The sequence below is a fragment of the Perca flavescens genome, chromosome 3 (assembly GCF_004354835.1).
Source record: "Perca flavescens isolate YP-PL-M2 chromosome 3, PFLA_1.0, whole genome shotgun sequence".
NCBI classification, from domain to species: Eukaryota; Metazoa; Chordata; class Actinopteri; order Perciformes; family Percidae; genus Perca; species Perca flavescens.
In genome coordinates this window covers 19,145,149-19,289,327 of record NC_041333.1, presented here as the reverse complement: position 1 = coordinate 19,289,327, position 144,179 = coordinate 19,145,149, and the positions used below count along the sequence as shown (strand labels likewise).

The following is a 144,179-nucleotide window of genomic DNA, read 5'->3' as shown; positions in this document are numbered from 1 at the left end:
AACATATTTACTTCAGCCTCAATACAGGGGCATTAAAAAGGTAATCTGAGTTGATCTAAAACTGTCATATACATCAAGTTTTAAATGCGCTATAATGCACCACACGTTTACTGCAAAGAAAATTGATGAGTAATGAAAGAATCTGTCTGGTCCTGTAGTTCTTTGCATATAGTTTGTCTTTTCATACACATATGAAATAGTTTCTGTCTATGCCTCATGCATGTATTTCAGTGTTACTTTTTCCATACTTATAGTTCCAGTGTGTAACATGTTTAGTGGTTTATTATCAAAATCTATGTTGCCTGTTCACAAACTTGTCCTTGTTCATGAATATTTACCACCACCATCAATTCAAAATATTCCTTTTAGCTTGGAATTTTACATTTGCATTCGCATGAACTGGGGTAGACGCTCCATATTCACGCGCCATCTTGAAATACGTTAGCCGGTAAGGGACATACAGGACATACTGCTCCGCCTTTTGCGTTTTCGCTGTCACATGATAAACTCACAGGTGCTGCTAATGCTGTTAATGGGTATCGTAGCTTCCCAGCCCCGGCAAGTTTGAAGAAGGAAACATGGAGGACCACACGTATTCTTCTTCGCCCAAAAAAAGAAAAAGGATATTGAGAAGAGCAAGAGACCGGCCTTTTGAAGTGTGAAGGCTACCGTAGCTGTAATATGTACTTTTGACCTGTGTGGTGCGAGAGAGTTGATTGCGATATATGATCTCAACGCTAGATGGGAGAAATTCCTACACATTGGACGTTTAAAACAACAAAATAGACCAAAACCACTAGCAGAATATATGTGTAGGTATATACTGTATAATTGTGTGATTTCTGCTTACACAGTGGACGTAAACATGTGATTCCACATCCAGACTGCTTTTAAGCACAATACTATCTTTTACATCCTCCTTTTTTAAACATTACAATACAGTCAGGATAGGGAGATGAGATTGAGAAGCTGTTCATAGCACTGCTTACTGCTAAGGAAATATACCAAAAATACACAATACTGTGAGTTCATAAAGGGCTCTATCATTGTTTGGCTGCATGGCGAGCTGGTATTTTCCTGAGGCAGACTGAGGGATTTTTCCTCACCTGTACCTGTTTGATACTTTAGCAAGATTTAATATAGGAGTGCAGTGTCAAAAAAGTAGAGGTTATTATCTGTAACAGTCTCATTTGCATCTCTCATCCACAACAGTTTGTATGCTGAATGATAAAGCATACATCCACTTCAAACTGATTTGTTATATATCAGTATTCTGGACTATTTTTTAGTATACGCAAATGAACAGTGCTGGGCATGATGACACTCTCAGGGCTCGGGGGAAACACACACACACAATTTAACACAGTTCCATAGCAAATTGTCAGACCGATTTTTCTCTTTCTAGTTTACACCATTGTAACCCCCTCAGGGCCATCATTTCCTCACTCAGTATCTGTTTCCAACAACACCTGTCTAAGTCTTTCCAACAGGTGTGGCAAAAGTTGCACCTGATGCGTCACATTTACAATTCATAGATGCTGACTTCTGATCACATGGTGTGTTAGAACAGAATCAGCTCAAAACTCTTATAATGAAAGTGCATAGCTGTGAGTAAATCCACAACTATTAATTCAATTCAGTTTTATTCATAGTATCAAATCATAATAACAGTTATCTCAAGAGACTATTAGTGGATCATAAATGATAAAAAATATGGTTAATAATATATAATTTAAGCCTCCCTATTAAAGCTTTAGTGCATAACTTTATGATATTGATGAACGTCCGTTACATTCAAGCCATTGCCAAATGAGTTGCTACAAAACTAATTAAGACTATGAGCGCCCCAAAACACTCTGTATTTCTCAGTATGGCTATGTTCAGAAGGTTGTGGCGTCCAGCGACTTCATCGCGCGCAGAAACTCAAGTGAAGATAATGACCTCTTCTGAAGAGTCCGTGTACTCCTTGGCTACTAGCAACTGCGTGGAAGAGGGGTGGGGTCTTTGCGTGATCACGGAAGTCTTGTGTCATATGGACGTGCCAACAATTTTGTTGTCTTTACTTAGAATTCCACATGGGGGCAACAGAATCTACGCACTAAAGCTTTAAGGCTTAAATAGACAGTTCTTTTGCTCCCAGTTTGACACAGCTAGGCCTACATCTAATTTAATGTAACCTTAACAATAATTCAATTAGTCAATTTAAAAATATATTAAGACACACATTCCTACACCACATTCTTGAATACCACCACATTCTTGAATACTACTACTTGAATACTACTACTCTTATATGTACTTTAATATGTACTTTGTTGATTGTTCTATAGTGTAATCGCAAATGTATCAAATGCATCATTTTGACAAACATAAAGGTACTTTAGCTTGGTGGGCAGCCACTATACAGAGCCAAATCATGGATAGCATGAGTGAGCATTACTCAACTTTTATTAAACGTGGCACTTTCACCCGAAATATCTTTTTTCAACATCCTAAGATCACAAAATCTTTTCTATTTCTTGTAATGCACATCCTATGCAAATGAGCAAGAACAGGTAATCACAGGGATAATGCGTTGTGAATTCTTTCACTTGCTTTCATTGTTGAACCCATTCAATTGTGGAAGTTCATCACCTTGCATTCCAGTCAACAACTGTTGCATAGAGCAATCTACATACATCAAAAGTACAGACTTGATAATAGTCTATCACCGTATGTATGTATCGATTGTCATGTGTGTCTTTATTAAACAGGATTTTCTTTACTGTCTACGAAATGAAGGTGTGACTCAAAAATGTACACTAATTGAACATGGCTTCTGATGAACACATTTAAAAACACAAATGAATTTCACTTGCATATATTTTGTTCCCTCACAATAAAACAGTGAGGGACTCAAATTCAATTCAATTTTATTTATAGCATCAAATCATAACAAGAGTTATCTCAAGACAATTTACAGATAGAGTAGGTCTAGACCACATTCTATAATTTACAAAGACCCAACAACCCACTAATTTCCCCTAAAGCAAGCATTTACTGTGGCAGTGCTTAGATTGTCAGCTAAGTCATTGAGGATCAAATACTACCTTTCTTGGTTTAACCAAGCAGCTAAATATGGAACGATTTCCACTTTTCAACACTACAGACACAACTCAAACCTCATGGTGTGATATGTGTGTGTACCAGTGGGCAGCAGTGTATTATCCTGCCCAGTTTGACTTCCAGGCTAATCAATAACATTGAACTTGTATTGAGGTCTGTGCAAAGTACTCCTCCTCCATTCTGCTCTTCCCTTAATACTCTAAATATGCCACACTTTTCTCTCTTTATCTTAGATTTCCCTGTTTATAATGCAATAAAGTGAATCTGCCAAATATATACAAACAAACACATGTGACGGCATGTAATCTTATGAGACTGCTAAAAATAGATGTGCTGTATTTTGATACTTCATGTTCTCCATCCTCCCACAATATGAAACGTAGAGCAGATACAATGATTAGCTGTGCCTTACACTTATGTTCTTTTATCAGCCTTTCTGTTTTACTGCCTCTCAACCTTTCTCTTTGTCATTCAATATATTTATCCCCATTACTTTTGATTGTCCCCCTCACCTTACCTCCCCTTCCCCATTCCCTTCATACACCACATTATTAATCTATTGTTTCCTCATACTGCATGTGTTTTCTCTTCACTATTTACTTACTTCATCATACCTATTTTTATACCCATGTGAATACATCATGTTGATTTTAATCTTCATGTTGTACAAAAAAATATAAGTAATTTGAAAGAAATTTCCCTTGTTATTATTTGTCACTTGATCCTCCTTCACCTTATATGATACGCCCAAGCTGTCCATCATTCTCTGTAATCAATGCATTTTCTTTTACCCCGAATCACATTCCCTATCATACATCCCTCTTCTTGGCATCATCGTCCTAGCTGCCTTAAACCTTTATTTATAAACCACTAGTACAGTGCCCGTCCAAAATCTCATTCCTAATCACATCCTTCACAACTCGTGCTTTTATTTTCTCTCCATTTCTTTTCTCATGATCACCTATCTCTCAGGCTTCCACTCTCAATCTTTGTCCTTTCTCAGGCTCCATGCTCACTTTCTGCTTTTCCCCCCAATCATCCATCCCTGACCCTTTCTCACTCACTTTTACAGGGTTTATTGTATCTTTAATATGGTTATGTTAGAAATTGGTACCAGTGGTGATTTTAATTGTACACATCTCTCACTTGGTTTATCCACTCATCCTGCTTGCATGTGTAGAGTGTAAATCTACAGTATACTAAGCGTTCTATTTCAAACATTTACACAAACCTTTCTTGATTCCTACACATCCAGACTATGTATGTTTTTGAGGCAATTCAATTATGGATGTATGGGTTTTTCTGTGTAATTCAGTGAGGATGATAGCAATCAGTCACCCACCATTACTTACTGTCGTGCTCGTTCAGCTATGGAGAGTTAATAACACAGGAGAAAACGGATCCAAGCTGTCTGCTCTTGTTACCAGTTAGGTTGAGCCATTAGAGTTGTTGGCAATGATTTGAATGTCAATCTAATGCTTCGCAAATGCTAACTGTGAGACATCTTTAGTGTAGGGTAGAGCTTGATAGTTCTGTCCCAACTAAATCTCTAAAGACTGACTGTCTTCACCCTCATACTGCATGATATTCTGAATAGTGTACTGCAAAAAAAATATTACTAAATCACAGTTTAAGCTAGGTCTTGGAAGAGGGTTACGCAGAGAGTGTGAGAGGGGAGAGATGCAAACACTGGGACGGCTTTGCGGAAAAAACGGGGTACGAAACGCAACATCAATCTATTTCAATATGAACGGTATTTTCCTATTCCATATCCCATTAATTCAAATATATTGATATACCTTAAAAAGTCGATAAGTCGACTGCCCAGCCCTAACTTGATTTTATAGCCGTTATAGCCCATAAATCAGCAATACTTTTAATCAAGTTGGTACCCACATGATCTTCTGACTGAGAAATACAGTAGGGAACTTACTATTGGGGAAAGGGTGGTGCTGAGAGGGTGGCAATGGTTTTAAAAGAACAGGACTGAGGGTAAGCAGGCTGTGCCATTTCAGCCCCTTTAGCTTCATCAGCATAGAATTGCAGATCATTAAACTATATTAAACCATGCATCTTTTTGATTTCAATTAAGAAAACAATTAATCACAAAGAATGACGAGCAAGTCAGTCTTGACAAAGCTCTTATGTTTGCGGGAGTGAGAACAGAACAGCACCGTCAAACATAGCTGGTAAATCAGACCACACATTGCATTTGCTAACCGAATGCCAGACCCCTACCATAATTGTGCTAAATGTGAGGTCAATAAAATTGGTATAATGTTTCTTTAAGTAGGAACTAACAGGTAAAACCCACCCAACATCATTTTTCAATATTTACACTGAAGAGCTCTGCATTGATATTCATTTTCTACAAGTGACTGTAAAAGCTGCCAGAACATTGGGGATGTCTATAGCAGTGACAAATGTTTATGTTTTTATGTTTTCACAAAATGAGGCACAAACACACACTGACAGTCTCTTTGTTTTGCTTGACAGTATGATCTCCGCTTTGCATTTGTGAATCAATCAGCTTCTCTCAGGCAGAGTATTTTTCAATGTGTTTAGGGCAGATATTATAGCAGTCTGGAATGCTACATTGCTATGCATGTTGAAACTGCTTTGATTTGAATGTACTCTTTTCAAGAGAATCGTAATTAGTTATGGGAAGAAAATGCAAGGGATACACAAAGCACTTCAAACACAGTTATAGGTACCATTGCTTTGAAGGGAATGAAAACAGTGGCGTAGTTTCAAGTATTTTTGCTTCAGTAATACTAAAAGGTTCTGAAGAAAGCAGTAGTGAGCAACACATACTGCAAAAACACCCAACACGTCCATTTTCTAAGGGAAAAAAAATCCCCTTCACAGGTCATTTCAAACCTGTGAAGATTAAAGACTGCCCCTTGTGCTCCTTTCTCACACTGTATTTCTTTTCACTATTTCATAGCCAATCAGTGGAAACAAAGGGATGTCTTTACTAATGTGTTCATTGTAAATATAGCAGACTGCAAAGCAACCGTGTTTACCATGTTTGAAGAAGTAGAGAGATTGAGTCTCCTTTTGAATACAGTTAACTTTCTTCTGATTAAGTCTGTGCTCTTAAGTCAGAAAGAACAATACATGATTATATACCCTAAATCCAGCTAAAGCTCCTTTATTTTATTGCATACATAATGCATTTACATGGAACAAGAAAAGACAAAAGACAGCAACAATGTTTACAGTGTTCACATTAAAGCAAGCAGAATGTAGCAGTGGTCAGACAAAGATTAATACATTAAAACAAAGATAACTTAAAAAAGTGGGTATATTAAAGTCCCATCTGAAGCCATTAGCAACCAATCACAGATAACGGTATAAGACCGAAGACATGAGTCAGTAGAAAGGAGAAAAGAAATAGTGAAGAAAGAAGCAGTAAGTGAGGAAGAATGATTCGGTGGACTGAAAAGATGATGGAGGACAATTGATGAGTTTGTGATTGTTTAAAGACATGAAGAAATACTCCAGTAATAGGCTTAGCTTGAACTTATTTAAATTGCTTCATACCTCAATAAGTCTAAACATTTCCAGAAACATCTTACTCCTGTGAAAAACAGTCTCAAGTCACCCACATGCTCTGCTAATATCCCAGAGGGATGGGATTATAGGGATAATTTTTTTTTAAATGATAACCTGCCTCCAATGTTTGCTATCTCTGGCTTAACAAGCTAAGGCATGAGTGTAACCTCTGAGCAAGCAAATGTCATTTCATTTTCTTCCTTAATTGTCCATTGAATGTTACCTTTACAATGGCAGCCCGTATTGCCTCCACCCAAGTCCTGGCTATGTGATGTTACATCTTCATGAATTTCAAAAGAATCTAATTTACAGCAATGGCCTCTGGTAATACATTTTATTCCAACTGGCAACTTTTGATCTCACAATCAGCAAGGCTTACTTCTACTGAAGTAGACCTGTACTTACATAAAAATGGTATACTGTGTGTAAGATCCCAGAGAATACAACACAACCTGTAAACTGTAATATTATGCTGTAATTTTTAGACTTAGCAGTGTTGTTTTTCCTTGCAAACACTACTGGGATGGTACAGGAATGTGAATGTTTTTAGTTGATATATTACTTGTATCCACTATCATTCCTTAACTTTGAACTGGAAATAAAAACCCTCTGATGTGATCTTTTCACTCAGTACCAGGAATTCATCCATGACTGCACGTGTCGGTGTGTGTCGGTGTGTGTCTCTGGCCCCTTTCTTATGCTGTGTCCACCCTCCTTTGCCAGAGTACACTGCACCTCACAATGGAGATGGATTACCCTGTCAGCTTTCTTGCAGAACCACTGCAGAGTGTCTTCTGTGTATAATTTACTGTATCTGTGCAAGAGTATTAACGTGTTGTGCACATGTTCTTACAGAATGTTCATCATATTTGCTTCTTTAAATATGCACTTGCAGCTGTGTTCATGCTAAAAACGCATATGTGTACATTGCATACATGTGCAGATGTATGAACATGTGCTCCTGTATTTACCATGTACTGTACCGTAGAAGTGTCTTTAAGGACTTGCTTCCTGCTGTACATTAAGTGTCTATGTTTTTGAATGCACATGAGAATAGCTGCATTTATATGTCTGTGTGACCTCAGTCTCTTTCTGGTGAGTCTACCCTAGCGAGAGCACTGGGTTATTAACGAGCTCAAAAGCAACATCATCCATCTGCTGCGCGCACACACACACACACACACACACACACACACACACACACACACACACACACACACACACACACACACACTCGTACACACACTCAAAGTTAGCTTGAATTAGACTGGCTATGTGTTAGTTTAAGTGAGTGCATGCTTGTGTTTGCATAAGTACCTATACGTGTAACCCATTCTGCAGCTTAATTTCTTTATAATACTGTAGTGATTAATGGTGAAACAACTCTGTAGTGTTTTGGTTTTCACATAACAGTATGTCAACTGTCACTGAAGCAAGACTACACCTGATCGACTCTGTTGTTTCTCACTTCCTGAATAATTATACCTCATTATTTTATATTCCTTGAATTGAGGGAGGATAAAAAAAAAGGTAAAGGGGGAGTGAGATTGGGAGCAAAAAAACAAAAAATCAAAGCATTAAAAGGCGTGAAAGAAAGTGAATGGACAGGTGGTGACCATGGCAAGGCACAGCAATAAAAAGATATGAAGCTAAAGCAAAAACAAAGTGCTCCTACAGAATGGGGTATCTGTCAAAACCAGTGGTGAAGGCAAAGCTTGTATTGGCCGCAAAAAAACTTGGTGGGGGCCTGTAACTTAGCAACAGCCAATGACACATGGATGGTAACAGTGAGGAGGTGAGAAGAGAGTGTGTGTTTTATGGTTGTGGGGGTGTCGTGATAGTGTGTGTATGGGGGCTGTGCGAAAGTGCAAGATTGGTCTGGAGATCTCGCAAGTAATGAATCTGGAGTGTTGCCGTCAGAGAGGGTGAGTGTGGGGGAGAGGGAGATTTAGAGAAAGAGAGAGAGAGACTGTGCTTGGGTTGCATAAAGAGTGCAGTAACAGTGTTGTGGTCCACGGTTTATTTTTGTCCAAGATACACATTGCATTAAAGTGTCCTTGTATTATCATAAAAACAAACATATTGCACAGCTTTTCCAAAGTGTGAGAGGGAGAAGTTTTATGGGCCGATTAAACATAATTTTAATGAAATAAATACAACCATTCATCTATTTTTAACTAACATAATTTAGGGAAACCCCCAATGTGGATCTAGACTATCTCCAGAGTCCCTTGCAACATGGGTGAAAGCATTTTGTGTTTTCTCATCATGCCAAAAACCATACCTGTGGGAATTGAGAAGCAGGCCGTTTAAAGCAATCGTGAACAATTATTGGGATTAAAGTTAAATATGGGAGGAGTTCAGCAAAATCAGGACAACAGCAGTGACTGTCTGCAGTGAATTAGTGCAATAGATGACAGTATAGCACTAACCAAGCCTTACTTTTATTCTGCATACTCTGTTCATAGTAAATTAGCCTGTTTACTAGTATTGCACCGTAGGCAAATAATAAATATAAAAAAGCAACAAACACAGTTATTTATCTTACAACACAAGCTAATTACTTAGCATGAAATTTGTTCTCAACCTTGAAAATAGAGTAGGAGCAGTAGTTTTACAAAAATAGGTTTGGTTGTGTTAGCCAAACATGGTTTGACAGTTGTTTTGTACTTTTATAGATTCTGCACCGATGGCTCTTTTAGAATTAGTATTTTGTTCTCCAATTAAAAGATTTTAATTAAATGCGGCCATCTTTGAAAGATGAATGTTATCGACCACTCCAAGTACGTTTGAAATGTGCTAGGGCTCTTTCTTACTTCTATTTGGACATAAGTGCAGACAATTGGCTTGATCAAACTAGTTATATGAGATATTTGGATACTTTTCACCCATTAAATAAAGACACTTCTGTTTTATAGTACTATGAGTGGCCTTGTTATGTCATTCTGTATTGTCAACAGCCAGACATTGAGGCAGGTCAAACTAAAATTCTCTGTGCTCCTGAAGAAACCCACCATAAATCTTTGATAAGCCTCTTTTGATCTTTCTGATAGACAATCTGTTCCACGTTCAGACACCACACACTTAGACCAGTCTACAGCTGGCATACAGGCGTACAAACCCCTAAGCCAGCAAGGATCTGCCCTGCCAACATGTCCTCAAACAAGAAACCAAATCCTCCTCGGCTCCAGTGCTGCTGTTCTGTAGCTGGCCCTGACCTTCCCTTGGAGTAGGACGGTAGAGCAGACACTTTCTCTGTGGGGATCAGTATTTTTATAGCCTATGTGGTGTGCTGTTCACCTTTTGAAATAAATGGGTGTGCGCTAGTTCTTCTTGCCAGGGCAGCGGCTCCCTCAGCTATAACCTCTGAAACAGTGTTGTATAATCTCTCTTCGCCTCCTTATTCAAATGTAATACTTTCTTATTCTCTGAAAAGGATTTGATAATTCAGAAATTATCTCAAATGTGTTACACAAGTTGATTTATATAAGGAGTTTGCAGTTTTATAGAACCTTCAACTGTTTTCATTTGAAAGTGAGAATAGAAAAGTAATCACGCCTCTCAAATATTTTCACTCAACTTTACCTGGCCTTCTGCTTTTAACCTCCAGACTTTGCCTCAACCACATTGACTTTGTTTCATTGTATGCACCAGTGTATAGACATATGCCCCATGAAGGCCAACACAGAGACCCATTAGTAAATCCATCTTTCAGGTTGGTGGGAATGGGTCAGCAGGCATAATAATAATAATAATAATAATAATAATAATAATAATAAAATGAATTCATGTAGCGCTTTTCACAGACTCAAAGTCTCTTTTTATCCAACCTAGTGCATGGGTTTAAAACAGTTCTGTCACTGCTGTGCATTGGTATGAAAAGATTGAATATAGATATCTACAGTATAACACAATGGTTTAATAGTTACTACATCATTTGTTTGGCAGATTTTTAATTGGCAGTGAGCTGTAGCCCATTAAATCGTACCTTCTGCTTTAATAAATTGCAGAAATACTTGAGCATGACTGCACAATGCTGTTCATAAGGCGCCCAAATGAAGAAATGCTGTAAAGTTAAAGATCTATGGGCACATGGCGCACATACAAAGCAAGCCTCAAGGACAACGTGAGGAAAGAGGAGTCCCCAAAGAAAAAACACTACACACGTACCAGAAGGCAATGCAAACAAAGAAAATTGGCTTTGAAAAGTTGATAATTTCACAGCCATATGCACCCCTTGTTGGCAGTCTTTTCCAGTCAAATTTGAGGGAAGACATGCACTACTGTGTTATGCTTTCAGCCAGAAACACAAGGATTTTGGCAAGCGATCTGAATAAACAGCATAGATCATCTAATTTTTCATTAGAAGGACTCTCAAGACAGCTGTCAGGTTTGTTGGTACGTTCCTCCTGTTAAAAACCTCCACCAAGGAGGTTATATGTTCGGTTTGGTTTGTCCGTTTGTTTGTGTTGGTTTGTTTGTCTGTCTGTAGGATTAGGAAAAACTACTGGCCCGATTTTCCTGAAACTTGTTGGAGGGGTGTCGCATGGGCCAAGAAAGAACCCATTAATTTTTGTAGCGGGTCCAAATCCCAGGACAGATACACAAACAATTTTTTCTTTTGTTAGCATTGCGACATAGGGCGTTTGTGCAGCATTCATGTGGGTTCGGAATAATCCGAAAAATGAGTTCCTGACTGGGGAAATTCACACTGCATTAACATTGTGAGATAGGGCATGCCTTGGCAGAGGTCTGCACTCTCTGAGTGCCCTTCTAGTTACATTTGTATTTGTGAATGCATGTGATGTTGGTGGTGGCGGTGTTGGCAATGTTTAGTGGCTCATAGTGGTACACAGTCATCAAGTCAATGTTATTATGTTGTTGATTAGACGGTCACAGTTGCTGATACATTCAGTTGCCCAGACCAACCCTAATCTCCAATGTTGAACTGATACACCGCTGGAATCCGAGACACACGCACACACACACACACACACACACACACACACACACACTAGTGTTAATTTTGTCACCTATTTTTAATTTAGTCTTAGTCTTAGTCTTGTGCCAAACATTTTTGTTAGTCAAGTTTTAGTCGACTAAAAGCCTCGCCATTTTAGTCAAGTTTTTAGTCTTTTTTTTAAAATAAATTATTTCTGATAACCATTTCAGTCAAATAGTTATAAAAAATAAATAAATGCTATAAAGTTATATAAATATTGAGCCTCTTCCTTATTTCACCAGTAAACGACAAAAACAACCACTGAATGGGGAAAGGATATTTTACAATAAAATAAATGCAGCACGAAACTGGCGAGGCTTATTTCAAGTGAACGCAACATGTGTTGTTTTTCAGACAACGGCAGCTGCAGACTGTCGTACGTCTCGTGTTGGAAATAGAGACAAACCTTTACACCGTTTAGTTGTCAGCATTTTAACTGTGTTAAATCCAACTGCTAGCTAACGGTATGCTAACGTTACCTGCTGCCAAGTGTAGTGTTAACTAGCGCCCCGTGCAGCGATGTTTCGGTTGACTCTAACGTCCGTTTAGGAGCATCAGAGAGAAGCGCAGGCTATTCGGTCCGGTAGATAACGGTTGTTAGGGCACATGTCGGTGCTGTAGCACCGGGTCTCAGTAATAGCTGAATATTCTATCTCATGATGAAAAAGTAGAGACGATTGTAGACGAAAATGAAGAGCGATTTTATCTTAGTTTTTATTTTATGCAAAACATTTTAGTCTCGTCTTTTTTCGTCAACAATAATGCATGTTAATTTAGTTTTAGTCAGCGTTTTTGGACATTGGCGCAGTCTCGTCATCGTCTCGTCTTAGTCATGGAAAAAAAGGTCGTTGACGAACATATTTAGTCTCGTCTCGTCTGACGAAATTAACACTAACACACACACACACACTTCTTAACGGGAAAGAAACAGACATTTGCTAATGGCTCTTTTGTTACATGACTCCTTCATTCTCTATTTACTTTTCTGTCTTGCTGTTTCACTCTCTTGTTTCTTTCAATCTATTAAACTCGCCATCCTTTTGTGTGTGTTCTGTCTGCCTGTCCCTCTCTGTATCCTCCCTGTCAGTACAGTAGATCATTTGGTGATTGTGGCTGCTAGCACAGTGCATCAACCACAGCCTCCTTTTTAATGTAATGCTAACAGCGTACACACACACACACACACACACACACACACACACACACACACACACACACACACGTCCCTGCTGCTCGGTCTCTTCTGTCTGATACCGAACATCTATTTGCTTTCTCTCATCCTTTTAGTCCAACATGATATTTATCACATACATTTATCAGTCCCTCTTTCTGCCCCGCTACATTACAAACTGTACATTTCTCTCATCATTCCCATGTCTAATTTGGGCCATCTCTGCTACATCATTCTCATTTTTCTGCTCCGATAGAGGGATTCAGTAACTTCACGTCACTGTCTTCTGTCCCTCGAACAGAACCAACAGCCTCCATCTCACTCTCACCAGTGCGTTATGATATAATTGTCAGTTCCGCACTTCAATAATTCTATTTTTATACCTGTGTAACATAAAGCTTTGTTCGTTGTTGTGTCTAGTTCGAACCCTCTGTCTGTCTCTTTGGGTCTACCAAATCTGTAAATTATTATAATTTTTATTGTTAGATATGTTTCCATTAAAATGTGCACATTTTAAGTGACTAAGGGCCCTATTTTAACGATCTGAAAAGCAAGTATGAAAGGCAAAACGCAAGTAGCTTTGTGGGCGGATCTCGGGCGCTGTTGTTATTATACCGGCGGGATAAATGAGTCTTGCGCCCGACGCAAATATTAAATGGGTTGGTCTGAAGTAAATAGGTGTGGTTTGGGCGTAACGGGGAAATAACCAATCAGAGCGTCGTCTCACATTCCCTTTAAGAGCAGGCGTGCTTGTTCCATGGCGGATTGCTATTATGACGGCGGATTTGCCTGGCACACGCCAGCGGGAGCTGTCCAGGATGCGGCAAAGTAATAAATGTCTTGACCGGGTGGCGATGTTGCTGCTCCTCTCGGGCGCATCTCCTCAAGTCTGGAGAGGATTGCTGCAGCCATGGAGCGTGGGCCTCCAAACGCACCACCTGCTCCTGTTGTGCCCCTTCCTCCTCCCCCCACTCCATCTCCGTCCACCTGCTCCACCAGGAGCGCATCGCGCATTACTCCCGGATCAGATTCCACCAGAGTGTCCAATCCCACCGTAGTTCAACACGACGTCTCCTTAATTCCTCTAATATTTCCTCATTTATGTCATCAACACATCCATGATTCATGGAAATGTTGTGTAAAACACAACAAGCCACAAAGAATGCTGCGACTTTTTAAGGACTGTACTGTAAAGTGCCTCCTGACCCAAACACCTAAAGCGCATTTTCAGTAATATTTTTCTTTGTAATTATGTATGGTTTGCAAAAATGGGAACTGCTGCGTCCGTTTAGATGAGAGAAGTGTATGCGCGTTGTGCGCACGCTAGATTATGGCCAAGCACGCGCCCCTAAAATAGCATCTGAATAACACGCTACTGACTTTAGACTAGCGTCACTGACTTTAGACCAGGTTTTTCCTGGTCAGTGGCGGAATTGTTTTCTGAAACTGCAAAATAGCACCAGGGAACGTTTGCGCCGGAACACGCCTCCTCTTTTCGCTGAACCGCCCGCGGGAGCGCAAATACATTCCCTATTTTACCGACGTGCGTCTGTGGAGGGAAAAGTCCGCTGTGCGTTGGGTGCAAAATAGGAATGATACATGCGTCGGTGTACAAAGGCAATTGCACTGAGTGCAAGATAGGGCCTAAATGTTCAATCAATCAATCAAACGTTATTTATAGAGCACTTTAAAACAACCAAAGTGGACCAAAGTGCTGTACAGAATAATACATGAAAGACATCAAATACAAATAAAACAAATTAAGAGACATAACACATGAGAAAAAATAACAGGCATACAATAAAAACAATCAAATCAAAATGTCAATGTCAGGTGTCAAAGGCCAAGGAGAAGAGGTGGGTTTTAAGAATATATTCATAAACAGAAAGTGAATAGGCCTATATAATGGGCAGAGGCAAATCATTCCACAGTTTAGGAGCTGCCACAGCAAAGGCACAGTCCCATTTGAGCTCACGCTTAGTTTTGGGCACACTCAGGAGCAGTTGATCAGCTGACCTGAGGGAACGGGTAGGTGTATAAGGGTGTAGCAGATTAGAGATGTAGGGTGGGGCAAGACCATTGAGGGATTTAAAAACAGACAAAATAACTTTAAAGTGGATTCTAAAATATACAGGCAGCCAGTGGAGTGAGGCTAAAATGACAATGCATTCTCATGAACGTATGATATCATACGAAAAGTTATGCACACTACAATGTATGATATCATACGAAAGCTAGGAGACCGCCGGCTGGTCACGTGACATCGGCTAGACCGCCGGCTGGTCACGTGAAATCGGCTACAGAGCTCTGTGATGCCAAACGGCAGTTGCTAGCTGTTTAAGCCACTACACAGCTTTCTGCCGCCGGCTACAGTCCTCCGTTACAGCTCGGTTGTATCAGCGGCAGTTAGTAGATGTGTTTAGCCGCTACAGAGCTCTGGAACGCGGGCTACGGTGCTCCGCATGGTGCTCCGCATGGTGCTCCGCATGGTGCTCCGCATGGTGCTCCGCATGGTGCTCCGTCAGGTCAGCGGTAGTTGTTGGTTCAGTTACCTGAGAATAGGTGACTGTGAGCCGGGTACAGAGCACCGCGAGCTGCCGGTCGTTTTGGCGGAGATTACGGTTAAGATTAGGCAAGAAAAAGTGAGCGTTATGCGGCGACGAAAGTTAAGTTTAGGCAACGAAACAACTAGTTAAGTTTGGGGAAAAGATCGTGGTTTGGATTATAACACTCCCAAGGAACATGCATTCCCTGGGTGAAAGTCTTTGTTTTCCCAGGGAAGCGAACTCCACTCCCTGGCTTGAAAGTCCTGTGTTTTAACACCCACCCATCCACTCTGACCACCTCCCAATGCGGCCTGCGGCATTCTTATACAGCAGCAGCCAATGTGGTGCACACAGCAACAACAACAAAAACATCAAAATCATACAAATTACAGTGCTTAACTTTTCATAGCTTTTCAAACGTATGGTTCATGAGAACAGGCTGAAAATGGAGGAAATGTGGATGTGTTCACATGTTCCAGTTAAAAGACCCGCGGCAGTGTTTTGTACCATCTGGAGACGAACGACAGAGGACCCACTGACCCTCGCGTACAGTGCATTACAGTAATTTAGCCAAGTGGTAAAAAAGGCTGTTTCAAAGTGCTGCAATGTTGGCAAATTAAAATGTGAATCAGTTCTGTGTTTCTCCTACATCATGGCATTTCTTTGCTGCTTCCAACCTAAAATGGATTGTATGTTCTTTAAGTAATAATTGAATGCTGCTCTTCTAATCCACCTGTACCCAAAGTTGTTTTCATTAGCCACCATCGTGAGTGAGAAAGAGGTGGGGATGACATGTAACCAGGCCCTATTTGTAGACTCAAACTGGGAACGCTGTTGTTACGTACACCTGTGACATCCTTCTCTATTTTCTTTTCCTCATTTTTTGTGAGTGACAGCAAGACATACATGCTTTGCTTGCAGTAGCAGGCACCACAAGCTCAGAGGGCAGGCAAAAATCTTTTTTCACCAGTCTTTTACCATCTCAGCCAAGTGTAACAAGCTTTTTTTTAATATATTTTCACTTTTTGTTTCTCAAATTTCTGGAATTTATACAAGTCGAAAATGTGAAACTTTCTCATTTACTATTTTCCAAAAATAGGTTGCAATCACTTTTCCTCTTATTCCAATGACTTTTTCTTAGGACAAGTAGCAAAGAGGTAATCATAGCATCGAGAAACTGCAAACTAGTGAAAAAGACAGCAAGAGTATCAACCTGACTGCACTCTGATAGCAACCAAGGCAGTCAAGGGAATAAGACCAAGAAGCTGTTTGATCATCTGCTGTTTGATATGCTGGAGCAAGCACAGCCAAGGCAACCTTGAAAAATGATGAACTCTAAAGAGCTGACGTTAACTTGTAGATTATAATAAAGGCACAGAAATGGGAAAGACAATTAATACAACCCAGTGGTCCGATGTGGTGTTTTCACCTTTATATGTGTGCTTTTTTAAGTTTGAACCTCCATTAGCAGGTTTCTGATACTTTCTCTTGCTTCCCTACTTCTGTCTCTGTCTCTCTCACACACACACACACACACACACACACACACACACACACACACACACACTTTGCCTATACAGCAAGATCTCTCCAAATACTCACGACTGTAGCTAATGGGGTTCTGACATCAAACGCTTCCCAATCTGAAACACTACTAAATATAGACATCCTTACTATTTTTGCCCCGTGCTCTTACTCAAAGGTTTTATACAGGTTTTAGCTGTGACAGATGTCTCATTTTGGAGTGAGCAGAAGCAATCAGTTCTGATTCTGTGATTATTGTGATTGGGGAGTAATAATATAGAAAAAAGGGGATGAGAGAGGTAGAACTAAGGATGAAAATAAGTAAAGGAGAGAAGGGGTAGGAGAGTACAGGCTAACAGGAACATGGGGAAATAAGAAACTGATCACTAGAGTGGAAAAAAGGAAAGGATAAGGTAAAGGAACAAGAAAGTAAGAGAACTGAGAGGAGAAATTAGAGGTTGGAGAGACGTGTGTGCCACTTGGTAGTCATCACAGAGAAGCTTTCTCTATTCAGGACCTCGGCGTGCAGCTGTCGCTTTAGGGAACTGATCACACACACACACACTCCGTCACAGATACAACACACACATGCACACACTATCTTTCTTTCTCTCAAACACATACACATGCACTCATGCTTTAGGCTGTGCGTTAAACTGATCCCTGCCACTGGAAAGGCACACACAGTGAGCTGGTTGATAATAATATTATCCTATGGCCTTCATATGGTAATATGGTTTTATTGCTATGAAGAAATATGAATATGATGGCTTTCAGAGGCAGCTTAGGGAATTACATGGCTGTCATGGTTCTCAGCTTCAATAGAATATTTAGATTCTCTATTTATCTTGGGTCTCTGGGCGGGAAATCTATTAAGTTATTTACCTTTGCCATGATATTTGCTGGCATGTTGTATATCCACACCTAGAGAATGTACAAAAGGAAAAGGCATGACACGCCTTGAGATGCCATTGAGTGAAGGTCACAGCTCAGTGGGATAGACTGGCAGGCATGATCTCATTCTTCCTCTATAATACCATTCAAATTCCATTTGTTATTTTTTAAAATATTAAAATAATATTTGAATATTTAATGCTCATATGCAGCCAGCTATAAATATGTACTACACTACTCAGGCTTATGCGTTGTCAATGCCACTATAAGCATGTGGTTGTTGTTACACATTCTGTCCACTAGAGGGACTTCCAACATCAGCCTGGCCTTGAAGGGGATCTATGTCATGGCGCATTGCATTTCGGGCACGCTGCTCTTTGTTTACATTATTTTCCACAATGCACACAGCGGCAAACACAAATCAACAGAGAACTGTAATGAAACATTATCTAACAAGTGTATTGAAGCTGTTCTGTTGTAAAGGCTAACGTTGCTCGGTTAGCACAATGACATCATGTTAGAAAGCACAGCCGAAACGATTTGTCGTAAACTAAGTAACATAGTGTTAGCCACGATGCTAACGGCATTAATAACTAAGCCAAACGGTGCTGTCACTACTATTTTAGTGATTAAAAAGCAACTTGTTTCTTGCGTATTGTCACGTTACTGAGAATACAGCTGTTCGAAGGTAATATATGAAGTCAAAGCTAATTCTGACAGCTGTAGGGCAGCTAACATAATCTTTAGCTCCCAGCTAAGCTCCTATAACTCGCGACCCAGTTAGGAAACAAGAACGAGCTAACTATTGATAAGATAAGCATTTTGGCTCAGTGGATGTCGATTTTAAAGTCACGTTAAAACTATTTCCTGTCCATCTTCCAATTTCCAGCCGCAGCCCTTCACTCCCCCCTGTACTAATGTTACTCTATACGTAACGTTAGCTCAGAATGCCTTGTTCATCAGACGTGACAAGAGAAGAGGGAGCTTAGCTAACGTTAGACAACCTATTTATAAAAAAATAAAAGAAATCACATTCAAATAGTAATGATTTTTTTACTATTCAAATTATATTCGACTTTTGGAATTCGTTCCAACAGCCCTAGAGAGAATTGTGTGAGACAGGCTCTGGGTGATACAGCAAAATAAACACACAGCAGGAAGAGAAAAGAGCAGGTAAACTCTCTTGCTATCATGCAGGACAGTTTAGTGCATGTATTATGCAATAGCAATGCAGACCCTGGTTTCTGAAAATAAAGCTGTATTTATTCATTCTGTAACGTAATGTTCATTCAGTCTCCTGCACCAACCTATATAGGTGGGTCCAACCCCTTCACCTCCTGTTTCACAGAGATGGAAAAAGTACTCAAATATTGTACTCAAGTAAAAGTCCCAATACTTTGATGAAATATTACTCAAGTACAAGTGAAATTACCTATCTCAAAAATTACTCAAGTAAAAGTAATAAGTAGTTCATTTAAAATGTACTTACTTAGTTACATTAAAATAAAACTGTAAAACGGGGCGGGGGGATCTCTCCCATGTAGTGAAAATAGGACAAAACTATTTTGTTTTTAATAAAAAATATATACAAATGTATGTATACACTTGTAATTTCAACATAACACATGTCACACATGACATTAGATGTATGTGAATAAATTTAGCCAGTGTCCTACATACATTGTCCTACGAGTTGCTAGTGCTAGACAAAAATTAGTAATGCCACGAAACATATTGTTTTGCTAATTGGCAATTTACTATTAGTCATGAAAACTTCGTTTGAAGTACCAAAACACAAATACTTACCAAAACATGCTTCTGCAGATTAGATGTTGAGTTATTGAATGCACATCTGGCATTGCATGATGATACTATTGGCCCTCTTGAATTTAAATGAAACACAGTCTTTCAAATGTGGCCAAGGATTTTCATCGTTTTGGGCAGCAGAATTTGATGTTTCAGCTAGCATTTCTACTGAAACAGTCTCTGAACCGTCGTCGCTCGCCTGATCCACCTCCATCTCGTTCTCAATCTTCTACAGAAAGACTTGGTGCCTGGTAGGCAGCCTAGATGCTGATCATTCATCACTGTAGTGGTTCCGGGCAAATCTTTTTTTTTTTTTTTTCTCTGTAACAGATGGGATTTGTAATGTAGCAAAATACAATGCTTCACTCAAAACATAATCAAGTACATTTTAAATTACCGATTTGAAAAACTATTTGAAAAATACAAAATACACAACAAAACTACTCAATACAGTAACGTCAATAAAATTATTTTGTTACTTTCCACCTCTGCTGTTTCCTAAGTCACTTATCCCCCTTTTTATTACAATGGTGTTATTAGACAGTGTTTTGTCCATTATCCTCTATTCTGGAACTCCAGTTGTCACAACTGCTGTCCAGGGTGCTGAATATGGGGCTGCAATGGGTATTCCCCAACATTTGTGCCAATGAACAGGAATCATGCTGGTGGGGACTGATGGACATGAGTTTACTTTGATTGATCTACCTTAAGATTTGGCTCATCTGCCAATCCAACTGCAAGCTTCCTTTACTCAAGTCCGTACAGCCTCATTAAGAGAATTATCTAGTTATTTAATTAGATCAGTGCATTTGTCTGTAGCCATTTCAGTTAGTGTTTATCTGTCCACTCTGGGAGTTGGGATGTTTGTTTGTTTTTTATATATATTGACCCGAACAAAGAGGAAATATAATGTCTTTTCAAAGGTCCCATGGCATGAAAATGTCACTTTATGAGGTTTTTTAACATTAATATGAGTTCCCCTAGCCTGCCTATGGTCTCCCAATGGCTAGAAATGGCGATAGGTGTAAACCAAGCACTGGGTATCCTGATCTGCCTTTGAAGAAAATGAAAGCTCAGATGGGCCGATCTGGAATCTTCCCTATATGACGTCATAAGGGGAAAGGTTACCTCCCCTTTCTCTGCTTTGCTCGCAGAGAAATTTGGCGAGAGACATCATGGCTTGCAAACGAGCGAAGCATGGCAGTTGGTTAAGGCCATGAATAGCCCTGAATTTAGCTTTAGATTTACACATATATAATCTGAAACAAGAAGTCTAACTCAAGTCAAATGTCAAAATAACAGAAACATCAGTGCCATTAATTTCTTATGCCTCGCTTTCTTTCTGCTGCTTTACCAGAGTAAATTCCACAGGCCAACAACCAAACACAAATTTCCTTCAATGAAAATCCAAACATTTAACAGTCCAAGCATTACCAAGAGAAAAGTGCAAAAAGGAAACCTATGCTACATTAAACCTCAGTTTACTACACTGTGATGTGCTCTAGCACAAAATTCTGGGCCCTGTAGAAAAGCATTTTCTATGGGCCCCTCCCCGCATCCACAGCTATTCATTCTAGCATCTTTATCCTCACATGAGGGCCCTGGGTACTTGCGTCTCCCACAGGCGCAGCTTGGTTTAAAATGCCTTCAGTGATCACATGATCGTGCCCCTGAAGCTGCAGGTTGAGCGCATTGAGATGGCTCGTAATGTCACACAGAAACGCCCATTCACAGCAAAACATTTTGTCCTGAAGCTCTGTCGTGTCTTTCCCTTTGCTTTCCATGAACTGACAGATTTCCTCAAGCAACTCGAGACATCTGTTCAGCACACTCCCCAGGCTTAGCCACCACACCTCTGTGTGATAGACCACATCACCATATTCCGAACCCATCTCCTCCAGAAAGGACTTGAATTGGCGGTGATTTAACCCTTTGGCTCCAATGAAATTAACTGCTTGTGTTACAGTGCTCATTACGTGATCCATTTTCAAGGCTTTTCCACACAACGATTCCTGGTGTATGATGCAGTGATACACTCTCACCTCATCTGCACTGTTCACCTCACGCATCTTCTCCTGAATCCTGCCCACCAATCCATTCTTTTGCCCGCACATCGCAGGGGCCCCATCCGTCATCAGTCCCACAAGTTCATCCCAAGGCAGACGCATATCATTTACACATTTGCACACCTCTTCAAAGAGATCCTTCCCGGTAGTGGTGCCATGCATTGATTTCAATCCTAAAAGTTCCTCTGTAACGGATAGGCTCGAGTCCGCTCCGCGGATGAAGATTGACAGCTGGGCAGTATCTGATGTGTCGCTGCTCTCATCCACAGCGACGGAATATGCTTTGAATGTTTTTCCCTTTCCCATCAGCTGTTCTTGTAAATTGGTTGCAAGCTCACATACACAATGAGCAGCGGTGTTTCTGCTCAGACTCACATTTAAAAATGCTTACCTTTTATCTGAGCACACGACATCGCAAACTTTTAACATGCAGGTTTTTAGAAATTCTTCCTCGGTAAAGGGCTGGGCGGATTTAGCAATCTCCTCCGCCACGTGAAACTAGCCTTTACAGCACAACACTCTGTGTTTTAACAAACATAGTCTGCTGTGACACCAGACCTTCTGGAGCTTCTGTTAAACATTCATATCCTTGTACTTGTCTTGATATCTTGTTTCATAGTGCCGTCTTAAATTTTACTCTTTTGTGACAGCCACATCGGCAACGCACACAAGACAGACAGGTTTGCCCTTTATATCGGTGAACATATATTCAGCTTCCCACCTCTCTTGAAAACCTCTGTTCTCAAAGGCCACCTTCCGCTTGGTCATTTTTTGTCGGGGAAAGCGACAGGTAGGCCTAACAAAAAGTTTAGCACTAGTAGGGTAGGCTACTTCAGGTGACAATTGTCATGTATTGAATTAGATAGGTCACATGTCTAAAAAACGGGAGGGCAACAACGAGGATCGCCGGACGGCTTGGGGCTGTAATAATCGGATTTGGCCCGTGGGCCTTGAGTTTGACAAGTGTGTCCTAAGCAAAGCTCATTGTGGGAATAGCTCGTAGTGGCTGTAATTCTGCAGCAAGGCTGAATTTTGGGAAATAGACTTCAGATACAGTATTAGCGGACCACTGAGGCCTATATAAAAGCATCCAAAAACCAGCATGTAATAGGACCTTTAAGTCAAAACCATACGATTTCTTCCAAACCATACGACGGCGTAGGTCGTTTATTACTACCCTCTTGTTTCATAAATTAGCACCCCTAGCAGTGGCAATAAATATGACCCAGAGGAGACAGTTTTTTGTCCTCATATCTAAACGTAACGGTTGCGGTCGCAGTTTGGTTACGTTCAGGCAACAAAACTACATAGGTAAGTTTAAAGAAAGATTGTGGTTTGGGTTACATTTTGGTATTTTAACTTCTGGTTACACATGTGACGCAGTACGTGATGTAGTTTTGTTTGTTCCGTTTGTTCCATGAAGTAAAAAATAAATAAAAAATTGCCGTTGACTTTTATTTTCAAATAAAAGTTTGTTTGACCCATTCACTACCCCAACCTACCTCCTTATTAGGGTTGGGTATTTTTTATTTATTTTTTTGATACTGGTGCTAAAGCAATACGTTTAAAACCATATTAGCACCGGGTTTCAGTACCCAACCCAATAATTACTATGGCCACCAGAGGGCAACACTGCCTAGCAATTAGTCATAATTGCTCATCATACAGATGACTGATGAGGTTGTTTTTCGGGGGGAAAAGTCTCGAAATTGCGCATATCTATTCTTCAAGATGTAAATTTGAAATAGTATATGAAAGACATTTCTGTTCACTGGACAAGCCCAGGTTTCTTTACTGTTACCTAACTATGTCCCTCTTTTTAGTTGTCATATTGGAACTGTCACGTCTGCCTTTTCCGTGAATTCTTCCTTACATTTTTTAATTAGGATTTTTTTTTCTCCATTACGAGCCTCTTCCAACCCTGTAAATTTAGGATTGACAATTCTGCAAACCCTTGTTGAATGACAATTTTTTTATATCTGACATTTGCATGTGGCAACTACACTATGATCAAGGCTAGGGAAAGATCATGGTTATGGCAACAAATAAAAAAAATACATAGACATGATTTTTGACAGTTGGGTTTGTAATTGTAACTATGTGCTTCGAAATAGTGACAGTTGTTCTTATAAACTCCTGATGACAAAGCACTTTATATTGTTACATTGCTAATGATGACAACACTTTTCATGTGTAGAGGATATAATGCAACCAGCATGTCTTATGCCTGATACCCTAATGACACTGGAGCCCAATATTATTATAATAAGTGATAAACACATATTTACTGTATACACAAATACTCTGACAGAAGATGAAAATGGTTTGACAGCTCTGTTCTGAGCTATTTTTCTTAGGCTGCCAAAATTAAAAGTTTGTGCTTTTGATTATCAGACCAACAGCATAGTGTTGACAGAAATTGATTAACAACATAGCCAAAGCCTTTGTTAATATAATAGCCAAACATTTTTCATTTGTGTGTGTACAGATAGCACAGATATACATACCCACAGTTCCAAATGCATTTCTTCATGCATTCCCACAAACTTACTCGTGAATACATTTGTGTAAGTTTCCCAACAGATCATTGAGATTCAACCATTGAAAATGGGGTGAGACAGCACAGAGAAGATGCATTGAGACACAACAATCAGTTTGCTGTGTTTACTGTGCTTTATGATTTGCAGATTAAAATAACTCCAGTTGCCTAGTCCTAGATCAAGAGTTTGGATAACATACTAAAATGGGTTTGGAGCTTTGTGAATAACAAGGTGCGATAAACAACGTCCTTGAAATGGCAAAAACAATAACTAGAGATGCACATCTTCCTGCACAAATAAATGATTCACTGGCAAACATGGTTTTTAATTATGGTGGGGAAAACACCATAATTAAATCCTGATAATGCTGTGTAAAATCTGTTTTACAAGGATTTTCGTGGAGTGCTCATTAATCTTGACTTATTCTGACATTTGCATTAGTTCAAAATTGCTTTTAGATCAATAATAATAATAATAATATACGGCACCCCTAAATGCATAATAATATGAATTTAGCAATGCTGAAACACATGACTTTTGTATATTTTGTCCCTAAAGCAACAGAGTAACAATGATAAATGAGCAATATCATCTATTGATGCATTGCAGTGTGTTCAAAGCTGGAAGATTCTCCTCATTATGGGTTATGGCTAACACTGGAAAAGGGAGGGAATTCAACAGCAACTCTATGTTGACATTTTGAAACCCAGACTGGTACTGTTATGTCTGTAGAAAACATGATAACTCCAATAGCAACTTAATGCTATTGGATGTTTTATATTCCCCACTTTGATGAAAACATATTAAACCATGTCCCCACAACCATGGCACATCTAAAACAAGGCACATATTATTAAACTTCTTGCAGTATATCTTGCAGTTTTTAGGATGTAAACGGATCATCAGTTCTCCTGATTGGTGCAGTGTTCGTAAGATTTGACCTGTGTGAGTAATTGACGTCACACAGTGATGGTGTAAGAGTCACATGAATGGACAGCACTGTAAGACCAGCTGCATACTCCAAACAAAATTGAATCTGGCATGTTTTCACAAACAAAATTACAGTTTTGTGAATGGAAAAATGCATCACATTTGGCATTTTACCAAAGTGCACCACAGACTGACTAGGCAGACTTGCAGAAAATTATCAAATGCCTTGTTCACTGCTTCTCAATACACTGCTGCCTACAACTAGTCAAAAAGCCCCAAACTCTAAGTTTACTTCTTGTTTTTGAAGACTGTGAAGTTACATTCTTCTCTCACAACTGCCAGGCTCTTCCAGTTTTAGAGGATATTACAGTGAATGAACAGACCTAAACTGCAAATGTGTTCAGTTGCAATTTTGATGTATAGGACTATGCATACTAAATCACTCCTCTTATGTTTGGGTGTATGGACAGGTTAGCAGGTTTAAAAAATACGTAGTATTTGTTGAAAATCTATATTCTCTTGACATATTTAAGTTGACCATGCTATTCGACCAATTACCTGGATGACAGAATTTTCACAGAAATACAGTGTCTATTCATTGTGATCAAAAGGTCCAAAATTCAACTGACTGCAGTCGCTACACTTAGCCCACCTTGTCAATGAGAGGCATGTGTGCATGATCCCAAATTAGATAGCAATGACAAGTGGATATGCATTGTTTCTCACAACTTAGTACATTAATTGAGCAACACTTGCATTAATACATGGAGTACTATACTTTTCTATCCTTGATTTAAGAAAATAAGGTGCGATAAACATAGCATCCCTCTGTGTTTATGTACTGCATGTATCTATGTATGTAGGAAGGATGTTTCTGTCCAACATATTTCCAACCATTGCAACACACAAGCAAATTGAGAAACCACAAACAAATAGTGAATACTGTACATTTACCAATGACCACACATATACTGCACTTAAAATGACATTGCAATTGCAGAAAACACACACACACACACACACACACAAAATAAGTGTGACCTATTCCAGTCTTTCTAGGCATTGCAAACTTGTGCATCTTTAGATCTAGATATGTAGACTTCAAATATACGATTCTCTCATATCAATCCCCTTCAATTTCCAAGATAACTCATCTTAGATAAGCTAACATTTCTGAGATAGCACGCTGCATACTTTATTTGATTCAGATGTGTAATTTATGAAGATTTTACAAGAGGATAACGATATATAAATGAACTTGTTATTGTGACAGATACCAGATAGTTCAAAGGAGAAATCTTCGATAATCTTAGAAATTATTAGGCAGATAAGAAGTCCGTTGTCTGACTCAATGTCTCGTTGTAAACTCTTGACAAAGTTAACTTGAATTTCAGAAAGGCCTTTTCTGAAGTTGAATTCAGCAGTGTTAGATGAGTTGCTATTGTTGTTCCCCTGCTATGTTAAAACAAACATAAATATATAAAATATGGATTTTCTTTTGCCATTTAGTTCACTCTAATAAATTGCTCATGTCATATGTTTCTCCTGGGTGCTGGCAGAAAATAAAACAGGGAAAGGAAGGCTGCAAGCCAGAGGAAAACGGGATAGCGGTACAAATTGTTCTGAAACCTCTGAAATGAAACCATTTTTCAAGCCACTTCTAAAATGGTGTTTAAGCCAGCTAATACGTAAGGTTGGCTGGAGAAAGCGTCTGTGGTGGAATTACACATCATTGGACCTCCTCTGACTACTGTTGTTCAGCAAACATACAGTTTGACCTCAGCGCAGCTACAAACAGCCATACAAACGTCATTGGGACAGATAGTTTGTGTCTTTTTTTTGTATGTGACAGATTTACATTAGCATTGGAATAAACAGACTTTAATCTATATACTGTGGGTCCTTACTGGCTTTCATGTTAAACAATTATTACAGTTATGAACTTATGACCCAAAGGACCACTCTGAGAGTGCTGCATTCAATAAAAGTATATTAACAAGAAAATTGCTGACTCTTCTAGTGAATAAACGGCTCTTATTCATGGTACAAAATTAGTTAGTTGACTGTGTAAAACTGAGAATAATGTAAAGGAGCATGTACACTTTGTTAAAGTATAAGGTCAAATAAGGAATGGTCTTGGAATAGCTTTATCTTTCTTTAAGAGTACATTTGAACTTGTGGCAGCAGTTGTGTTAACTTTATATGCATAACTATAATCGGAAACACCTTAATAACCACATACAGCAGATGTGTTTTTTGGTGACCAAGTTGCTAAGAAATAAGGACTTCAAAGGGTGCAAATGCAATGCCTACAGCCATTAAAAGGGGTGGATATAAAACAATAAAACAATAACAGGAAATACTATTGGGAAACATTGCTCACCTACACTGCCAGAAAATGTTTGGAAAAGTGTTACGGCTTTAACTGATTGCCTGACTTGTCTTTATGACCGCTTTTTGGGTAACTGCCAGTAGTCCCAAATTGATGACACTTCCAATAGAAAGAAATCCCAATAAAAAAGCTCCTAACTTTCTGTGCTCCTGAAATAAATCAAAAGCAGTAGAAGCTGAAGAGGTAACAGATCATCTGGGGTTGAAGTTTTCTATGTTTTGTAGTATCAATATACCCTACAGCGCTTATCTGAATGAAAAGGCAGTGTGCGCAACCTGACAAAGGACAGTTGTGGAGGAGACAATGTCCACTCGATTTATATCTCGATGACTAAATGTACAGTGGATCATTGCAGGTCTGAACTTTCTCTTTATAACTCTTCCCATTGATTGATAGCTCATGTTGGTCTCAGTAGATGGAATATTTAGTTGTTTTGGACCTTTGTTCTCATTGGTCTACGGGGTTAAGCTGTGCTGTGCTCTGACAGGCTCCCTGACAAAATCTCCACTGTCTACAATCTGTCAAACCCAGCTGGTTTATAAAGGTTGAAATTTGGCCTGACCTGGTCAAACACTTCTGACATCCATTTGCTGTACTTTACTCATAAACAGCTGATAGCAGACGACAGCTGAGGAACCAAATCTCAGCCTTTCTAGATACGACAGCAGAATGCATTGTCCTCAAAGTTACAATTTCAAATGACAAATCCTATGGATCAAACTGAATGACTAGTAAGCTAACATTTTCAAAGTACATGTTTGCTTCCTTATATCTAGCAAGCAGAAGAAACACTTAATAGAGTAGTGCTATTAGGTAGTACTGAGGTCTCACTTCTACAGCAAGTCTGAATGCCCTTCTATGAGACTATATAACATTTCAGACAACAGGCAAGTGTGACAATTGATGATTTGTGAGAGCTGTACAATAGCAGCCTATCCCTCTCTGATTTACATCTATCCGTATATCCACTATCAATAGCAGAATCTCTGATCTGTGTAGCTGCCTGCCTGCAAACCTGGCCTCTGGGTCTGGCCTCTGGGTTCTCACGGCCCTGCTAATATGTCTGTAACAGAGGCAGAGCATGTTGGACCACAGCACTGCTCTCTTCAGACATACACACACAGCCACAGAGAGACAGCATACACACACACAGAGGGAACACATTTGCATTCAAGTATGTGAATAAGTACACTCAACCTCATAATATTATGGCACATTAGGTAGGTGGGCACATGCATACATTTTTATCCATTCACTCTCACATATACACAGATGCATGCATATGTGGAATTCTTTAATCCCACAAGTTAAATTACTTAAATGTAATACCATGTATGTAACACACATGCACTACTTAATTCCACAAATAAGGGAAGGAAATTGTATATACAGTATATTATTTGTAGTTAGTGTGAATGTAATGTATATTTTAGTGCTATAATTCAAAAACATTTTGTAATATTCTATACTCACCTAACTTCCCAAATGGGTTAATTAAATTTTTCTTCAACTGAATTGGCAATAAATATATCGGATGCAATTTAAAAAAACCAATGCAAGCTCCTTGTTCAAGTTCCCAGCAGTCAATTTTGCATTCCTAAATTTTCACAGTTTTAAATCCATATAGGCAAACAATAGCGGAGTAAAAGCGGTTTCTGAGTCCTTGCCTACCTCTATGTGGTGTGCTGTGACTTATTACGACTCAGCATGAAGATGCATTATGGCGACTGGTAGATGGACTGAAAAGTGAAAAGATGGCCCAGGGAGATGGATCTAAAGACCTGAAAAAAGAGAACAGAGAAACAGACAAGGGTTAATGCAAGATTGTATATGGATAGCCCTGACTATATTGACTATATAAAGCCTGTACATCTAATAATTGTAACCCACTGCACTCCATCTCTGTCGTCAAAGACAGCCCATTGTGATTTATTAAAACATATTAAACTTTTCCCTTCACATAGCACTGTGGCCAAGCAAGTTACACAGGAGTGTGAATTAATAGAAAGCTGCCAACAGTTTCAGTAGTGGTATTACTAACAGTCTACATCCATGCCGGTGGCTCTGTTAGGCTACTTTGGTGCATCAGTGTTTTGAACTAAATGCTAACAGCAGTCAGCATGCTGACTTGCTCACAATGAATCTTAATATGCTAGTATTTAGCAGGTATGTTTACCTTGTTAACCATCTTAGTTTAGCGTGTTAGCATTTTCTATATTTTGACCTGATGATGGTGTTAGATAATAATTTGGGATATTACTAAGTGATTACATCCCGACAGGGACATGCATGTGAGTACAACATGCCATGGCAATCCATCCAATAGTTGTAGAGATATTTCAGTCTGAGAGTGTGGTGAACCACCCATGAACGTCCAGCTGATGTTGCCATGAACGTGGGTGAAATGTAGAGGATTGGTTTCTTTTTCAGGACATTTTTTAGGTGCACCACACTTCAAACTGCACTTGAATGTCAGCATTTTGTGTATGCTATAAAGACAGGTTGTCCAACTTATGTCCAAGCCTTCCAGCCACCATAGTTAAAGGCTGACACTCCTCTGTCCAGGTATACCAAATACAAACAGTAGATTTAGCCTGTCACTTAACTGCAAAAATGAGAAAAACCCTTGCGTGATGCTCAATGTCTAAACCATCTCTTCTAATGTGGAGACAGCCCACTTTCAACCCTCCCACAATCCACCACGCTGTATCTAAACCCAATATGATATCTCTTTTTAGTTATCTTAATGAAATCTAAACTAAAAGCTCCCTAAAGTAAGACTTCAGGACCCTAGTTATGTTCATGGCAAGCAGAAACCTAGAAGTCAGGAAATAATTTTCGATGCCCAGCCTGAAAATACCATTGGCACCTCAAAATGTGGGTGCTGATGCAAAAGTTATGTCAGTTTATTAACAATTCATCCCAACGTGGATCAAAGCGCTATCAAATTGAAACTGACAGTCTGTTCTTTTGTGTTTTAGTAAAGAGCACACACACCAAACAGGATGCAGACACAGTTTTTTTTTCAGTTTTGTGTGTTTTTTTGCCATCTGAGCTAAGAAGCTGCAGGTTATTAGTAAATCATTACTCACAGCACAGGCCCAAAGTTGTGTCATCACTAAGACTTGAAACAGCGATGTGACACAATATTGGGACAGCTGATTGTTTTGTAGATGCTCAGCATGGCATCCTGCACATTAGTCAATGTACACAGATAACCAAAATATATAAATGACAATAACAAAGATGATACTTTTCCTCACACACACATCATGACAACTCGTCTCAATGAGCAGTGAGTATGGTGGCCGAGACGGTTCAACACAAATAAAAAAGCTACAAAACAAACACAAAAGCTACAACACAAACTGAAAGCTAAAACACACACACAAAAGCTAAAACACACACAAAAGCTACAACACAAATGCAAAAGCCACAACACATACGCAAAAGCTACAACACAAATACATAAGCAACAACGGAAGTGAGTGTGTTGTTGACAAACGGAGCTGGAGGAGGAAAGTTCTTGTATGTGAAACATGGTTCCTTGTTAATTATAATGACTGTCGCTACGTGATTGTCACAAATAAGGGTCTGTTCGTTATTTATTTAAGGGGCCCCTGGAGGAGTTTTGAGACCCTCCAAAATGTTTTGAAAAAAGGCATGACCCTCCCCAGCAACTTATTGATGCCTTATGTTCTAGTTTGCGTTTGGCAAAGATGTACAGACACTCTTTATACAGCTCAATAGACAGACGGTGGCGGAATGACACTTAAATTCAACTAAAATGTAACAATGAACAATCAGTGTTCGACCTACAGCCTGTTGAGATGCCTCTCCAAACACAGAAACCAAGCGCAATCACACCATAAAACGTTAAGACACGTTAAGAAAAAAGATCTGTATTTTGCAATAACCCAATGACACAAAAAAAAGTAATCCACAGCGATCAGTAGATCCACAAATAGAGTCGAGCGTCACATTCACCAGCCAGCTCCAAACAGGTGAACGAGGCCTCTCCACTTCGCCATTTAAACAAAGTGGAATAAACGTATAAAAGTCCAAATTTACACAAAACCCGCAATCAATTAGTAAGCTGACATCAAATGTATATACATGGCATTTAGGAAACCTTTATTGCAACCTTGGCACAGCAAGGCAAGTAATTTTCGTTTTTTGCGTCCTGCTGCTCCCATCGTCAGCCAGGTAATATGTTTTTTACTAAAACAGCATATGAAATCAGATGTATTACCTACCACCATTTAGTTTTGTGTTATTTAAGATATTTATAAAATATCTGGTCATGCCAGACGTAATTATTCCACTCATTTTTTAAACAATGCAATTACCCGTTTCAGCCACCAGGGGAAGCAGTATTCCCCCTGCCCCACAGCAAACTCATGGGTCAGACCTGGTAGCGAAGGAGAGTCGAGACAAAGAGCTACAAGGAAAAATATGCACCAAACAAGCCACTTTGAAATTTTGCAGTTTTATGAATACAAAAGTTGGGTGAGAAAAGCTTATTATGTAGGTGCGTGCCTGTGTTAACGTGCGCTAAACGTACATTTGTCATTAGTATGAAAAATGAGGTCCGATCCGCACTCTAGTATGTATACTCTGCCATTTAGGCTACAAAGCTACAGCTAGAATGTTATCTAAATGGTGCCCAGCGTCTTTTAACGCGTGAGTGCTACGTTTAAAGTCTATATTTGTCACGTTTAGTGAAGCTGTTTAAATCACACAAATATTATATCCCACTGTTACGTGCTTGTAACTTGTTAACCGTATCTATCTGGTTATTGATCAGCTCCCAGCGGCAAATTCCCTCAAAACGGTTGGTTTGGAAAGTGTGTGTGTGTGTGTGTGTGTGTGTGTGGTTATGGTTACGGTAAACAGATGTTTAAAGTGAATGCTAATTGTGTTACCTTCAATACCTTCAATATGTGGCCTATTATAGTGTTAGGGGCGTAATATGTCATACATACACACATACACGTTCTATGTTCACGGTCATACACGGTTGGTCTGAATGAAATAAACCCAGAATTTTAACAATTACCTTGCTTCGTGCTTACTACTGGAAAATAAAATAAGACTGTGGACTGAATATTTACACTGTATTTACAGTTTTCTTTCCAATTGCTAACACACTAAAATGACATGCATAGCACAATTATTTCAACTGACACAGAGAGCAAAACCTCTTCTCAAGTCTCCAAAATTCTCAACACGTTCTGCTTTACACACATTTTGCAATTCAAAATGGCACTTTTTAAATGCACTGAACACGGTTCTCTGCGTAAGACACAACAATCTGACATAAAGTCACATTTCAAAACACTGCCATTCAAAATTACACTACATGAGCTAATTGGCCAATACATGTGCCACCTGGCCAAATACCTCAATGGTTAATTGTTACCACTTCAATCAGGAAGTAAGCACCATGAAAAGACCACAGGTGAGCACCTTTTTTTTTACAACAACAATGGAAGATGCTGCCTAATTATTTTTCTTACCTCTTTTTGTTTTTTGCATATTTTTTTTGCATATTTTTGTTCAGTCCAATGTTAATATATCTGCTGTGCATATGTTGCACTGACTTGTTTGGTGAAAAATAAAACAAGTAAAATGTTTCAACAGCATGTGTGTGTATCTGCAAATATTTCTGTGCAAGTGAATTTTCTACAATTTGAACTATTTTAGTATTATGGCAAAGCATACTAAAGATGAGAGTGCTTTTCATTATGCCCAACAGTGTGTACAGTAGTTGGTTAGACAAAAATCTGGTAATATGAATGAAGTGTGTGCCATTTGGTGCAAAGATTTGATTTTGATAATGCTATATGTAGTTTTGGTTGCAGTGCTTCATGTTGCAAGATATATATGAGGTATTTTACCGTTTGGGTGTGTGGTTTTGTGAATTGTGTTAAGTATTTTGATAAAACCAGCTTAGTTTGCAAAATTGTGTTTTAGCAATTGGAAAAAACTGTAAAGCCATGTAAAAGGGGTTGTTCATAGACTGTATATTATCATTTGTACAGTCTATGGTTTTGTTGCATGTCCTCAGTCTTACCCTACAAATAGGCACACACACACACACTTTCCTTCGTAGCCTATATGGAGTATACATACATGTTTTCCCACACCAATTATCTCTCTGTTCCAGAACAGAGAGAGAATTGGTGTGGGAAAAAATTGCTGCTTGGGTCAATGCGTAAGCATTAACAGTGTATTAATTTCATATTTAATCACAATTAATTTATAATATTACTAGTGAAAACTAGAATTGAATTACACCTATAATTTCATTTGGGTGCAATCCTGCGGGCGAAAAAGTAAGCTACTACTATATCCCATTCTGAGTCTGCAGCACCATGATCATTAACAGAACTATAATTTATAATCATTTATTTCTTTTTAATGGCTCTCACTGGTGTGTGTCCAGGGAACACTACAAAAAACAATAAAAAAACATTTCAGAACAAGTCACACTTTTCTGACGGTTCTGCATACAGTGGCTTTACTACAGTATGATCCGCGTCACCAATAGAAAACTGCCGTTTGCAAAAAACGTAATGCGACACAAAGAATCTGCTAGGATGTTAAAGCATGTCCACAATGGAGGATGTTCGTGATATGAGGACGGATAAGGTATCTACATATGTGATGGACTGTGAAAAAAAATACCTCTCAAATCGATTATGTGGAAATGAAAATACATTTAGTCGGGACTCAATATCATCTCCCGACGTAAACTCTGTGAAGTAATACAGCTTTTTCATCAACGGGATCGTCGACAAAAGGACATGAAATGTTTGAGAAAAAAACGTTTTATAATCTGCCTAACAATACGTATTTTTATTCATGCAGATAACAAACTGCATTAAAATGCGCCTGATACAGACTGAATGAATGAATGAGGAAATGAGAGAGAAGAAACCTCGAGTTTCTTGAAGAAAACCTGCTCCCGACCAGGTTAGGTTCACAGGCTCAGTTACCATAGTAACTGACTCTGAGGTTAAGTTACCTCTCTTTCTGAAACGGAAAACCAGAGTTTCCCTCATCTCAGGGTTAACAAACTCAGAGTTTTCACTAAACCTGCTTTCTGGAACGGACCCCTGCTCATCCACCAGCTCCGTTTGTCAACAACACGCTCACTTCCGTTGTCACTCACTTCCGTTGTCGCTTATGTATTTGTGTTGTAGCTTTTGTGTTTGTGTTGTGGCTTTTGCGTTTGTGTTGTAGCTTTTGTATTTGTTTTTAAGCTTTTGTGTTTGTGTTGTGGCTTTTGTATTTGTGTTGAACCGTCTCGGCCACCTAAGTGAGTGACAGCAGCACCAATGACAGATTTTTTTTTTTTTTGCATGCTTGTTCAGGTTTCCAGCTGTCAGTGCTGTAGTTTTGCTGACACACACAGGCTGATTTTGACATAAAAAATGTAAATTATCTTCACAAGAGGCATCCCCACTTCCCCTTAAAACACACACACACACACACACATACACATCATTTCCAGCAGTGACAATTGTTTCCCTTCAATTTATAAGGGCTTTGTAGCCTACTATCAAAACAGTAATGCACAAGAGGATACTCTGTGGTATGATATACTGATGCTGCAGCTATGTTTAAGTCCCATGTGGCAGGTGCTGCTAGCTTCAATGATTTACTTCAAATTATAGCAAATAAAATTACAGTATAGCAAATCTCTGTAGAATGGATTTTATGAACCACTACTGTTCCATCTAAAATTGGCATGTGCTGATTTTTATTAGGCAAAAAAGAAAAATCCCATCTATATTTTAGTAATCTATTACATAAACCTGGGAAATCTTAGGAGAGGAAAAAAATCATTTTTAATGATTCACATGTGTTACCTTATATTTAGACTTTTTAACCTTGAATTACTTAATTATCTCCTCAACTTAATTAATGGCGGGAACATTTTGTGCCCAGTGAATTGTTAAATTATGCTCTTCAGTTATTTGCCTCCTCCATCCTCTTTTGATCAGGAGCACATCTTTTCTCCTCACACACAGCCCATGTTCATTTCAGCTGCTATCCAACCACTCCAAAATCTTTAAGATGAAACTTTAATTACAGGATTTTTACAGGTTTTAACTGTGAAACAACCTGTCGCCCCTCTACAGTATGTATAAGCATTGCTCACACAATGTTAGCCAAAGTCCAACATAAACATATTACAGCACTAGAGCAGAACATTGGATGAAATCCACATAGTCCATTTAGATTCTATGACATATCAAATTACAGGGTTAATTTTGCACAGTATTACTTAGCAACATGTGTGCAAAAGCAGCTTAAGCTGTAAACAAAGAATGATGAAACAAGACCCAATGTAGCATCAACACTGTAACAGAAATACAATGTGGATTAGAATAGAACTTGAAAACTTTACAGAATCTGACCACTGACTGACTACTTTCTAAAGTTGACCTTTTCTCCCAAAAGTTAAGATAATTACCAGTGAATCTTGTAATTTTAAAAACGTCAAGCTATCGAACTCATTGCTATGTAAGATGGTTATACTTGTAAATGCTGATGCCTCCCAAAAAACAATACAACAAAAAGTAGCAACATTGATAATTGACATCATGAGGTGCCTAGTTGTGGATTTGTTGAATGCTCAGAAAATAATGTTTTTTTTTGTTCATCTTAGTTAACACGAAAAGTTTCTCAAATTGTGTTAAGTTAAGGATTTAATTCAGTTTTAGCAGTCATTAACATAATTTCACTTCTATTAAATTGCTAAACCTTTCCAAGACTTTGCTGAAACAAAAGCCCAATTACATGAAGCTTCTTCAAAAAATATTCTTTTAAATTTATTTCAAGCCTCCCATTACCACCTAAGGTCTTGAACTTATCTTTTTTAAATACTGCCTTATTGCCTTGTGTGAGCCATCACACACCTCATCTGTATGGTATGATCTTGAAAGTTGTTGGTATTCTGCTCAATTTTCCTCTATATTTAGCATCTGTTCTCTCCACTCAGCTATTTTAGATTGTGGTGAAAAGACCTGTCAGTGAGCTTGGGGTGTGCGTAAATGTGCGTGTGCATGAATACAAAATAGAGGGGGGAGAAAGTGTGTGTGTGTGTGTGTGTGTGTGTGTGTGTGTGTGTGTATGTGTCTTTATTTGTCTGTGTGTGTGAGTATATAGCAGAAAGAAGGGGATCCGTGAAGTGTGTGTGTGCTTGTGATGGCTTTTTACTGACAATCTCCCCGATACTCGAGCTTTGAACATTAAAGTAAAAGACGAAAGAGAGAGTAATGTGAAAAAAAGCAGTCAGAGGTCTAAATGATTAAAATAAACAAGGCAGAAACAACCACAGTTAAACAAACACCGTATCCCACCCAAAAAACGCACACACCTGATATTGAATTTGCATTTTCGACCTGCTGTTCTCTTTTTTTTTTTTTTTTTTGAAGAAGAAGAGCAGGGAACTCCTCTCTTTTTTTTTCTCAATTTACATCTTTTCCCCTTCTTTTCTTACTGACCTCTTTGACGCTCTCCTATGAACCCCCTTTTGGAATACTCTCTCTTTTTCTCTTATAGTTTTCCTTTTTACCTTCTTTTTTCTCTGTTTTTGTGATGCAATAGCACAAGTTCCTATCAGCTGCCCAGTAGTTGAACTGCAGAGGTGAGACTACGTGCTTTCCTGGACTCCCCAGTAATAATTCAGACAGGGAAAGGTGTTTCTGACCGTACTGCATTTTCTACACGGGTCTGGTGATTAAAAACTCTATACATACTGTATATACATGCTGTTCCTACTGCATAAGATGTACCATTTTACAATATATTTGCATGTTTATATTATCTGCCTCCTATTATCTGTCTCTTCTCTTTTCTATGTAGTCTCTTTCTTTGTCTTTAAAAGCACTTTCAGGTTTTGTGATGTATGTACATACTGTATGTAACGGGGGGGTGTGGGTGGGTGGGTATCTGGTACCTTCTTCTCAACCTCAACAGGGAAAAAGGCTTTTAGGTGGTTTGGATCTTTAATGATTCTTTTACCCCTATTTTCCACCAGGCGTGTCTACGTAGCCTTCCGGGTGCGTCGCAAGCCCTGCGAGCAATCACGGCCAATCAAAGCCAGTCAATGATTAATATTCCACCAGCCGCGCTGTGTTACGTCCCAGAAGCGTGCGTGAAGTGGCTCTCCGCTCCGCTAAAGATGCACCAGGTCTATTTTCACGCGAGCAGCGGGGCGTTCGGACAGCCGGTTAGGAAATGAAGTAGCTCAGTCATGAGTCACCAGCATTAATAAAGGAGACATCTAAGTCCAATACATGCCCAAAATATTTCCAGTGTAGATGCTCTTTAAGTATTACTTAAAACTGAATAGGTCAGCGTGAAAATGAGAAGCACTTTTTGTGGTTACATAACTTTTAGTAAGACCTTTACAGGCCTTCAACCTACAGTGTATTTCAGTAAAAGATATTTAAAGATTTTTTAATGGCCTTCGAGCACACTGTTCTACCTTCATCTCATCCCATCTTCTCTGTTCCTCTCCTCTTACAATTCCTCATGACACACTGAATCTAGCTCGTCTTAACCTTTCTTTGTGTACATGCACTCCTCTTTTGGTCATCCATTTCACTCTCTTTTTAATCCACCACACTACTGCCGCCCACCTCGTGCCTTCCTCACTTCTTCAGATGCAGCATAATTATTTGGTCATCATTATCAGAATCATTCTGTTTCCTCATTATAACCCCATCTGCTCTGCTCTGCTCTGCTTTGCAATCCAACAAACATGACATAAACACACAGACAAACGGATACTGAAGCACACACACAGTTATCACTTTCTCTCTCTCTCACTCACTCTCTGCCCTCTTACTGTCTGCTTACTGGAGCCACTTGAGGGACTGAACACATTCAGTCAGTGTAACTGATGTGAGGTAATTATATTGAAAGTGAGGTAAAAGATGTTGGACTAATCTCCTGAGATCCTTTGTAGAATGACAAACTGTTGAACACCCTCCTTTTTCTGTGGTCTTGATGTTACAGAGATAAAAACACGTCTCAAATAAAATTGCAGAATTACATTTTTCTGCGATTGGATGGCGAGCACTTCTGTTCAGGAAACTGCTCCGAAACCCCCTTATTGTCAATATACTGTACCTAGGAAAGTTATTCATCCTCTGAAGAAAACCTGTCACCATGGCTACCACTAGTTTGCTAATCATAGAGTCCATTTAATAAACAAATCATCAAAGCAGCGTTTCTATCAAGGAATGAATGTCAACATAAAAAATTACCTCATTACACCTACCGTAGTGTTAGATTTGATTAGAAATTGTAATCTCCTTGATGAGATAATTTAAGTTTTAGTAGGGTACATAGCCCTATTAGATTTATTTTGTTTTCTTGAATAAAGCAAAAAGTAAGAGAGCAGGTAGAGCAAGGAAAACATAGGATATAGGACAGCACCATAGGAATTAGATACATGCAGCAGTGTATAAATATAAAAGCAAAGGGCAATATACAGAGGAATGACAGCAGCAGAAATAATGCACGGGCCTCTGAAAAAATGATTTCAGTGGAGTCCATTTGTCAAAAACAGAGTGTGAGCAAGGCATCTGCTAAATGCAAAAACATTAATGAATCTAATAAACTGGAAATTACCAGGTATATTAGTGAAGTGCAAAAATGTCAATCAAAAAGCACTTTGTATGGTTAAATGTTGATGTGATGACCTCTAAAAGCTCCCGGCTGACAGCCAAGCCTTTTAGCACTACACACACAGCCTTGCAGTGGCAGAGAGTAAGTGCCTTGTGGTAGCATATGTATGTGTGTAGAAATGTGTACACGCAGTGATCCGGACACAGTGTAACATTTGATATCCAGCTCTGATGTTGTGTCTTTGGTCATGCTCACACATACTGTCTGTGCCCAGTAGCCTGGCTCCGCCCTCCTACGTACTTCCGTTCAATTTTCATTTTCCTTCAGTACTACGTCTGGGTGTGCGGTATATTCTTGGGTTTTCTCAGGTCCAATCAGCAAACAGAGGGAGTGGCTGAGAACAGGGGCGTCGCACCCGTGGGGGATGTGGGTGTTTTAACACCCACACTTTTCCCGGTGAGAGGGTTCAACACCCACACCTTTTCTGCAGGTTTTTGGCTGTGTGTAGCAATAGCAGCGCTCTGTTTTTCATGGCAACGGTGTGTACTTTGCAGTGGTCTTAATCATCCTGCTGGTCCGCGATCGCTGTCTGCACCCTGTCATCTCATATACCCAATGCTAGTGTTGACAAACTGACCAAAGATCCGGTTAATTAACCCGACTCGTGTCACTGAGCCGGGAGAATCGAGTGCCATACGTCAATGAACCGACTCACTCCTGGTTTTTTCTTTTACTTCATTCGTGCCGTTGGCATTATATATATATATATATATGTCAATGGTTGGCCGTTGTGTAGCTGGTATTCTTCTGCCACTGTGTGTGTTGTAATCTAGCTCATTAGCAACCGGCCGGCCCGCTCGACTCTAATGTAATCAAGCGGTGTCTTGGTTCTCGGCAAGTTTGAGATATTAACTAAGCCTTGTTTCTGGTGCATCTTAGAGGATTGTGTTCACGGCAATTCACACATTATCGATGGGGAAGTACAGTACATCACATACAAATACACAAATGTTATTTTGGTAGTTATGTTAAGTTAAATGTTAGAGAAGTGAATGTTGCTACGTGGTAGCTAGGCTAGGCTGTCACAAGGAGACCGCACACCAGGCTACTGAACGACACCGTAAGGACCGTAACTGAGGGTAGGCTGCATGAGTCTATATTCAAACGGGTGTCTAGGTTCTCGGCAAGTTTGACTTCTCAACCGATAGCAGAAGCCTTTATTTCTCGTGCATCTTAGATGATTGTGTACATACAAATTAATAGACTACATTATTGATTATTGATTAATAGATTACATTATTGATGGATATCAATAAAAATGCACGTCATGTTATCTTAGTAGTTATGTTAAGTTAAATGTTTGTTACGTGATAGGTAGGCTGTCACCAGGAGACTGTGCACCAGACCACTGAACAAGACCGTAACCGTGCCTAATGCATGAGTCATGTAATCAAACGGGTGTCTAGGTTCTCGGCAAGTTTGAGTTATCAACCGATAACAGAACCGAACAGAAGCCTTTATGTCTCGTGCATTTTAGAATTGTGTTCATGGAAATTCATATGCTATACTACCAAGGGGAAAGTATTAGGCCTATATCACATACAAATACACGTAATGTTATCTTGATAGATATGTAAAGTTAAACGCGATCACCGATCACAGAAAACAGGAGTTTTCAGACAGCGGAGGTAATCAGACTCTCTCTCTCTCTCTCTCTCTTTCTCTCTCTCTCTCTCAGCAGTTTACCGAAACAACTAACCTTTATTTAGACTGTGACAGCAGCTGTTACAGTTATGTTTAGCCGACAAAAGGTGACTGTGAGACGGATATCAGTCACCGTCGTGACAGCGTCCGTGACCACAAAATGTTGACTGTCATGCTGCGACGAAACAACTACTTAAGATTAGAAAAACGTTTGTAGTTTGAGTTAAAACACCAGTCCCCTTAAGTAGTACTTCCAGAACACAAACAAGCAAAAAAAGTATCACTTAATACAATATAACTTCAATTGTGTCAAGGGTTGGAAATAATATCATCTCTACACTAAATAGCCCAGCACATTTGACAAAATACTACAATACTACATTTGACCATATTAACCAGTTTGAATTCACCTTCTCGGTTGCACACACAGAAATACAGAGGGTCAAAGAAAAAGACACATATCCACGTGCAAATGCAACTCTCAAACAGACTGACACACACAGAAACACATAGTGCCCCAGCTGTGCGAGGGATTAGAGATTAAGAGAGAGGAAAACGATGAATCTATCTAAACACAACATTCCATAACATCACCACACAGATACATCTCCACACAATTGTCCTACATATCAAGAGAGATAAATATGGCACTGCACATGTAGGGTTGTTCACATCCATGCTTACATTATGAATCTGCCTCACACTGTACAACCGGCGAAAAAGATCATCACATGTTTGATAAACAATTACAAATCCAAACAGTATATGAGCCTGCTGATAATGTCACCCCTGTTTTGCTGATACAGTACCTCCAATCAGATCTCTTTGTTGCCTTCTTCTATTATTTATCGGGTGTTTCATTTGTTATTCTGCTTTCCTTTTTGTGCTATTGTTTGAATCGAGCCTCTCTCTGCAAAGCAGTAGGATTAGGTTGATCTTTTTGATGTTTTAATTTACTCTAGCATTTCTAAATCTGAGACAGCAGCATGTATATTCTGTAGATTTAAATCCATTGAAGGAAAAAAGAAATTGAAAGGACAACAGAAGAACACATGAATTATTTCTGATGGGCAGCATGTTCTGGGGAACATATTTGTTTCTAAATCAAGATAATACTATTGGTAACTATAATATGGTTTCAGGATTATCATTTTGCATTAGGGTGAGATAGTTGTTCTAAAACCATGATAAGTAATTTTATTTAAAAGAAAAATAATAAAAGGGAATGACTAATTCATGAAATGAAACCTGGCCGTCAGCCATCATTCGGCTTCTACTGCAAACACAGGTTGAATTGTGCAATAAAAAGAACAGACATTTTAATTTAGTTCTAAGAGATGACAGGAAGAGGAAGACAGAAAAGGAAATAGAGGGGAAGTGAGAAATGGAGGGTAGAGAGGAGGAAGGAGGGAGCTGATAAACAGACTTTACTGCATAGAAACTGTATCTCGCCATTTGCTGTCTGTCTGCTGGGGTTCAGTATCAATCAATATGACTGCCTGTGAGTCACTCTGATGGAAAGAAGCCAAACTTACTCTTGATCCAAAGGAAATGATCCCTAAATCACCTGTTTGACATGAGCCTATCACAAGCAAACACCAGGCAGCTAAACAGCACATACACAAGACAAGACAGTCAACATTAAGTTCTAAGATAAATCTTAAACACCACTTACCCTCAATCAGCAAGCAATTGTCAAACAAAGCTTTGGGTAAATTACCCGGTGGTGTTCTGTATGTAAACGCATTGACTCTGTGTGTGTGTGTGTGTGTGTGTGTGTGTGTGTGTGTGTGTGTGTGTGTGTGTGTGTGTGTGTGTGTGTGTGTGTGTGTGTGTGTGCGCTGGTGACTGGTGATGTCTGGAGTATAATCGCTCTGTCCCGCCTCCAGGCCAACTTTGCCACATGGCTGATGCTGACTGACAGCTGCCTTTGGTGTCCTCACTTCTGTAGCCTTATGTCCTTTTTCTTTTGCTTGTGTCTGCCTGCCCTTTACCTTCTTAGAGCCTTTAAAGTCAGTTTGTATGTCCGAATAAATATGGAAAAATATGGTTTACTAGTATACTTTGGCATAGCAAAAGAGAAAATACTAAAAAGGGAACTTCCCAAATGTTATGTTATTTATGATAGTCATGGTGATTACTACTCAGTCTGTGACAATTGTACATTATCTACTGTGGCTGGGGAGGAGCTTCATAGAGTAGAGTTGTGTTATGGGGAACTGCGATCCAGCGTTTTTGAAGCTTGACCCATGGTATAAACTAAAAGTCAGGATATCTCACTCTTTGCTGCATCCATGTCGGGGCACCCCGGTTGAGGAACTGTTGTAGACTATACACAAAATGGTACGCTACCCTTTCTCTCAAATGGATTCCATCTCCCCTCTAACAGGTACACAAAGCACTCATGTGCAAAATTACACACACACACACACACACACACACACACACACACACGGGTATGATCTTGCACCAGCTTCTCTCATCTAAAACAATTTCTTCATCCCCCTCTCTCCATCTCCCAACCACTTACAGCACCACTATTTCTCTCTATTTAGCCTGTCCACATCAGCGGGGAGGCACTGCATTGTGTGAGTGTGTGTTCCACCAGATTGAGTTGATAGGTTGTGATAGGTCTCAGGGAGAGAGCCAGACCACAGCAGTTAACGCTGACCTCTCCATCGCATTTTCCCCACCTCCCACACAACACCACCACCACCTGTCTCTCTCTCATTGTCTCTAACCTCTCTTCGTCTAACAATATAGTGTATCATACCCCTTTTTCGTCTACTGCTTCTTCCCCTCTAAATTTCCTCTCTCTCCTTCACACTCTCTACCCTATCTTTATTTTTACCATCATCCCCGGCCCTTTTATTTTTCCCAATTTTTCCCCAGATAAGCAAGTTTTATATTACAGTATATCCCAATCTCTGCACTCTCTACCCTCTTTTGCTCGTTTGTCCCTTTCTTCCCTCACTCCACCTTCTTTCTTTCACCTTAAGGCCCCTACACACTATCCAATAACAGCGATCTTGCAGGTTCATTGCCTGTCACACTGCAATATGAATTTAATAAAATCTTGGTCACGATCTGTGTCTCTGTGACTGTGCGGTATCAATTTTGAGGCAAGTCAGATTGTGCCATGAATACGTGGTGAATCAAAGCACTTTGATGTAAATAGAACTTGTCTGTTGAGGCCAGTGTGTATTCTATATTGTTTCATTTTGTTTTTTATTTGGCTGGTTATAGAACCACAGTCTCATTTTAAGAATTTGGCTACAAACTTTTACACTGTCCAAATTTTGATGCAGGCTATCTTTGGTCACCAAAGCTCAAAATCGGCCATTGGTGGACTCGTCTCCCAGTATGATCCAGGATTTGATTTGACTGACAACCAAAAAGGTCACCACGTTTCTCAAAATTCTCTACTTTTGTCTAGGACAACCCATAATTGCACATTGTAGAGTGCCTTTACTCCTCAGTTTCAATAAACAGCAGTGTAACCTTGAGATCTTGAGTCTTGCACAATCCTCCCTCCCTCCATCCTGTCAACCCCTCTACTCAATATAACACTCCCCACTTGGTCATCTCTCCCTCCATCTGTTTCCCCTCCTCTACATTTGTCACCCTCTCACTCTATTTCCCTCATTTGATCGCTGCCTCCTCAAATTGCCTGCCCTCGATTCCTCTGCTCTCTTCTCCATGCATTATCTTCTCATTTGTGCATTCCATGTGTTCATATCTATCTAAATTCATCCAACAATTACTGTCTAAATTTAAACTTCATTTTAATATGCTTTATTCGCCCTTTCCCCATGTCTCAATTTTTTCATTGCCTTCTCTTGTATTTTTTTCTTCTTATTTCTGTCCTCCCTTCCACCCTCAATATCACGGCTGTAATTTTGCCTTTCTCCTACCCCTCTATCTGCTTGCCTCCCCAGAGTTTCCTTACTCTCCCCCTCCCACTTGCTCCTCATTGCCTTCCTCCACTGTGCACTGGTCATTCATTTATCTGTTTATCCAGCCCATGGCTGTGTGTGTGTGTGTGTGTGTGTGTGTGTGTGTGTGTGTGTGTGTGTGTGTGTGTGTGTGTGTGTGTGTGTGTGTGTGTGTGTGTGTGTGTGTGTGTGTGTGCGTGCGTGCGTGCGTGCGTGCGTGCGTGCGTGCGTGCGTGCGTGCGTGCGTGATAATGAGGGGGCTGGCTGATCTAAACTTTGCAAAATGACCCAATCAACCCTCACTAATAAAAGAACTTCCATACACACCCATATTGCTGCAGTGAGCCATGGTCACTGTGACACACCATATATCCTGTGGTCCCTTCCTCAACACTTGGTTTCCCCTGCACCTCATTACTGTGCAATTTAACTGGCAAATTTGGTCTTTCAGTGTTTCATCTAATGTCTCCGGTTTATTTTTCAGCCTCCCTCTCTTCACACCCTTTCTTTTTTGTCCTTGTCAACTCGGCTTGTTTGTCTCTCTCCTTTTTCTGTCTCAACCCTCTATATTTTTTACATTTAAAGACATGGACTAGAACTGTAGTCAAAGGTTCTCAGAATAGCAAAAAATACTGCATTAGGTGACAATAAAATCAGGTTTTGTTGACTAGTCATCAGAAATATAATATGATCTTTCAACGATTCATGCAAATGCTACCTGATTGCTGTCATTTTTTCTCAGACAAATGTAATCCTCTGTCAAACCATCTTCTATGTCTCTACTTTTATAGCATCCTGTCTCTATCACTATTTCTGTCACTCTCTTTTTCTATAGCCCTTTCAACTTTTAATTAATTTACTGAATGCTTTCTGGCATGACACACAGATCCTCGTTTTTTTGCCAAAGTAGAAAAATGAAGTGCATTCACTAAGGCTCACATTCAGGGTTGCGATAAGCACACATAATGAGGATTTATCTGCAAAATTGTGGGCGTTAGCATTTAGACATAAGCGCTTGTGAGACACCTCAGAAGCTGCTACATGTGCTGGGTGGAGTTTCTCAAAAGAGTGTAATTTACTGCAAAATCTCCAGTATTTACTACATGATGTCTGCTTTGGAGACAGAAATGGCCTTAGGACACTGGCCACTGTGCGTTTTTGATTAGACTCCAATTCAATACACGCTATAAAGACAACAATTTGATTTAATTTGTCCCAGCTGATATTACATTCAGCACAAGCAAGCTCTTAAGCCTCAAGCCATTTTCAAATTAGAGCAGTGGATAATGTCATCCACTTAAAAAAAGAAAAAAGTGTATTATAGAGCTCATGAAGAACAGTAATGATGAAGCTATTCTAAACATACAGTAGACATAAAGCCCTGCTTCTTAGGCCTATCTGATGCATCTCTTCAAACCTCAGTTTCTTAAAAAAAAGCCACTTCTGAGAGTCCCAGCAAAGTTACTAATATCATACACTTGGCAACTAGACATGTACATCAATCAATTAATCAATTTTATATGTCACATGAAATCGTAGGAGGTACAGTTCCAGTGAAATGTAATCCCATCAGCTCCTACGACTGGAGGGGGAGTGGTCCACATGTCCAGGTTGGGGACAGTGGAACATCACCGGGCATTTTGATCAGGAGAAAATATAATGGAGAGATGGCCTGATTTAAATATTATTATGTTTAACACCACAACTCAAAGCTATAAGGCAGATTGGGAATACCTTCTCTAATGCAGTTTCATCATACAGAACACAGGCTCTCAACTCTGAATTAAAACAATGATATGCTTCATTCAGAAAATGTATCATAAGTAACAGTTCATTTTCTTTGTGTGGATGTTAGGGCAGTCTTGTGAGTGTTTGCTGAATTTATATAAGGGACTGTAGGAAAATGATTTTGCAAAGGGGTGGTCAGAAAAGGGGGAGGGTTATGCTTTGCTTTCTAGTAAAATGAAATACAAAATACAAATTTAGACCGCCTCCTGCCTCATTTATTTTTATGCTGTCTCTACGCAAATCATTTTGATTTTAAAACCCCATTTTAGTTGAGAATATATCAGTTTCAGTCATTTCACAGTCTATTTCAACAATGGCTACCCGGTATTCATACCCTGCATTTGAGATCTGATGTATGTAATATTCTTCATCATGCATTCACAAACATAATACAAAACATATTTAAAGTGCCCATATTATGAAAAAATCACTTTTTCTGGGATTTGGGGTGTTATTTTGTGTCTCTGGTGCTTCCGCACGCATACAAACTTGGAAAAAAAACCATCCATGCTGTTTTAAGTGAGATACGGGTTTCTGAATGTATCCTACCTTCAGTCTCTGGGTGAGCTGGTCAAAATCGGCAGGGCCGTCTACGTCATTGGCCGACACATTTGGTGTGTGCTAACCACTTTAGCTAATACCACATCAGCTAGCTGTTTCTCCAACTTCGGTCAGTACAAGGCAGATTAGCCGGGAGACTTCTTCTAAATGAGGGCGCACTTCCAACTTTGTGTGGAATACCTGCAGAACAGGGACATGTAAGTAATTCTATAGTGTTGTAGCAGTGTTTTGCCATTGAGAATGAGGTGGCTAACTGCTAGAAGCGCTAGCTTCAACAAAGATGGGATAGAAGTGTGATGCCTCACTGTGTAGCTAAAACAGAGAGCTCAACACACAGGGTCAAAAGAGGAGCTGCAGCAATGTGCAGTACAACAAAAATATGGTGTTTTTTGAAAATTAAACCATGTACCCTATTCTGGTACAACCTCAAAATACAATTATGAACCTCACCTGAAAATGAGCATAATATGAGCACTTTAAGGTAGAAAGAAAGGGGAAAATAGATGTAGGTAGCCTAATTCTAGTGTTTATATGGCATTAGTGTCACCCTAATATAACGTGTACAATATGTCAGCCTATGGTATGTACTTACTGTACACTATAGTGGATCAATGCACACAAGAGTTGGTCAGTTGCACAAACCTCTCGCTAACCTTCCATAACAAGCAGCTCTTACGTTCCCTGGAGAGCTGTAGAAACTTGAGTGAAAGAAAGCCTGTTAAAAAGTTTTTTTATATTTAGCACTAGATTCTTCTTCTGGAAGTGAACCGATCTCATAAAATAATAAAAGTTGTTACGAGTGCGCTGGGCTGCTTAATTGCCTGTACGTTTTCTTGAGTTCACCACAGCTCATACATACCCATAAATTGTTCACAGCATTTCAGCTTCATCCCTTATGTTACCTTTAAAATGTTCCACAAGTTACAGTGAATAAGAGAGTCTGAAGTGAACAGCTTTTCATGGTCGATGGTGGACTGCCACCTACTGCGCTCTGTTCACGGCCCCTCGAGGCTTAGTCGAGAATCCAGGAAGAGATGAATTACTTTAAAATCTATCCACAGTCCGCCTTTGAGACACTGACTGCGCAGACAGAAATCCTCCTGTAGCGAGCATAACTGAGAACTGATTCATGGAGACAAGGGTGAAAGAAGTATGAGAAGTGTCTCAACAGTCTGAAGCTATTATCATATCTATATATTAGTGTATCCTTCTCCCTGATATGAGTTTGCAGCCCAGCATCCTATTTGGAAAAATGAACTGAATATTGTTCACACATGCTGCACGTGGAGATTTGTTTCAATGTCCAGATTTAGACCACAGGTGTCTTGTGGTTTTGTGAGTGACTTCTCTGTCAACATTGTGAGGGTGTTCTTTTGAATGTGTGTTCTTTGTTCTTTTATAATATCAAGTGGTTGATTTGTGCCCTTCACAAATGAATGGCAGTTGTTCTTGCTCTTATCCTATTTTCATTAATACCATAGGTCAGTTCATTTTTCATTTAGAACTGCAGTTTCATTTCCCCATATTGATTTCAATTTTAGTTTTGTTGCTATGATTCCACTTTTTCCCAGAAAAGTTTAATATTTTTGTTTTACTCAATACGGTTTTGCATTATTTGTATTTTGTCTCAAGCCCAACAGCTCCAGGGGTGTTGAACTCTTTCTGACCTTGGGCCAACTTATAATGGATGTAATTCACTTCAGCCATAATGGCTTTGGTGTGCAAAGAATCCAGCAGTTTACCTCACAGTAACATGATCCATAATGTATTTATACATTCCTCCTCTGATTTCTACCTTACAGCAGCACACTGTTTCACTCTGTTTCTTGGTATGTGGCTCTGTTTTTTTTTCTGATTTTTAGCCGCTGCTTTCTGAGCTCCTGTGTCTCAAAGAAAAGGATGATGGAGACATAATTGCATTTGAAAAAATCACTGAGAACAGCGACTCGCTCCAGATTTGGCTTCACTCCCACAAGAAACACCTGTGATTATGTGTGTGTTTCTGTGTATGTGTATGAGCTACCAGCATACATTTTTGTGAAGCAGTAGATTCCAAACTTATTTTTGTTGTAATCTCTGTCTTTTTTTGTCATCTGCATGGTTGTTGCTATTAGGAAGCAGCTTACTTCCTTTCTGCCTGACAATGCGAATAAAGTCTGTTTGAACGAGAGCCGTCACACATTAATGTAAATTAGTATATGTCCGGCTGATTTACTTATCATTACTTCAAATTAGACCAAGGTCTGCCAAAGATCTGACTATGTTGGCTGTTTTTGTTATACAGCTTCTTTCCTCAAGTAAGATCTCATTGGTTGAGATTTGAGGTTAGTTCAGTTACGTGACTAAATTTTGTGTAAGGATTGATAAAATAAAATTCACTTCATTTAAAAGAAACGCATAAAGCACCCATTACTTGTAGCACTATACCTCCCTACTGTATTACTGCAATGTTCAACCACTGCCTTTTAAATTTAACTGGGCTCTGCCTCCTGTTTCACACTAATGCGATTGTACACAAATTTTACTTCTCATAATTGCAAAGCCAACATTACAGCAAGCTGTAATTCTTTGCTAAGGACCCATCGTACATTGGAAATATGAGTGTGCATTGAGTCAACTCTACAAGCAACCAGCCACAGACAGTCGAGTGACCACTTTCAGCAGTAATAGTTCAAGTATGAGTGATTGCAAGTGAAGTGGTTGGTGGATGGAGGTCTGTTAAGCTGCAGCACCGGGAAACAGGCTAACTATAGCACCACCGGTCACCTTTTAACTTCAGGGCTAAGTGAAGCCAGAGCCAACTCAGCAAGGTAAAAACACAAAGCAGCATTATCTGACTGGTTTCTCAAGTAAAATAAGAAACACTAAAACTACAGGTTAATAGTGAGGGAGTAATGTGTAATGTGTAAGTTTTAAGGTATAGTTAAAGTTGAGGGAGAGAAAGATATACATACAAATAAGGACACAGATAATAGAAGAAAGAGATAGAGGGTTGCCCCACATGATGCACTCTAGTGGCATCTTCAAGGCTCCCTGAGGGGAAACACACAGAACCACTATGCCCTTTCTGTATTTCATCATCATCCCCTTTTACACATCTTTGCTGTCAACTTGCTAGCTTGTTCCTCATTTACCTTATTTTTGTCTCACTGCTTCCACTTCCTGCTATTTATCTTGTTTTTTTAGGCACTCATTTTCTCTCTCTTCATTTATTTTTTTAAGCACACATTTTCTCTCTCTTCATTTATTTTTTTAAGCACACATTTTCTCTCTCTTCATTTATTTCCTCCCCTTTCCACTCTATCATTGTGACAATTTCATCCTGCAACCAGTGGTTACAGTGTTGCCAAGGTGTATGAGAGATAGAAACACAGAGAGAGCTGTGTGTGTGTGTGTGTGTGTGTGTGTGTGTGTGTGTGTGTGTGTGTGTGTGTGTGTGTGTGTGTGTGTGTGTGTATGTGTGTGTGACTGGATGCCAGTTGGCCTGTGGTGCAACAAGCTGTTCTAATGAAGTGATCCTATGCACCCCTCCAACCAATCTGAATTTGTTTTAAATCAGCAAGCACACAGGGACCCACAATAATTATTTTAACCCATAATAGGAAATATCATGAGAATGATAAATAGGCAGTTTCCTAAGGTGCTAACAACAACAAAAAGAGCTCAAACTAATGCAACTGACTTATTTAAGGGTTAAGACTACCTTGTTTATTTAGACTTGTAGGAGACCAGACTAAAGTCGATACATGGTGAGAAATTGGAAAGGCTTTGAAAACAGTAGGTTGCAGTCAAAGGCGCCAAGTACCCCAGGGTATTTTAGGGAACATTTGATCTCCTCATTTAATACTTTGAAACTTGACCCATTAAAAAACAGGAAAAGCACATTTCAGTGTAATGACTGTTCCTGTTTTTGGAGGTGTGCCAATAATTTAACTCTTGATTAACACTTCCATCACTGCTAATGTTTATATTTATTCTTACTTGATTTTACTTCAAGTCTTATCACCACGTGGTCATCTGTTTGTTGAGCAAATGTCACAACACAGTGAATCATGCCCCCCGTCGACAACTTAAACTAAAGGATTTATTTTAGAGACAAAGCATTATCTTACACTCATATCAGGAGTAATACAATTAGCAACAAGATCCCTGCAGCATCAATAGGCTAATCAGATCAGATAATAGTTAATCTGATCCTTAGTCTAATCACCTGACCTCAGGCCAACCAATCCCAAGATCAATACTGAATTGCATTATTGGAAACAGATGCTAAATGTGGCAACTGCCTTATGATTAAATATGTCTTTGCTACCAGTTTTTAGCCATGCTAGTGGCATGGCTCTGGCATTGTCAGCCGGTTGTTCCACCACTTCCAGACTAAAGTACCATATCTCACAACTATTGGATAGATTGCCATGCATGTTGGTACATATATCCATGGTGCCAAGCTTATGAATTCTAATGACTTTGGTGACTCATTAACTACCCTTCCGGTGCCGGCATAATGTTAGCATTTGTATTTAAAAAAAGAAAAAAACTATGCCTTAGTTTTTTGTGGAATGTCTCAAGAATGTTTAAATAGATTGCCAAGAAATTTGGTTCAGGCATTCATATCCCCGTCTGGATCAATTGTTATCACTTTGGTGATCCTTTCTTCTTGTGCCTCCATTAGCTAAAATGGAGTTGAGTATAGTTTAGATAGTTAACATGGTTACATTAATACCTGCTGAACATCATTGTGAGCATGTTGCCATGCAAGCGTCAGCACTTAGCTCAAAGCACGGCTGGGCCTAAGAACAGCCTCAGAGCTTCTAGCATAACTGTAGATGCTCTTCTTAAGACGTATCTCTAGAGCAGCTTGCCTTCAGTGGAGACTACAGTAGCCTGCTTTGCAAGGGTTAGCACAGAAAATTCCTTGCTTGTGATTAGAAAGGCTAATGTCAAGAGGCTTAGGACCCTTCTTATGAGCATTCCTGTGAGTACATTACACATAACTAAACATGTGATTACTTGACGACATTTAGCATTAGTGGTAGCCAACAGGCCCTTAATGTATGCATATTTAGCATAATATTTTCTAAACAAAAAGGTTTTGTAGTCCCTCTCCCTTCTGGTAATTATAAGCAACCCTATTGCAGCTCATAATTTAATATACAAAGTGTTTTGTAACTTGCAAATCACATTGTAAATACATAAAGCAGGAATTTAAAACTTAAGGGCTGTTTTCTTGATGTTGTATCAGGGGCCTATTTTCCTTAAGTACTTACTATAGATTATAGAGAATGTCATTTATTTTCCTTATATAAAAGGTAAAGTCAGTTAAACAGTTACAGTATGGTTTCATTCTAGTGGACTGTGGATGGCTCACCACAGGTGCACAGATGTTCACAGGTTTAGTCACCGCAGTACTCATTTGTCGGGTTTTAAAGGTGCATGTAAACAGCTTAATAGGATCAGCTTTAACCTGACTATGGCAAACATCTGATTTACTCTGAGCAACATTGTCGGCGCAGGCCACACCTGGCTGAGAGAGACAGAGAGGAGGATGGGATAGGAAGTGGGAGAAAAATCATTAATCAGACAGTCGGGCTGACAGCACTCCTGCTGAGCCTCCACAGCTATGTCTGTGTGTGAGTGAGTGTGTGTGTGTGTGTGTGTGTGTGTGTGTGTGTGTTTTAGAGAGTGAACACACTGCATGTGTGAGATGAAGCAGCCTTGCTGGAGTAGCTTCATCTTCCACTCTGCTCAGAAAACACACACCATCGCTACTTATATAATTGATGGGCTTTGCATGATATATTCACAATACTGCCCACACACACACACACACACACTCTCTGACCCAGTGATGCACGCAGCCTGCCATACATGTAATATGTCTCAGCCTCTCGTATATGTTCGGAGAATTTATTCATGTAATACGCTCTATGTGTACCCAACTGCTTTTCAGGAGAGACAAAAGTCTCAATGGCTTCTAATTGTACCTATCTGATTCGTAACGTACACATAGTTTCATCATTGGCTCCATCTCTGCCTCCGTTAAATGGGCTCCACTGGTCACAAGCTATAAGCTTTCCCTTCCAGGAATTTGTGCATTTCAATATTATTCACCAAGTAATTGATCTGCTGTCAAAAAAAAAAAATCTGGCAAAAGGGTTGCCATCGTCCTTTGACATATCCTGTGGGATTATGCTAACATACTAAATATGTCTGGTTTAGAGTGAGTCGCGAAGTGAACGTGTGAATACTAAGATGGCTCTCCTCCTTTTCTTTGCCCTCTCATCCTGCTTGTTCTATCTCATCTGTCCTCTGCCTTCCTTTCTCTCCATCACTTATACTCAGGTCATCCCAGCTATTCAGAGTGAAGAACAGCAAGTAATATGAGTTTAATATTTAAAGATTGAAAGGAAAATTACTTATTGACAAACATTTATTCTACTGTTACAATAAGATTATTTCAATCTTGAGTTATGGCCACCCCTACCACTCTGTCAGGCTATAGTGAAGTCTCCCTCATGACTTCTACTGCAATATTGCCAATCTGCCACCTGAGTCTAAGCTCCTTTTCTGTGCCACTACACCTACTGTGAAAGAAGTAAAAATATGCAAGTAAAGCTATCTGAGCGCTGAAGACACACAAAAAAAGGGAGGGAAGTAAACACTTTTTGACACCATTTCTCATCAAAGAATCTGCTGCTGGAAGTTTTCTTGCAAGCAATATTACAACTGCCCCCAAGCTCAACAAAGTTCAGTGTACCAAATGTTGCATTGCAGAAACAAACAACAAAAGATGAACGTGCTGATGTGCTGACAGATGCTAATAAGCCAATGCAAGGAATTATTGGAAAAAGTGACAATAATTATAAAGTATGCAAAGAATGATGGCCAAAATAAAAAGGCAGTGAGTGAAACTCACAAGTAATTTGCATTGGAAAATCAAATGAGGAATTTGTTCTGGATAACATAGCTAGCCAGTAGTAGTACAGTATCATCACAATGAAGCAAAAACCATATCAAAATCAAATATTTCAATAAAGCAGTCCTGTTCATTGATTTGCCCATATAAACATTGAAACAGTTTTTGCTTGCTTTAATAATTCCTCTATTTCTAATGTAATTGCAATGGATGTAATGGGGGACAAAATTCAGAGTCCTCATTTTATGCAAACAAATGTTCAAAAGTTTAGGCGTCAGCTGTCTAGCTGTTGAGTTCATTAAATCAAGTTAGTCTTTTAGGTATTAAATCCCCTTTTTGTGTTTCCCCAGACAGTGTTTCACTTTTGCCCAGTAACAAAACAAAGGAATTTTGTCACCAAAATAGTTTTAACTTTGTAAGATACCAACTTCATTTGATTAACTCAGATGGCCGGCGCCACATTTCAAGGATGAATCTGCCGGAACAAACAAATGCCTTGTTTCCAATGACCTATCACCTATTTTGTTGACTCTAATTTGAAGCTAATTTATGGAAGAATGAACTTACAAGTCTCTAAAATGTATCAAGTCCACTCCTGCCTACTTTGTAGACATATTTATTAAAGATACCAAATTGCCAATCCCCCCCCCACTTGCAAAAACAAACAAACAAAAAAACAGAAATTAATACATTTAAAGTTAAGGATTTCTTTTGACTGTTAATTAGCGATGTGCTCTGAAGCAGAAGTTGTGCAATTGTAATGAATGGAAGTTTAATAGGTTATTAGAAACACTGTTGTAATCTTGGATTCCTCCAAGCCAAAGGAACAAAGAGAAAAGAGGGCATGACATGAATAAAAAAGGCTTCAAAATGATCATCTGAGGGTTTTTTATGTCAGATGTTCAGACAGTTGTTTCATCTAGGAGCTGTGCAAGAACCAAAGTAATCAAACTCATGGCATTGCACCATTGGCAGTGAATGTCTCATGCTGTTCAACACACACACACACACACACACACACACACACACACACACACACACACACACACACACACACACACACACACACACACACACACACACACACACACACACATTTCCCAAGCACATAACCAGCACCTCTCACACTTGCTCTCTCACACCCTTTATGACCCTACTCAGCATGCAACATGAGTGACTTCCTTGGTTAAAGGAAACCCTGGGTGTGTGTCTGTATATTTATCATGATGTGAGGGTTTGTCTATCTTTGCTGCTTTATGTACAACATAATATATTTATATAGCCATCCTAGCTTGATTATAGCTGGTTTTCTCCAACCAGTCTTGTTTGCACTTGAATATGATGTATAATTCATAACATTGTAAAGGTTTTTCACACATCATGTGAAAAAGGGCCATTTCAGGGTTAATGCTTGAGCATCAGAGTGAGAGACTATAGTTTCCGAGTGAGTGTTTTAACAGACTGTCCAATATTTAAAGCTGTATTCACAGCCCTGCTCTATCATTCAGACAGTATGCATTCAATGCCTCACTATAATGATATAGCCTTTGAAAGATATAAGTTTGTGCCCCAATTTTCTCTGTTGAAGTTAGTCTACAATATTTGAAAAAGAGGATAGTGCTTTGCCAATGCAGTACTAATGGAAGATAGCTGAAAGAGGTGGACTGGGGACTTAATGGTGACCACTGCACATACAATGAGACACAAGCTGTGAAAAAAAACATCCATTGAGGACACAGGTATACTTTTATATGGGAAACACTGTGCAAAATGTCTCTCAAAGCTTAGTCTCGCCTTGCCAGACCATCCACACGCTGCGGAGCGGAGGAGGGTCTGGCTAGTCCACACAGCATTCTGGGATGGGAGAAAAACGTGCTTTGGTTTATTTCTTTAAACCAATCACAATCATCATCGGCGGCGCTAAGCTCCGCACAAAGCTGATGTAAAATAGTCATGCAAGAGAAAACTCAGATTTGACAGATAGTCTAGCTAGCTGTCTCAATTTAACCTACAGAGATCTGAGGAGAAGTTAACCATAGTCCTCATAAATTCACTGCAGTTTAAAATTTCAACACAAAGAAAGCAGAAGGTAACGGTCATCGGCGACAATACATGCATCAGGCGGAATTTCCTGTGGCACTGGAGCAATCCCGGAAGTGTTTATGTCAAGGATATAGACTAAATGTAAATGGACTGTATTTATACAGCGCTTTTCTAGTTGTAACGACTACTCAAAGCGCTTCTACATGGTACAGGAACCATTCACTATTCACACACATTCATACACTGTGGCCGAGGCTGCCATACAAGGTGCCACCTGCTCATCAGATAAACATTCACACACATTTACACTCCGATGCACAGCATCGGGGGCAACTCATGGTTCAGTGTCTTGCCCAAGGACACTTTGACATGGGACTGAAGGGCCAGGGATCGACCACCAACGGTCTGATTGGCAGGCGACCGCTCTACCACCCAGGGCCCCAGACTACTCAAAGCTTAATGTGCCATATTATCATTACAGGTATTTAGTATCTTTTGAATACCTGTATAAACATATGTATATCTACAATATCTGCCCAATATGTATGCAAGGGTTTATTATGCGTTACATGTTTGTACACAGTTTTGTATCTGCTGTATGTGTTAGGATGTGTTACACTGCTGTATCTATATGGCTCTCAGTTTTAGTGGCAGTAGTTAGAGCAGTGTGTGAGTGCAGCCTCGGGACAAAAACAAACTGAGCTTCAGTGTCTACCATTCGCAACCACTCTGTTGTACAACTCGGAGCTAGAGGGCATACATTAACCCACCAATGCAATATAGTTTCTCACTGTGCATTCAAATGAATGCTATCACACCACGCAGTGAATGGAAGGATAGAAGAAATCACAGGCTGTGTGTATCCGTCAAAATGGAGGGTAGGAAAAGGAGGAATGGTATATGAAGTGCACTAGAAATAGTTAAATGGAACACTGACAAAGAGAGAAGAGAAATCCGCTCTGATGCATCCACCTCAGCATCACTCCCTCCTCCAGCCCTCTGCCCTTCCACCGCCTCATTTAAATTCCTCATCTCTTGGTCTTGCTGATCAGTTTCCGCTGGATATCGATTACTGCTATAACTGCACAATACTCATCACATGCCCTCTGGAATCTCTCTCTCTCTCTCTGTTTCTACCTTCTCTCACTGCTCTCCACTTTCTCTGTTCATTTCCCTCTCAGCTGGTTTATTTTGGAGCAGGCCTCTTTATTTATCTCATGAAAACATAACCAGGGACTATAATCCCTCTATAGTCTGTGCTAGACAGGAAGCGATGTCAGATGTCTTCCCCCTGTGCGGTCCTTGGGGACATAAATCCAGTAATGGCCTTGTGCTGTATATCTTTTATTACCTACTAATCAGTATTATCTATATGAGGTGCTCAGGATGAGCACTAAGAGCCAATCTATGTTTACACATTTGTTTGTGCACTCATGTTTAATGCCTTTTGCAGACTGTTAAAGTGGCCATATTATGCTCATTTTCATGTTCATAATTGTATTTTGAGGTTGTACCAGAATAGGTTTACATGGTTTAATTTTCAAAAAAACACCATATTTTGTTGTACTGCACATTGCTGCAGCTCCTCTTTACACCCGGTGTTCAGGTCTCTGTTTTAGCTACAGAGTGAGACCTCTCACTGCTATAACATCTTTGTTGGCAGTCGCACATGCACAGTAGCTAGGTAAGGCTCACAATTAGCAACTAGCTGTTTCTCTAACTGCAGTCAGTACAAGGCAGGATTAGGCGGCATGGCGCAATTCCAACTTTGCGTGGAATACCTGCAGAAGAGGGACATGTAAGTAGTTCTTTTGTAGATTATGGTGAACGTGTGTGTTGTAGCAGTGTTTTGCCATTGAGAACGATGGGGCTAACCGCTAGCATGGTTTAGCCCCCTTTTTTCGGCTAGTGACGTAGAAAACCCTGCAGATTTTGAACAGCTCACACGGAGACAGGATCCAATTCAGAAACCCGTATCTCACTCAAAACAGCATGGATGTTTTTTTTTCCAAGTTTATATGCATGTGGAAGCACCAGAGACACAAAATCCCAGAAAAAGTGATTTTTTTCATAATATGGGCACTTTAAGGGATTAATGGTGGGCAATGTTAAGGTTACGCAAAGTTCAGGAGCCAAGTGTAAGGATAATACAGAGCAACTGGAGACCGGTGTGCTGTACGCTCCAGCACACCAGTGCTACTGCAATGTTAGGTGTTCACAGAAAGAGCTTTTAATTTGTAGCTTCATTCACTCCAAATTCTCATATAGGCCTATGCATTTTTTGTTTCTCATTCTGTATTTCTCTTCTTGGGCCGAGTTTCCCGTTCCTCTCTCTCAAAAGGGGTCCACCCTTTTTTTTGGTCTGATTTCCATTTCTACCCGTGTCATTCTATTTTTCCCATTTCTCAGTTGAGCGGGTTGACTTTACCGACCATAGCAGAGAGCTTCATCCCCAGAGTGCTGCTTTTATCTCTGTCCCATCTATGTTTACTCTTGCTGCTTCCGTCTCTCTTTTCGCCTTCACATGTCTGTCTTCAGAGTTCTGACAATATTTCTTAACTCAATGTAACTTTGTTTCAATGTTATAAACTGTTATAGATATTTGCACACCAGTAAATCTCAATTTACAGCCATGAACATACATAACATTCTCAAACGTATATGTTTACATGGTGCGATGCTATTAACATATGACAGTATGCATAGACTACTTCAAAGTCTGTGAGCAAAGACTTATTTTTGCGACACCTACAGTATATCTTACCTCAATAATCAGGCTATCAGCTTGCAGTGTATTGCACTGGCGGAACTGGAAACATAACATGCCATGGTTGAAAAAGTAATTTTTGGCAGATTTAGGGATGAATAGAGAAGGAAGGTGTAGGAAGAACATGTGAGCAGAAGAAAATTAGTTGGTGGGAGAGAAAGATGAAGAGAAGAGAGTTAGGAGGATAGAGTTGATGGAAATGAAAAAGATGAAGATGAAAAAACAGGACAGAAGACGTCGAGAGGAGGGAGTGAAATACAGAGGGGGGGGGTAAAGTCTTCAAGGACCCCTGCTGGTCAAACAGGTTCAGTCGCTGTCAGGCTGATGAAACTCATGTTCTCCCAGGTGTGTGTTTGCATGGATTTGAGGATGAACGCCTGTCAGCATCAACTGTCTGTACGCGAACACACACACACACACACACACACACTGCTTTTTGATCTGCTTCAGCAACTTCCACACTCACAGAACACAAGCCCCTTTATAATGACGCCTGATACAGATGCACTATGATAAAGCATGGTCAAGCAATAACTTTGCAAACTTTTGTTTATATGTGTATGCAGAGCAGCTCTCTACATACTGCAAGAAAAGGAAGCAACATTGTGTGTGGGAAGGGAAATGGTAGGAGGGACGTGTTTTCAAGCTTATCCAAGTGTGTAAGTGATGGAGGAGGAGATGTCGATCAAAAACGAGCATGAAGGAGCAGCATGAGAAAGCAAAAAGAGATTGGAGAGTACAGGACATGAGTGTAAGTCATTTCTGAGGTCTGTTAACTACAAACAAAGCAGAGCACAAGACAGCAGTACAGGACAGGTACAATGGTACAATCATTACAGTGTAAGGCATTTTACATGAAGACCCTACAGGAACAAGCTACTCAATTCACACAGCAGGCTGATTGGTGCAACTTCCTCAACATGATTTTCCCCACAAGCCGGAGAATTTCAAGTGGTCAACTTGCAGTTCACAAGTCTGTCTCTCTAATCTCTGATTGCCCATGCCTTACTATCAGTATGTGATTTGCACCTTATTTTCCACTCGGCTTCCACCAATGATTGAGATAGCATGGAAATGTGGCAGGGCAGTTCAGCTGTTCCTGTTTACATGATCCTGTGGGACCCCACAGGGAACCTCACCTAAAGAAAATTCAGTCTGCCTCCCTATGTAAAGCGGGCAGAATAGTGGGGTGGGGGAGGTGTTGGCGATGAGCACACAAAACATCCTTGCACCTGCGTCCACTGCTGCCTAGCTATGCCTGAAGCTGCCACTAAGCCTCACAGGCTGCTGAAAAAGGATCAGTTTGTACTCTGAATGATGACCGAGATCAGCTAGACTCAGCGCTCTAGACACTGATCCAAGATCAGACCTGTTGCTACCAATACCAGAGCTTTATGAATTGCTCTACAGGCTACAATGATCAGCTAGGAAACACATACCTGACTTGCTTTGCTTGCTCTACGAAAAAAAAAGTCACACAGAAAATGCATAACGTGTTGGAAATTCAGCTGTGTGGATGGACATTGATCTATCAATAAGTCTAACTGCCTACTTTCTAGGGCTGGGCGATAATGGCTTACAAATAATATCTTGATATGTTTAGGCTATGCCAATAGATATGATATATATCTTGATAATTTCATATTTTGATGCGTATGAACATACCACAAGAATAATTTGTAAACTAATCAGAATTTAAAAGGGAACACAGGTCACATACGTATGACATTTTAGAGGCCTTTCATTTTGAAATTCCACATCAGAATGTCCTATGTCCCATTCTTTTTGATTTTTTTTTTCATTTGATAGGCCTATACAGTTGAAGGAAGGAGACCTCTTGTCGTTCAGAATCAGACTAGACCACCTCAGATGGCTCATGTCAACATAAAAGTATGATATAGTAGCTCTACTCTGAGTCCATCCCAGATCCAAGGTCCTTACTTTGTATCTAAGATACCAGGCACCTGACAAAGCAGGTTATTCCAGCCACTTTACTTGTCATTTCATCCTATCAGTCACCACTCAAAGCTCATCACCATACAATTGATTGGGAAAGTAAGAGCTTCAGCCCAACCTCAGCTCCCTTTTCATCACAGCAATATGGTACAGCTCCCACATAAAAGCAGTTGATGCACTGGTCCACCTCCTATTGCAGAGTCAATCTCATGCTCACTTAGAGAAGAAACTCAATGTGTGTGTGTCTAACACACAGTCAGCTGAAGAGAGGTAATTGGAAATAACAGTCTATGCCACATGCATTTTAAACACATTTGGAGATATTGTTGGAGATATAAACAGCTTTTCATTATACAATCCATTAAATCATTATAATGTAATTCACTACGTCTATGTCTGTGAAAGACCGAGCTAAGACAGAAAGTAGAAATTCTGCAGTTGAGGTAGCATGGGAGTTCAAATTAATGCATTATTTTTTAAATAAATGATTGCTACAATGTTGCCAAGATAAATTTAGGATGTCTTCTGCAGTAGCAAATTACATCAGTTAAAATCTTGCAGATAATTTCAATGAGATCCCAGCAAGAAACAAAATCAAGTTGTCAGGACGAAAGAGCTGTAATTTAATTAAGAACCTGATTTTTTAAGGGAAAAAAACTTAATGTGCTCCTATCTAATTACAAAAACCTATTATCCTGTAATTCACATAAAAATAATGAATAGCTGAACGCACTATAAAAACATTTTCTTTGGGGAATTTGGGAAATAATGATTAAGACTTCACCACAAAACTCTCCTACCTACCCACCCCCAACATATTTCTTCCTCATGGCAACCCTTGGCATCACTGCTAAATGTGTTAAATAAAACACTGTGCAGCAACAGATGCATTTCTAGGTCACTTAGATAGAGGCACAGATCAAAATAACACAAACACAGACGCACACACTTTGTACCACAGACATGCACAATTGCAGAGTGTGCTTGTCACAAATGTATGCAGTAGGTAAGCACTAATACAGCAGCCAACGGTGGAATTCAGCGCATATTAAGTCTTCTGACTGTGCCTGTCTACACAATGGCCTAGGGAGTTCACAGCAGATGTAGTCATTTAAATAGTTTTCTGCATTTTGCTGCATCATGCCTTTAAATACAGTACATTGTAAACACAGTAACTCCTGTCTTTTTTTTATCTGTATCTGTTATTATGTGTATTTTGGTCTCCGATTTTTTTCCGTTGCCGCAGGTCTTGTGTCCTTAACGTTGGAATACCTTTTTCATATAAATAAGAATGGCTAAACAGATTAGGATAATAAGGGTACATATCCTTTTTTTCCTTCTCTATTATTGCTAATAAAAAGTCCAAGCATGAACTTGCTAAAGTCACAAACTGTCAGTCAGCCTTACTTTCCCTGAGGTCGTACAAGATATCAGGGAGATTTGTGTTGGATTTAGACTCGAGAAATAATGATGACATGAATAAACAAAAATAAAATCATCATAAAAAAGTGCTTGTGTTTTATAGCTCTGTCTTCAATCAAAACTCTATTGAAGATCCGGTCTCTCTCACATATTGTGACAGGTGCATCTTTGTGGCCACTTGGATGTTACCAGTTTGATGTTTAATTATCTCCATCAGAAATGATCAAACACTGTCAGCACAACTGTCAGTTACATGTAAAGTACATGCTTATAGCATAATGGAGCATTCCTCTAAGGAGAAATGACAGTCACCCATATTTATTACTGGAAGTGGAAATATGGACAGCATTAATACCAACTGTTATTTCTTTACACCAGTTTTATTTTTTGTTTGACACAATCATGCGCCTGTTATTTCTGACAATTTGATATTATTTGATATTATGCTAGAGTAAATGAAACCCCAATTAACAAAACTGTTTAAAAAAAATAATATTAATATTTAAATGCTACTGTTCAAATCATCAGGAGAATGAGCACCATGGTAGCTCACCTGTTAGACTGCCGCCCATATATAGAGGTTCACTCCTTGACGCAGAGGTCGTGGGTTTGACTCCGAGCTGCGGCCCTGTGCTTCTTGTCATTCCCCCTCTCTCTCCCCTTTCATTTCTTCAACTGTCCTATAAAAACAAAGGTCTAAAATGCCCCAAAATAATCTTAAAAAGTCAGCCTGAATCTGGACAGTGAAACTGAGATTAGCGCTCCTAAATAAGTTTATGTTCTGCTTGTTTTAACAGTTGTTTGGTAAATTGCTATTAAACACATTCGGAAAGGATTTTAATTAAAATTTTTTCTCTCAATACTTATTATTTTGGCACTAGTGATTTTCATTTGGTGCTGGCCAAAACCTCTGTGCAGAAAAAACCACACACACACACACACACACACACACACACACACACACACACACACAAGCACACAAGCACACAAACACACCAAATGGCTATCTAACTGTGGAAGCTCTGCTGACATTACTCAGCTGCAGTCAAAAGCCATTCTAGACCCCAAACTCAGTAGGGACAAAAAGATAAAAAAGCAATGGTATATGAAACAGATTTAATAACCACAAATGCATCACATTGGATGTCTGATCTCTCTCCACCCACTGTCACCCTCCTTCTGTCTCTTTCTCTCCCCCTCTGTTCCGTAACATCAGCTTCCATCTCTTGATGTCTGCGGGCATCTTTGAGACACATGTATCTCTGGCAAAGTTATTAATGAACCACACAAACACACATACCTTTCTTGTCTCTTTTTCCTACACACACAAATTCGCTCACACAAACCTACGCCGTTAAACAACTCACCATGTTTTACTGTCACACACACAAAACATATGCACAGGCAGACAAGCACACACACACACACACATGCACGCACGCACGCACGCACGCACTGTTAAAATTTACCAGCATTTCACAATAATTAACACTATTATTTTACAGTAATTTGTTGTAATTCAGTTTCCCTGTAATATCCCAATGAATACCTGTAAAAACGACAGTATCCTTGGATTTTACAGCATTTAACTCTTATTTTACAGTAAAATCTTGCAATCTGCTGCTGTTATATCACAACAAGGTCTGTAATATCACAGCAACAGAGTGAAAAAAATTAAGGATTTCACAGCATTAAACAGTATTATTACAGTGAAATATTGTATTGAAATATGCCCTGGGAAGTCGGAAGTCACATGACATAACCGAACTGTTTTGAACTGAAGGCGCCATCGTGTCCCTCTTCTATTCCGGCCGGGCTGAATGGAGAAGGTGAGCAGCATGCATGTTTGCAGCATTTACACCCATGTTATTTTAATATGATAATAATATTTGCTTTCAAATAAACGTTTATCGCATGACACAGTTTACATTTTGTAAGCAAGTGCCCGGAATTGTTGAAAGGTCTCTCACATCATTTGCTAATAGTAGTAATGTTAGTAATGACGAGAGTTTCGCTATAATTTTTCATGTCACTATCACCGTTTAGACAAATCTGGTGTTTGGAAAGTTTATAAAACCAATGATGGGACAAACATTAGTATTTATGTGTGCACATTTCTGTAATTAATCAAGGTTATCATAGATTAGCAGGGCTAACCGTTAGCTGTTTAACTTTAATAACTTAGTGATTCAAAAGGTCCATGAAAAAATATTTTTTAATTATCCTAGTTACAACATGACTGAGCTAACTGGAGTAATAGTCTCATGTTGTGTTCACAGACCTGCCAACCTGTAGCATTTTGTGTAGTAGATACGTATTTTGATACGATTTGTCACTTTAAACTACGCGAAAATCAGTTGACTGTTTTGAGTTCACTCGTTGGCGTGCAGCCGTCTCAGTCTAACTTTTGATGATAGTAGGAAGCTAAAACGTATGGCTAAAACAGCGTAGCAGCGTAGCAGCTACGAGCATGCTGGAAAAAAAACTAAAGAAGAAGAGTTTGACCAATCACACCGTCGGGTCCCTTCCTCTAATGTCAAGTGGGGATATTGGCTAGTGATAGTAAAACGAAAGCATCAGATGCAAGTGTTATTCATTCCTCTCTCATTCCCGTTTAGTTTCCCCAAGTTAAACACAAAAGGTTAAAACTGAGCGGAGGATGTGCGGAATGTGTCGGTGTCTGTCGGTGTCTGTCGGACTTTGGCTGGCCGCTCGGCGCCTTCAGACAAAGCTCAAGCTAACAGGCTAACGGCTTATTAGCTAGCCAAACACCGAGCAGTAAGATCTGCAAAGATTGGCTCTGTGAGCGCATCAATCTGCTCGGTGTGCGTAACAAACAGAGCGAGCAGCCGCCGGACTCTTAACATCTGTTGATCCGCGCAGGACTTCACTGTGAGCGGACTGTTTAGAGACGATGTGACCGGCAGGTAACGTTAAAGGTTCGCTGCTACTGTAGCAGAGCTGCAAGGAAACCCTGAACTGAGCTGTGTTTTCAGTGTTAAACACTGCTGCAGGTGTCATGCACGACTGTTGTTGGTGATCTCCAGAGGCGGAAGACTTACTCACTCACATCATGTATTGCAGTAAAAGTAGAAAAAACAGTGTTGTAGAGTTACACATTACGTCCGTTACAAGTCCTGCATTCAACATCTTCCCTAATATGTAATAGTACAAAAGTGTTATCAAAATATACTTAAAGTACCAAAAGTGAAAGTGCTTGTGTAATTTATTTTATTGGATTATATTATGGTCAAATTAATTCTATTAAATATGACTGATAATTTAAATAAAATGTTTTATTTAATTCACGTAGCCTACTTGAACATAATTATTTTCTAGTGTTTAAGATGTATACAGATTTGACATTTAATGGCACATTTTTTCCACGTGCGTACCGCCACGTTCATGAACCAGAACTTTGACAATAAATCAGTAAGTTGCTACTCAAAAAAGTTTTTCAAGGTTGGCAGGTCTGTGTTCAACAACGGGAGGGTTTTAAAACTAGGGTTCCCACTTGTCCTGATATGAATGAATAATAATTGCAAAAGTTGTAAATGCACTTTACATTGAGTGAGCAATCTCAAAGTGCTACAGAAAAAAAACATATATATACCACTATCATTTTTGACATACGGCTAAAATTAAATTACAATGATCAATGATAATAATCTGCATTCAAACGGAAATTCTTATTGTTGGTTGCCTTTGTGTAATTTCTCCTTTTTTCTTTTCTTTTCTTTCCAGGTCATCAGAGGGCGAGGCTAACCATCCTGTTCAGTGTCAGGCTAAGAGTGAGGAGAAATAGATTAGGTAGGTGACTAGTTAACATGCACCACAATGTTCTGTAAATTCGTTGGCTGTGAGCATGTGTCTGAGAATGTGTGTAACTATGTTCAGCACACAAAACTGCATAACAATGCCCCCAATTATCACTACCAGTGTGGGGTGCCTGACTGCTCACGGAGTTACAGAAAACACACAGGACTACAAATTCATATGTATAGGCAGCATAGGTCCTACCAGCAGGCTGCTGGGCCTATACTGCCTGGCACATCAGCTCTACCACCTGAAACATCAGCTCTACCACCTGACACATCAGCTCTACCACCTGACACACCCTTGAAATGTCTGCTTGAGGCTTGTGCATTTAAGTGTGACACTTTGGCCTCTCTTATTAAGCTTTTGAAGACGCACATAAGGGAAGGAATGGTAACTAGATGTCCATTTAGAGGTTGTGATTGCACGTTCACACACGTGATGACTTTTGCTTCACATATTTCCAGAAAACATAGGTGTGCAGAGGATTCAGTTTTAGATGACCTTGTTTTAGACAAGTCTGTTAATACAGAGCCGTTGCCAGGACCCAGTCAGTCATATTCAGCAATCATTCTTACCAGCAATCACCATTCAAACCATTATTGATGGCTTTCAAAGTGCTCATGAACTTGGCCTGTCCAATTCCCTAAACATTCTGAGTGAGAAACTAAAAGAACTCGGAATCCCTCAGGCCACTATAAGCAGCGTCACTGAAGAAATGAACAGAGATGATCTACTCACACTCTATAACAGGGGAATGCTCAGTACAGATGCAAAGAGGAAGGCTGCTTTTAAAGAGTTTTTTAACTATGTTCATCCCATTCCTTTGCTCTTGGGCAATGATGAAAATGACAAAGAATGTTTTGCTCAGTATGTTCCTATACATGAGACATTGGTGACACTTTTCAAAAATGATTCTCTACGCAAACAGTATACCATGACCCGTTTGCAGCCATCTACTGATGCTGTCTATCAGGATGTCAAGGATGGAGAAGGCTTTCAAAGTAATCCAATGTTGAAAGCTGACCCTTCTTCACTTGGTTTAATACTGTACCAAGATGCCTTTGAGGTTGTCAACCCCCTGGGCTCAGGGAAAAAAAAGCACAAGGTTTTAGCGGTTTACCTGACATCTTGCCTCACAATAGATCTTCTATTGATCAGATGCAACTTGTTCTTTTATGTAGGGAACAGGACTTTAAGTATTTTGGGGTAAATAAAGTTTTTGCTCCCCTGATTGAGGACCTCAAAATTCTGGAGCCGAGAGGTGTAGTCACATCTGATGGCATTGTACTAAAGGTCTCTTTGGTTGCCATTGCAGGAGACAACCTGGGATCCCATTCTATTGGGGGATTCTTGGAGAACTTCAGTCGGTCTACTTATTTTTGTCATTACTGTGAGGTGTGTAGAGATGATTTCCTGACTAATCCTATATTGTGTGGTACCAAAAGAACAGCCCAATCATACGCAAGTAATTTGCAAGAGCACGAAACTACTGCCACTGACTCTGTATGCCGCATCAAGTTTGACTCTCCTTTCAATCAGCTTTCACATTTCCATGTTTGCCAGCCTGGCCTACCACCATGTCTAGGCCATGACTTATTTGAGGGAGTCATAGCTTGTGACCTTCCTTTATATATTCGCCATTTAGTTGAGGATAATCATTTTACATACCTGCAGTTAAACAAGTGCAAGAACCAGTTCAGATATGAAGTTAACGATGGTAAGGACAAACCAGCAGACCTCTCTCCCAGCAGCTACAAGCTCAGTGGGCATGCAGTTCAGAACTGGTGTTTGCTTAGACTTCTCCCACTCATGGTGGGTGACAGGATTAAAGATCCCTGCGAAAATGAGGTGTGGCAAATCATTTTGCAGCTGAGGGAGATTGTTGAGCTCATCTGTGCACCGGTCATTACAGAGGGCCAGGTTGCGTATCTTAAAGTCCTCATAGAGGAGTACATAGACAACAGGACAAGGCTTTTCCCCAATGCCCCCCTCAGACCAAAGCACCATTATCTGTGCCACTATCCATCTCTCATCGTTCACTTTGGCCCACTTATTCGCCTATGGACACCCGATTTGAGAGCAAACATACATTTTTTAAACAGTGTGCCAGAAAATTGCACAATTTTAAGAATTTGTGCAAAACTCTAGCAGAGAGGCACCAACTTCTACAAGCGTACTGAGTGCAGGAAACTTGTTCCCTCCACTTGTACAAGCAGAAAAGGGGACTTTCATGTTGACGATTACAATGACAGGATCAGGGCATCTGTAGCCAGTTGTCCATTCCAATTACAGTCGGCAGTGGCTTGTAACTATGTTACAGTCAAAGGCACAGATTACAGAAGGGGGATGTACATTTTACTAGAGAACAGTGATGAAGGGCTACTTATGGGGAAGATTATGCTAGTTATTGTTGTTCATAATTCGGTCTATTTTGTCTCAGAGAAACATTCTTTTGTAAAGTTATGTGACACAGGTGTGTACTGTGACCTAGGAGTGGCCCAAGACAATTATGTGTGCATTAAGCAGGAAGATCTACTGGACTACTATCCTCTTTCAGCATACAATGTGTATGATCAGTCCCTTATTGCTCTCCACCATTCTTTTCCAGAGGCAGTATGAGCAGGGAGGAAAGTGAGGACACAGGATACGTGAGGAGAGACGTGAGTAGTAGAGCAGGCTATGTAGTCATAGCAAACAAAGTTATTTTTTTTCTGTTTGGTAGCCTTGAATAAAGTTGATTTTGTCTTTAATTTGCTTTGTTGATTGAACAGACTATATTAGGAAATATGCATACAGTGTAGGGATGGCAAAAATGAGAAATTACAGTGTTTCATGATTCACTACTTAATGAGACTAGGTCAAGGAAGCAGTGTGGTCATACTTGCCTGGTCTCCCTGATGACCTTCTTAACACCATGCTGGATGAGCTTGGGGTCGAGTCTATTGAAGATCTGACCTTGGTGGAGGAGAGGGATCTGGTGAAATACCTCAAACCTATCCAAAGTCGGAAGTTAATGAAGGGCATCAAGGACGGTAAATTCATCTGTTCACCCATTACACTTTTCACTCTTTCATGTCACTGAACTAGGGCCTTGGAACATTGGCACAACTGGTAGACAATATACTTTGTATGTAGTCCCAAGCTCACACATTGGTTACCTGTCAAATACTATTGGATGAAGTGATTAATCTCAGGTGTGCAGCACAGCTTATAAACCTTATTCATGTGTGTGTCATTTGTTCAGTGTGACGTAATGAGTTGGGGAAATGTATAATAGGCATAAAAAATAATAATTGGAATTACAAACTAATCAAAACTGGGCTGTTTTTCACTGCTTTTGTTTTCACATCTGGAAATACATAGAAGTGAATGCAGCTGATGCTTATTACTTGCATGCATTTCCAAACTTAATAACAATCAGACCCTGTTATGATGAGTTTGTAATTCCAATAATGTATTGGCCTGTTATTTTAACTATTGTTTTTTAAGTGGCATTATCAGAGCAATCTTTTAACATGAGTCAATGGACACTTCTGCGTTCTCCCAACCCATTATGTCACATTCAAACAAATGGCACTCGCGTGAATAAATTCAAATTGCTTCATCCAATAGTGCTGACAGGAAACCAATGTGTGAGCTTCCTCCAGGAAGTACTGGAGCAAGACTACAGTTAAGCACACAGTCTATTGACCCATAGCCCTACATCTTGCCCTATCTTAATTAATAAATTGTTTTTGTGCCTTCTAGGACTTGTTACTATTAGTATGGAGTTGGTCTCTGCTCCTGATCCAAGTGCTCCAAGTTCCACAACTCCATGTTCTCCAAACACAACATTCCAGCCTCCAAATCAGCTGTTGCCCAGCCCTCCAAGCACTGCCCCAAGCAAGTCAAGCGCTTCACAGCCTGGCGTACCATGGCATGTTGACTTTCGTCTCAACTGGGACCAGGTGTCATCAGCCATTCGACTTAGAGTGGAAAAAGAAGAAACACCATTGCCAGACGAGAGAAAGGCCTTCGTGATCGTGCTCGTGGACCAAATGATGCAGCACGACCGCAACCCAACCAGAGCCATGTGCCACAGCGTTGTGAGAAACATTGTCAGGTAGGGATGGGGCTATTATCAATATTAGCTGTCAGTTGTTCAGCCTGATGTTTTTTTTTAAGCGTAGTTCTTTCCTTTAAGTAATCCTTAGATTAGCTGTACGCTTCTGTCGTAAGTGCCACAATGGTGACATGTTTTCTAATTATCCCACCCACATTTTCAGGAGCCATCCAAAATCATTTGGCGACATTGGCAAGCACGGTGATACTGCTGGAGACGGATGTCACTCTCTTCTGCAACAAGTAAAAACGAGAGTGGAGTACAAAAATAGGAATAATACTCTTGCTCAACGCCGCAGAGAAAGGCCGCGCAGGGGAATGGCAGGAGAGGCCAGACTGGCAAGAGGTCCTGTTGACCAATACGGGTATGTGGCAGTATACATGTAAAGTCTGTCAATATTTGTTCGAAAGCATTGTATATGACCATGAATAACCCTGAAACAGGACAAAACATACTTTTCTCTTGACTACTTGCACACACACACACACACACACACACACATTCATCTGTCGAAAATCTGTTACAGTAAGTACATAAACCTAAAAACTTAAACCTAACTCTAAACAAAGTAGGCAACATGTTCTCCAGCAGAAGGAAGCTAAAAATATCAGGATGATGCTGCATCATTCAACTATTTAAATGGATAGAGGCACGAAAAGGCAGGAGTGAAAGTTCATTGCAGTCTAACAGTTATAGCAGCTGTATTATTAATTTATCGAAACTGGAGAATGTCCTGTGTGTGTGTGTCTTTCTGTCTGTCTGTCTTTGTCTGTGTGTGTGTGTGTGTGTGTGTGTGTGTGTGTGTGTGTGTGTGTGTGTGTGTGTGTGTGTGTGTGTGTGTGTGTGTGTGTGTGTGTGTGTGTGTGTGTGTGTGTGTGTGTGTGTGTGCGCGTGCGTGCGTTGTAGGGAACTGTCAATGCTACATACTGCAGTTGCTCCAACATTATTACAATAATTTGTCTCAGCTTTGATTATTTTGTATTTAAACATTAAACAGCATGGAGTAAAACAATGGAGTGAGAGAGCGAGAGAAAGAGCAGACAGCTTAAAAGCCCACTCTTGACCACTTATAAAAAACATACAGCAACATAACACCAGATGTTAAAAAAGTGTGTGTGTGCGTGTGCGTGTGCGTGTGATAGGCTCTCCGCTAAGTCTTGCTAAGCCTGAGAGTACTGAGAGCTGATACTTTTAGATAAATCACTCTACGTCACAATATAAATGCTTGGAGAGAAAAAATTGGCGGGCAGAGAGAATGGGAGAGCACATACTGGATGAAACCTCCCAGTGTTTAGGCCATCATTACCATACATTAAATTACAGTGAGATGAGCAGAGCTTACAGCCTGCTGCAGTAAAGCCTTTGAAAGAATCATGACTCCATCATTTTTAGTAGTCATAGGAAAACTGAGCTTATAAGTCATCAGTTTTATTACGTAGCAAAGAAATAAGTACATAGCCATGGTGGCAAAACCTTGCAAGCCCTCAAGCCAGCATGTCCCCTGGCCCAATATAAAAAATCCAGCAAGTAATGAACCTGAGAGATGACCACTCTAGTGCTGGCAAAAAATGAACCAACAAATCTTTTGTGTTCCTCATCGAGTTAGATTTGTACCGGGTCTACACTGGTACATACTATCTCCAGGAAATAGCCATACACTCGCACTTTAAAGTCAGACACGCCTTCCTCCGCCTACTCTTTTATATGGTACCAAATGAACTGCCAGCAATCAAAATGAAAGCATTACAGTCTTAAACAGTGTTAAACACTCACTAGAGTACTGTGTGACAAAGTTTATCTTGCTTTAAGCAGTGCAGGTGGTGACTGATTGAATCATGCTTTCCCCTTGGGGCTAACCGTACCTGTATGTGCTCGCTGCTGAGACTGTTCAGTCCTAAATCCCTTGTACTCAACCGCGACCAGACTCAATTCACCTTAAGTGCCTGTTAGTGTTCATAATCAATTTTCATCTTGATCCTAATATTTAAAAATAAAAATGAGAACTACTTGCTATTTAACTTGTAATTTGGTCCGTGTCTGTTGAGACTTATTCACTATTGCTTGGCAGTCATTGACAAACCTGGTTACTTAACAGAACCGGTCTTCTCATCACTAAAGGACTTTATAGAGCACACGGCTCAGAATCCCATTCAGACAGATGAGAACAAACTCACTGATGGATGGAAATCTGTCTGCAAAGAAGAAGGTCAACAACCAAGGCATTGCTTAGCAATGTAGCATTTTGTGTGTGTGCGTGCGTGCGTGCGTGCGTGCGTGCGTGCGTGCGTGTGTGCAGTACACTGTGTGAAACGTAGCATTTTATGTGTGTGTGTGTGTGTGTGTGTGTGTGTGTGTGTGTGTGTGTGTGGTGTGTGTGCTCACAGTACACTGAGAAAAACTGTGCAGCTCATTTACTTAAGTAAAAGTGCCTGTGGACTGCAGCCACTGTGGAGCCACATGTTTATACATGTATAGTGTCATTTTAAGTGACAGCTGCTATTTTATTGATGTAGCTTAATTATGGCCCTAACTTAATTGCCCTTATTTATTGTCGTTTTTTTTTTTTTTTTGTTTAACTGTCTGAGTTTCTTTCTCTTTTTTGATTGATTCTAGTAAGGCTATACTGATGAAGGCAGTATATTCATCATTGATAATCAGTTGTATGCAGAGGCTGCAAATGTCCATCTAAAAAATGTTCTTAAATAGTTTTATTATACAGAATCATCATCATAACATTTTTTTTTCAATGTCGCTTTTAAAAATGTAACACAATAACATTTAACACTAAAGAACTTTTACTTGAATACAATCTTTTTTTAAGTACAAAATTACAAAACTAGTGTTTGCTTTCATAAATGGGCATCCATTGTTAGGTGTTAAATGAATAGTAATGCTCTTGGGTTGTTGCTCTGAGCATTTCAGCTGCAAAACAGCTACGATATTGATTAGCATACACACGATTAATCGAAAATGTATCGACATCGAAATCCTGAAGCTGTCATCGAGGTATTTTTCCCATGACGATAATTTCGATAATTTATTCCTGTCGATAGGCCTACTTTCTCCTTAAAAACATTCTACCTCGTGTGTAGTCACGTGACTTCGCCCGGACCAGTCAGCCACGTGGAAAGCATAATGGAGGATAACTCAAACACAGAGTCCGAGTCAACTGATCATGTTGTGCCCGTCGTCTGGGAATATTTTGGCTTCAGAAAAGATGATTTAGAAAATCATGATTAATTATCATTCATTTATCGTTATCGAGGAAAAATGTGCAAATAATCGCGATTTCGATTTTAGGTCATATCATGCAGCCCTAATACACACCATCTCTGCCGTCATATTAAATTAGAAAAAACTTTACCCAGACTATGGCAGGCTCCCCATGAGGCATAGTGTGTGTTTTAACTTAACACTGAACAGTGACAGTGAATGCCAAACCACACATTTCTCTGGTGCGGAACATCTCTTGATTCTAAAAACAACATGCAGACAAGCAGCTTCAGGCTCATTCATAATGACTAGAAGTCTAGGCAGTCTTACTGTCTCGGTCTTTATCTGCCTACTTAGGTCTGTAATAGATTTAAGAAGATCAGACGAGGGCTTTTATGGTACAACTGTTAACACAGCCAGGGCTGGTAAAAATGACCCGTTTCCCCGCAGACACAAAGACATATTCATACTGTAACCGTCTCATTGTAACAACTGTCGTTCCAGAACCTTTTAAAACCATGATATTGCTACTGGAGAGGCTTTCAGAGAGAAAGGATGGAGGGGATGAGATTAGTCATCCACACACTTCTGCAGGAGGAAAGATACCTACAGGAGGGGAAGAAGAGGAAGGAAAAAGTAGAGAAGATAGACAGTGTGAGGAGTGAGGGGGTAGTGAGTTGAGGTGGGACGTACTGACAGTTGCAGCCGTTCACCACACACCAGGGGATTTTGGTTTGTGTGCGGATATGTGGTTTGATATTTGAATATCCACTGCCAGCCGTCACATTGAGTAAAGACGCATGTAACATCTCTTTCTCTCTCTCTCTCTCTCTCTCTCTCTCTCTCTCTCTCTCTCTCTCTCTCTCTCTCTCTCTCTCTCTGCTCAGAGGAGCAGGAAATGTCATTGCTGCCTAGCAACCACGTGGTAGCCTGTAGGGCTATGGCAATATGACATTTTTTTTTGTCTTTGCCAAATTTCACACTTCCCCTCGATTCAAATGCATGGCCAAACCAATATGATGAGCTAGACACAAGCCTGTAATTGGCCTTGTGACAGACTTGTGTGTGTGTGTGTGTGTTTGTAACTGTTGTAGTATTAATAATGTATTCAGCCTTTCTATCTATCTATCACAATGTGTGCCAATGTTAAGCTTGTGTTTGTCTATACACACATGTATGTGTTTCATGAAAATAGGGCCCCTAGAGATTTACCTCTGGCTATCTCCAGTAGTTTATTCACTACCAAACATTGAATAAAATAAACATAAATAATGCAGCACCAGTGGTTAAGTTTCTGCCCCCTACTCAGAGGTGTCTCCACAGTGTTTAAATAAATTCTCCCTTTAAGGAGTTTATTCTTACAGTTTATATTGTCCCCGTGGTTTTTTAGGCGAGGTGTAAGGTGATTGTTTTCTGTCCAAAGGCTTTTCCATCTGCACCTACTTAAACACACACTCACACACATACTCAGCTCTGTATGTACTTTTTCAAGTACAACTTTCCATTTATACAAGTGCCTAGCTTCTCCAGACAATGACTCTCATATACATAAATAAAACATAAGTTTAAAGCATGTGGACAAGGCCAAGGTTCAGTCGCTGTTCAACTGAATAGTACAGTAGGTATGTGTGGTTGTCGGTGCCAGAGCAACAATAGACCCCTCTGGGATTTGCATGCACTGTAGTGCATAAAGTTCTATGAAAATGGTATATTCATGTTTACGTAAGGAAATTAAACTGCAGTTTAAGAAAGCACTCAGACCAGCAGTGAGAGAATAAAAGGTCAAAGCATAATGGCCATCTTGAAAAGCGCAACTCGCCAAGCTTCGAAGCCAACGACAGAGCAACAGAAACAACCGTTTGAGGAATCCCAGTTTCTGTTGCAACATCTGACTTCAATGTTTGATTGACACTATTAATTTATGGATCCATCCTGTCTGATTCCCATTTCCTGTATGAGGGAAATGTTTTCCCACGAGAGTTCTTTGAACACAGCAGTATGACCTGGCATCATTCTGACATATCCCTAGCATGTCTTAGGGTGGTTGCAGGGAATGACCTACAAAAACTAGATGTTTACTAACAATATTCACTGTTTGATTTAAATTTCCAATACCACAAAAAGCAGAATGTTTGAAAATGTTTGAAAAGTGAGGAAATTAATCAGCATAACGTGTCTTATTAAGGTGTTAGGTCAGCCTTGAACACAGATTCCTCACTGTTTTGATGATGGTGCTGTTCCTTCAAAATCTTCAATAGTTGTTCAAATGGTTTGAAATTGACTTACTGTGAAGGCCATAGCAGATGAATAACATCATCATACTTACTGTATACTCTTCAAACCATTCAGTAAGCCCAGATGCCCTGTGTGGAAGCACCTGTATTCATTACATTATGTCCTCCACTCATTTATTCAGTTTTTATTCCCTTTAATTTGACCGTATAACACAAACCTTGGTGACAAACACTGCACGTAACACAATAACAATAACCACAGCATTACATTGCTCAATGGCAAAACATTTGGTTTATTATTCAAGTCACCACATATATGAATTTAGAGCCTTGTGTAGAGCATTGTGTGAGGATATGATTTGCTGGGATGTATTGTGACATCCCTATTCACCCGATTGCAGGGCAATAGCACACCATTGGGATGAAGTGAAGTGGCATGTCCACAGTATCATTGTGCTGTCAAAAAGTTTTAAAGAACAGCCTGACACTGTGGAGTCTGAGGGTAAAAAGGATCATTTTAAAACATTTCTGGCACCTTGTTGAATCCATAGCTCAGGTTGTTCAGTAGGTACAAAGGGGACACACTTGGTACTACCTACTTGAAGCTACAGGAATGGGTACTGAGTACTGTAGATACAACACACACACACACACACACACACACACACACACACACACACACACACACACACACACACAATACTTTCTAAACAACTTTCACCCTGCTGCTATGGATGCTTTTTAATTTTTTGTGAGAACTCCGCTGACCACATAGAGGGAACTGAACTGCTCATGTTTTCCTTTTTTTCATTTTCATTTATTGTATTTGGGACAAAAATCTTTCTCACTCAGGCAGCCAAGACGTTTTTCAGCAAAGAATCCAATTAGAAAGTTTAGTCTCTTGCCTTGAAAACACGGTTAATTAAAGCATATTGCTTTTCTTTTCATGTTGGGAACCACAAGGAGTAGGTCTGTGACCTATTTTGGGTCTTGACCTAAAGTGCTAACACTCTCCTGTGTTTGTAGGGGTAATACAGGCTGTTCCTTCTTTCCTGCATGGCTCTCAGGACAACATAAAGCCCAACAGAGACACTGAGAAATAGAGCAGAACCGGCAAAATTAGATCTTTCTCCAAGCTTCACCATAACTGGCTCCTTCCTTGGGAGCACACATCTAGGGGAGTACAGAGAGTAATACAAAGCAAATGAAAAGGTGACAGACAGAAAAGCAGACAGACAAGTAAGAAGAGACAAAACAACACATGCAGGGAGAGAGTGAGAAGCCGTGAAGACTCACACAGAGAGTTGTATCCCATACACGGGGGTTTGTGTGCATTATTGTTTTACACACTGTAACAATATCAGTTTGACTGGCATTTTCTGGTCACCTAAATGATCTCTGTGCAACAGTCCTTGTATTATAACTGGACATGTAATCCAGCAGCAGTCAATGCTGTTTGAGTATCTGTGACAGCATGGCGAGACAGGAGATCATCATGGAGTAACAGCTGGCAACAAACCATCTTCTTTTCTTTTCTTGTCTCGTCTCTCTCCCTGCCGCCCTCTCTCTCTGTCTCCCTGCCTTCCTTTTCTTTCTCTCAGGCTGTCTTACTGTCTGCCTCTCTTTACGTCCTCCTGCCCACAGCCTCTCTGTCTCTTTCGCTTTCTTTAACACAGTTGGTGGTGTGAAGGAGGGCCAGCGAGACAAATTCATAACCCTCCTTTGTGCTTTTCATCTTGTATTTGCCATTTTAAACACGTACTTATAATGCAGATCATTTCTGCGCCACTGCAATCAAAAGGAAAAGGAATAAGATTTGACCATGAAAAATGACTATTCATGAATTCTGTTTCATTGACTTTAGTGTCATGGAAATTGCTCGGCACACCTGACAAATTTTGCATTTAAAAAAAAAAAATGGTTAAGGGAATGGGCCGCATAGTCGGATGGATGAGCTGCTGAATAAATGGACGGATGGTTGAATAGATGGATCAATGAAATTGAAAGGTACAGACTGCCTGCGTTAATCCTAACGCACAATCTCTCCGTCTCCCACCACCCTTCCCCGCTCAGTTCATCCCTCCATCCGTTCCACCTGTCATGGCTGTTTTTGTGTGTGTGTTTGTGTGTGCGTGCATGCGTGTGTGCAATAATCCTGTGTTCATCACATTTTCTGACACACTAACCTGAGTCCTTCTGTAGCGCGAACTAATCCAGATGAAGCCTCACTGTGATTATACTACGGATTTTATCACTTTTGCACATAAAGTATACTGCATAGATACAGATTTGATCATTTTTATTTTTCTTATGTTATTTTTTTAACACAGGGAATTCCAGAATTTGTTACAACTCAGAAGTGCTGATTTGTATGAGGAGAATATATATGGGGTTATTGAAGCTGTTGCTGTACATCATACATTTTAATATTACATCTCATTTTCCAGTCTAGGCTTTATTGATGATAAATGGAATGGCGTTGCTATGCATTTTCCAGTCTCCATCCTTTGCTGTTATTTGGTAATATTTAAATATTTCAAAAGGTGCTTTCTGGTCACTATATGCGTCACTGTAGACATAAGTCTCAAAATTCTCTAGCTCCAGGCTGACCTTTTCTGCAAATGGAGCAAAAACAGCTTTATTTTACAGCAGCAGTTCTCAGCTGGTTAAAAAATGTACAATGAACAATTCACTGTTCATGCAGGGCACCAAGACAATGCTTGGACTGTGGTGTTTTTGTTTTGATTTTGTACTGCTAGCAGCGCAGTGGAAGCAGGTTATCGTGCATCTACGATTGGTGCCACCAGCGAACTGGCTTAACACTATTGCTACTTTACAAAGGCCACAGTAATGTGGTGTCTGAGCCAACAGGCCGACATAGTTCACAGCAGTCACACTGACTAACACACAGAGGTGAGCAGCCTTTATGGAGACAGATGGTGACACAGAGCAGCTATTTATGGCTTCTCTGAGAGAGAAAAAAGTGAAAGAAAGAAGCAATTAGAGCAATGTCTCACAGCCAGTGGCACTGATGTCTGCGTCTATGATGTGTGTCCATCTGCAATATTGACCCATTGGTTTGAAATGCTCAGTTTGAAACCATCTTGAAGGACTGACAATGCCTTTACAGCTCATGGATTTCTGTCACATTCAGATCAGTTTGCTGCAATCAAAAATGTATCACCTGTACTGTGACAAAACCAAATTTCGGCAAACCTAACATGTCAAAATTAATGTTAATGTTAACTGGTTCCAACTAGCCTACTGCTCCGAATTGTGACAAAAGTGACAAAATAACGCCAACATGTTCCTATTTACATGTTGTGATTTATAGAGTCAGAGCGTGTACAAAAAACAATGTAACATGAGACACAGCCGTCTTCTAACTGTAAACAAACCGGGAACTATATTCTCAGGCGGAAGAATATAGTACTTTGGCGGAGTGATATGCTCGCAGCAAGCCTGTCTGAGAATATAGTTCCCGGTTTGTTTACTGTTAGAAGATGGCTGTGTCTCATGTTACGTTGTTTTTTGTACACGCTGTGACTATACAAATCACAACATGTTAATAGGAACATGTTGGCGTTATTTTGCCACTTTTGTCACAATTCGGAGCACTAGGCTAGTTGGAACCAGTTACCTGCAGGATCTGTGCTGGGCTAAGCTAATGCTGGAGCTGTCAGACAGCGTTACAGCACGCACGGAGTTGAGAAGGGTATGTATCGACTTGTCTTACTCTGGGGGTTACGGTGAATAAGCTAAATTCCCAATAAGTCGGCGTGTTCCTTTAAGAGAACACATGTAGGCCCATTGTGTGTTTTTTATGCCCTCCTTTTAATCCCACCTATTTGCATTTCTATGTATTACAAATAATTAAAATTTTTTGACACAAGATATTGCCAGACTTGGGAACAAGGTTTATCAGGGAAAATATTCCCTTTAACAGAGATAGGCAGATGGTAAGGATACTCTGTGAAAAATATATCTATTTTCCAATCACACCCCCTATAAACACCAGTTCTTAGAAACAGTAGTCCACTACATATTTAACTTGGCTAGAGGCAGTGGTCAGACTTTGCTCATGGGTGCCAGCCTCCACTTTCTCAAAGCAATCTTTTATTATTTAAAAATTAAAGGCGCAATATTCAACAATGAATAAATGACACACAGCAACATCATCAGACGGTCTGTGACCCTGTGAGTGCATACCTAAGTTCCCATTTGTACCAGAAAATGGGTTCTCAGGGTTGTTCAGGATATTTAGGGACTACAAATGTTGCTGTGGGTAGCCTACAGCCAGTGTTGAGACATGACTGAGTCACAGGGACGAAAAACAATGGTGGAAAGCGGTGGAAAGTGGAAGAACAGCGAGGCGTAATGTGTGACTGGCAGGCCCTGCTCAGAAACACCTCAACATCACCAGCACCTTTTCTTTTGTGGACTGCCTACACTGAGTATTTACTCCATGTACATTTTGTATTTATGTAGAAAGCATACAGTAGGTACGTTATAAGTTGAGTGTTACAGTGTTAGAGCATGAACTTAAAGCTAAAAATAAACAAACATCCTGCTCCAAGATGATAACTTGAATGCAGCTGTGCTCTTAATTGGTTTAAACAGTCTCTTGCAGATAATGTGCCCTGTGTTTTTAATGCAAGATACTTAATGTTGCCCCAGGCAATTTCATTTAACCATGGCTTATACTGTATTTAACTGCACTAAATGCATACAAGTCCTTTAAATGCACTTCATAGTTAATTCCATTGTTTCCATTGTGTGGGCCAAGCACTGTTATTATTCTAGTCTGGTAAAAAGCGTAAACTAATTCAAGGCTGCTGCACTGCACATCAATTTAACACAATTTACTTTGGTGATTTTCGAACTGCAGTTAGCATGAAGCACTTTGTTAAAACACATCATCTGGTTTAAAGTCAACATACTGATTCTAATCACACATGACTAGCAGAAGTCCTCATTTGTAACTCATTACATAACTTTTAATAGGCTTTTATGATGAAAAATGAAATGGCGTTGCTATGGAGAGAACTTACTCTTTTATTCTCATGATCCAAATATACTGCAATACAAAGTAAAATGATTTACTGTTTGTTCCCTATCCCCAGCAATGGGTGTGGTTATGGAATGAACACCACTGTAATTATATTAATTAAATTGCAGCTCAACCTGTGTGAAGAGTGGCGAATGCTCAACAAGCTAGCCTAGCCTGATCCCAGCCACCCCAAGCACCAGAATTCATTTCATTAGGATTCATTCTTGTGTCCTCAAAAAGCCAAATATCTGGGAGATTTTTGGTGTCTTCAACGTCTGGAGAAATGCATTAATGTAATGACTTTTGTTCATGTCAATATTGAGGCAGATGTGTGTGCAGTAACTGTGTCGCTAACCCCAAACAGCAAGAGAGTCATACTACAGTCTTGAAGCTTTATTTTTAATACAATACCCAAAACTTTTCTCGCTGGCAATAGTACAGGTATGTTAATGTTTGAATGTATGCATACCTATCTATTTGCTACATATAGAAATATGCATATGTACCTCTAAGGAAATACTGCTTGCAAACACAAAGATAAAGCATGTTCCAAAGACGTGTGGAAAACAAACAGAAACCGAAACAAAATCAGAAACTTAAAGATAACAAGCCAGGCGTCTAGATGTGTAGCTCAGATTTCTTGAAAACAGGCCGTCAGTGTATATCGTCTAAATAAAACAGTTGAGGTACTGCCAATTCATCCGCATTTGTTTGTGTCACGGTGTGACTGTACATTAAAAATGTAGTCATTATTTATTTGAAACTCATCTACATAAATTGCTGTACCCCTGCTGTGCTGCTAAGAAGCCATGCCCATGCCTACTTCAAGCATCAAAGGAACCAGTCGATAGATTTTACTAAAGTCCATTGGCAAGACACCAAGTGCATCCTTTCTCTGACTAAAAGCTTTAAAATAAATATACAATATATTCTTTAGCTTTGAGAGCGGGATTATTGAGTTTTTTAATAGTGGCTTTAGAATCCATGAATAACCATGCTTTAAAAAAAGTCTATCACTTGGATTTCAGAGCACATATATTCAGCTTTTTAGTGGAAGCTTTTTGCTACACTGCTTCTGGAGGTTCTTTTACTGTGTTGTTTGATTATGTAGTAATTAACAAGGTGCATGATAAGTGCTAAAAAAACAGTTTCATGCTGAGCCCATGTCCATATCAGAACTCATAACTGATCCAGCCAGTGGTGATAAGCTGGGGCGCCTGGGTAGCTCACCTGGAAGAGTGTGCACCCCATATATAAAGGCTCAGTCCTTGTTGCAGCGGCCACAGGTTCGATTCCAACCTGTGGCCTTTTGCTTCATGTCATTCCCCCTCTCTCTCCCCATTTCCTATCTACAGCTCACCTGTCTGATGAATGCCCACAAAATAATAAGTGGTGACAAGCTACAACACTGGGGTCCGATGTGTAGTAATACATTGGCTTACCACAAAGTGTAGTGGTTACTGGTTGTATTTAACCACCTTGTCATTGCAGAGAGCTTATGTCTTTACTTAAGTCAACCAAACAAACTTCAACAAGCAAGAGCAGCCCAGATAGCCTACGTATGTGTTGTAATTTATAGCTTGTGTGATGATACAAGATTTGTCACTGTGGTGTGTCACTTTTGTTATGTTGTGGTGTTTCTCACCTGTGATTCTCTTGTAGTGAATTGCTCTAATTGCCAATGGTACTTCCCAAAAAAAATCACAAAGATTGCAAAGCACTAATAAAATACTTTTGCTGCACTCTTTGGTTCATTGCTGACTTGCTGGCTATTGTGTTTATGCCGGTTTGGTGATGTGGTTTTATTTATTCTCAGACACACCCGGTGGTGACTCTTGTAATAAGAATTAAATGAAAGGGCATTTAAATGTCTGTCGAATCAATTAAGATAAACGTTAAAATGCTAATTAGGGCCCAAGCGCCGACAGCGGCGAAGGCCCTATTGAAACTGAAGGAATTATTATTCTTACGGCAAATGAATCACCTTTTTGAGTGGCTTAACATACTCAAAAACTCATCAAAATTGGCAGTCGCATCAAGCCTGGTGAAAATGTACGTATTTTAAGGGTTTCCGGAATAGGCTCACAAAAATGGCTCGCTAGCGCACCCTACAAAACTTAAAAAATTGAGCCCCTGCAGTACGTTTAACGTAGACTAACGAAACGTGGTAGACATATGTAGCATGTCAAGACCTACAAAAAACTCATTGGAACCATACCCCAAACCCAACAGGAAGTCCACCATTTTGAATTGAAAGTTCGAAATTAGTGCAATTTTGGCCATTTCCACGTAGTACTTTAACAAACTCCTCCATCAAATTTGGTCTCTGCCATCTTAAAACGTTAAAGATGAAAAGTTATTAAAAGAAAAACTTCGTCATAGGGCATGGCCATGCCGGGACAACCATTTTATGCGTTTCGCCATTAAAACAGGAAGTGGGTGTAACTTCAGTGTACATTGTCCAATTGGCTCGAAACTTTTCAGGATTCATAAGAGTCCAACCCTCACGACATCTACAGGCCGATATTGGCTCAAAGTCATAGCGCCATAGCGTCATAGCCTAGTGGCAACAGGAAGTAAACCTAAACGTCAAGGTGCTATACTTTAACGAACTCCTCCTAGAGATTTCATCCGATGGACTTCAAATGTGGTCTGTACCATCTCAACACCTTAAAGATGAAAATTTATTAAAAGAAAAACTTTTTGTCAAACGGTGTGGGCGTGGCGGCCATTTTGAGCATTTATCGTTGAACCAAGAAGTTGTTGTAACTATAGTGTACATTGTCATATCTGCCCGAAATTTCTCACGTTTGACAAGGGTCCAGGCCTGAGGACATCTACAAGCCAAAATTGACTTTTGGTCATAGCGCCCCCCGCTGGCAACAGGAAATCCACTTTATATGACAAACATCATCAAATTTACATGAAACTTATAATGTGTGGTCTACATGTGATACTGAGCCGCTCCCTTATTATGGCTTTTGAACCGTTTAAGGTAGAGTCTTGTGTGAGGTATCATTGAACTCAAAAAAGAGTTTCTTTTTGATTGGTGATGGTTTGGCCCGCCCCCTATGCTTAATCCACACCCCCTTTCATAACTGGTGATCCGTTTAAGGTAGAGTCTTTTATGAGTATCAATGAACTCAGCAGAGACTTCCTTTTTTATTGGTAAAGGTTTGCCCCAACCCCTATGCTTTGGCCACGCCCCCTTTCACAGCTAATGAACTGTATGACGTAGTGTCTTGTGTGAGGTATCATTGAACTCAGCAGGGAGCTCCCTTTTCATTGGTGACGATTTGTTGTGTGAGTGCCGTGCTAATGCACAGTCGCAAGGAGCAGCGTCTGCCAGTAACCCCAATGCGCGCAGAGGAGCGAGGGCCCGTCCAACGCTGCTTGCAGCTTTAATTGATATGTATTATTAATAATTGTAAAGTTTTCTTGGTCTAAATCAACCTTAGACCAGGAGGTGACACACATACTCAGCTTGCCAATATTATGCCAGCCCTTCATCACTTGGTCTCTCACTCAGCTGCAGCAGGAGATCACAAGCTGCTGTCCAGTCTGTTGTGTTGTTAGCACTGCTTCACGATATGAGGTTGCTGAGGTTTTTCTAAATAAAAAAAACAATTGTTACAAACAATGGTGTAGTCTAGTTTTTTGTAGTGAGTATACTGTAATTTTTTCCTCTCAGCTTCCTACTCGCCCGTCCCAGAGCAATAATCCCATACGTTTTTTGTAACGTTACCGCATATAGCAGTGGACTAAATTAATAAAATGTGAAACTTGTGATAGCTGCACTTGGTGGGTTGGTGCACTAGATAGTAATTAGAGCACCTTCAAACAAATAGTGCCTACTTTCCTTGTGTTGGTGTCCAGTAAAAAAAGTACCAATGTATCAGCAGTGACAGCTCGACTGTGGTGCAAGATTTTAGAGCCACAGCAGCGTACAAATACTTCACATATTTGTAATGTAGCATAATATTTCACTATGCAGCAGCCAGGGTAAAGCATCTATAGCCATTTTTTTATTTTAAGTGCCTCATAGCGTCCTAAGAGTGTAGATGGTTAGCTTAAGGTGAGCTAGACCAATAAAGTATTACTTCGAGCAGCTGCACTCAAACCTATTGTGCAGACACAATTACTACTGACTAGAGGAGACAAAAGAAATGAAGACAAGGGAACGAGGCAAAAAAAAAAAAGAAGACCGAAGGAGGAGAGAGATGAGTTGTTTATGAGCTGCCCAAGGAGAGGTCAGCTGTGGCCGATAGACACTCGTTAATCTGTCATTACTCTCATCAGGCCCCTGGCACCGCCACACTTGTGCTCTGCGTGCATGTGTGTTTGCGAGGGCAGCAAGTCTGATTGGGATTCTGGTCGCTGGCCGGGGAAAAGCTGAGTCACCATGGCGACCTGGAACCAAGGAAGAGAGGAGCTTAGGAAAACGAAGAGATGGTGGGATGAGAAGAGGGAAGAGGGAGAAAAGAGGAGTGCAGAGGCAGGAGAGGAGCGTGCAGAGTAATGAGATAGTAACTCCCTTGGTGTTTAGGCCGTTGTGTTGTGTTTGGCCGTTCTTTGAGCAAGTTATACAAAAGGCAGAGTGTCTTCTTAAGAAAGAAAGGACGCCTCATAATAAGAACAAGTATCTTTTTCCGCCCTCTATTTGGCTGTTTCTGCATCTTTTTCACCTTCACACATCCCTCGTCTCTCGGACAATGACATAAAATGTGTTCTGTCATCTCTGTCCCATTAACTTTTCTATCCTTTCTCCTGTCACCCTTACTTTAAACAAGAAGGTTAAATGGCCACGTTGACAAGAAAGATTTCTTTGTTCTTTTCAATCTGTCAACCTAACATTGGCTGCATAATTTCTTAACCTAAGCTTTTCACGTTTATGGACATTTTTTTCAACATCATAAACCTACTTTGCATTTGTCCTGAATTTGTATAAAATGTGCAATTATTTCTGAGTATCGTGAGCTGTGTTTAACCTGCACTTTTCATTATGCCCTGTCAGACGTGATGTATATAGCTGAAATGACACACTTTTCAGCTGTAACTTAAGTCAGAGAGACACCACAGATATGATATAAATGCTTGCAGTGAAGGACTTTGTGTTATGGACATTCAACACATTTGCCACCAACAAAATGAGTTCTAGTTTTAGTTTATTTGCAAGTAATTTAATTTCCTGACTGCATGCAAAAGTGTAGTTTCACTACACCCCCCACAGTTACAAGCTTGTTGGTCAAAGTGTTCCAGACACTTCATCATAATCAGTTATTTAGTTGGTGTGATTAGCTGCCAACAAATTAAACAAATAATTAACTAAATAAATATTTTTTGATTTGGTTTGATGTTAGATGTTACCTTTAATAATGCTTTAATTAACACCTTTCACTATAATACAGTCCATGTGTCAATAAAAAGTGAAGCTTCATAAAGGCTGCTTGCATTTATATTGCACAGGTCTTTCTATTCCTCTAACTAATAGTTGTAATTTGAGACATGTTTGTTGTTTACCTGCGGCAATTTAAAATATACAAAAACTTTGTGTGACAAGGAAAAATTTGCTCTGATTAATTTGTTCTATTTAAGCAAATTAGCTTGGGGGTTTGGGGCCAACACAAAAGCTGATGTTGAGTAAGGACATTCAAAAAACAATTTGAGCAACACTAAAAATAATGCAGGATTTGAGTCTTATTGGCAACCGTCAGAGAGCCAAGAGAGCCAAAATTAAGAACAATAGCCATTATCGATTCACAGCAGAACACAAATGCACCAAAAGGTGACTTCCTGAATTTTCTTTGAGCAAATAATTATACATCTTGGGCCTGAGCAGAAATGGCCGGAACATTTACAGTATAAAGGCGTTCATGTGATGGTACTGTATAGCTAAAATATCTAAATTCCTCCGGTATCCACCAACACAGAGTGCAGTAACACTGCCATCCCAATGGAATCCCTAAAATTAAATAGGAAGTCAGCCTCTCAGTAGTGCAAATTCCACTCCGATACCAGCAGCACAAAAGTAGAACAATGTTGTGGCATTGTATTGCTCACATTTACATTGCATACCACCAGCTAGCATTGCTTGTTTAATTACATTTTTTAGCCAAGTGGGATGCTCTGTCAGTCGGTCCATCACTTTGGTGCAGACTGAAATATTGCAACTATTGGATGGATTGCCATGGAAGTTTGTACATACATTCATGGTCCCCAGATAATGAAGCCTACTAACTTTAGTAATACCTGACTCCTCTAATGAAATTGTTGTACAAAACTTGTGCCCCCCTGAGGAATTGTAATGCTTTTGGTGATCCCCTGACCTTTCATCTAGTGCCATCTTCAGGTCAAAATTTTTATTTGTCGGTTGGTTTATGGTTAAATACCTGCGTACTGTAACTAATGAAATTCCGTCAGCCTGTGCTGTACTTTGTCTTAAGTGCTAATAAGCAAATGTTGGCTAGCTAAAACACTAAACTAATATGAACATGGTCCACATTATACCAGCTAAAAATCATCTTGTTAGCATTGTCACGGTATGATATTTTTATTTAGCTCAAAGGATTGCTGTGCCTAAGCACATCTCACAGTGGTTAGCATGGCTATAGGCTCTTATTTAATTAGTTACGTAGCAACAAAAGTTGTGCAGGGTAATTTTTTTCTAAGAAATTATATAAAAAAAAAACTGAACTCCTATCAAAGAGTTCAGTCATTAATACTGCTGTGATAACACAGTTGTGGCTGTTTGACATGCAGCATGATCAAAAGTAGCCGCTGACCTAATCTTGAAAGATGATTTTTTTTTTTTTCCTCCTCATATCTGACACCCATTTAAGCCACCGATCAGACAAGGGGACGGACACATTTACACAGCTCTGGAAACCTGAAAAAAGTCTCACAGCTGCAGACATTGACATGCCAGTCACTGGCTACAATTGATTTTCTTTTAAGGTGCAAAAAAGGTTTCAAACCCCAGTAACCTCTCATCTAACAAGAAGAGCAAGTTTGTGAATGTGCATGTGTCCAAGAGACAAATACAGACAGAGAGACTTAGACAGTGAGGGAAGATGAGTGTCTGTAAGCGAAAGAGGGAGACTGACAATGTAAACACATATAGAGAAGCAGACAGTGTAGGCTGTTCCAGTACAATAATGGGAGTTGATGGGGATCAATTGGTAAATGATATGCTGCACTGATTATCAATCTATAAAGTGGGTGCTCTTACACACAACTGAAAAGAAGAAGGCCACACCAACTGTATTTGTGTGTGAGTGCGCAGGACATCTGATGTAGTCCACACACACATACTTGTGTATGTGAGTCTGGGTGAATAATCCTTTACAGTAACTTGCATCAGTGCACACACACACACACACACACACACACACACACACACACACACACAAAGTGCCGTGACAAATTATTCTTTGTGTAATGCTCTGTCAGCAACACTAAATTAGTAGACAACCAGACCTTTTCACGCTGAAATGCAATACCTGAATTGGAAATAGGTTTTCTACATTTCACTTGTTATTCATCAACACGCTCATTTAGTCAGGACTTGATTTAATTTATGGAAAGGTTCCTGAGTCATATCTCATCAATTTTGGCGCTGGTTTTTAGTGGTAAACGTTTAGTACTTTTTTTTTCAAAATTTGGCACATTTCATGACAACTTATTTATAAAGTGATTTCTTTTTCAAACCGCTCCAAAGCTTTAAGGCTTTTTTATTAAGATGTCCACCTAACTAAATGCCCTCAGATAATAAAAACCCACAATCTGATATAAACCTGAGCTTTGATAATGTGTCATGCATTTTCTTGAAAGCACTAAGTTACAGTACAGTGTACATGGATAGCACCAGCTTGTTTAAAGAAAGATGAGAATATCTCTCTTATTAACATGGATAAGCATCCAAATAGACGGATAGCATGAGGGAGGAAATTGAAGTGAGTATTAATCACAGTATTGATCATTGTAATCTTTCAGAGCAAGACTAACACCGGAAGGCTAAATAGTACACAATAAAATTATTTGTATTTTTCTTCTAGCTAGTGTTGTCTATTTACACTTTAGAAGGTTTAACATTTAATTATCCTCTGCTGATAAACGATTAGCTAATGCATGAAAGATTATTACTCCTTTCATAAATAATTAACAATTAAACAAAGCATTATCTTAAAAGTCTAGACTCTATGTCATTAACTAAATTATCATTATAAACAACTGTCAACATACCTGGAAGATTACAGTAGTCTAATTAACAATATATGTGATGATAACAGTAGGGATTAGAAATAATTTGCTCTGTGCCAGCATTTACATTAGTACACCATCACTTGCACTTGCATTTGCCTGTGCACAAAAACACACACATACCCTTGCCATTGACAGTCTACTGAATGTCACTTGATCTTTCTACCGCAATGAAATAATCATCACCCGGTGCTGAAGATAAACCTCTTGCCTTCCCTCAACTCCACATCGGGTCTGTTGATCCTGCCTGTGTCGGACCTGAAGCAAAGCTTTGGAGCTCACTTTGATTTGAAAACAAAACAAAAAACAGAGAAATAGAGAGATTCAAAACTCTATCCCAAATGCTTGTACTGGCATTTCCAATTAAAATATGAGACAATTAGAAGGTAAACTATGGTTAAAAAAAGCAATGTACAATTATTGCCTAAAGAAACAGGTAGTCCCTTGATACTGATAAATAATCACAATTCTGAATAGTTTGATATTTATTATATTGGGAACCTTTGCAGCAAACCAACTAGTTCAAATACAATTTGAATTCCTGTGAAAGCAAAAATGCGTCAGAACGTCCTACTTTAGAGAACAGATGGGAAATACAAAATGTATCTTCCTTCCTTAAAAAGAAAATCATACTCCAGTGAGAAAAGAAAGAAAATCTCTTTGGCACTAACTTTCAGCTGGGAGAACATTTTTTGTAATATATTTTACTCAATCCATTATGTATCCCCAGTTGAATTAACTAAAAGGGACATGAAATGAGGGGAAAAGGGGAGTCTGACGTGTATCGATGCCTCATTGGAATTACCCAATTTCTGTGTATATGAAACAGAATAAAAGACGTAAACTTTGGTTTGAAAGTAACATTGAGTCCCTGTGATAATTCAAAACCCTGGGGACCGGCATCAGAGAAAAGCCACTATAAAGCAGATTACTAACTAAAACATGACAGTATTTAGGAAAAAGAAAGTCACTGAAGTCTTTACAACTGTCTGGAGCTCATCAGAATTCACTCTGGATTCAAAATTCCCACTATTAAAGTCTTAGCTTGCCATTTGAAACTGTGTGCTGCTTACCAGTGGTCCCCTCATCAAACTGTTGTAATTATTTCATTATTCCCCATAGATGAATCAAGATGAAGCCAGTTAAAGTTATAATACTTTATTTTCATCACCTCAAACCCCATTTATGATACCATTCATGGCTGACATTGTTTTTTTTTTTTTTTAAATAGCGTACCAACAAGGGATGTGAAGCAAACTACAAATGCACAAATTGGACATGATGTGGAAAAAAACAAAAGCCAGTGCATGCGTGCATTTCATGACTTCAGTATTACTGTGTGCGATCAAATTGTTGATGGTCTTCTTTAGTCTTCCAGTAAAGTAATCCAATGTGAATAATCCCCTCTGCCCATGGTTTGTTTGGCTGACCTTTGTCATGGGGCAGACACTGTAGCTATAGCTAAAAAAATGTAATGTCAGGGCTGCAACAGCGATACCAGCCTGGGCTGCTTGTGTTTCCTCCTACAGATTTCGGATGCCAGCATTAAGGAAATATAGAAAGGCTCAATCGTCTTCTCCTATTTAGTAACACACATCTAGAAAAGCTGTCTCAACTGCAAACCTTCTGCTCACTGCTCTATGTACGGTAGTACTCCTGTTCACTCCTTTTGACAAGTATACAGTTTTTATTGCATTTCTGACGTACTAGGCAATCAAGGCGGCTCCAGTGGCTAATATGTGTGTAATTTCTGAAATCAGGGATGTGTATTATTAAAACTCGGTTAACCAAATCGACCAGGACTAAAATCTTAAGGATTATAACTTGAGGCCAAAGGAGGGTGTATTCAAATAAAAAAAACACACAAGTATTATTAGGGAATATAATGTGAGTTGTATTCATGGCAGAAGTCTTAATCCTATGTGAATCTGACAAAGCTGTAATGTAATTCTAAATCTAAAGCTCACAGTCTCTCCATATTCTACATGACATTAACAGGTGTGTCTTTTTATTAATGTAGCTTCTCTAAGTGTCATTAACTAAACAAAACATAGAGAAAAATGTACTGTTGCACTGCATTGGACCAGACATTTAAATTCTTTATAACTGAGGTAAATACAGTTTCATTAAGGCTGACAATGTTTTCCATTACTTCATTCTTTGATGTCTTGATGAGGCCTCAACAACAAAGGCAAGCAGAAAAGCAAGGTGTTTACACAAGGTGAACACATACTAAAATCATTATCTGGATTTCTGTGAGATGCAGTCCTAATAGGCTTCTAACAGAGAGCAGTTCTTTGACAGTTAAAGTTAAGTTCAGACACCTGATAGAATGTGCCAAAAGCTGTGTTGTGTGATTTCCACATTATGCTGTCATAGGAACAGCTCTTAAATTCAAAAAGTCATTTTCATGTTTTGCATGAAATGTACACTTTATGTTGAATAGATGAGTGATGCAGGGTTTTTTGCTTAACACACTACAAACTAACTATTGCTGTGCCAATACCAGCACAGTTACTATTGTTGAGCCAATTATTTTGGATAGCCATAAATACATAAATTTGTCAGAATTTGTATCCTCTAGTCCAGCTGGTCATTACTTATTGATTCAGATCACACTGCCTAAATCTATGCGGGGAATGTTACAATAGGTCACTTGAAGTTTTAGCTCTACTGACTGATGTAACTGGATGTAAAATTCCACAGAGAATAATATCACACCTCATAATTCCTCATATATCTTTGTATTAGCTCATTTGATTATTTGGGCCATATGTTATCTATTCATGGACTGATTCATTAGAATGTATGTGGCAGAAAGATAGATATTAACAGCAAGTGGTACGAAAAAAAATATATTATTGAAAACATCATGCCATAAAACTACTTCAGGACTGTTTGTTTTCTGAATGAGCCTGCAAGTTTGTGTGTTCTACAAAATTGCATTTCAAGAAGGAATACTAGAAAAAGTAATAGAAAAAGGAACATGATTTTGCAGGTATAAGCTTATCTTCATTTCTCACACTTTTGCTGTTGTGCCTGTCTCTAGGTCTCTATGCTCGTGTGCATGTGGCACTGTTTTCTGTTTGTCCAATATTAGCAAATGAAACTCAGTGAGCAACATGCGCCTCATTGCAAAGCCTGATAGGACTTCTCTAAACAGCACTTTGTTTTCTAACATTGTGACCTATTTGTTTGTTATATAATGTGCACAGTTCATTACTCATTCTCCTTGGGGGAAAAAGCCAATTAAATCAAAATTTGCGAGACAACAATTATCATTACAAAGACTCATCATCGCCGCAGTCTTCATGACAACCACAAAAACGCACTGCCAAGGAGTACATGCAACAGCAATGATAAATGTCAGCGATGAAACTGGAGTATTTTCACAGGATGATTATAGGATGGCATGGAGACTACACACTACAACTTAATCGCAACAGCTGCCAGCTCAATTAGTTGGCAGCAAAGCACAACAGCTGGACCACAGCTGCCTCACACACACACACACACACACACACACACACACACACACACACACACACACACACACACACACACACACACACGTGGATCCACGCTCACAGTGTCAAGCCAGTAAATGCTGGACGTCATTAAACTAGAGCTATAAATGTCCTGTGGGCGCCAATAATACTGAGAATACTTTTAAACACACACCAAACCTGAACATTAAAGTAAGGAGATCCACACAAATCAGACCAATCAGGGTTTGTTTGGACACTGCAGCTTTTAATGGCAGCCATCTTGGCTTTCACAATCCTTCCCTATGGCTGTTGCTGAGTAATTTGTGCTTCACTATAACCTGATTTATGGAGTGCTTGGCACATCAGTGGCAAATAGCTCCCAGTTCTAGAGAGGGGGCATCTTCATGGCTCTATCAGTAAAGAGAGCAGGCTGAGTGGTAGGCCCCAGCCAGATGCCTGACCTCATCTAGCCTCTACTGGTCCAGTGAACAAGTTGGTGATCCTGGGTATAATTTTTTTCAGAGCCAGGATCTATTTCATGCACACACTGAATTTGCTACTCTGATGGTCAGTTTGGGCTGTACTTTATCTCTTAGTCCAATCTCCAGTTAACAAAATTCAAGGGGTATATAACATTAGATGCTATGATAAAATGCAGTTTTATTTTCACTTTTCACTTTTTCACATGTGTTTTTTGTACCTTCTGAAACTAAACCAAATTTGTCCCTGTATTCAAGATCTGCTTTCGGCTTTTTCCATTTAAATACATTGGAGTTAAAAGTTAACAGTATAGTGTAGTGAAGGATATAAATTCTTTTATATATAAATTTTAATGTGTATCACTACATATTTTCTACTAGCTTGGAAGATAAAGTGGCAAGTCACACAAAAGGCACATTTGGCAGTGAGTGTCGATTTGAATAGTTTTCAATGAATTTGAAGAAAAAAGCAGCGCCCAGATGCGTTGGTTTTGCCTACATGGCCAAGAAAAATAAACCTGCATGATACACAGTTTGGCAAGAATGAGCATCATTCCTGGCTGTGAATTATATCTGTTACTTTTGTCAGTGTGTTGGGGTTTGTAAACACAGCGTTCAAAGTTGGCCCTGGCTCAATGAACCAGAGAGAGCAGCAGTGGTCGAGCAAGAGAGTAAATAAAGACAGGGAGCGCAGTTAGCGAGAACAAAGCCGTGAATCGGAGGAATAAAATGTCATTTTCTGACTGTTTCACAGCTATTACATTCTAAATCACAAATAAACATACCTACACTTCCACACAACACATCACTTTGTGTTTTATGTGGGTGTTTCCCCTGCACCTAGTCTCTATTGTCTGCTGCAAGGAGCTGTGCTCTGAATGTGCGTTGGTATCATACGCTGATGGGCATGACCAAGCGGCGGTATTGGGAATGAGAACAGGCTGCACACCTTGCACACAAAAGGCTTTTTGTTGATGCCCATAAACGTCCTGCACACAGAAAAATAATAAGAAAAGACAAAATACAGGCAAAGGGCCGGGTCTGTAGATACAGGCACTGTCACACACTTCTAGTGGGTCATAAGTGATGATTGAGAGAGAATTATTTTGTATTAGTCCATACATTGTTTTTTAGTAAAATACTGCATATTATACCTTTTAAGTATAGTAGCAGTTACGGAGCAACAGTAGCATCACTAGTAGTGTATGTGTCCACCTGGCGAATGTAAGTCCAATATTCACTCTCTTTAAGCTCTATTTTTGGTCTCTACCAACTCCTGAGGGAAATATTTGGCTGCTAAATGCTCTGCTACGTTCACTAGCTAGTTGCTTACTGTATCTGTCTGCTGTTTGGTGCTTAGCAGGTAGAGTGGTATTTTAGAGCTTTTTCTTTGAAAACTGCTGTCTGCTGCAGTGGAAAGTGATGCTGTAAGAGCAATGAGATTGAACCAAAACAGTGAAGTTAAGGGCTGGAAAACTAAACAATAAGCTGAAACTTACTGCAAATCTCCATAAAGCAAAGAGGCGCAAAAGGAAGCTTCAATTTACTAATATATATATATATATATATATATATATATATATATATATATACTGTAGTATCATTTATTATGAATAATGCTTTATTTTATGTTGCAAAGCTGATACTGTTAACAACTTGAAGTACACAAAACTTTAAACTGATGCTGTAAATTATCCCTTTTCAATTTTGACACTTTGCTTCTGCTCTCTAAGTGGCCCATAAGTGTTGGCTATTTGCATGCTTTCAAAGCCGCAGTAGCTGTTGAATGCTAGCAAATAAAAAATTCCCTCTGTGGCTGTGAGCAGGTGGCTTAGCAACTACTAACCTTCTAGTTTGAGACCATAATGACAACTGTAAAACATTTTATTTTGAGAGAGATTGAAACTTTTTGAATGGGTTTCTAATGGACCCATAGTGTAGGTTGTGGTACACCAAAAGGAGCTCTTCTCCATATCAGCTGCTGCTTGGTCTCTCTAATATACAGACACAGCCATCTCCACTGTCAATCAAGCCATCATCAAATATGCATCAGGAACCTCACAGGCGCCTTTAAAGTAGGAGAAAAAAAGTGTGTGTGTGTGTGTGTGTGTGTGTGTGTGTGTGTGTGTGTGAAGTAGACCTTGCATATTTGACTATCAGTGCAAACTTGCATGTGGGCATGAACTGTTCGTGAGAGAATATAACATAATATATACGTGTGTGTGTGTGTGTGAGATTGTTTGCCTGCATGCACATGTCCTATGATCTGTGTGCTAAACAGCATCTGCAGAGTGAGCCTCCACTGTGCTAGCCTCACATCCATATTCAAAAGAAATTTAACCCATATTCTACTTTTGTAAAAGCTCCCAGCCCCCCATACTGACTAATGTATTTCTGTACCCCAGTGTTTTTTCAAAAACTGAAGTAAAACTAGAAAGTTGCTTGTGGAAAAAACTAAAATGTTGTTAAAATGATATAGAGGTGGACTTTTTATTCAGTTTTCCACCCGGATTGCCAGCAGTTGTGTTCTAATATTTTAACTAAATATGGTCCAAATATTGATTTTGAACTGTAATTGAACTGAGTAACACTATCTTATGCACACAGGGAATCAGTAATTAAACATTTTGTTTTCTCTTTTACTTACTGTGGCATTATCCTAAAACTGCTTGAGACTGTTGATTAAAGCTTAATTGGCTAAAAGAATTTTCGCAGTGGGGTTTTCCACTGTGTAGTAAACATTCACATATTACAAGTACACCATGCACTACCAGAGTGCTGTGCCTTTGAGAGCGACCTAGAAGTGCAACTTCCCCCATAATAATTCCCCCAGTGTCTCAAAGGGAATTGTAAGAACATGATTCAATGACAGAACTGCCAATACATGTCCAGTGGTAGAGCTCCAGTGTTGTTTAGACAATTCAGAATATAAAGCTAAAAGATTAGATAAATAGCCATGTAATATGTTATTATTGGTTCCCTACCATCCGCTGCAGGAAACTACAATTGCTGAGCTTTAAGAACCTACCAGCTATTTCCTGAAGAACGTAATTATCTACAGTAGATTGCCCTCTCAAGTCTAATTATTTCTCCCGACTATTTTGCAGACTATCAGGCTCATGGTGCGTCAAATGGACCATTTCAACCCAGTGGGGTCTGTCCTTTTAGCCTGTGTTAATAAACACTCATTTTGTGAACTGCTGAGCGGGCTGCATCGAGTCCAAGGGTTGACTGTCCCTTTAGCAGCTGTTTTCAAAACGATGACAAGGTTGCAATTTATTACTTGTAATTCTGTGAAGTAGGTGTAGCTACAAATTAGTTTAGGGAGACATTCTCTTAGCTATTGGCCTTAACGCATCAGCTCTAAGGAGCGTACATCACATTCTACGTAATAGTAAATGTTCTGTGACGTTAAGATCACGAGACAAAGGAAGGTTTTTAAATGCTTAGGATTTCTTCTATAAGATCTGGGCTCTGTGCATTCAATAATTTGTGTGTTCACTTGTAATACTGTTTGTAGTGTGCACTGATTAGGGGAATCAAGTCTACACTGTTAAAGCAACTCAGATCCCAAAGAGCCTGGGGCTGATGAACACTGTGAGATGCTGCTGAAAGCGCTGGAAAAAACCCTCAGTCATTTGAGATTCTTTAAGTCTAGCAGTTGTTTTTGCTCCTTGGGTTCAGCTTGCTCTCCGGGGTTAAATCATTCCATACGTCAAGTTGTCCTGTCCGCTCAGTAAAGATGTCAGAGACGGGTACGGGCAGGTGTGGAATCATACCCAGGGTGAGTCTGAGTGAGACGGAGGCAGCTGCCTGGAGGCAGAGAGGCTTTGCCCGGTCAAGCTCCGAGAGAGCGTTATCTTCTGCCTTCTGCTTAGAAGTGGTGACGTTACAGCTCACAGCAACTTAATACGACATAGTCTCTGGCTTTTGTTCAATATCTAATGCATTTTCTACAGAGTATTTTTGTTTCATCAGCAAATTAAGAAACCTTCAGCAAACTCCATTCATTTCAATCCAATTCCAATTTAGACCATGGCCACCTTTTCTTTTTTGTTCATTCTGCAATACAGAATTTGTTCCACCTAACACGGGAATGCCAGTATTTCTGTGGGGCTTTGTCTTGTACTCACCTTGCAAACATCAACCATCAGCAAGGTTGCAAGGTAACGTGACTGTGTTAGTGTTGTAAAGTAGGGCTGAAACGATTCTTCGAGTAACTCGAATAATTTGATTACTAAAAATCCTCGATGCAAAATTCTTTGCCTTGAAGCTTCGTTTAATCAATGTAACTAACGTTGTACGGCTCACTGTGGCAAGAGAAAATGACAGAAAGTTTGGGATCATTTTAAGCTGCAAACAAACTGCTACATCATCTCTGTAGAAAACATCCAGTCTACTCATCCATTCCACAGAACGAACCCGACACAAGGTAGGCTAACTAACGTCTGCTGCTCTCGTCTACCACGCTGTTTTACACAACTAGCCTACAGCATGCTAGTAGCGATGTTTTACAAACAAGCTAAAACGAAAGCTTCCGGTTTGTAATCTAACTGTTTATTAGTTTGCTACTAATCTTGAAATTTTGACAAATGTCTGTAAACTTAGCTGCTGCCGGAGACAAACCAGCCCCTCCCCCCATAGAGCGGTAAATCCTCATGGCTACTTAATATGCGCGTGAATGACGTCACCGGGCCGTGCCGGTGATGTCTGCTTTCTTTATTCTTTCTCCTCACTCAGTATTAGCCTTCTTAAAATGTGTCCCCCTGAACAGTGTAGTTGAATAGCCCTGCTGTAAGCTTTGTACATTCACATTTACCTGGGCTTAGCGAACAGCTCTTTTGCATATCCAGTGCAAAGAGCCAGAGGCAAGAAGGGGAAGGGGGCGAAAAAGATTTACATTTGGGCCACCAAAAATTTACTTTTGCCGACAGAATAAGGGGCTTGGTTGGATGCATCTATCCCTGTTATTGTATGCAATTTAGGCAGTAAAAAAGGTTTTTTTTTTTTCGAAAAAAGGAAACCTCTTTTGTATATTTGCTATTGCTGTTTACTGTAAGGCCAAATTATTTCTTATCCGATTAATCGATGAAATAATTGGTAGAATACTTGATTACTAAAATATTCGATAGCTGCAGCACTATTGTAAAGTGTGCAACAACTAGGGATGTCCTGAGCATATGCATGTAGATACAGAGGCAGATGAAGGGATTTGTTTGTGTATCAGTATAAACAGGTTTTAAATCCCAATCCATTTCCAGTCATTTATTTTTTATTACCCATTGCTCTCCAGGATGGCAGGTGTAAAAAATGTGGCAAACACATATTGCACTTGACACTGGAATCTATTCCAAAGCATCGAGTGAATGAAGCGACCACATTGCATTGGGATAACATTTCACATGTATAAAATACTATTTGCTGGAGACAACATATGAATTTCAGTATTTTACTAAAGCTGGAAATGAAGAGAGGCTGTCCAAATCTCATCCAAGCTCTGTTGTCTCCCTCCATAAAAATTATAGACTGGCACGCCACTCTCCTCGAATATTATACATGTTAACATCTGGCCAATGACACCATATGAAAATGATCCCTTTGGTTAACTCTGGCCTATAGTACATGTTGTTTCTGTTGATCAATGTATGTTGTCTATGTAAATCACTAACTGGGACACAATACAACACATTATAAGACAAAAAAAACAAAAAAAAAACATTATAAGACAGCATTATGGAAAGCTATATTGCTGTGCTGGCTGTAATTTCTTAGTTCGGTACTACTCTGACATATCTTTCAAATTGCATCAGCTTTACTATTTTTTATTTAGGTTTCTTTTGGGCCAAGTGTGCCCTGCACTTGTTTGTGTTCATTTAAAATTGAAAAGTCAAACTACTATACCTGCAACATTAAGTGTGGAGAATTGAATGTTAGCACAGATAGCACACTTAAGATACAGCAGATAATAAATGGCAACAAACAAAGAATGATAGATCACTTTGCCCCAGTAATTTGAAACTGAGTTTTGTTTCATCTCTATGCACTACCATTAAAACAGAAACTACCTTAACCATGCACATGCTATCAAAGAAAGTAAAGCTCATGGAAGAAGAAAGAAAGACAAAGAAAGAATAAAAGATTGTCACAAAGAGAACCGAGACAAATCACAAAAATATGGAGGGAGCAAGTGACGGGAAGATTAAGAGAAACCAAGTGAAGAAAAATGAGTGAGTGAGAGCAAAACTGAGTGAACAGAGTGAGATGTAGATAGAGCTAGAGAAAGGCATCCATCCATCATGCCACGCTGCTTCTGTCAGACACGAGTAATAGATGAGGAGAGATAGAGGAGAGAGCAGACACTCCTCTTCAATCTATCTCCGCTCACTATCTAGGTTCGTTTGTCAGGTCTGCTCTATCACCCAGACCAAGACAATCAGAGATGAGAGAGGTACAATTAGATGCAAACACATGGATACAAACAGAAAGACTGAGACGCTCAAACAAAGAACAGCTGTTTAACTGAAGAGAAAAGAGGAAAACGAGAAGTAAAATTTAAACTGCATACTGGTGTATCACTTTACTTTAAGTGCACAAAAAGAATAACTTATGATTAAGTAATTAGTAATGAATGAGCGGTTACTAGTTTGTGAATTGGAATAATGATGAACACTTTTCTTATGACCTGTTCCTGATTAACTCTGAACCAGCCGCTGAACTGCACAGGTACTTATGAACTTATCATTACCTAATGATTCATTAATAAAAAGGTTGTTATTTTATTATTTTATTCATAAAGTTTATTCTCCAGTAACTCTTAATTATCTACTATATAGTCTTTTTTTAATCTAAATTTAATCTGAGCTGTTCAGGAGCAACTCATTAATGATTCATTAATCATCAGGTCGTTCCTCAGCAATTACTTCAATTTGTGTGTATCGTATTTTAAAGTGTTGCTGATAAAAGATGTGACAAGATTAAAAAATATGACAAAAAAAGCCAATGTTTTAAAGAAATTCTTAATTAATTCATGTAAAATCAATATAAAACCCCAAATTATCAACAATAAAATCTAGACAACTGTCATTTATTACAGTGACTATTCTTTTTTGATTTATATAACAGAGACACATTTTTTTCAAGGGAATGTTCTATTCTAATCTATTTATTATGCAATGTTAAAATCAAGCTACTGCAATGTCATTTGCATGCTGTTAATGCCAGTAAACACTGTAAAAGCTGCACTCACTGTAAAAGCCTCTCAGTTAAAAAGTACCAATTAAGGCTTTTATTATAAAGCAACTGCAAGTCTTCAGTGATAGTAATAGTGTTAAACTGGGGTTAGCCACTCATTCCTACATTTAGAATTTTTTTTCTATTTTTCTATGGTGGATTAGTTTTACACTGTGAACTAATTGAAAGAGCCGTAGGTGCTTACTGCAGAACCATAAATCTCCATATATCCCATATACGCAGTGATGGTAAGGTAGCATTTTATGCCCCATAACACACATTATTAATGGAAAGTACCAGTGGGCCATTGTGGTCATAAATAAATAATTTGATACTGTAATCATGATGTTAAATGCAATACTTTATTCACATATTCAATGTGACCGGACGTGTTGAAGTGGCTTCAGAAGAGTTGTACAAGGGGCAGGATTAGGACTAATGTTTTTACCAGTCATGGCTAATAATTATTGGCAGACTTTTGAGGCTGTCCAAGATTGAGGTACCCATACTGGATAAGGCATATATAGGCTATCCGTTCCACAGCCTTCAAATAGTCGGTAGGGAACACAAAATACTGGAATCCCTTATATTCCCCCCAAATTAAACATATTTCAGACTACCAATTCCCATTACAAAAATGTAAATATGCAAATGACAGATTTTGTGTGACTTTGCAGAGGGCGATATACATGCACCTCCATCAGATAAAACCAAGACTAATCATTCCTCTTGGTTTTTAAACAAAAGCAGAGAATTGCTGCTGTGCACCAATATGGACCCAAAGATTGGTCAAAGGATGATAAAAATAGATAGTCATATTACTGTTGACAAACTTGAGGCATCCGTAGCTACGGGTTATATCACCAACACTTGTCTCTTCTGCAGAACTTCCTGTAATTGGTCCGAAAGTTCAAACCATCCAAAAAATGCTTTCATGCTAGAAACCAACCGGGCCATGTTTCAATTTGATCCAAACAGAGATCACCTGCAATTTTTGTTCTGATCAAACTGAAATGTCTGGACCAAACAAGGTAGTTGTGAAAGGGCTCTTAAATCAGCAAAACCTGTTACTGGTTAAAGAAGAAAAAAAAGGAAGAAGAAGAAAATAAAATTGTCATCCCCAGAGATGAAGTTTGGAAACCTCTGGCTGCCTGCTCAACACAGCGCCATTCTAATTCCATGCTGCTTGGCATTCAGCACGCTGCTCGCTCCTCTCTTTCTCCTGGCACCATCCCTCCCTCCTTCTCTTCACCTCTCTCTCTCTCTCTCTCTCTCTCTCTCTCTTTCAGCAGCATCTCTCACCCGCTCTTCCCTGGTGAGGTGGGATTGAGCCACTGAACCAGCATCTGTTGCCATGCACGCGCACACACAAACACACACACACACACACACACACACACACACACACAAACTGTGTAGACATTTAAACCCCTACTGTAGTGGACAGCATGTCGCTGTGTTAAGAACATCATGATGACATGTTGGACATTAAAACTATAAAACAGCGTGTTTCCATATCACAGTCATAACACCTAGGGCTTATTGGCGAAATATTCTCACCTTATGTTCTTTTTTTCTGATTCCTTCTTCACCCTTTGAAATGTCCCGTTTTTTTTTTTTCTTACTACCTCCAGCCTTTCTCCTTTTCTTCAGCCTGTCCTTACTTGCACATCTTTTATTACTTCAACATCACTCCATCTTTTGTTTTCTTGCAAACGTTAGGCCCTTGCTGCAGCCACATCCTCCTATCTCCGTGCATCCTAACGTTTTTGTAATATAAAACGTACAAATATCCATGAGTCAGAACCACCACTGCGTGAGCCTCACTTGTACCTGTAGACCTCTATACTGTTAATCATTTCCCCACAGAGATGAAACTGTATTTTCCTTCTCTCTCTAAAACTCATTGAGCTTCTCTGTGTGAGTTCCACTTCTTTTCTGCTCTGTCTCTCTCGCTCATACAGACACATCAATCAATTAGACTTACACTCCTCCAGAATTTACACTTCTCTCGAGCTTCATTATTCAATCTGATGATGACAGAACGAAAGGTAATTTACATGGCGCCAAAAAAAGTTAATTTAAAAAGGTGCTTGGATATCGAGCCAATCAGACATTATGGGGAATCATGGCCATTGATGAGTCAGAACCACACTATTAGCACAGACCTACGCCACTCAGGGTTTATAATTGTGTAATCTATTATACGATTTTAATAATAGAGACAGTCCCAGATTATGTAAACTGATTTTATTCCATGCTTCTTATTTATCTAAATCGCCTCCTTCCTTTCAGAACCAAGCCTACCTGTGCACTTCTTTGACTCAACACAAACCAGTTACCTGTAAACATGAAGTACCATGCATTGTCAGCTCTTGCTGAAGTAGGGAAGTATTAAGGCACTCTCACTTTTCAATTGACACATGCCATCACCCGTCAATCTCCCACCACTGCTGCACTCGATTAGGAGGGAGAAAAGAACCCAGCCATTTACTAATCTGCACCTGAGTGACAGGACAGCAGTACACGTGACTGCAGTATTCAAAAAGATTGGAAGGTTTGACAGCAGTTTTCTCACACTTTCTGGCCCCAGTTATCCCTCTGGTACATTTTCTGTAACCTTCAGCCTAAACCCTAATAAGTCAGAGGGATCATGAAGCGCCACTTTCCTGGCTTGTTTTCATACCTGAAATCCGGGTCAAATGAGTCTCTGGACTTCCACTTTGCAAGAGATTTCTGCCTTTCCTGCGCTCACCTTAGAACTGGCTGTTCAGTATACATGAGTCTGCCTATTAGGTCTGCCCTTTCTTAATCCATTCTGACATCTGATGTGTAAAGTAAATAGTTCAACATTTTGAGAAACATGCTTATTGGCTTTCTTGCCGAAAATAAGATGAAACGAGAGATACCACTCTCTCATCGTTAAATATGTACAGTATCTCACAAAAGTGAGTACACCCCTCACATTTTAGTAAATATTTCATTATATCTTTTAATGGGACAACACTAAAGAAATTACACTTTGCTACAATGTAAAGTATTAAGTTTACAGCTTGTATAACAGTGTAAATGTGCTGTCCCCTCAAAATAACTCAACAGACCGCCATTAATGTCTAAACTGCTGGCGACAAAAGTCAATACACCCCTATGTTAAATTCCCATAGAGGCAGGCAGATTTTTATTTTTAAAGGCCAGTTATTTCATGGATCCAGGATACTATGCATCCTGATAAAGTTCCCTTGGCCTTTGGAATTAAAATAGCCCCACATCAACACATACCCTCACCATACCTAGAGATTGGCATGGGGTACTTTCCATAAGATCATCTCTCATTGCAAATCAAACCAGCTATTAGGCTAACTGAAATAAAACCATGCAAATCTCTAGGTATGGTATGGTGTTACACTGTTATACAAGCTGTAGGCTACACATAATACTTTAAACTGTAGCAAAGTGTAATTTCTTCAGTGTAGTCCCATTAAAAGATATAATGAAATATTTATTAAAATGTGAGGGGTGTACTCACTTTTGTGAGATACTGTAAATGGGGCCAGCAGCTGGTTAGCTTTGCTTAGCTTAGCGTAAAGACTGGAAACAGGGAAACTAGACTAGCTCCAAATATAACAAAATCCACCTACCACCTCTAAACTTAACAAATTAACAATGAGTCATATTTGTCTACTTCATACAAAAACTGAAATGTAAAAACAACACATTGGGGTTTTGCAGGGGATTAGCTTACCTGCCGCTAGCAGTTGCTTCATATTTATAAGACAGACAAGAAATAAGTGTTGTTACTCTTAGCATTTCTCCACAAGAATTCTATTAGGTGTTTTTCCAAAATGTAGACTATTCCTTTAAGGTGTCTGGCATGCACTTTTTACCTTAAAAGCAATTCATTGAGGCATCCGTATCTATGGGTTGTATCACCAACACCTGTCTCTTCTGCAGAACTTCCTGTAATTTGTCCGAAAGTCCAAACCATCCAAAAAATGCTTTCATGCTAGAAAGCAACCTGAATGAATAAATATAAGATTCAAAGTAGTGTCGTGGATTCTGTGACTTTGCAAACTGGGCTATTTGAGATCATTAAACAGTTAAATGTCCAATTTTATGTCTCCTCTTACTGCAAAATCACCAAAAATGCTCAGAGACATTACTTTTAAAAACATAACTTGCACAGATATATCCAATTATTTTTAGGATTCTCAAGTGTTCTGTTTTGGAGTTGCTTCATGTGAATTTCACATATGTATGTGAAAAAATCAAAACAATTGTATGTTATGCCATGGAAAAAAATAAATAGCTGGACCTACAGTAGCAATGTCTCCCTGAGGCCCTTTATACATTTTATTTTTATTTTTTTAATGACTGTGTGAAAATAATGTTTATTCATGTATAGTGGTATTCATGAGAAGTGCATCTTAAATAAGAGCTTTACATGAATATGAGCTATAGCCCAGAATAGTGTGTGCATGTTGGCACGCTCACTGTGACAGAAATGTGAGTAACCAAGATGATTTAAAGAATCAAGGCCCAGCTCATTACAGCCTACTCTAGGACTACATCAACTACTAATTACACACGAGCATGATTGAAATTTATTTTCGTGTTGGTTTGGAGGGAAAGTCAGCCTGCAATCTTCTTTGGGCATATTTGCCAAGTTTGAGGCTTTAAGCTCAATCCTAATAAATAAATCTCAGTATTTGAGTTTAACCATGAATGTTGTGGTGCACATGGGGTCATGATCAAAGTTACATGCTGAAAGCGAGTGCTCTTTGTGAGTCCATTTATTTCCAGTATTTCCCATTGCAGTAGGGATACTGATTAACTGTACACGATGATTAGATGCATTAAGATTGGGATCTGAAATGCATTAAAAACTGAAATCTTTCAAGACTCTGCCTAGTGTTCCAAGCCACATTCAAACATGATTTGTCAATACAAGCAAGAAAATATGACAAAATGTACTGCAGGCAAGAAAGATTGAAATATCGAAAGAAGGCTTCAGCTAAGCCACAGGTATACACATTTGGTGACAGAAACAGGAAAAACAGTGAATGACTTACCCCAAACCTCATTTAATCTTGCATGTGTGTTTACATGTGTTTTACGGTGGCTTAGAGACATTTTAAAACCCCATAAAAATGCAAATGAGGCAGTTAGGGACGGGAAAATTTACCAGGTAAAGAGGAGCTGATGAGCTGACACAGCAAACTAAATTGCTTGCTGTGGCTTCTCCTCTTCTCCCTCTCTGTCTCTCCTTCTGTCTCCATGGTGCAGCAATGACCACAGCAATCCATTGGATAATACCATACAGTGGCTACAGCATAGCACTGTTCTACACTTGGCCTCCATAATGCTACTGTTAGAGCTTTCTTAAGGGATCAGTTTAATGCCAGCTGCAACACCTGCTCTTTCTATCTTTTATCATTCCTCTCCTATATCTTCTTGGTTGTTTTCCACTGCTCCACTATCCATTTCATTCAATTACTTTCTCCCGTCCGCTCCTATTTTCTCTACTCACCTTTCCAGCAGTCCTCCCTCTCACCTGCCATCATGTCCTCTCCTCTCCCTTTCCCCTGAACACCTCTCTCCTATCACCAGGCCCATCTCGTCTCTGCTCCTTCTCTGTATTCCAGCTCAGCACCCTCTTCTCTGCCCTCTTCCCCTAACAACTCCTTTTAAGTCCCTCCTGCCTTACTTCTCCCCCTGTCTGTGGTCCCCCAGTCCTGCCCTCCTTGGCTGTCTGCTCCCCCCTTAATTTAGTCAATTGCAACCTTCTCCTCCCTTCAGGGTTTCTTCTATCCATCCATCCTTGCCTCAATACCCCTTCTCCTCTTAACTCGCAGAATCCTCTTTGCCCCTTCTCCACTCATGCTGTTATATCTGCTCATATCGAACCTTATCACACCTCCTCATCTGTTTCAGACCTATTTCTTCACACTTCCCATGCTTTAAAACCCCCTCAGCATCTTTCCCCTCCGGTCCTGTCTCTAATCTAGAGAAAGGATATCACCATCTCTAAATCGTATGAGGAAACACCAGCGCCATTATCTCCCCATCTGCTTTCTCTCTCTCTCTCTCTCTCTCTCTCTCTTTCTCTCTCTCTCTCTCTCTCTCTCTCTCTCTCTCTCTCTCTCTCTCTCTCTGTACTCAACTGGGCTCTTCTAAAATTACAAATCCACCTCTCAAAAACGTCTAAAGACACAGAAAGCCGAAGGTGATGGAGGGATGAGAGAAGGGAGAGAGAAATTGTGCGATAATCGGACAGATTAGGAAAGTATAAAGAAACTGCCATACCTGCGCGTCTCCCTCTCCTCTCCGGTTAGGTGGCGGTTTCTCCTCAATCTTGTCAAGCCAGGTGAAGAACTCCACTCAGCAATTCATACGTTTTTAAAAAAAAAAAAACATCCTCCTGGTCAGATAATCTCTCAAACCAAATAAGAAATAATATCCACTTTGTTGGGAGTCTTGCACCGCACGACGCTGGTCGCGCTGCGGGGTTCCCGGAGTGGTGGTGGGGCAAGCGAGGCGTTTCAATTCAGTTCCCGCTGACTTTGCATTTAAAGCCCGGTACGGGTACACGACCGGTGGAGCCGATAACCTACAGAAATCCGGTGTCCGCCGCTGATCCACTGGGACGGAACTGTGAGCGTGGAAAAAACGCCGTTAAAGCGGCTCCCCGTCGCGTTGCGCATTCATTTGGTCTCCACATGAGCTCCCCGCGTTTCCGTTAAGATTCCGTTATTCGGTCATTTAAAGTAAAACATGCAACCGCTGGGCTTAATATCGCCAGGGTCCTGTGTCCCTCTGAGTAGAGGAAAAGGGAGAGTGAGGAAACGTCTCTGTAGGCTACTTGGTGAAACCGGGCACGCGGTCGTCGTCTTGGGCTACTCAGCCGGTCTCCGTAAGCTCCCCTGTAGATGCTCTTTGCTCCCCCATTCAGCAGTCATTCCTGCACCAACATCATATCTCACTCATTAACAGCTCTTTGCATTGATCTGCACTCTTATCTGCAGGCTAATATTCCTTTCTGAATTGGTCGATAGGTTATTATCCACCTCAAGGTAATACATTAAGCAATAAGAACAGGCTGTGAATGGGTAGAAGATAAACTGCAGAATCAGAGAATCTTGGTAAACGTTCGTCAGCCCCTTTTCAGCCACAGAAGTGTCTTTGTCTTGACCTCTCTCTCCCTCTCTCTGTCTCTCTCTCTCCTCTCGCGTCGGTCTCTCCAAGGAGAGGCGCCGAACAACAGTGCGTGCTGCCCGGTGGATGGCTGCCTATAGATAGAGGCGTTATAGGTCAGAATAAAACATGACAAATTCCGCTAGGAAACCAGCCTGAAATCTCTGATGTACGTTCTTCTCAAAAAGCGCTCTGATCCGCCACGGCGAGCCTCTCCGTCCCCTCCTGCTGTTACTTTCACACTGTGCGGCGCTTTATTGTCCCGGGAGGCGATACGCCTACCCGCTCCTCTCCTGTCTGCCTCCCTCCCGCTGTATCCGTGTACTGCTCTTTCTATTGACAATTTGCTGCTCCGGGATTACAAGCTGGTAACGGATGGATAAGTTGTGACGACTGTGCGTGATGCCATCGCCGGGGCGCTTGCCTGGTAGAGTAGCCGATATAGTTTGAGTCTGTCAGGAGACACAACAAACCCCGACACGGCCAGAGGTTCTCAAAGTGAGGGGCAGGGAATGCAAGAGAGCCGTGGAAATGCAAGCTTCCTCTACACTAGTTCCTTTGAGTAATATTTAGCCTATTGTGAATTTAAGTTTTACAGAAAACACAAAAGTGAACATTTGTTTTTCAAACACTGCTTTTGATGTTCTGGGATCTAACAGGTTTTTACTTGTAACAATATTAAAATATCCAGTTCATTAATTTTGTGTAAATATGCTCACAATTTCCGAAACATATTTTACCTATTTCGTTTGAAAATGTATGTTAAGCTGTAACTTGGAGGGGGAAATGACAGCTACATCCTACTTTTAAAGCAATAGTTTGACTTTTTTGTGAAATACGGTTATTTGCTCTCTTGCTGAGTATCAGGTGAGAAGAATGATACCAAGGTATATACAAAGCTACCGATAGCAGCCGGCAACCTATATCGTTGACAACCAGAATCCGATAATTTACTTTGGCCAACCGCTCATATGGCACATACCCGCCATAAAACTACAACATATTGTTTTTACAATTTTTGTACATATTAAAAAAATGAGATAGGGAGCTGTAAAATTGCTGGTTGTGGATTTCATCACATTCGGACAAAGCCAGGCTAATTGTTTCCCCCTGTTTCCTGTCTTTATGCTAAGCTAACCAGCTGCTGGCACTAGATTGTTTGCTCAATAACAGCCAAGGTGTTTTTATTTGAGTGTGGCTGATTATTTTCACTTTTTTATTATGGACTGGCAGCATGTCACCAATTTGCAACCATGTTACCTGTTTTGACACACTTTCATAGTTTAGGATGCTATGCCATTCAAAATGACAAAATGCCATTTGACATAGACCTTTTTGTTTAGTGGCCACTGATTTACAGTAGATGCAGAAATATCTGACTTCCACTTTGACACAGATAACCGAAGCATTTGATGGCACGGTTAATCTGCAGTAATGAAGGCTAGCATCAGAAATGATTGAAACAGCTGGCGCAGGAAGCAGATTAATATGCTCACTGTACAGATTCTACAGGATTTCCTGGATTATAAAGTAAGTGTTCTATAATTATCTTATAAGTAATTTGCTTCATGTTCTATAACCTGAATCTAAGTCAAAACAGCTCTGGGCTATATATGCTAAAGGTCAGTCTAATTAAAGATATATAAGTGTGTGTGTGTGTGTGTGTGAGAGAGAAAGATGGACAGAGTGAGAGACAAATGTAAGGTGTGGAGGTTTTGGAAGTTTATTTTGGGAAACAACATGCATAAAAGTCACTTCTGGTGGCATTTGAAGGTGTAGTGTGAATAAATTGTAATAACCCTGCAGCAGCATTTCCTTTACTATTGGTCAGAACAAGAAAATGGGTCAGAGCCTTGTTTCTGATGGTTCCTATGCAAAGTAGCAATGTTTTAATTAGAGTGGGTGTCCCCAGGGAGAAACCAAATTTGCTCATTTTGAGATCCTCACATGAAGAATAATCATTGACTTGAAGGATCCCGCTGAGTTATCAGAACTGTGTAGATATCCGTGTTTATACAAATACAATTGTATACAAATCAAACCATGCCACTGAGTTCATGAGCAAGTGAAAACAAAATAATTGGAAAGAGGGTGATAGAGATAAGAAGAGACAGATGAGTGTTGATTTTAAAATTCAGCAAGTCTTTACTGCCCTCAGAAATGTTAAATATTTTCTAAAAACAATCAAACATGATCTATCAAATTTCACAATCATTTAGCAAACAGCACCTGTTATTCTCACCACTGTACAGAGCCAAAGCATAGGTTTCATCAGCCAGCTGGTCCTACTGCTTCATTCAGTCAAGCTAACCCTTAATGGCATCTGTCAAAAAACTAATTTTAACAAAGAAAAAGACAAATATGGAGAAAATAACACAATTATGAACTGGAAACACATTCATCCCTAAATAGACAGTAGGCCTACATGTTGGCAGACTACCAGACCAGTGTGAGTAATAGACCCTGGAGGAAAATGTACTACAGACTCAGTGAACACAGAACTTGAGGACAGGCTGTGATCACACTGCTCCAAAGGAAAGGTGAGGGGGCACTTCCTTTTGCAAGGCACTTGTTAGGCAAGCCTAATTCAAGCCAATATGCACTTTTTATTCCTAAAACCCCATAACAGTAGATTCTGGGAATAAAAAAAAGAGTAGCCACTGCAGTGAAATATGCCTTTAGCACACACATAATTAGTTGATTAAGTGCTTAGTAGATCAACAGACAATGAATCACCAACAATTTTGATAACCAAGGAATCTAAAGACGTCAATCAAGCAAAAATGTTCAAAAGTTTTTGTTTCCAGTTTTTTGTGTCAGCTGGGGCATCTGGGAAATGGCAATGGGCATTTTTCATGACAATCTGATATTTCATAGATGAAAAAAACTATTGGATTAATCTGAAAAATAGCAGACAGATGAATGAAAATAATGAAATATAGTTTATCATGTCTTTCAAACTAAACAAGGTAATAGTTCCTTTGTTACTGCCTGTCAAAACAACCCATGTGGACCATTTGTAATCTGGCACTGCTATAGTTGGTTAAGTTAAGTTATGCCAGACACTTACAATTAGGCATCAATTGTGGTCATGGTTAACACAACCGCTTGGTTGAGGTTCGGAAACATCATGTTCAAAAGAAAACAACACTGACTTTGATGGGAAAAGATACAAACACTGGTCTCCCATGTCATAGTCACATGTGTAACCCAACCATCCACCCCTCCCTAAGAGGCTGTGTGGTGGTATAACAAGTACTTCTGCCTTTGCCTCCTGGAAACAACAGATAGAAGAGATCACAAGAGGCCAGAAGAGGTCCTTGTGAGAGAAATGTAAACATGTAATGGGTTTAGGCATTTGAATAAATTATCAGTGCTGTACATTTTCTGCTGAGGGCAGTCTTTAGTTGCAGCCCAATGTGTCATAGAGAAAAACAATTTCAATGCAAAAAACCCACATTACGACAATTTCGTTGGAAATAATTTGCTATTTATACCCAATGTTTTTTGATTTCCTCATTTTCATACCTCCTTTTTATATTCATTGTGTATTTGTTGCTGCTTTGTGGTGTTTGACTACTGTCATTTCCATACTGAATGTGTTGACATTGCCGTGGCAACATGCTGTGTTTCATAACAATAAAGCGTCTGTGAAGTTGAAAGGGAGAGATAGAGAGACAATAGGACAATAAGAGGGCACAAGAGATAAAGATAGAGAGAAGGAGATAAACAGTAAGAGAGGGAGGGAGCTAAAGAGAGGCGGAAGACCCTCCAGCCGCTTCAGCACCATGGACAGTGCTGCAGCGGGACTCAGCAGCGTAAGGCCGGAACAAGCTTTATCCTCAGAGAGAAAAGCCAAAAGCTCTTCTCAACATGCTCTGATCTCTCTCACTTTAACTCTCTTGTTCCCCTATACACACACACACACACACACACACACACACACACACACACACACACACACACACACACACACTTATCTCACATCCATGTTGCTCCGTCTCTTTCTATCTCGCTCTCTCTCTATTTCTCCAACACACTCACTCTCACACTCACACATACACACATGTTATCGCCCCCCTCATAACTGTCTCTTCCCTGCCTGCCCCCCTCCCGAACCCTCAACAATTTGTTTCTTATCATTTCTCTGCGTGACTGCTCTCTTTGTGGATCAACATCACAATATAGTTGACAATAAGTCGAGCGTTTGTGTGAGTGTGTGTGTGTGGGTGTGGGTGTGGGTGGGTGTGTGGCAGCCTAGTAAGCTGTTTTTTTATTATCTTTTTTTACAAGTTGACAGAAATATAATCAGTCAACACATCAGTACATTCAACACACCAACAAATCTATGATTAATGTTAGTCACAGAGGCATTCTGTACAAATTGTTGGCTGCACACTGCTAGTGAAATCATGAAGTAAAAGCATATCTTTAGTGATACATTTACAGTCAATCCATGCTGTTCTAATGGGACTAACTCCTGACTGGGCTAATTATCCTGTTATTAATGAAACTGTTTTTTTTGTCAGACATATTGTGTAACTGAACTCTTAAAGGCATAGTTTTAAAGGTCAAAGCTTTACTCCAAACCATACGTTCATTTGCAGAGAATATAATGCTGTGACTCTTACTGTACATTATTTATGATGACCAAAAGTTGCATATGATAAGATGTGTACTGCCTGGTCTCTTGAGGTGTCAACTCTTACGTCACTTAGTGTACTCTAGTTCCAAAAATCACAGCTGGACATTTGGCCCTTTTGGTTTCACAGTTGTTATTGGTGTCTCACAGGGGTGTCATGTCCCTGTTATTGTCATATCCAGCTTTTGGAAACAGTTGATGTGAGGACTGACAGCTCTTTTTTTGCCTGTCACTTAATAATCATATAATAAATAATCTTAGTGCCTGTGTGTATGTCTGCTAGGGGTGTTGATGTCTGACAATCACACATCAACACCCCTGTCCTCTCCCCTCAGCGTCTTTGCCCTTGTCAGTTCAACATTGGCCAACCAGTCAATGAAGCAGTCAATCAATAATTCAGCTGATCATAAGATCAGTGCCACAAGCTGATAGATGAGCCATTGCCCAATCCAGTAATTCATTGGCATTGATTAACGCCCCAGGTAAGTGTTTCATTAAGAAGCCTACAAGCCTGTTTCACAGAGAGGATTAGGAGTGAATATTGGGATCAGAAGTTAGTCCATCGACTTTACTGGTGAAGTACACACGTGTCTTCATTATCTTTTATGGAGATATATTAAGCCTATTCATGTCACAACACACTCCCATTTCTAAATGCAGAATGGAGTTAAAACAGAGGTGACTCTTGTTAATACAGACAAATCACCCAGTAGGTGTTGAATAGGAGAACAGACGAGGCCTTTAGTCCAATGCATTTCTCAGTGCAAAAGGTCAAAATCTCAAACCGGAGTGACCATAAAACAGTTTATTTTCTGAAAGTAAATCTTTACATAGATTACTGCTATAAATCAGTCAGCCCTTGGAACCACCTCAACCTAGTCTGGGGGAGATAGTCTTACAATAATTCAGGTTTTCTATCTTTTTTTTAATGGCAGAATAAGATTTAAACCAACACAATGTTCATGTTCTTTTCACTTCAATGTGATTCAAAGAATGTTTTTATTGGCACCTTTTTATTTTGAAACTGTGCTGATGGATAGTACAGTCTGGTTGTTTTTTCGCCAGCTCATCACCAAATCAACATCTTGCTCCCCCCTATCCAGTGCCTGTGTTGTGTCTTCGTTGGCTAGCAATTCCCTGAAAAGACTACATTCAGGAATTAGGTGGGTTTTATTCCGAGTCGGTGCTTCGATGTGAAGACCAGAATTCTGGAATGCTAAGCTACGTGCTAGCTAGTTAAATACCTCCAAACCATACCTCCAAAGCTTTGCTGCTTATTGAATCATAATGTCTCATTTTCCTTTTTGTTACATGTTGAATATAGAGAATGTGGCATGTAGACATGGCATCTTGGATGGAGTTGTTTGGATGGCACCTTAAGGCGAAAAGGCATGTAACGTAAAAGTACTGTAACTAATTACTTCTGCTGTTTAGTAATTGGTAAAGTGATGTAACTGCTCATAAATAGGTTGGTTATTATGTTTTTCCAGCAAAGGTCATTTTTAAGAAATCTATGATATAACAACGAAGTGAAACAAGCCCCCAGAGTACCTGTTTATTTCCATGAGAGAATCAGGGTGAGCGAAAGAGAGACAGAGATGTTATAGCATTGTGCTTCAGAGTAGCAAGGTTACAGTTTAATGAAGCCAACAGGAATACCTCTCCTGACACATCCACCACACCATGGCCATCTATTAGTGAGGGGATGGACAGAGAGAGAGAGAGAGAACATAGACTGACAATGTGTGTAAAATCTAATCATGGTTGTCTATCACCACACTGATGCAGAGAGGGAGATGGAGCGATGGAGGGAGTGGTAGGGACCCTGACACCACCACAACATGGTCACCCATTACTCCTGAAGAGTAGAGAGAGGGATGGAGCAGAGACTGACAGAGAAAGAGAGAGCATTGTTCATATAACTGTAAAGTGTACAGTATAAAAGTGTATGTATGATGTGGAATATTCTGAATGACTATACTTACATTTAAAGGTGCAATATGTAATATTGTATGTAATACTGGCAGCTAGCGGTTAAAATAGTTACTGCACTACCAATTCAAAATACTGGAGAGTCGTCTCCCCCGCCCCCTCCTGCCCAGACTCAAAGTTCACGGAGGTTGCCAGGCTGAGACCGCAGCATTCACAACAAGGTTGCTAGACGCTTTTCTCACATAGCCAGACATTACTCCACAGCACAGCGGAGTAGCTAACGTTAGATGCTGGCTATATTGACAGTCATAAAAGCCCGTGCTCAGACGGAGCTCTGTAACCAACTGATGCACACACTTTTTCAGCTTAAAATGACAGTATGAACCGCTAAAAACACAACAACCTCACTGTCCTCTCCACACGCCAGTCAGGCACACTTCCTCGGCTTATAATTACAATAGGAAATGCTAAAAATACCACTACCTTGCTGACGGAACACACTTCATTGGCTTAGAATTACGCAACAATTGCTAAACACACTGCAAACTCACAGTCCTCTCTTTCCGATTTACAGCCCCCCTCTCGTGGCTTAAAATAACTCACCGTTGTCGGCTCCAGCCGCTAAACTACACGTTGTACACAGCCATGGGCTGCATGCCTGGTCCTCCCGGTAACGTTAGCAGTTAGCAGGGTTAGCATGGCGGCGTTAGCCAGGACCAGTCGGGATCACTTTACTGGCGATGTCTCAATTGTTTTTGCGAGTAACCAACTTGGGTACTCCAGCTATATAATTTAATGTGAGTACACAAATGTTGAAATGACAAAAAATGCCCATCCCTAGTAGCTGTGATAAATTAGCCTGAAGCTAATGCTTACCTGTTCAGGAGAAAATAAGCCAACTCTGCGTCCTTTTGGGCTCTAAGCTCTCTCCATCTTTCAAATACATCTCCAATATTTACCAGGGGGTTGTTACGTCTCTGGTCACGCAACTGTTAGAAACATGCTGTTTTCTTTTTTTTACATCAGATAGAATCTATCTCCGTTGATCCTGTTTGTTTGTTTGCTGCTTTCATGGCTGTACTACAGTTACAGTTTTACAGGTATATCTGGCAACCCGGCCTGCCTGTCAAACTGGGCCGTTGATAACAACACACAGATCAAAACATAAACAAAAATTCCGTCACGGAATGTAAATTTCAAAAAGAAAAAATACTGACATTAGCATTGTTTTCAGAAAAGATAGTATTTCAGTTTAACATGTTTCCTTAATATCTGATGAGGCATTGGTGTCATTTTTGGATTTATTACAGTACAAATATTACATATTGGACCTTTAAAATCTTGAAGAAAACACTTTGGCAATACTGTTCTTAGGCAATACTGAATGTGATTTTGAGAAAGAGGAGGGGGGGAGAGATGTGTTGGGGGGGGTGGAATTTTGATGTAGAGATAGACTGAAGGAGATCAGTAAATGAAGGACAGGAAAGTTGGTGAATGTCTATCTCCCGGGGGCTCAGGCTGGGGAAGAGTGATGGGAAGAAGATAAGGAGGAGAGGAAAAGTCAATAGAGAGAGCATGACTGACAGGTGGAGAAAGACCATTCAAGAGAAGAGGTGAGGGAGACAAAACAAGTTGTTTTTTCATTCTGTATCCTGGACTCTGGAGGTTTAGCATACAGTAGGTCATTGTGCTATCAACCCAGTGCAGGTGTTATTATATTTGGAAGAAAAAAAATGCCATTAAGCTCAGGTTATTCGTCTCTGTATCCAGTGCCAGTGAGTGAGTCATCTATTCTCAGCTCAAGTTATTTTTCTGACAGCTAAGTAAAGTAATCATGTATGCCTATACTGCATGCCTGAATCATCCAAAATTGAAATTCACAATTGAAAAACATTTTTGTGAATAGTGATTTGGGAAATGGCTAACTACAGTGTTTTTAGTTATCTTTTATATCACTTAACAAATTGTCTTTACACACTTCTACAAATAGCAGTGTAGAATTTGAAAGTGAACAGTTTCTTAAGCTTATAACAGGATGTTTATGTTAAGTTAAAGATATACTGCATATTCATAAGTATTTTGCCAAGAAAAAATCCTGCATAGATCATTTGAGGCTGGCGTTGAATAAACATGACCAGGAGCATACTCTCACCCTGCATGATATTCACACAGTCGATACATTTCATGAAAATGGAATAAAACATATGATACCAAAGAATGTGGAAAGATAACTAGACTGGACTAAGGGTTAATGTTAAATGGGAGAATAGGGCGTCCACCATGGATCTCCACCTCACTCTCCTCTGCGCTAAGGTCTTTACTTCTTGCCAGGAGGTCCCCATCTTGGTCATTTCATCAAGCGTGGACCGCCTCCAGTTGGATTTAGGTCTCCCTGGCTTCCTCTTGCCTTGGGGATTATAGTCCAGAGCTTGTCTTGCTATGTTCCTCGGATCCTTCCTAAATGTATGACCGATCCATCCCCACTTTCTGGATTTGATTTCAATGTGGATTTGCTCCTGGTTCATGCGTCTCCACAGGTCTACATTTGAAATCTTGTTGGGCCACCAAATCCTCAGTATGTATCTGTAGTTTATTGATGATTGATTTGGTTGTTTTCCAGGTTTCACAGCCATATAGAAGGACCGATTTTACGTTTGCATTGAAGATTCTGATTTTGGTGTTTCCAGAGAGCTGGGAAGAGAGCCATACATGTCGGAGTCTTCTAAAGGCATGTCTTGCTTTGCTGATGCATATTATCACATTTGGTTTACTTTTAATTAAAGTTTGACATTTTACCCCCAACTACTGTTCAAAGTTCAGGTAATGGTGTTTGAATAGTACATTACAACAGATTGCCCTCTGTTTACTTTGATTAACTTGTAATCATCCTTATCACTTGTTCGCTGTGTTAGGGAATTAGATATGCAAAACACATTTACGTCCGCTATAGATAGACCGAAAGAGAGCGCTCAGAAAAAAATCATAGGTTTCTCAAGATTTGACCTTGTGTATTGGTGTATTGGTGTAAAGTGCTCAGCCAAATAACCTGTGTCTATGTTTGTGTGTATGTAATAAGTGTATATATATATATATATATATATATATATATATATATATATATAAAACATGAAAGAAGGTATGAGTGTGTGACAGATAAGGAAATATTACACATAGACATGTGCATGAGAGAAAGACAGCAACAAAACTAAGTCCATATGCATGAGATGTTTGTATTCATTAAACACTACTAGTGAGTTTAAGGAAGTGAGAGGGCAAATACAGCGTAACGGAATAAAAAGTAGTGGCATAATTTTCAATTGAAACAAGTTATTCTAGTCAAGATGTAGCAATAAAATTATGCTGCCAGAGTAGAATGTGAAGGTCAACTGTAATTGATGATTAATCCAAAAGCCTCTCTCTATTATGCCACATAGACTTCCAAGTCCCTGCAAAGCCATTTGGCTTAATGAAATATTGTTTTTTAGAAGATTTTGAAGTGATGCAAATGAGCAATACTGCATATTATATATATATATATATATATATATATATATATATATATATATATATATATATATATATATATATATATATATATATTAGGGCCGGACTCGATTAAAAAAAATTAATCTAATTAATTACAGGCTTTGTAATTAATTAATCGAAATTAATCGCATTTTAATTGCATAAATATTTGACCTGAGAACAGTGAGAAGTAATTTTTTTCACATAGATTTTTATTATACCATTGAATAATGACTGAATACATAAGCTTAAGCAACAACATATTGTTTATTTTTGTTCAACCAAGTCCAGCAGACCAGTGCAATTTTTGCCATTAAGTGTAGCAATAGCATATTTAGAAATATAGTACATTTCAGAAATTCAGGTAGCCTATAGGTAGGTAGACCTTCTGTAAACTATTTTTTTTTAAGTAAAACACAATATTTTCAAGTACATTCAGACTTAGTTACCCTGGTCCTTAAACCAGTCATCTGGTGGAGTGTAGGTTGGGTGTGGGTCCTTGTACTCGGAGTCGGGCTAACGTCCACGCTAGCTGCTAAATGTTTTGCGTTGAGGTGATACTTGAGGCTTGATGTGCTGCGGTGATATGCGAATTCCTTGTTGCATAGCATGCACACAACCATGCTCTAATCGACGCTTCCATCCGTTTGTTTTTTATAACAAAATTTCCCATCCACGGGGCCAACCAAAGCGGTCTCGTCAGCTTCTTCGTTCATGTTCACTGTGGTTTGTTGTTTTCTGAAGCATTGACATATATAAAAGGTCTGAAGTCATGAACGCTAGTTGGTGCTCCAGTATAATCGGTCCGCCGAAACTCATCCAGTGAGAAACGTCCCGCGGTGCAAAAATAAGTGTGATTAAAATACGTAAAAAATGTTTAACGTGTTATTTTTTTTAAACTTCACATTCCCAACTCTGGTCATTATTGCAGCTTATATTATTGTCTTTTCATGTTGACCCAACACATTCTCACTCCCAGCGCATCCACAAAAACGATACAGTTAATTTTAGGAAAAGATCGTGGGTGGGGTTACAATATGTACTGTACGTTTTAGGGACACGCGGGACATGAATCCTGTCTCTTGGGTGATTATCCTGTGTTGTTTGACCCATCCACCACCCCAACCAACCTCGTTACGGGGATTTTCGGTCTTTCATACTACTCGCTACGGTTTAGATTTTTACATCGGTATCTGACGCTTAGAGCCACTGACAAAGTGTCAGTATTTTACGAGTTGAGAGTGAGAATGGGTTGGTTGACCATATACTGTCATGTTAAAGGTCCCATGGCATGACAATTTCACTTTATGAGGTTTTTTAACATTAATATGAGTTCCCCCAGCCTGCCTATCGTCCCCCAGTGGCTAGAAATGGCGATAGGTGTAAACCGAGCCCTGGGTATCCTGCTCTGCCTTGATCTGGAATCTTGCTCCTTATGAGGTCATAAAGAGGAAGGTTACCTCCCCTTTCTCTGCTTTGCGCTCCCAGAGAATTTAGCCCACCCATGAGAGAGAGACATCATGGCTTTAGAAAAGTAGCAGTTGGTCAAGGCCACACCCCCACCCTCCACCTTGCCCCCCCTCTCTCCCCCTCAGTAGCTACAGACAGAAATGGCACATCCTAAGGAAAGCTCTTTGTGGGACTGGCTCTAGTGGCTGTAATTCTGCACCAAGGCTGAATTTCGGGAAAAAGACTTCAGATACAGTATTAGGGGACCACTAAGGTCTATATAAAAACATCCAAAGAGCACCATGTCATGGGACCTTTAAGTAATACAGTATAGGACCCCCTAAGAGAGTAAATATACTATACATACAGTATATATTCACCGCCAAAGACAGAAACTTAAAAAAGAAAATGTGTGTGTTCCCAAACCTTCCTTTCTGAAATTATCCCGTGTGAGTGAGGGTGTGTATGTGTTTGTGCGTCTGTCCGCACACCCATGTGTGTGCCCATAAAGCCTTGATTCAATCAGTCTCGTTAATTAGTAGCAGATGTGTTTCTTCCCAAATTAGAAAGGGATGATTCAGTGAAAGCGAGCCAGCACTCTGCTGTTCTCCTCAAATCCATTAGGAGGACAAAAAAGGCAAAAGAAATCCTTTCATTTATTGAAACATGCCTGGACTAAATAATGTAGAAAAAGTGCTCACATGCACTTTTCTACATTATTTATGTTATTTTTTTATTTAAGTTTTATTTAAGTAAATACACAAATATATAGACACATAGATTGTTGTAGATGTTTTTGTATTGTTTGTTGAGAATGCAGAGGTGGGCAAATTATCAAAGAGTAACAGAGTTATTATGAAATCTATTGTAAATGAACTCTATTGTAGTATTTTGGCCATTTTGGGTTTTTCAGTAATGGAGTTCAGGCAGCAGCTATCACTCAAGTGCTCAAATGAATTGCACTGCATGTATTTAGAACTACTTACTGTGTGGGACTCAAAGCGAAGATGTGAACCAAACAGTCAAACAGCGTTTGATATACTATCCTTCAATCCTTATAGAGAGCTGGAACATAGCTCAGTCAGACATAGCTCTTACCTTTCCCTAAAAAATGCTATTATTCAACTTTCTCAACACTTTGCCACTGAATGTATATTTCCAACGCTGTGGGTGGCTCACTGAGTCAGAGTTGCTGTTATACAGTTTCCAGGACACTCAAATGGTTATGGCATGGCTCCAAACTGCTCATCAAAGAATTGTATAGTTGTGATCACTGAAGCATGCGAAACTGAGCACTGCAGCAATGTCACCGTCCTCAATTCTCAAATAGAGAACAGCATTGGACAGCACAGCACAGCAAAGGTATGGCGCAGCACTACGTGTACAATCACATTTCAGCTCAGCATGATATGATACAGTACAGCACAGCATGAAAGACCATAGCGCAGTAAAGCACAAGAAGGCAGATATCAAGGTTAGACAAAATGGAATACAGAAATTCCCACTTGGCTGAAGGTGCAAATGTGAGTGTGATGGTGTATGTGCGTTAGGATGGACTGGCACATACAGACTGTTTAGAATACACCCTGCCTCTCGCCCAGTTCATGTTGGAATAGCCACTACCCTGAACAAAATGTGCAGAAAATGTTTGAATTATTAACACCCATTTTACAGTATAAGTCATATTCAAGGCCAATGTGCAGTACAAACAGTAAGAGTATACAGCCACTCTAACTGCTCTGTTAGGTTACACTGCTTTGAGCCTAATTCTCGCTCAGCATTCAACTAATAAAGGCACGAGTATCAGTGAGTGAGTGAGTGAGTGAGTGAGCGAGTGAGCGAGTGAGTAGAGTTTGTCCGGCTGTCTGTCTGTCTTTGAATGTGGTGACCTGCATGCGTCACACGCAGCATGCTGGTCAACGTATGAAAGTAAACTTGTGAACTACAATACCGGAGGGCAAGCATTCGGCACACAGTACAGCGCTACATGGAAAGTTAAGGAATTAACACAATTATTCCAAATGATCTTGATTAATACATAAGCGTACCAAAGTTCATGACAATCCATCCAACATTTGTTGAGACACTTTACTGACTAATGGGGGCACTGGAAGGCCAAAGTTAATAAGATTCATCGTCTGCGGACCATTTGTCAGGTAAATATTTGACTGGGTGTGCGTGTGTGTGAGAGAGTGAGAGAGAGAGACAGAGATAGAGAGAGAGAGTGGTAACAATGTTCAGCAACAGGTGCTACTCTGGACTTGAACTCACAACGTGACAAGTATGTGAGATGCCCCTGCTGCTCCACAGAGCCCTGAGCCCTTCTGTGCTCTGTTCTGTTCTGTTTCATGCCAAGCAGGCTAACTACCCTGTTATGCTTCGTTGGTGCAGAATGTCATCCACATCTGCTTTGCTGTGTGTGTGTGTGTGTGTGTGTGTGTGTGTGTGTGTGTGTGTGTGTGTGTGTGTGTGTGTGTGTGTGTGTGAGAGAGAGAGAGAGAGAGAGAGAGAGAGAGAGAGAGAGAGAGAGAGAAAAGTAAAAAGTCCTCTCACCCAGCTGGTCCTGACACTTAGTTTACTTTCTAACCCTGTTCTGTCTCAGGGCCAGTCTGAGAACAAATCAATTAGTTACCAAATTATAACAAAAAAAAAAACAGCAGCCCTAATACACAAACAAAAGCACAAAGCAAAATGCAAATCTGGCCCTGAAGAGACAGTACAGTGTTGCAGATTACCTGACCACAGTAACACTTAACAAAAAACTACCTTGACAAATTACAGACTCAGTGAACAAAACCTGGCCATTAAGACAGGCCAATACAGAAAACCATGGTTCCCCAAAGAGGAGCAGTTCAGCTGTGTAAGGACAACGTTGAGACAGAGACACTAATTAACAATGTAAGCCAGTCAGTGGCAAAAACAGCACTTTTTGTGGACGGAAATTGACGATGCACATTTACATTATATATGATATACTGGTTACAGTGTTCTCGCTCAGTACTGGACCAATTTCAAAGATTTTTGTCACTAAGACACCAATGCATGGGAAAACAGGGTCCAGGTTGAAAAATACCAAAATTACCCAGAACAGTAAGCAATGAGAAATATAAAAAGCAAATGGAGAGAGAAGTAGGAAAACAGTTGAGTGCTCAGAGCATCCACTCTAATGGTGTTTTGCTTGATAAAACTGTAACTATGTATTTTGAGATGAGTCATCACCAACAAAATGACCATATGGGTCAATTATGCAAGCACCACCGACATTCACGTTTCTTGTTAGGCGGTGACCACTTGTGGCTGTAGCAATTATCTTGAAAGCAAACGAGGCAGCGAGGTGCAAAGTATAGGAGCACAGGACTTTCACTCAGGAGACTATGTTCGTGTCACGTGTGAAACCAAAAGTCCAGGACGCAATGACCTCCATGACGTCACATTACGACCTCATTTGAATAGTTTTACGTGCTACAGCTTTAAGCCAATCCCTGATGTTTTACTAAGCCTAACTGAGTATTTTTGTTGCCTTTTTTGTTGTGAATTCTTCAAAATGAGAGCAACTTTAGTTCCTCTCTTTCCCTCTGGCTCCTTTTGCTCTCACACGCTGTCTCACTGATCCACTGCTGCTCTCATGTCTCTCATGCCTCTCGCATGAGCTCCATGACAGGCTGCAGTGTTGTTCTTGAGGGCTTTTGCTCCTTCTTTAGACCAGCACACAACAGCTATCCAAGAAGAGAAAGAAAGCGAGAGTAAGAGGTCATTTTTGAAATCTCATAGCAGTGTATTGGAGATAAAATGAATCCCCTGCTGACAATCACAATTACTTTTGTCTTACACTGAAACATTATCACTTTTGAAAGAAAGACATTGATAGAAACAAATGACGGTACAATAGTAGAATAATAAAAAATGTAAAAAATCCAAGTGTAGATAAAAAAAAAACATCAGTGTTGGGCATCTTGTTTAATTGATGTTCTTCCCGAGTAGGTCGAGCTGCAGTGCAGTCACCACCATACGAGGGTCTGTTGACTCCTGCCCCTGGGTCTGTTTTTATGGGCTTTCCAAATAGCTATCTAAACCCTCCTGACGGGATATTTATGGAGACCTGTACAGGTTTCTTTCAGAAATATATTTTAGAACAATACAGCAACTAAGAGACAAAGAGGGATGGAGAAAGAAAGACATAGAGGTATAAAAAGATAGGTAGGAGAGATAGGAAAACATATAGGCAAACATACAAAATAATGACAGAAATAAGGCCACAAAAACAACTCAGGTAACTTTTATAAAAAAGCTTTTTGTCATATTTGATGAAACTGTCACTATATCCTGACAGTAGCACATTGCACAGATAATCTCTAAATAAAATAATGTTACTCTGCCTCCCCCTAATTCTCCTAATGCCATTTGCTAGTTTCCTCTGCGCCTGAAGGTGAACAACCAATCAGAGCTAAGGGAGTCTCTAAGGCCGTGCAATGACTGCTCGTGAACTACAATCAAGCTGTAAAAAGCCAAAGTCTGAAATCAAATATGAATCAGAATTCATCAGAATATTTTTGATTCAGTTGTTTTCAGAAACATATTTTAGTGTACTGCTTAGCTATAAAATGTAGAATTTTATGACCAAGTCGAGCTAAAAACCAAGCACTGCCAGAGCAAACATTCTCATTTTACAACCAAATAGAAATGTACTTTTTTGTAGGCAAAAAATAGAGGGTTTCAAGTCTTGGGTCTCGAGTCTTAAGACCCTCTATTTTGTGTCTATTTATTTATATCATTTATATTTGATGGTCCCCTGATTAATGTATCAGCAGTTGAATCGTGAAGAAACTGTAAGTAATTGATCAGTTAACATTAATTGCACATAAGTCGTGGAACTAATAGCTGTTCTACTATAGTCTGAGTTAGGACAACTTTGTTTTGCAGATGCATTGCCAGTGTGTGCATCTAATCTTTTTGGCGCTGTTATTATTAGTTTCTGTTCTACACGTTCCATAAGTGGGATGTTAAAATAAAAAAGCAAACATCTAATGTCTTTCTAACATAGGCACATCAACAGGCATCAACTCTCTCCATTTAGCTCTCCCCCCCAGGCAGTAACTGTGCTGTAACTCATGAACTCACTTTTCCTGTCCATAAACACTGTGTTAGTTAGTTGTCTAGTTAGTAGTAAAAAATGATAGGAGATAGAGAAAAGGATGACATGCAAAAACCATCCCCCGTCAGATTTAAATGTGACTTAAATATGGTAACAGGGTACAGCTGCATGTACAGTTTCAACGCTTATCCTTGAGAGATTTACTGTCATCTTGATTCCCATATATGGTTAAAGAAAGTCTGTTTAGTTTTCGAAAATCATAAGTTTGATCCATTTAACAACCAAAATGTTCCATCTTTGATACTTTGTCCTTCACTTTCAGTAAAGCCATATCATTGACAACTATGTCAAGTGAAGTAAGCAATTTTGAATCATATAAAGTGACATTTAGAATAATTCAATTAAATTCCTACATTTCTAATTACTGTCCCATATAGTCCCTAAGTTACCATGCACTTTTTATTAAATCCTCTAGCACGCACAGTGGCATTTTGTTCTTTTGTCCAATTACATAGCACTTAGTGAAAAAAAGATGTCATCTAGTTCAACAGAAAATAAAAAGCTGCTGTTTTGGACCATTCAAAGTAATTTATTATGTTCTTGTCCCATGCTGAAAATGAAAGTTCCTGCGTGCCCTCAACTCAACTCCCAGCCTCAAGAAGTGGCACAAATTTCTGTATCAATTCATGAAACTGTTCACCTTTAAACCGAGCATTTAAATTTCAGGTACTTTGCAGGTAGAGTGTCATATTTACATAAATACCTTATGGTACCTCACCCATCCATAACAGATAGAGCTGGCCTCTCCCCACCTGGAACAGCTTTCCACAGGGAGGAGCTAGAAAGGTGACCCGTGACACACACTCTACCCTAAACACACACAAACAACAGAGAAAGTCTGAAATCAAATATGTGAGTTCTATTTGGTTTACTTTCAAATTTTAAACACACATGGGTCTCTATTATTTTTTTTTAGGTTTGGATTGTTTTCTCTTGGAGAAAAGAATCCTCAGTCCTCCATCAATAAATAGTTGCTTTTAATGTCTTCCTTGTAAACAGTGAATAGCAGCTCCCGAGCTATGAAGCAGTACTTCAAGGACAGTGAGCTTAACTATGCCAAAGCTTAAGCACATACTGTACACACAGGTGCACAAAGGCATTCAAAGACCTCTTTTTCATCCTCAGACATCCACACACATCCACACAGCCCAAACACTCTTAAGACAACATCACCACCCGAGCACAAACATGATAAATAGATGGGTTTATCATGTTAATCACGTTAATAATTAGCGATTCGCCGACAAGCCTAGCTGTTTTCTAAATTGAATGAGAAATAATGAAAAAGATAAGGGAGTTCTGCCGAGGTGTGTGTTTTGATTGTTTCTGTGCCACGTGTGTGCATACATGAACTCTTGTGTCTGCGTGCGTACTGCTTACCATACACACAGTATGTGTGGGCCTTCTAATGCGTTTGTGTGTGTTTGTTTATAAGTGTGGACTCCTATAATAGGAGACTGTTATCCGTGTTAGAACAACTAAATGAAAGAGGTTAAAACAAACAGGCAGTATGCTAATCTGCAGTAACACCCAGTAGCTGCAGCAAACTAGCTTCTGGCAAAACAAATATGTTATCTGGGTTAATCAAAGTATCACAAGTAAGTGGACAATTTCATCTCATATTAAGGGGAAAATACACGCTAAAAGCTCTTATGAATGCAATTCCTCAGCTTTACTTCACTTGAATGTAAATGTGTGCGTAAACACTTCCCAAAACTAAAATGAATTAGCCTGATGTCATTAGGTATCACATTTAAATTAGATTTTGTCCATGCACACTCAAACATAAATCAGGGTTATTTCTGAAGATATGGATACATATTTCAATTCATAGCTTTTGGGCAAAAAGCTTTTTATCATCAAAACATGGCAGCATGCATAAACAAATGTAACTATAACAAGTAGGATAGATTACTTTATTACTTGCTTATGGTCAGTATGTAACTTTTCACAAAGGTAGGTTGTTTAGGTTTTGTTTCTGCTTTAATGAAGTAAAATTCAAGCACAAGCACAGTGTTGCTTCTTATGCCACTGGGTTGATTTGTTCAGATTCAATAATGGGGCATAAATAGTTTCTTCAGGGGATGGCACAGCCATTACGTAACTAACCTCATCAAAATTATGTAACTTGCCTTCACACACTTCCCCTTTTCTGTTTTTAGCTCTGCCACCTTTACCTGTTATCTTTTACATAGCTTTAAAGTCTATAATTAATAGTTCTGTCTTTGAATTTGATGCTCTGTTAGGCCGAATGAGGCGAACATGCCAGGAGGCTCATCTCAGGTCAGATTAATAATTCCCAAAGTAATAATAAAGGTTAGAAAAGGCATTTTGCCAGCATGCAGCCTCTTTCCAGTGCTTTTTAGTTGCTTGTTGTCTTTATTCTTCAGACTTAAGATGAGAGAGTAAAAATAATCAAGGTATATCCATTTTTGAATTGCTAATGGGCATTTGAGTATCTTTTGAGTGATGCTAATGTGTGTTCATGTTTGTCTTGCAGGGATAGCTGTATGTGTCTCTTCTCTCTTAACAACAATAATGCATGCACACAGCACATCGCCTTTTATTACATTGAGCGTGTCGCTGGGGTGTAACATGCAAATGTGGAGCCTCATAGACCCAACATTGTATGAATAGTCTGATGACAAGTGGAGAGTTAGTTGAGGCTGACAACCCCTTGTAGCAGAGTAATATGCAACACCTTCTCAAACCACCTAGTTTGAATGAGGGATTTTAGAACTTTTCCTGACCTGATACATAAATTACATATATTTAGATATGAGAATAAACAGACCGTTTCAATAGAAGCACTCAGTAAATCTTAAAATAAAAGACACATAAGACCTCATCCCACGGTTTTAATATAATTCTGCCTTCAGGGGATGAAAGGATTTACTTTAGCTTGAACAAGTCATGCATATGTCAAATATAGTCAAAGTTAGTCCAACAAGGTGAAATAGTTATATAGTTATACATAGCACGTATATGACAATATCATAAAATGACGATAGCATAAAGGCTACTGCTTTGGCTAGATCTCAAGTTGAATCTTTTTTTCTACCAGCTGTATCCACACTAGTCTTACATTACATAATGTAATAACACTGCTGTTACAAATAGTCATTTCCCCATCTCCAAAGATAACTTTTGCTTTGCATGGTATAATACTGTTTTGATTTGCTCAGTAATGTATTACTGCTGTGCCTGGCCTGTATGAGGCTCCCTGGATAGGGAGCGTTAAATCAAATCTCTGCTAACAAGACAGAGGCCATTCGGGGACACATCAAGTTCTTATCCCATACTAATGTAGTAAAGAGAAGATCAAAGTAACAAATGTTCCCTTGGTGTCCGCAGCCCTTCTATCTAACCCTTAACTTGTATGCTCTTTCGGGAAACTTATTGTGTCTCCAGAGATGTGTCACTAGGGTCGCTGAACCAATGTTTAGGCTAAATGCAATATTAACCTAAACCAAATGAAACATACTGAAGGTCTAAAATTGGATTAACTGCAACTGTGCAAGAGAAATCGGAAATCATTATGAAGTTTCGCTTCATTTTGTGTTGTACCATTTGCAAGTTTGCTACTCTTACTATTAGGATACAGCCACCATTGCACACTGACATTTACAGAACACAAACACTTAAACTTTTCCTGTGGTGCACTTGCCTTGACAGACTTCTGACAGACTGGGTCTGTTTTCATCTTTCAAACCTGCATTTTGTTTCTGTTTTGCCTTTGGCTTTTGTATAGTTTAACTCTACAATGAGAAGGGACAGCAGACAGAGGAGCAGCTGGACATATAAGACAGGCAGGTTGTAGTTGAGTTAAAGACACACACATTGCCTATATCATGTGAAATGACATGTGGAATGTTTATGTGAATTTTTTTAGGTTTTTTATGTAAATGTTTTATCAAGCTGCTCTGTTACTCACCCTGCCTGCACGAAAAAGTGTCAAGGCAAATATTAAACTAACAGGTCTTTGTTTTATTTTTATTAAATATTCATATACACTATTATGCATAAACATATATCATCATATATAATAAATAAAACATAATATGAGTTCAGTGCATTATTTAAAAAAAATGTAATTCATGCCACAATATTACCATTTTTCTTTAAATTACATAATAAGACTCTTATTAGACTTTTTCTATTGGATACAGAATAGGTATGGAAACATGTAATGTCTGATGATACTTTTTGCATCATGTGAAAAGTTGCATCAAGTATTAAGTATATTCTGCTGTATATTGCAGAAATGTGAGATATTTCACATTGCAAATATTATATATTGTTATATCTAATATATCAACAGTTGTTGATATATTAGATCTCATACTGTATTTTTTATAATCCATTACATAACGGTTGCTAACTCAAATGCGGTCTGACCTCCCAGAGCCTTCCAAGCAAAATGATGGTGGCACAGTGCTTAACCCCCTTGCCACAGCTGGTAGTCTTTTAACCATGCAGCAAAAGACTGTTGCTATTAGGGTATGCTATAGCCGATGGCTGTTGACAATAAGTGCTAAAGCCGCTGGTCTTTTAAATAACCTACGCTGTAGGCTTTTGTGACTTGAGCTTGGGGTTAGGTGTTAGCTGTTTAACATGCAGGCTGGTGGCATTAAGGGGTACGGCTGCTGGTGCTATTAATAATATAGAGCATAAGGCTGGTGATGCAGAGTGCTAAAGCTGCTAGCTGTGATGCCCAGGGAAATCCCTGCTGCTGACCTTTCACTGACAGGATTAAACCTGACACAGACGCACACACATGGTAATGAGTGCTACGAGGGAGAAAGGAAGGAGATGGGAGGGACGAAAGGAGGGAGTTAGAGAGGAGAATGGTGATTTGAAATGCAGCAGAGAGGCAATCATAGGGAAATTAGGGAAGGAAAGGAAGAAATCAGCTATAGCTTTGGGGAGGGGTAACGTGTGGACCTGGTGTGAACTGCAGGGAGTCCCTATGGCAGCACTGTCTATAAGATTAACAAGACCAGAAAAAGACCAGAAAAAAAAGGTGGCGCTGGGCCAAGTGACCCAAGAGGACAGGTGTGCAGATCAGATGAGGGACATGAGGTGAATGGAGAAAGCGGAAGAGATGAGACATGCAATGATATAAACACAAACAGAAAAGTAGCAAGTGGAAAACAAGTGAGAGAGGAACGGGACTCAGAGTGGTGAGGAAGATCTGTTAAGATAGAAGAGAAGAAGGGAGAAAGAGGAGGGACGGTGAAAGGAGGAGAAGATAAGAGACAGCAAGCAGAGCACACAGCAATTCCCTCACAACAGTGTTGGTGAGGCTGTAATTTAACGCTCCGTCAGGTCACAATCAGAGCCTGTGTGTGTGTGTGTGTGTGTGTGTGTGTGTGTGTGTGGGGGGGGTGTGTGTGGGTGGGTGTGTGTGTGTGTGTGTGTGAGACCTCCCTCCACACACACACAGGGAAGTATGGGGGAACACAAACAAATGAATAGACGAGCAGACCGAAGGGACTGGCAGGGTAGATTCCCTGGTTTGGTCAAAATTTTGTTTCTCCACTTCTCTGTTTAGAGACATGTCCCTTTGGGATTGGAGACGGAGTCAGATGACAGAAGTTGAAAAGAAAAAGGTTGAAAGGGCAGAAGACGTGCAATGAGAGGAGAGGCAAGAGAGAAAAATGGAACATATTAGCAGCCATGGAGGCATACAGGAGTAGAGGATGGAGCAGGAGAGGACATATAAGGAGAGTGAAGGATGAGTTAGGGAGATAAGTGAAGGAAGAGTGAAGACTGGAGACAAAATATAGGAGAGACTGCAAGAGGATCAAAGTAAAGATGGGAGAGAGAAGAGGAGATGAGGGAGGAGGACATTGGGAGAAGGGAGGGGAGTCAAGGAGAAAGGAGGATAAGAAGGGAGGTGAGGATTGGAGAAAATAGAGGATGAGATGGAACAGTAATGGAGAAGAGAAGAAAAGGAGAACAGTACAATTCAGAGGAGAGGGAGAGGCGATGGGATTAGAGGAGGGTTGGAAAGACAGGAGGGAAGAGAGAGTCATAAGGGAGGGAAGAGGGGACACAAATGAGTTTCTTTTTCATCCAGAGTAGAATAATCCTCAAAAACTGCAGAGATAAAGGGAGTTCAAAGGAGTAGTTAGAATGAGAAAAAAAGGGAAAAGAAGCATTTCTTTGCATCTGAGCTTAGAACACTCAGGAAAAGCAATGTGTCCATTTCTCACATCTGAATGTAGTATTAGATGGTTATCTTTCAGATAGCAACAACAACCAGAGAAAAGCTAGCCATGTTATCAAGTTTGTTAATGAATGAATTACCAATGGATTTCCCACAACATTTCTTGTATTAAATAACTTAAACGCATATTTCAGCATATCAAAGTAAGCTAAAGATTAGGTTAGGAACGTGTTGAAAGCTTGTTGTGGATCAGTGTCTGTCTCCCTGTCCCTGCCTGTTTTCCTGTTCCCCTTTCCCTTGTGTGTGTGTTGTCTGTGTCTGTCTCCACCGGCTTCCATGTCACTCAAGAGGATCTGGGTCAAGGGGCGTGGCCACTCTCACCTGCTCTGCTCCAGCCAGCTGCAGATCATTCCAGTACTCAACCAACAGTTATCAACCCGGGCTGTTCACCCCTTCAGCGCCAGTTTGTTGCAACCATTCTCGTGGTAACGTGGCTCTACTCTGTGCTTGAGAGACTTATCCCTGTTTTCAGTTTGGTTGTTGCCTCATTTATGCTCTGGCTCACGCATTCCTTCTCTGCTCAGATTCTGCCTCTGGACCCGCTGCTCATCAGCTTTCATCTGCCTCCTCGCTGCCTACTCACCTCGCCACTCTGCTCTCAACCAGCCATTCCACCCAGCTGTCATCTTCGCTGCCTGGCCACACACCCGCCTTCTGATCTCCGGCTTTGACCCTACCTGGAGCAGCTATCCTGGCCATCTCCCTCCTCCACTATCAAACATCGTTTCTAATAAACACTGTAAACTGCTCATCTGTGTTCGTGTGCCTGTTTCTCAGTTCCGGGTCTGACTGGAGCCTAACAAAGCTCCAGCTGAACAGCTATAAAATGCACCTTTAAAGGGAGATTGTTTTGTCAACTGCTGTTTCCAACAGCAAGAATGAACTTTGAACATTTAACCCGCCATAACTGACATTTTACGCCTTGGGGGCAGTAAAAACAAGCTGTAAGCACAGTGCTTACATAAAATCATCTTTTAATGTTGATATGGTGAGCTCGTTAGCAAACAGTTGGCCATTTACAGATACAGCAGACACTGAAAATCATTAGCAGTCATGTGGTGTCTTGTTTCTGCCTCCTTTATGAATCCAAGTCCAATATTAACTCTCCTTTCAGCTCTGTTTTTGGTCTCCACCAACTCCTGAGGGAGATACAGTATCTGGCTCTTTAGCTGCTAAATGATCCCAAAAAAATTCACCAGCTAGTTGCTACAGTAACTCTGTCTGTCTTCTGTTCAGAATCAGAATCAGAAAGGGTTTTTATTGCCAAGTACGTTTTTTAACACATACAAGGAATTTGTTTTGGTGTTGTTGGTGCACATCACACATTCTCTAAATGTAATAAACAATATAAGTATAGGTATAAACAATATAAGTATAAGTATATGTACACAGTATGTATTAAATTAAAAATAAAGATAAAGTTTGGTGCAGGGCAGTTAGCATACAGTGTTTATTATTTTTTGTAGCTTTTTGTTACACTGATGAGAGCAGTGAGAGTGAACTAAAACAGTAAAGCTACACGAACAATGAGCTAAAATTTGCTATAAACGTCTGTAGAGCTGAAAGGAACTGCAGAGTTGGGTGATTGTTGTTATGAGCCACACCTCTCACATCCAAATTATAGATAGAGTTTCTGCCTTAATACCACAAACACATTCACACCCACACTGATATTACTGCTTTCAAGGACACCCCAGTACCTTGTATCCATGACTGGAAACACACAAACAAAGCCATTCACTGAATGAACTTAACTTTTCATTTGTTTTGAAGTGTTGTTTGAGTTTTGAATGACATTGGACCCATCAGCCACACTAAAAGTGCAAAACAGAGAGGAACAAACACACACACACACACACACACACACACACACACATTTTAATATAAAGTATCCATCTTGACAAGAATTGGAAAACACATTAATATTAGAGATGCAGTCAGAAGTCTTGTAACCCTGCCATTACAAATGTGCCAAAAAGACGAAAGGAGCACATTGCAAGGCTGATAATAAAAGCTGACTTTGAAATACCAATAAGTGGATGCATAATTCGGTATACTGATACAGTAGGTCTGTGCAGTATCTAAAGATTTATAATTTTGGATTAAGTTTCTGTTAAGGGTTCAGATGGACTTTACTCCATTTTGCTGAAACATCTGGAAATTGTTAACAAACCAGAGGAGCCCCTAAAACAGAGGTGACTCTGTTTCCCCTATTCCATGTGGAGACAGCCCATTGGTTGTCCTTTGTCCCTACCATACACCCCCACCTTATGTTACACAAAACATAGGAGATATATACTATGTTTCAACAGCAGAATTTCAGAGCGACCATTTTGAGATTGAGCTGTCGCTCTCCGAGCTTCTGCAGAGCTTGTAAATTGATGCTGAATTCTTTGATGTAATAAACTTTTATAATCAAGAACAGTGTCAAGCGGATTCCTCTCCAACACATCATCACACCATCGCTGCTAAAGATACCACAGAAATCTGGCGTCACGAACTTCGGACGAGCTGTTAATAGTGAACATCTGGCCAGCTGCTTAAACAGACGGATGGAAGGACAGGCAGAGAGGCAGACCAACAGACATAGCATGCATAGTTTTGAGTCAATTTGTTTTGGCCTTGTTTCTCCTGTCTAAGTGTAAGATGAAAGCTGTTAGATAGCCTGCAAACACCATGCTTAATTCCACACCACTTTTTGGAAAAAACGTAAAACTGCCAAGCACACATATTGATTGCTTGGAAATGTCACATGAAGTGATATTATGCATAAGGGAAGCAAACACTTTGTGCTGCAGGGTTCATTCTAAATTGCTTTCAGTTTGAGGAAAACACTTAGGACCTCATTCCATTCAATTTGCTTGATACACTCTACAGCATATAAACTACATCAAAGTAAAGCAAATTCGACTATTTTAATTATTAAAGGTTATTAAAGATTATGTAGTTGAACATAACAAATATTTTTGCCATTTTGTCATGTTACAATATTATCTCTGTCTCTCTTCTTCTAATTTCTTTTAACATACTTTAATTTAAATATAGCATGCCGGTTATGCCTGCATGTGTCTTTCAAACCATGTTCTTGCCAGCTCTGGGGGTGTTCTGCTATTATTTGCCTGAGGCACACTTTGTAGTGTTTGGTGAAGTTATAAATGCTGGATTATTAAATTAAGAACCTAAGGAACCCAGCCAGCAATGACATGTGGGGCCAAGATGGGTTAAGTACGGGTTCCATGGTTACTGTGTGGGCATGTGCTTTGGCTGGGTGAAATCAGCGGGTCCCATGTAGGTTGTGTAGTATGAGTCCCACATAGGAAGCCCATATGAGCTGATTACATGGGCCCCATAAGGGACAGGCATGGGCCAATTGGGCATGGGTTTGAACTGAGAACACATATATGGGTCCTGCATAGCATATTTATGGGCCAAGTGGGCATGGGTTTGATCTGGGAACACATATATGGGTCTTGAATGGCATATTTATGGTCCAAGTGGGCATGGGTTTGAACTGGGAACACATATATGGGTCTTGAATGGCACATTTATGGGCCGAGTGGGCATGGGTTTGAACTGGGAAAGCATATATGGGTCCTGCATAGAAGTTTTATGGGCCGAGTGGGCATGGGTTTGATCTGGGAACACATATATGGGTCTTGAATGGCACATTTATGGGCCGAGTGGGCATGGGTTTGAACTGGGAATGCATATATGGATCCTGCATAGAAGTTTTATGGGCCGAGTGGGCATGGGTTTAATCAGGGAACACATATATGGGTCCTGCATGGCATTTTTATGGGCCAAGTGGCCATGGGTTTGAACTGGGAACACATATATGGGTCCTGCATGACATATTTATGTGCCGAGTGGGCATGGGTTTGATCTGGGAACACATATATGGGTCTTGCATGACATATTTATGTGCCGAGTGGGCATGGGTTTAATCTGGGAACACATATATGGGTCCTGCATGGCAGAGGCGCAAAGTAACTATGTAGGCCTATTGAGTTATGTAATTACTTACTGTACAATTTTTAGTAACTTGTAGTAACTCTACATTTAGGCTAATCAAGCATGTTGAGATTTAGTAATTGTAACTCAATACATTTCAAGTCACGCTAGTCACCAAAGAACAAACATTGCATACATGTAGATCTTTTGCCAAAACAATCCATCAGTCATTTTTGTTAGTCGTGCAGAAAATTAAAAATGTAACTTCCCAAAAATGTAAAAAACATCAAAAAGGTTAAAGTTTACGCTGTGTTGAATTATGCTGATTAGTGGACTCTCAGAAAGGTTGCAGACCTACCGTAACACTTCAAATAATAGCCCAGTCCCAGACGCCTGTCCCTTGGGGCAGAAACACATGTTTAGACAAATAACTATGCTCGATATTATCGGCCGATATTGGCTTTAAAATTCAATATCGGTAAATATTGGTATCGGTTTTTGAAATGGTTTAAAATGACTAAAGTATGTCATTTTATACCTTATTGGAAAGCTTGTTTCCTCTCAAAGCGAATGCAGACAAAATTTGGGTGTAGGTTGTTGGTCAACCAGCATACACACAGGGTTTGTAGAGTAAATAAATTCTTGAGCAGGTCAGATCTAAGCCCCAATGAGTGGAATGAGTTGAATTTTTGTTCTTGTGTGGCTATTTGTTTTCAGTTTACCTCAGTCAAAGAAATGTTCAGTTGACATCTTCTCTCAAAGGGGTAGTAAGCACCGCACCCCAGTTAGCCTACCGGTTGCTGGCTAGTCCTTCAAAACATTCAAATCCCCAGTATCAAGGGAGTCATGGAACAGTGGGCAGTAAGCCTATAAACGATCATATGTTTCGGTATCTGTATCGGCTAATATCGGTATCGGAAATTAAGCATTGGACAATATTGGTATATCAGATATCGGTACAAAATCAATGTCAAGCATCCCTACAAATAACCCCATACGGTTATCCACATCCCATAGATGCCTGTCCCAATGGTCTATTTGATCAAATAAAACTCCGGGATCCTATTCGAAGTTTTACGGTACTTCATTTTTGAAGATGAGGCCAAATAGCTCACAGACAGCTAGTCCCTTTATGGAAATGAATATGATATTACCTCTTAGGAAATTGTAATTCAATATTTGTTAGAAAAGGACTTGCAGGAGGCCTCATCATCAATCTGTCTTCCACTTCTGTGTTGTTAATGTCCTTGGACCAAGGAGTAGCATGTGTTTCTATCAAGGTGTAGCTCATACACCAACAATGACTTATGTGTTGGCTGTAAAAGGTACAGTAGATCTGTTTGAGAAAAAAATGAGGGAAAAACACTTGTTTTGTATCTAATCAATTCTTAATGATTAATAGATTGTTGGCATTTTAACTTTTGGTAAAGGAAAACACACATCCAGCCCTAGTTTGGAGAAGTGACTGTAGTTAAAAGTAACTAATACTCTGAGTAGTTTTTTTAGTTTTTTTTTTAAATTGTACTTTTACTTGAGTATTTCTCTAACACCAGTACTTTTACTTGTAACAGAGTAATATTTTAGCAATGTAACAGTACTTGTACTTGAGTACAGATTTTCAGTACTCTTTCCGCCTCTTTCCGCCAAACAACACCTAATTAGGCTCATTCATAATGAAGCCAACGGAGCAGTTAACGTTTGTTAATTCTCTCAATTTACGAATTTTACTGCATTTAATTGTTATTTGGTCAGGCAGTTCTTAGGACATATATAAGGGGCCTGTATGCAAAGGCCGTGTTTCACGCTCAAAACGTTAGCAGTCCATTCGGAAAGCACTTCACATGACTTCAAGGAGAACTTCTATCAGACATTCACAAATTGAGGTAAGTTGAAATATTATTTTGCCAGAAAAATAACACTGCAGATTGTACAGTGGTCTGTATTTTTGGTTTGTGCTGTTTAATCTGATGTAGAATCTAACCAAAAGGAAAAACAGCGGGAAAGGTTGGACAATAATTAATGTATCACGATAGACGGAGCTCTGAAGCAGACCTGTGCATCGCTTAGTGTTTGCTCTCTCGATAAAGACGAGCAGCAGCACAGACACCAGGGGCATCGGACCGGGGGTAAAACGAATACTGATTACCAGGGCCCAAGGGGAGAGAGGGCCCTTGAAAGTCTGGAATATATTTTATTTTACCTGGATATTTTTATTTCCTAATAACATTTCATAATGCATATCAGATGAAATGTAAAGTTAGTGTATTGGCAGAATAACTTGGTTGATTGACTGACTATTTTGTATACAAAAAGGTCTCACCCCCCCCCCTGCTAACGTGCCAAATGGTTTAGTCCACCTGCATGCATTACGTTAGCTAGTTCTGGTGGAGCGCAAACTTCTGCTGTAGAAATGTCTTTTCTCAAAGAAAGCCAAATCATGCTACCAAAAAGAAAGGAAAGACAGGAGTAGGAGAGAAAACAGAATGAGGGTAAACAATTGGTAACTGACTTCTTTTTAAAGAAAGGTGAGCACTAACTAGAAAACGAAATCCATGGTGCTTGTCAGGGACCAAGCAGTTAGGCATGAGGAGTCGCAAGGAGATTTCAAAAAAGGGGTTTTTAATTTTACCCACAAAAAATTCTGACAACAAATAAAGATAAAGTTTGGGCCCTTAAAAGAGGTCAAACAAACAAACTGAACTTAAGCTCTGAACATAACAAACTCAAAAATACAACTGACCTCCTATACAAGAAACAAAGGGGACTTATATACTGGGTGATCAGACCAGGTTTGACACCCAGGGGGAGACTAACAATAACACTAATATGTAAATTACAAATAACAAAAGAAAACAACTAAACACTTACTCCAAAAGAAATGTAATCTTAATTAACATTAACTGAATAAATGTACTAAAGACAATACAAATCAAAACTCAAATATCTTTAAGACAAATAAAGCTAACCCCCCTGACATAACAAGTAGTGGTAGAGTCCAATTTAGCCACCACCCCTATAAAGCTGCTGTAGTTCCAGACGCAACCCCTTTGTCCCTGCAGCCTGCATGCCTCACTCTAGGTTGTGGAATCTGCAACACTGGTAAGCTCAAAGAAAACAGTTATATTAGAAAACCAATCCAAAACTAATAAAGTATATATGTAAACCAAATCCAGTGCCCTGTAAGTTATTTAACACTAAATAAATGTTTACAACAAAATATATAATGTGTCTGAAAAGATATAGAAACCAATCTTAAGGAAAACCGCATGAACTAAGATAAATGTGAGTGTATGAGGTTACTGCCTTTAAGATGGATGTGTGGCCACGGCTGTGGCCATCACAGTGCTAAACTGCGTGAATATCTCCGTGACTGTTAGCGCTAAAAAACGGACTGAGACAACCCATTGAAAGAGCAGAACATACACTTGTTGGAGCAAAAAAGAACCTTGCTAAATTGACTTATGCTCCTTTGTTTTTAGGTGCACTGAAGAGTAATGCAATGACTCAAAATGTGAACCGCAAAGAAGTGGAAATGGCGCTGTTGAAGTGGTTTACCGGCGCACGTGACCGTGGGAGAGGGCTGCAAAAGCCCAAAGAGAAAAAGGAGCGTCCACCACACAGACGCCATGACCGGTATGTTGTGACATATAAATTGTTTTTTAAAGATTGTTTGTTGTTCAATGTAACAATTTTGTATAATGTATTTTTTTGGAGAGATGTTTTTTTTCAGAGATTTTTTAAAAATATATTTTTGATTTGTTTACCGGTATGTTGTGACATTTAAATTGTTTTTACAGATCATTTTTGTTCAATTTAACAATATATTTCTTGCAGTTCAAAGCATCAAGTGTCTTTTATTTATCTTGGACTTATATTCATTCTTCGTTTTTCTTAGATTGCTTCCTTAAACCATTTGGCATGGTTGGGCTTAGATAGGCCTTGCATGAATTGCCCAGTTAGGACCCACATAAGATCCTTACAGAGCCCACTTTAAGCCCATAGGGGCATTCAGGGTTGAATCCTGGTGCAAGCCCACTTTAAACCCCTTTAGTCAGGTGTGGCCCAAATGGGTCTGACATTAATTACCCAGTTAAGACCCACATAAGACCCTTACAGGTCCCACTTAAAACCCATCTGGGCATCCACGGCTGGCCCCCGTGTGGATCCCGGGTGCAAGCCCATTTTAAACGCCCTATAGGCAAGTGGGGCCCAAATGGGTCTGACATGAATTGCCAGGTTAAGATCCCAGATAACACCCTTATAGGTCCCTTTTAAAGCCCATCTGGGCATCCACGGCTGGATCCTGGGTGCAAACCCACTTTAAACCCCTTTGGGCAGGTGGGGCCCAAATGGGTCTGACATGAATTACCCAGTTAGGACCCACATAAAACCCATCTGGGCATCCACGGCTGGCCCCCGTGTGGATTCCAGGTGCAAGCCCATTTTAAACGCCCTTTCGGAGGTGGTGCCCAAATGGGTCTGACATGAATTGCCAGGTTAAGATCCCACATAACACCCTTATAGGTCCCTTTTAAAGCCCATCTGGGCATCCACGGTTGGATCCCGGGTGCAAGCCCACTTTAGACCCATTTGGGCAGGTGGGGCCCAAATGGTTCTGACATGAAGTGCCCAATTAAGACCCATTCAGTACCCTTACAAGTCCCACTTTTATTATGTCTGGGCTTCCACGGCTTGCCCCAATATGGATCCCAGGTACAAGCCCATAATGAGGCCCACATTTGCCGCCCATGAAGCCCTCATTTGGGCCCCACATGTCATTGCTGGCTGGGAAGCTTGATTCCCCACTGTGCATAAACACATCATGCAGACACATTTGTTGAAATGCAGGTGCCAGACTCAATATAGCAGTTGGATCAAATGATGGAGAAATCTCAAAATCAACAATCTTGCATGTACACAGTATGTGTTAATATTTGCATGTGAAAATATTAATATTTACGCAAATAGCTAAATTAATAAATGGTCAAAAGTGTTCTGAAAGCTCCGGGGTTTAAATCAGTTACATATGGGATTTTTTGTCGAGGAGAGTATTCAAGACAAGATATAAATGTGTAGTGTTGTTTCATACATAAACAGATTTGACACTGAATGACACATACAGAGTTCTGCCTTAAGCATTAAACCGTGTGGGCCTCAAAAAGAGAAGGAGAGCAAGATGAGATAGATACTTCCACATCCATTTCATCTATTACAATTTTCTGTCCCAGGGGAACCGGTACTATATTACCATCAGGTTTGCTGTCTTCCTCTTTTCTCATTACCATAGAAAATTGATTAATCACTTCCAACATGCCATATATATATATATATATATATATATATATATATATATATATATACATACTGTATGATTTACATATGTGCATTCTGGTAAATATCATGTATAGAGAATAATAATGTTAAAAGCCTTTTGTACATAAACTCATCTCAACAGGTAAACTTACAATACTGTAACACACCCAAATGGCCCCACAGCAAATTAATCATCATGGCATATAGCTGTGGTGTACAGACTGCCCTGTCCCAGCTTCAAAAACACAGTGACTAATCACGCACTGGCTTTTCATAAAGCTCATTTTTCATGCTAAAGAGAGACTCAGCAGTGTGATACTGAAGTTCAAATAAACAGCACGTTCCCAGAACAGAGGGAGAATGCACTGAGATCTCCAACTAAACAACATCAATGCTATGATTTATTCTTTGGGACTTTACAGACAGCGCTTCCTTTGAGTTCTGCTGGGCATTTCAATTTTTTATGCTTCATTCTTGTTTGTTTTGGGCGGTTTCATTTTGGATTGTCACCAAGATGAAAGGACCATAGTTAACATTTAGCTCCTCCACCTACTCCTTTGTGCAGAAGGAGGTATTTGAGATGCTATTGGGAAGACAAGCGGTCAGTCAAACAGGAGGAGGGAAAGTGATGTTTCAGGTACAGCAGCTCTAGACTCGTTTTGCCAGACCTTCGTCCACAGCGCTGCGAAAGAGGGTCTGGCTAGTCCACACAGCATTCCTGGATGGGAGAAAAACGTGCTCTGGTTTATTGGCATTTCTTTAAACCAATCACAATCGCGGAATTTCCGGCAGCACTGGAGCAATCCTGGAAGTGGAACGTCGTAGAAATAGACTACAGCAGCTCTAACCTGGTTCCACTGGAGCACATGAGTAATGAATGCGCATATATCGAGAGGAGAGAGTTTGTTTATTGCTGTAAAACAATGAAAACTTTGAAGAAACATAATAAAGTGGAGCAGGTGCCAAAACTCTACAGGAATTCCCCCCTCACCACCACCACCCCTCTGCTCCACTGAGGCTGGGGGGGCTCTGTGTGGGCTCCTCAGACAGACAGGGCAGAGAGTTCAGACCCCCAGGGTGTTCTCACACAAAATTCTGACTCACTGCACAAGCACACACACACACACACACACACACACACACACACAAAAGACACACTAGAGAAATAAAGTAGAGTGGCAGGAGAAGACAGCAATCAAAGCAGGTGACAGTAGTCGTGGTATGTAGAAGGTATTAATCAATAAAAATATGCCTTAGTAGGAAGTAATAGTCCCTAGCCAACTGTTAATCACTGGTTAATAGAAGTCTATAAAAGTGCCGAGACAAATTAGTCGAAACGGATGTCCGCTAAGCAGGAAATGTGTCTTTTTAAGTAGGAATTACTGTACAACCAAGCTAGAGCTTTAGAGAATACACAAATCAATAACAGAGAGCATGGATAAAAAGCTAAGTACTGCATGTGTTACACTAAAACTAAAAAACAAGCTGACAAAGAGTAAACCTGCAGTATATAAATAAGCAGCAGAGTAGACTTTTGTAATACACAACTGATTGCATTACAAAGACAACTGCTTCATGAGCAGTGATGTACTAATACTGGCGTTATCAGAGAAGCTGTGTGATTGTAGCTTACCTGTGGACAGAAATGCTGGCCTCTGTCAATGACAAAATGGATCAGCTGTTGACAACGACTTCCAAAACTATGACCAGAGGAAAACAACACCTCTGCATGCATTAAAATATAATCTGAGTATGTGGAGGCAGAACCATTTTTTGTAGACCAAAGATAAACTGTACAATCCAATTTGTGTTGACTCTACCCTCTAGTGCAATCCTGTTTTCAGTGCAAGCAATGACACGGAGAGAACGGAAATTACAGAACAGGCACAGGCAGGACAACATCTGCTTTTCCCCAGAAAACTAGCCCTTTACCAGCTCAAAGTCACTGAGTTTGATCTGCACAGTGGGCAAAATCTTTTAATCAAAAATTGGGCTCCTGGTGGGAAAAGAGCGAGCATGCACAGTTAATGTAACCAAAAATAGGCAACACAACTTTTAATGTTGTACTTGACGCACATAGAGGCATGATAAGTAAAATGTAGAAATGGATTCAAATTGATTGGCCACAACTTAATACCCTATTATTAATAACTTACTGTAAATTAGACTGAGACTTCTGGCCTAAGAAAAAGGGAATGTCCTTCCATTATAGCTAGAATTGAGGTAAGTGTCCCATTAAAGGTGACATGGCAAAGAAGTAAATCGTGTCTCATAGTCCCAATTCTCCCAAGATTACATTTCACTAACTCCAACAACAGAAGCCCTGCTATGACTCTGCATCATCAGTTACTGCACAGCACACCAAAGCTGCATGGTGAGGTAAGAACTGATAAGGACCAGGCTACAGTTAGAGCTCACAGCTTTTGTTTTCTCATGGGAGAACAATTTCATGGAACACTGGAGTGAGTCTTTAACCACTCAGACATTCTCTATGCATACACCTAATTGACTCAAGCAGCAGATCAATTGTTTGCACGCACACACATATATGCAAGATACATGTGCATTGCAATGATCCTGAATGAATCCCCCCTTGGTAGCACTTCAAATTTGTTCCCGGTAATAAGATGGTAATAGTGGGGTAACAGTGTGATCATAAAGAGGTAATATATAGGTAATAACATGTATATTGTATTGTAACATTGTATAATTGTATGTGTTTAATGCTGGGCACCAGTGCCATACTTCATTGTCACAGTAAATCATAATGTGGTTACAGTTCCTCAACACTATCCCTTTTCAAAAGGCAGTTCTGTATTTATGAGTTATTATACACTGAAGTTATAATAGTGCAAAAGAATTGAGGTATCTACCCATAACTCAAAATTTGGAATCAACTGGGTGAACAGCATTTTGGTACACAGATCCAAACCTAAGATACGCAAACAAATTGGTTGGGGCATGCCATTTAATTAGAGAAACAGGTCTCGATGCAACAGGATACTCAAATGTCATGTATAGAAACATTCAAATGTATTAGTTGGAGCACATGATCAATATCAGGAAAAGCGTTCAGTATTGGGAAATATCAGGAATTAACAACCAATGGTTATACGATTAGGAAGGGAATCATTGCATGTACCTTTATGCTCCGCTGTTGGCAGCCTGGGTGCAATGTGGGCGGTCCGACACTCACTCTCAGTCTCCCACTGAGACTCGCTGCAGGGTGAATAATGTAAAAATATTACTTATTTGCATCCACATTGGAAAGTGCTAATAATAAATGCAGTGGTATTCTTATCTCAACCCAGAATTGGGCCCACATTCATGTATAGAAAAGCCTCAATGCTTGTGTCGATTCAATAAAGAACTTATAAAGCAATGTGTATGCAATACAAGCAAACATATATGCATTCTTCTGTTAAAAAAGAGGCATAATTTAAGCTTGTGATACACAGCTGTCTGTCCTTTTATAAAAGACATTAAAGGAACACGCCGACTTACTGGGACTTTAGCTTATTCACCGTAACCCCCAGAGTAAGACAAGTCCATACATACCCTTCTCATCTCCGTGCGTGCTGTAACGCTGTCTGACGGTTCCAGCATTAGCTTAGCCTAGCACAGATCCTGCAGGTAACTGGTTCCAACTAGCCTACTGCTCCCAATTGTGACAAAAGTGGCAAAATAATGCCAACATGTTCCTATTTACATGTTGTGATTTGTAGAGTCACAGCGTGTACAAAAAACAACGTAACATGAGACACAGCCATCTTCTAACAGTAAACAAACTGGGAACTATATTCTCAGACAGGCTTGCTGCGAGCATATCACTCTGCCCAAGTACTATATTCTTCCACCTGAGAATATAGTTCCCGGTTTGTTTACGGTTAGAAGACGGTTGTGTCTCATGTTACGTTGTTTTTTGTACACGCTGTCACTCCACAAATCACAACATGTAAATAGGAACATGTTGGCGTTATTTTGTCACTTATTTGGAGCAGTAGGATTGCTGGAACCATTCACCTGATGTTCTGTGCTGGCCTGATGCCGTTGGAGCCGTCAGACAGCATTACAGCACACGGAGATGAGAAGGATATGTATCGACTTGTCTAACTCTGGGGGTTATGGTGAGTAAGCTAAATTCCCAATAAATTGGCGTGTTCCTTTAAGAGTATGATCCTATGTGCAGGGCTTTCATGGCCTCAATATAAAATTAACATGACAGAGGGAGAGCTGACAGGAAATTAGAGGAAGAAAGAAAGGGAAGACAGCAAAGCAAAAACCAATAGCAATTAAACAAGAAGTTGGTAGACATGTTTATTCTCATTAGGCACAGCTAATCAATCTTCCTCCACTTGATAGATATTACCCTCATAAACATATGAATGCTCAGCAGCACTATGTGCAAGCTCTCTATCTTTGTTTAAGACCCATCCATCTCCATCTTCACCACCCTGCTGCACATCAGCCATAACTACATAGTTATAGGCAAAGACTCTGGATGGGTTGAAGGGGCATTCCCATTTAAATCCTCATGCTTGAATGGTCCTTTGGCAGGTAAACTAAAAAAAAGCTGCCACCAAAATGTTTTAGTGTTTTTTGCAGAAATCCATGAGCTTCATGGATGAAATAGTTACTGC

At 39.8% G+C, this 144,179-nt stretch overlaps 1 protein-coding gene across 5 annotated transcripts; it reads left to right on the top strand.

Moving 5' to 3' along the window:
* The first annotated feature begins 64,045 nt into the window (after positions 1-64,045).
* Positions 64,046-128,049, top strand: LOC114552631 (uncharacterized). Of its 5 annotated transcripts, none has more exons than XM_028573585.1 (7): positions 64,046-64,107; positions 66,023-66,088; positions 68,706-68,757; positions 68,955-69,129; positions 69,845-70,199; positions 70,363-70,563; positions 127,795-128,049. In XM_028573585.1, exons 3-7 carry the CDS (start codon positions 68,713-68,715, stop codon positions 127,808-127,810), a joined length of 792 nt encoding a protein of 263 aa, XP_028429386.1. In that variant the 5' UTR covers positions 64,046-64,107; positions 66,023-66,088; positions 68,706-68,712; the 3' UTR covers positions 127,811-128,049. The 5 variants fall into 5 exon arrangements, with proteins under 5 accessions (XP_028429386.1, XP_028429385.1, XP_028429384.1 ...); XM_028573584.1 differs by lacking the exon at positions 64,046-64,107 and adding an exon at positions 64,828-65,205; XM_028573583.1 differs by lacking the exon at positions 64,046-64,107 and adding an exon at positions 64,828-65,205 and having other exon boundaries at positions 68,950-69,129.
* The last annotated feature ends 16,130 nt before the right edge of the window (positions 128,050-144,179 follow it).

Bases quoted from the DNA above. Each gene is read 5' to 3' on its own strand.
- LOC114552631 (XM_028573585.1), top strand. From the start codon at position 68,713: ATGAGCAGGGAGGAAAGTGAGGACACAGGATACGTGAGGAGAGAC. The intron at 69,130-69,844 runs GTAAATTCATCT...TGTGCCTTCTAG, and splicing joins AATGAAGGGCATCAAGGACG to GACTTGTTACTATTAGTATG. The intron at 70,200-70,362 runs GTAGGGATGGGG...CCACATTTTCAG, and splicing joins GTTGTGAGAAACATTGTCAG to GAGCCATCCAAAATCATTTG.